The 141,191-nt window shown below is 37.9% G+C and overlaps 13 protein-coding genes across 19 annotated transcripts; 6 read left to right on the top strand and 7 right to left on the bottom strand.

Annotated features, from left to right (window-relative positions):
* Positions 1 to 964: 964 nt before the first annotated feature.
* synprb (synaptoporin b) lies at positions 965 to 4,540 on the top strand. The gene is made up of 5 exons (XM_054617705.1): positions 965 to 988; positions 1,516 to 1,640; positions 3,590 to 3,788; positions 3,905 to 4,096; positions 4,184 to 4,540. The coding sequence occupies exons 1-5, from the start codon at positions 965 to 967 to the stop codon at positions 4,538 to 4,540; spliced, it is 897 nt and encodes a 298-aa protein (XP_054473680.1).
* A 6,303-nt stretch (positions 4,541 to 10,843) lies between these two features.
* On the bottom strand, positions 10,844 to 12,435 carry LOC129106494 (green-sensitive opsin-like). The gene is made up of 5 exons (XM_054617925.1): positions 12,051 to 12,435; positions 11,715 to 11,883; positions 11,410 to 11,575; positions 11,050 to 11,289; positions 10,844 to 10,942 (listed from the first exon to the last, which is right to left on the bottom strand). Exons 1-5 carry the CDS (start codon positions 12,433 to 12,435, stop codon positions 10,844 to 10,846), a joined length of 1,059 nt encoding a protein of 352 aa, XP_054473900.1.
* A 6,667-nt stretch (positions 12,436 to 19,102) lies between these two features.
* LOC129106493 (green-sensitive opsin-like) lies at positions 19,103 to 20,677 on the top strand. The gene is made up of 5 exons (XM_054617924.1): positions 19,103 to 19,487; positions 19,655 to 19,823; positions 19,963 to 20,128; positions 20,249 to 20,488; positions 20,579 to 20,677. Exons 1-5 carry the CDS (start codon positions 19,103 to 19,105, stop codon positions 20,675 to 20,677), a joined length of 1,059 nt encoding a protein of 352 aa, XP_054473899.1.
* A 3,251-nt stretch (positions 20,678 to 23,928) lies between these two features.
* Positions 23,929 to 27,553, bottom strand: LOC129106495 (green-sensitive opsin). Its single transcript, XM_054617926.1, has 5 exons — positions 27,190 to 27,553; positions 26,847 to 27,015; positions 24,794 to 24,959; positions 24,456 to 24,695; positions 23,929 to 24,027 (listed from the first exon to the last, which is right to left on the bottom strand). The coding sequence occupies exons 1-5, from the start codon at positions 27,551 to 27,553 to the stop codon at positions 23,929 to 23,931; spliced, it is 1,038 nt and encodes a 345-aa protein (XP_054473901.1).
* An 8,847-nt stretch (positions 27,554 to 36,400) lies between these two features.
* Positions 36,401 to 42,981, bottom strand: slc6a22.2 (solute carrier family 6 member 22, tandem duplicate 2). Its single transcript, XM_054617886.1, has 14 exons — positions 42,786 to 42,981; positions 42,337 to 42,471; positions 41,596 to 41,736; positions 41,413 to 41,497; positions 41,204 to 41,336; positions 40,960 to 41,094; positions 39,262 to 39,365; positions 39,038 to 39,162; positions 38,826 to 38,938; positions 38,604 to 38,741; positions 38,302 to 38,404; positions 37,875 to 37,975; positions 37,150 to 37,320; positions 36,401 to 36,565 (listed from the first exon to the last, which is right to left on the bottom strand). The coding sequence occupies exons 1-14, from the start codon at positions 42,979 to 42,981 to the stop codon at positions 36,401 to 36,403; spliced, it is 1,845 nt and encodes a 614-aa protein (XP_054473861.1).
* An 8,174-nt stretch (positions 42,982 to 51,155) lies between these two features.
* On the top strand, positions 51,156 to 67,978 carry LOC129105256 (sodium- and chloride-dependent GABA transporter 2-like). Of its 2 annotated transcripts, none has more exons than XM_054616165.1 (15): positions 51,156 to 51,286; positions 58,134 to 58,324; positions 59,252 to 59,386; positions 61,188 to 61,328; positions 62,417 to 62,504; positions 62,593 to 62,725; positions 62,845 to 62,979; positions 63,255 to 63,358; positions 63,665 to 63,789; positions 63,959 to 64,071; positions 64,696 to 64,833; positions 64,930 to 65,032; positions 65,119 to 65,219; positions 65,673 to 65,843; positions 65,939 to 67,978. In XM_054616165.1, exons 1-15 carry the CDS (start codon positions 51,219 to 51,221, stop codon positions 66,047 to 66,049), a joined length of 1,857 nt encoding a protein of 618 aa, XP_054472140.1. In that variant the 5' UTR covers positions 51,156 to 51,218; the 3' UTR covers positions 66,050 to 67,978. The 2 variants fall into 2 exon arrangements, with proteins under 2 accessions (XP_054472140.1, XP_054472141.1); XM_054616166.1 differs by lacking the exon at positions 51,156 to 51,286 and adding an exon at positions 53,964 to 54,096.
* Positions 67,979 to 69,188: 1,210 nt separating this feature from the next.
* Positions 69,189 to 83,519, bottom strand: fkbp5 (FKBP prolyl isomerase 5). The gene is made up of 11 exons (XM_054617149.1): positions 83,237 to 83,519; positions 78,242 to 78,374; positions 77,957 to 78,101; positions 77,360 to 77,502; positions 75,754 to 75,868; positions 75,479 to 75,638; positions 73,817 to 73,907; positions 73,521 to 73,604; positions 73,249 to 73,434; positions 72,906 to 73,145; positions 69,189 to 72,026 (listed from the first exon to the last, which is right to left on the bottom strand). Exons 2-11 carry the CDS (start codon positions 78,344 to 78,346, stop codon positions 71,925 to 71,927), a joined length of 1,371 nt encoding a protein of 456 aa, XP_054473124.1. The 5' UTR covers positions 78,347 to 78,374; positions 83,237 to 83,519; the 3' UTR covers positions 69,189 to 71,924.
* Positions 83,520 to 83,947: 428 nt separating this feature from the next.
* Positions 83,948 to 105,651, top strand: srsf3a (serine and arginine rich splicing factor 3a). Of its 3 annotated transcripts, none has more exons than XM_054616296.1 (7): positions 83,948 to 83,967; positions 101,227 to 101,271; positions 102,128 to 102,332; positions 102,418 to 102,552; positions 104,736 to 104,759; positions 104,860 to 104,940; positions 105,038 to 105,651. In XM_054616296.1, exons 2-7 carry the CDS (start codon positions 101,268 to 101,270, stop codon positions 105,063 to 105,065), a joined length of 477 nt encoding a protein of 158 aa, XP_054472271.1. In that variant the 5' UTR covers positions 83,948 to 83,967; positions 101,227 to 101,267; the 3' UTR covers positions 105,066 to 105,651. The 3 variants fall into 3 exon arrangements, with proteins under 3 accessions (XP_054472271.1, XP_054472270.1, XP_054472272.1); XM_054616295.1 differs by lacking the exon at positions 83,948 to 83,967 and adding an exon at positions 100,448 to 100,553; XM_054616297.1 differs by lacking the exons at positions 83,948 to 83,967; positions 104,736 to 104,759 and adding an exon at positions 100,448 to 100,553.
* LOC129105343 (THAP domain-containing protein 2-like) lies at positions 95,790 to 99,495 on the bottom strand. 3 transcript variants are annotated; one of them, XR_008531825.1, is made up of 5 exons: positions 99,390 to 99,495; positions 98,576 to 98,699; positions 98,137 to 98,291; positions 97,545 to 97,607; positions 95,790 to 97,435 (listed from the first exon to the last, which is right to left on the bottom strand). XR_008531825.1 is itself a non-coding variant. In XM_054616298.1 (5 exons), the coding sequence occupies exons 1-3, from the start codon at positions 99,467 to 99,469 to the stop codon at positions 98,228 to 98,230; spliced, it is 279 nt and encodes a 92-aa protein (XP_054472273.1). In that variant the 5' UTR covers positions 99,470 to 99,495; the 3' UTR covers positions 95,790 to 97,435; positions 97,545 to 97,607; positions 98,137 to 98,227. The 3 variants fall into 3 exon arrangements, 1 of the variants encoding a protein (XP_054472273.1); XM_054616298.1 differs by having other exon boundaries at positions 98,576 to 98,710; XR_008531826.1 differs by lacking the exon at positions 98,576 to 98,699.
* A 3,413-nt stretch (positions 105,652 to 109,064) lies between the features above and the next one.
* On the top strand, positions 109,065 to 123,965 carry rab44 (RAB44, member RAS oncogene family). Its single transcript, XM_054616918.1, has 9 exons — positions 109,065 to 116,042; positions 116,949 to 117,022; positions 117,993 to 118,078; positions 118,190 to 118,318; positions 118,402 to 118,483; positions 121,167 to 121,281; positions 122,020 to 122,118; positions 122,223 to 122,299; positions 122,416 to 123,965. Exons 1-9 carry the CDS (start codon positions 109,083 to 109,085, stop codon positions 122,501 to 122,503), a joined length of 7,710 nt encoding a protein of 2,569 aa, XP_054472893.1. The 5' UTR covers positions 109,065 to 109,082; the 3' UTR covers positions 122,504 to 123,965.
* Positions 123,966 to 124,418: 453 nt separating this feature from the next.
* Positions 124,419 to 127,853, bottom strand: trub2 (TruB pseudouridine (psi) synthase family member 2). Its single transcript, XM_054617296.1, has 8 exons — positions 127,577 to 127,853; positions 127,261 to 127,395; positions 126,659 to 126,733; positions 126,486 to 126,547; positions 126,315 to 126,396; positions 125,868 to 125,940; positions 125,541 to 125,677; positions 124,419 to 125,438 (listed from the first exon to the last, which is right to left on the bottom strand). The coding sequence occupies exons 1-8, from the start codon at positions 127,692 to 127,694 to the stop codon at positions 125,125 to 125,127; spliced, it is 996 nt and encodes a 331-aa protein (XP_054473271.1). The 5' UTR covers positions 127,695 to 127,853; the 3' UTR covers positions 124,419 to 125,124.
* Positions 127,854 to 127,930: 77 nt separating this feature from the next.
* On the top strand, positions 127,931 to 131,129 carry hdhd3 (haloacid dehalogenase-like hydrolase domain containing 3). The gene is made up of 3 exons (XM_054617559.1): positions 127,931 to 128,175; positions 129,668 to 130,002; positions 130,210 to 131,129. Exons 2-3 carry the CDS (start codon positions 129,673 to 129,675, stop codon positions 130,603 to 130,605), a joined length of 726 nt encoding a protein of 241 aa, XP_054473534.1. The 5' UTR covers positions 127,931 to 128,175; positions 129,668 to 129,672; the 3' UTR covers positions 130,606 to 131,129.
* Positions 131,130 to 133,379: 2,250 nt separating this feature from the next.
* On the bottom strand, positions 133,380 to 139,274 carry tgfa (transforming growth factor, alpha). Of its 2 annotated transcripts, XM_054617455.1 has the most exons (8): positions 138,990 to 139,274; positions 138,300 to 138,329; positions 138,020 to 138,199; positions 137,605 to 137,781; positions 136,240 to 136,354; positions 135,638 to 135,787; positions 135,362 to 135,453; positions 133,380 to 134,806 (listed from the first exon to the last, which is right to left on the bottom strand). In XM_054617455.1, the coding sequence occupies exons 1-8, from the start codon at positions 139,030 to 139,032 to the stop codon at positions 134,799 to 134,801; spliced, it is 795 nt and encodes a 264-aa protein (XP_054473430.1). In that variant the 5' UTR covers positions 139,033 to 139,274; the 3' UTR covers positions 133,380 to 134,798. The 2 variants fall into 2 exon arrangements, with proteins under 2 accessions (XP_054473430.1, XP_054473431.1); XM_054617456.1 differs by lacking the exon at positions 138,300 to 138,329.
* Positions 139,275 to 141,191: the final 1,917 nt, after the last annotated feature.

Genomic DNA, 141,191 nt, shown 5'->3' with positions numbered 1-141,191 from the left:
GTCTAAGGTATGTTTTTGGTCTGTTGATGAAGCTAATGTACATATGAGGCGCAGTTCAATCAGAGCCTGTCTCAACCAGATAGTTGTTACTCAAGTTTTCTTGAGGATTTCATCATATTGCCTCACATGTTAAGTCATTTTAGATGAACCCATATTTTAGAAATGTAATTACTTAATGGTGCTGAGAAAGGTTGTTACAATGTTGAAAAAGCACTTTTTTGTGCAGGAGCATGGATAAACAGTTTGGTGTAACGTATATTCAAATAAATTCAATTAATTACCTCACCTATCATACACCCTAAAAATTGTACATGAATTAAAAAAAAAAAACTCCTTCACTCAAATAATTATATTATAAAAATAGTATTTTCCCAAAGACCTTTTTCTACATTCCCAGTCTGCCACAAACCAGCAACCCAGCAAAGGTGAACAAAGACAGAAAAAGTTGAGAAAATAGTTAATGTGCTGAAATAGTTGCTGTTCTGTGAAACTGTGAATATATATATTTATGTAAACTTATCCAAAGGGCTTTTAAATATTTGATATAATGTAAGTAGTATGAGGATTTTCTCAGTCCTTAAAACAAAGCCAAATCATCCTGTTTATATATAACTAGTTGAATATTTCTATCAACCACTAAATTTGGAGATACATAGTTTTCATTGCAGCGACAAAATTCTGATGAAGCCTTATATAGAGAAAAAGTCATTTCATTATGGTCAAACTATAAAAAGTAAACAACAAAAACCTGTTCACACATATTCATTAAATGATTGTATTTACAGTTTATTGTAGAGGTACAGTAAAGTCTCAGACTCCTCCCTGGGGAAGATGTCTCCTGTCAGCCCTCCCCTCAGCTGGAACAGTTGCTCTCTTTTTTCACGTCTACATCAGTGGCTTTCCAACCCTGATGACAAAAGCTGTCGACACTGTGTGGACTCGGACGTGACATCTGTGATTTTAAATGTGTATGGTTATATTCGCTCCGGTAAGTTCGATTTCTCCAGTATTGTCATTTCTGCATTTTGCTTATATTGGTTTCTGCTTCTAGTCACTGCATAATACATTGAATGAAATACAATATCAAGTGGGATCTTGATGTTTTGACATGCTGATTAATGAAATGTCTGTCAGGTTTGGACTCAGTGCAGCTTATTGATGCAAAATGTGCCACATACTTAAAAGTAAAGAAAACAATATTTTCAAAGTAGTGAAATCAGAATAAATCTCTCATTCTTAATATGCATATTCTGCATAAGGACTATTAGATAAAACGACTCACATCTCCATCGTTCTGTACTGCTGTGGCCACCCTCCAGCACACAGTAAGCAGCTCCGTTAGTTGTCTTCCGACCTTTAAATTATTCAGGTTTTGTTTTCAAACCAATTATAGAACTTAATAAACAGTCCAGTAATTTATTGATGTGTATAAATTATGCAGACCTGATACTGGATCAATCAAATGAATGAATTATGAACAGATCCTGATCCTTTTATGACATTTTTTATTCCTAGATTTTTGCCATCTGTGCTTTTGCAACATGTGGAGGATATTATGGGCACCTCCAGGTTAAAGTGGACTGTGCAGACAGAAGGCAGAGTAACCTCAGCATCAACATTGATTTTGGATATCCCTTCAGGTAAAGCACTTGTTTGTGTATATGAATGTGATTATGCATGTGAATATGCGAAGAACAAATATTCACTTTCATAAAATTGTGCTTTAATGACATTTTGTTTAATCACGTTATCTTTTGCAATAATCTGTTAACACGTTAAGATTTTTTTTATTTCGAAATGTGAATTAACAGATTGAATGACAAAGAGTAAATATTTTAGTGGAAACCCAAAATGATGATTTTTGACTAACCGGACAGGACCAGACAATCATCTCTGCATATTACAGGAAATTGGTCAGCAAGACAAAAAAAATAAAAATAAAGATTGTAACTCCATCATGTTGTCAGGCTCAGCTGAGAAGACCTGCTCTCTTAAAGCTCGCCCAATTTGAAAACTAAAAGCTGGACAGCTAAACAGGGAGCAGCCCCAATAAGTCCAAAATGTTTCACTGCATCATTCGATCAAACTGTACCTCTAGTCCTGTCAGTCTGGGACTTTGTGCTGTTTTAAAACACAACTGAGATGTTTGGAGGTCAAGAAAAAAAGTGACTCTATTTGTCATCCTCGCTGCTATCTTGAGTGAAGAAAGTACTCATTTATAGCTACAGAGCTATAATGGATTATTATTCAATTTCAGTGCACAGCGGAACTCATCAACTCCATAAAAAAAGTAAAACCAAAATAAGATGGAAAAGGGTTGACTACAAATGTGAAGACACACTGTTTAACTGAATGTCTTTCACATTATTAATATCTTGAAGAGAGTCTGGCCACCATTACATCTGGATGGTGAATAGTGTGGCGTGTCTGAGCTCTTTGGTGTTGTGGTGCAGCAGTGCAGTTGTCTGGTCGACCAAACCCAAACTCCATGCCTTAGAGTCAATGGTGGCCAAGATAGTGTTGTTAATTAATCGTCCAATTAGAGTAATCTGACTCATCTGACTTGACACTGGTGTCATTGTGTTAGTTCGGTGGAACCCACTCTCATGTATAAATGGACTAGTAACCCAAATTACTTCCAATAGAATTGTAATGTTCTTCAGTTCTTTTAAAATGGTATTCTACTACTAAATGTTTTGAGTACTTTGGAGGCCAAAATCTGATTTGCAGTTTTTAGACTCAGCCTCTGGACAAGAAACATGTGTTTGTTTGTGTGTTTGATAACAAAATGAGACAATGACTGATGACTTAAATATTTTTAGATGTGTTTTAATACATGTCATATATGCAATAAAGCTATATTCCATCCATTCCATCCATTTTCCGTAACCTGCTTGTCCAGTTAAGGGTCGCAGGGTGCTGGAGCCGATCTCAGCTGTCAATGGGCGAAGGCAGGGTTCACCCTGGACAGGTCGCCAGTCTGTCGCAGGGCAGATATATATAGACAGACAACCGTTCACACTCACATCCACACCTATAGGCAATTTAGAGTCTTCAATGCACCTTAGTTGCATGTCTTTGGAGTGTGGGAGGAAGCTGGAGAACCTGGAGAGAACCCACGCTGACACGAGGAGAACATGCAAACTCCACACAGAAGGTTGTCTAGCCTGGGAATTGCACTCTTGCTGTGAGGCGACAGTGCTAACCACTACACCACTGTGCAGCCTAAAGCTATATTGTTTAAAGAAAGTGCCTCAGAACTGTTTTGTTTTTTTGTGGTCATTTTTTTAATAGTTCACTTATAAAAAACAGATAAAAACTGTGCCCCACTGTAACCCCTAATGAGCAAACCCTCCTGCCTATAATTAAGTCAATATAATCACGGTGACACTTAGGTCAATTGTTAATTGAACTCACTTAGGTCATACAGAATGTATAGACTCCACTCAAAACAAAATAAGATAAAACTTAATTTATCTTTTTCTTTAACCTTAAGTTTTCTAACCAAAGGGCTCTCAGAGTGCCAGTGAACAACTGGCGGCTGTTTTTAGCCATTCGCTGTAAACCTGTTCTTCTTTCTGTCTTGTAGATTACAAGAAGTGCATTTCAAGGCTCCCTTGTGTGAGGCAGAAAGGGAAGAAGTTATTTTCCTGGATGGCAACTTTTCCTCATCTGCTCAGTTTTTCCTGACTGTGGGTGTTTTTGCTTTCCTGTACTCTCTGCTGGCAACCATCGTCTATGTCTTCTACCAGAACAAGTACCTGAGGAACAACCGAGGCCCGCTTGTGGTCAGTGAGTTTAAACCTTCACCAAAGCATTCCTTTAATGTCCACACCTGAATTAGATCTAATATACTGTGATAATGTCGGTGTTTGTATGAGAAAAAAACAATTCTCTGTTGCAGGATTTTGTTGTTACAGTCATCTTCTCCATAACGTGGCTGGTCAGCAGTTGCTTTTGGGCCAAAACTCTTTCTGATATCAAGACAGCCACAAACCCAACACAGGTGCTTCTGCTCATGTCGGCCTGCAGAGCTCAGGAGAACAAATGCACAGCCACACAGGAGCCTGTCTGGTCACGACTTAATACATCTGTGGTAGGTGTTAGGGTCATCAAATAAAGCATTGAGACACGGAACTGGATAATACAAGCCATTTACTCCTGTCCCTTCCTCTATCTCCAGGTTTTTGGTTTTGTAAACGTCATCCTCTGGGTTGGAAATATTTGGTTTGTGTTCAAAGAGACAGGCTGGTACAAGACAGGTCAGAGATATCCAACCAGGAGTGCTTCTGGGAAACGCGCCAGTGAAATGCGACAGCGGCTCTACAATGAGAGCAGCTTCGAGCAGCCGGAGGAGGGATTTGGTCCACAACTCAACAGACAAGACAGTTTCAATCAGCAGGTCAGCAGACAAGGTAGCTTCAACCAGGCACAAGTAAGCTTGAGTTTACCGCACGCATATCTTGGTAAACCGGTAATTCATGACAGAGATAATAAAGTGGCGTCTCAAGGCCCGATGATATTTGTCAATGAGGCGTGATCTAGCTCTTTGTAGAGTGCTGTACATGGTGAACGAGATGGGAACATGATTATTACCTTAAGATTAAATGATAACACTGGTGTTAGATATTTAGCAAATATGGTGATTATAATGTGATGAAGTATTTATGTAATTTTTTTAATTAAGACATTTTAAGTCTTTACTTACTGCTTTGTTTGTTTGTTTGTATTTATTTTCAAGCTGAGCTCTTTCAAAATGCAGGCCTAGTGGGCTTTTTGCTCTGCACGAAATCACTTCACAGTCAAATTGAGTGATCAATGCAATTAAGAGAATAAAAAACTTAAAATGATAATAATATGATGAAATATTATTGCCATCAACATTATGTCCCAATCATTGATAAGAACATAAATAGAGCCTATAATATAACTGCTATATTTTAGACAACGTTATATAACATATAATGATGTAATCTTTTTGTATACATTATGTATGTATGTATGCATGTATGTATGTATGGTGTAATACAAAGTATTTACAAGATTCCATTAATAATGTTAAAAAAAGGATTTATTCTAGTGATGCAAAGTACTGTGGTAGCACTCGGTCTGGTCTGCAGGCAAAATGCCCCTTGGTGGTGTAACTTAGTTCAATTAACTACTTTATTAATTATTATTAATTATTTATTGATGATTTTAAAAGCTAATCGTTTTTTAGCTCATTAGTATTTCCCTGTGTCACAGTGAGATTTCCTTATTCATCCTGACCACTTTGTGGATTTTAACAATATGTTTTCCTTTTCAACTCCAAATCCCTAAAAAGCAATTCAAATAAAAATGTACTGAATAAATGCCCAGTGATCTAGTTTTTTTTAGCTTGGCGTTGGCATGTTTATATTTAACTAATTTAACTTGTTTAATTACACGTCTTAATTTTTTACCTTTACAATCGAAAACCTTTTTATTATTTCCTTTTCCGTTATACATCATGTTACAAACTTCACACTACAAGATTTGACAGAAAATGTGCAGTATCAGTATCAGTTTGGAAATATGTCTAACCAATGTGCTCAAGTTCTCTATAAATATCTAATGTTTGATTGTAACAAATATTCACTTTGTCATTACTGATGGATTATGGTCAATCTTTTTTAATTAATATTGATTTCAAATAGATTATGAGTATTGTTTCAGTGGAGCCTTGACATTTTATTATTTAACTTTTAATTATTTCTGTATTTCCATGTAAATTCATGTATATTCACATTTTATGATACATGTATCAAAGCTATAGAATTCTCTTCTAAAGGAATGTGTCGCATACTAAACAAAAAAAGATGCATAATTTGGATGTGGAATATGTTGAAGTGCTGATAATTAAAACTATAATGTCATACAGGAAGATGATTCCAGATATATTTAATAGAATGCAGCTCAAAATGTGAACAGTATTAAGCATTTAAGTTCATGTTAGGTATTACATTTTGTGTGTTGTTTTAGTTGAAGTGTGTCTGAAGTGTTGCTTTGCATGCTTTTTCAGTGATTCCCTGGTTTTCAGTAACTGATATCAGAGTGAGTGTATCCACTGTGGAGCTGGCGTTGCCATGGTTTTTCCTATATGGTGTCAGCCTCGTCATTTCCATGGAAAAGGGAACAGAGAGGAGGGGACTTAGAAAGTGAGAGAATACTGAAAAAAACATGTGGTTAGCCTATTTAGAAAATCAGTAATGCGTATTGACTTTTATGGATACACCAGCGTAGAAATGAAAGCATGTTTCACACTGTGTATCAGGATTATCTCCACTGCAAAGGCTGAAGGGATAATCCCTCAGGGTGTCTGTTTTATCCCGTCTAAGACAGTTAACATAATACCAACTAATGCCCAAAACCTCTTGCCGCTCCAACCATTGTACAAACAGCAGAGCTTGAAATGTGTTGATTACGAACAAAAATGAATCTCATCAGTAAAGTAGAGAAGCACTTTATTACATTCAAGAGTTCATAAAACATGAAATAAAAGGTTCTCTATACGTAATTCAGAGCATATCTATTGTCTCCACATGGCTCTCAACATGGAGACTAAACATCCAGTCTGACATCTTTAAGGTAGTTATTTTGATCATTTTAATTTTTAATGAACAAATCGGTGGTGGCCACAAAGTTTTGCTTTAACAAGGTAAATTATTTATGTTAAAAGTCCAACTAAAAATATTTCACATTAAACTATGTTTGTCATTGACTTAAAGGGGCTCTCCATCAATTGTACATTTGAAGTTCAATGTACTCATCATGATTATTGCAGAGCCAGTGAAAACAGTGGTGTTATGTCAAGGGTTAATGTTTTTTTTACGGTTTTATGGTCTGGAGATGTACATATTGTAAAGCTCTCTGAGGGAGGCAAATTTGTGATTTGCAGATATATAAGTAAAATTGTGTTGATTTGAAAAGTGACATTTTCACCGCCAGCTTGTTTTATTCTCAACATCACCTGCTGTTGCTGTTTAAAAATGTGACCGGAATTTCTGGAGCAAGTTGATATCAGACAATAGTGTTAATTTCTTTATCTGTAATAATCAGTCTGAATTTATTCTTCTTTTCATTAATTCATTTCTCAACAAATCTTGAAATTCTACAGCCTAATATTTCAGTTAGTGTATTAATATGACATTACAAAGAGGAGGACACATCTAAGAAAATGTGAAGGAAAACTGACACTTATCCACTTATCCAAATTTTGCAAAAGTCACATTTCGACCCTCTTTTTAAAAATGATTATTGTTAACCAGTAAGTTATCACAACTAAAATGAGAATATTGACAACAATTACATAATTATTATTAATGGGAAAATATTATAGAGCTCATACATGATCTCATCAATTAAGCTTCTCATGGAAGTTAATCTGTTGCTCACCCAGCAGAGCTAGTGTCTTCTTCCAGGCTCCTCTCAGTGAACATTAGCCTGGAAATATATCCAGTGCATCCCCAAGTTTGTTATTAAAACCTCTGTACGCAGCTTCTCCTATCTGATCTGAGCAATTAAACCAAAGGGAGCTGAGGCTTGTGTCAGCCCCGCCCCCTGACAGAGACACTAAGCACATGCAGGTGTCCAGAGCAGGCTCTTTAAAGAAAATTACAGTGCATGTGCCCACAGCATGACAATTAGGGTCAGGTTATCAGCAGGAAATAAAGGGCTACATCATGAGATAAATGGTTTATCTGAGATGGAAGAAGGATGTATTTATGTGTAATTAACCCCTTGTGAGCTGCAACATGTTACACACTGGTGTGTAAAATGTAACCCTGGTTATGTCTGTATTTCCCTCCAGTAGAGCATGAAGCAGACATGGCTTCTATCTACAAATGGTGCACAATGTGGAGCATATACTGATGGAAAGTATTTTTTCACTTATTTGCAGACACCTGCAGGGGGCTTCATCTGCCAGTCGTATCATCTGAAAGCTCTCCAACTGAGGATTTAGCTTGTTTAAAAGGATTTTAAAAATGCAATAAGCTTTTGTTCGCTTAACTTAACACATATGTGTTATTCTACTTTATTCAAGTAGAGCAGAAACTATTCTATTTTCAAAATGTATGCTAACATGGTATTTGAAACCACATACTATGCATGCTGCTCTGCAGATGTAATGATAGGGTTATTGTAATGATGGTGGCCTCAAGGTGGTGCTATAGTGTCACACCAGAAATGAAGCATACATGAGGTATCTGGGTCTGCAGGATAACCACAGCAAATGTAGCATGAATGTGTGATAATCATGTCTTTCTACATGGACTGCCAGACTTTTTCTAATAAATTGTCGACACATGAGCTCCTCTTTAGTCGTTCTCAATAACTCTGAGATGAGAAAGACCATATTAATTGTAAAATAATTGTTGAACTAGAACTAAGCTGGTGGTCTGCTGGAGCAGCAGCATCTCAGCAGCAGACAAGAAGAGACTCAACAAGCTTGTCAGGAAGGCCAGCAGTGTGCTGGGGTGTCCATTGGATACGGTGGAGGTGGTGGGAGACAGGAGGGTGATGGCCAAGCTGTCATCCCTGATGAACAACACCTCCCACCCCATGCAGGACACCCTGGCAGCTCTGTGCAGCTCCTTCAGCCACCGGCTGCTTCACCCCCGGTGTGTGAAGGAGAGGTACCGCAGGTCCTTCCTTCCTGCTGCTGTCAGGTTGCACAACCAACTCTGCTCCCAGCAGACCACATGACCATAGGACAATAATAACATAATAACATGACAATAGAAACCTGTGCAATACATTGCACATTGCACTGTGCAATAATGGTTAAAAAAGTTAAAAGTAGTTGAAATAGTTGTTGTTGTTTTTTCTCTGTCTGTAAATATAGTATTTCAGTTATTGTTGTTTTTTCTACTGTTTTTTTATTGCTTATTTATAATACTTGTTTTATTTTATTTTTATTTTTCATTTTTTATTTTATTTTATTTTTATTATTATTATTATTTTTTTTTTATTATTTTTTTTTTTTAGCTTGTCTTCTTCTGCTATGTCTCTTGTGTGCACTTTACTCTGCGCTGTTGTAAGTCTGCAAATTTCCCCGCTGCGGGACTAATAAAGGATTATCTTATCTTATCTCTCTTATCTTAAGTGTCGGTATTTATTTCACATTTTGTTAGTGGCAGCTAGTTAGTTAGAGCTCGAACTTCAGATGATGATTAAGTTAACATTTGGATTTTGTGAATAAACAATGCTGCTTTGCATTTGCAGGTATCACCCTCTTAGTTAGACCTGTGTCTTTGCTCTTGTCATGACTCATCTCAATTTACTAAAATCAAAGATAGGCTGTGACATAAAACCAAACCCCCAGGACACTGGATAACTTAAAGGTTTGTTCATCATGTACTCAGCTTTGAAAGAAATGTAAAGACCTTTACCAAGACATACTGATTACAATTTTCCACAAGTAAGCTACTTTACTTGAGAAGATTTAATCATTCAGTGTCTTGTGACTCTAGTTACTTGTGTAAATGACAATGAAATTTATTTGCAGCCACTTAAAAAGTTTAAGAAATGCATGACTTTTTGGGATTTGTGTTTTGCAGTGCACCATAAGAGCTTAAATTATAGTTAAATTAAGTTGGTATCTAATAGTGTTTAACTACTAAACTTTCACATACTGCCATCTGTCTTGCCAATTATCATAGCTCAGGAAATCTCTGTTGCTTTAAACTTGCGTTCATGTTGCCAGAAATAGTTACTGATAAACAGTCACTGTAAACACGAGTAATTGGATGAGCAACAGTCGCTGGAATGACCTCTGTTCTTTTGGCTGCTTCAGAGGATTTGCAAAATATCTTAATGAGGGATAAAGTGGGATGACACACTGTAACAAGATGCATTGTGAGTACTAACACTATGAATTGTTCTCTGCCGCTTGAGAGAGACAATGAGGAGGTTACACTGAATTTGCATATTTTAAATTTCTAGATTAAATCATACAGGAAATAGGACATCTGCAGAGGAAAAGTGATCCATTAGTGGATATTGTATTTATTACAAACTTTAAAGCCTTTGAGGCTGACTTTTTTGTTTTGGGGCTATAGATATTCAACTAACTTGACTTGAAATACAGTGAAAACCACACTAATAAATATTGTTTGTCAGATTAGATGTATCTCTTGCACACAAAAAAAACCAAAGGCTGGTAATGAACCTTGAACATTGTATCTCAAATCTTTGAACTTATGTTTTGGCTTAAACAGCAGGTTAACCAACCAGCAAAGTTAGTTAGAGATAGTTCAGAGTAAAAATGAATACAAGAGTATATTTCTTTTCATGCATGCATTTATTAGCTAGTCCATTCTTTATATTTTTTTTCATATTATACGTGAAAATGTTGTCACTGGTGGCCCAGTAAAACACATACTTACAAGAAAATACCCCACATGTGATTACACAATCATCATAGCTGAAATCATCATCACATTTCAGTAGGATTAGGTTGACTTGACAGTTGAGTTGTTTTGAGTGTCATCAAGTCCTGCACAGTGGGTCACATTTCATTCACACTCACTCTCTCACTCACCCACTCACCCACTTCCTCACTCACTCACTCATATGCTCTTGCGCGCACACAGAAACATAAATGCTGCGCAGGAAAACCTCCAGAGCAAATGCATTTCATTACATTTGTTAGTTTATACATATTAACAGATTTAATTCCTCATCGTGTTTGGCCCAGAGTCCGTTCATCAAAGCCATAAATCCGTTTGGCAAAAGTTTAAGACTTTTTTTCACTGGATCTTTTTTAAAAATCTGGAAGGGATCAATAAGAAAAATGTCCACAGATTTGAGGATGTCATCGTGATTAAGACACAGAAGACACTTCTGTCTTGCTGGCAGAGACTGAGGTCTCATCATCCACAGCGCTGCCCATTCCAATAGTGCTCAGCATGCAGTTACGGAACTGAAAAAGAGAGCAAAGACAGCAACATCAGAAACAATTCAACGGTTTTAAGAGTGATCAAAAAAGAAAAAGCAATTACTAGAAACTAGACAATATAATGAGCCAACCTGTTTGTTCAATAGCACGTAGATAACAGGGTTATACAGGGCTGAGCTCTTTGCAAAGAAGGCAGGGATAGCTGCTGTCAGGGCTGAGAAGGGAGCTCCCTTGTTCAAGAAGATCCAACCGGCAAAACTGGCGTATGGCACCCAGGCTACTAGGAAACCTAAGACCATCAAGATGCACATGCGTGTCACTTCCTTCTCGGCCTTCTGGGTAGACTCTGACTCCTGCTGCTGGGCTGCGGCCTGAAGTGTTTTTCAAAATATAAGATCAGTTCATTAAATAAGTTTGGCTATACAAAGTAGTGGATGGGCAATGACAGATATAAAGAAAATGCCTAAAAGTGTAAAAAGGACTTTACTTACAGCTTTGACTGTCAGCACAAGGCTTCCATAAGTGAAGAAAATGATGAAGACGGGAGTGAAGAAGTGGACGGTAAACATGTACATGACGTATGATTCATTGTTGAAGCCTGGAGCCAGAGTGTAGTAGTCAGGTCCACAGGAGCACTGCATGCCCTCAGGAATGTACCTGGGTGAAGTTTAAGAAAAACATAAATGCACACATTTATTCTGTTATGTCAACAGATATTTAACTCCTGCATCTACAGTACAGTTTAAAATAGAAATTCATATGAAAACTAAAATGTAAGATTTAAAAGAATGTGTACCTGGACCAGCCGAAGAGAGGGGGAGCAGCACATGCCATAGCCATGACCCAGGTGAGAAGGACTCCAGCTCCTGCATGAGTACCGGTGAACTTGAAGCTTCCCATGGGTTTGCAGACAACGATGTATCTTTCAACAGCAAGGACTACCAGGGACCAGAGAGCAACCTCACCTGTAGAGAGAAAAATACATCTTAGACAAGAGCTTCATAAAAGGACGTCTAGGTTTCTGGATATTTAAGAAGTAAGCTGAAGGCCCAATTACAACTGCTCGGTGGTAAAATCTTGTGTACTAAACCAGAACTTAAATGACCATTTAAAGAAGCAATTCCTTTCTTACCTCCTAGTGTGGCCATGAATCCCTCAAGAGCGCAGGCAGTGGGTCCAAGAATGAAATAGCCGTTAACAGCAGATGTGATGGTGATGGTGAATCCGAAGGCGCACATGATCAGTCCAGCCACAGCCAGGTTGACCAGGATGTAGTTGAGAGGTTGCCGCAGCTTCTTGTTCTGAGCTGTGACCAACAGTGTCAGACCATTGATGGGAGTTCCAGTGCAGATCAAGAAGAACATGTAGAACGCTAGAAACTTGAATACAATAGGATCGATCAAATAATACTGTGGGTATTCATAAGGACTTCTAACAACCCCGGTCCTGTTGGACATGGGGATGTAGAAGTTCTTGCCCTCTGTGCCATTAGGCTCGATTCCTCCTTCCCAAACCATCTTTAGTTTCCTTTTCTGCTAGAGCTTCAAGCGATGGACAGTGGCGAAGTGTGCTAAGTCACTCAGTCACTAGTGGTGTTAGGCAACTTGCACGGCTTATGCTGTCCTGGGTGCTGTTTTATACCTACCTTTGAGGTTATCCTCAAATTGGCAAAATTAGATTAAAGGAGGATTGTGAGGCAGTGGACAGCTCAAGCCTGATTGATAATTGACTTTGAGAAAGTGCTAAGGGAGTGACCTTTGTAGTAATACAAAAAGATTTCTTCATCTATACGTTTTATTTTTGGAAAGAAATAATGAGAACGTTTTAAAATTGATTACAATATATAGATATATAAACTTATAAGGTACTTATAGTTTGATTATGTTTGAAATTAAGTTTAGGACATAACTGGAAAATAGTCAATATGACTATAAGATATTACTAATTACCATTTAAAAGTAAATAAATAAATAAATAAATAAGAGAATTAATAGGCTTATCACTGGGGGATTTCATTTTCTTAACGTAGCGATGACAAATGATAAACAGAAAATCTATTGATATCTCAACATGTATGCAGAGAAAGTTCCTACAGTAGATGCATTAGACATCATGCGTGTTGTGTTCAGATAGGACTTTATACCACTAGAGTGCGTCTCCAGCACACTGTGCGTTGCTCCCGGCCATGAGGCTGTGATCAAACCTCACTGTGTGTCAGTCCCGTTTCCATGGGAACTCATGAGATCGGTATCTCTCTTCCCTGGCCGGAAGCTTTTTATTATTTTAATCTCTTCTTTTGCGTTCATTACTCATTAAAAAACATTAGGAATTAATAAAAGTATAATTTGAATAACATTTTTGTATTCAGGGATAATTCACCCGCTGCACTATGATCTTTACCCAATATTCACTATATTTGTTCGAAGGGATTTTTCTGCTAAACCAATTAATGCACACAATGTATTAATAATTTGAAAATGAAACTATAGAATTAAGTGACCTACACATTTTGTGCAAAATACGTCCAATGTGTCAACATGCTGAATTAAAACTGTACAGCATTTGTTGTTTTGAACTACCCATCCGTATGAGCTGCAGAGGGAGGAGTTAAAGGATAACTTTAAGGAGAAAAAAAGTATTGTTCAACCTGGACCCTACTTTCCCATGTATTTTTGTCTACAAATACAGTTTAATCGTGTATTTGTAGCCTGGTCCTGATCAACTACAATCAATGTTTTCAATGATAGATTAAACTGTACATTATCTATTGGAATGCAAATAAAGTTGTACCAAAGTAAAGAATACTGTAATATTAAAGCTTGATTTTCCATTTAAATCCTTCCCCAAACACCTATGAGACAAAGACCGCTGGTTAATTCCTCTGGCCTCATAGATACTTATCGTCAGAGTTACGGTCACAAATGGGGTCTGACAAAGCCTGTAAAAACAGCCTGTCTGCAAGAGTCAACACAAGTGTCTCACACATATCTCTGTGGCTTATAACAAAAGGTTTTAAATTACAATACAGTAACATTCATTTGTCAAATTTCTTTTATACATAATTTTTTTTCTCAAAGTAAAAAAGTTTAAGTCAGTCCACAGTAATACAGAGTGAGACAGAAAGAAGAATGTCCAGAGCTGAAAATTGACTTTATTCTTAAGACGCAATGCAGAGTTACTAGTGTACACTGAAGTTTCATCTTGAACCTATTAACTATAATCTCAGTAGTGAGCATACATTTACACTTGTAAAAATGAAATGTCAACAGTGCTGTAAAGCTAAACAAATAATATATTTAAACAACAAAAAAGCTTGTTTGTTAAATCAGCGCTGCTGACAGGCTCTGTTTTTATGTGTGTATCTGTTTTTCATTTATTTTTAAAAACAACTTGTTCTTTCAACAGGGCAACAGGATTAAAAACAGAGCTGAGTGTTTAGCAAAGAAGGCGGCAGGGATTACTGCTGCCGAGACAGTGAAAGTGTGATAGATTGCCGCCGGAAGGGGGCGCTCACGGCCACGATGCCTCATTCTCAATGACGCTGCCACAGAGAAAGCATCGTGTCCGAGCACCTTTATTGATTTCTCCCCTTTTCAGGTGCTAAATGAGTATTTCTGCTCTGGAACTTTGTAATATGTAATGGTATATAAGTTGTTTTGTTGACATGCTGACTGAATGTTGAGTGTTTTTGGCAGCGTTATTGTAATTTTAAGACTGTTCATTTGTATACTGCTAAGCAGCTAGCTAAACTCTGCTTCGTCAGTGGCCGCCACGGAGCGGCATGCGACCAGCATATTGCGCGCATTTTGATTGAGTTTTAGCTCAGTAAGACACGCATTCAAAGTATGACGTTTGAAGTATGTTTATGTTTGTGATTTAATACTAATGTGTTTGTGTGTTTACTTTTGTACCTATGTGAATACGTTGAAAACAATACAGAATTCTCAATGAAGCTGCCACAGAGAAAGCATCGTGTCCGAGCACCTTTATTGATTTCTCCCCTTTTCAGGGTGTAACAAAAGCAGCTCCCATGTTTCGCAAAGATCCAACCTGAGAAAGTGGAGTATGGAGTCCAGGCAACCAGGAAGCCAGTGACCATCAAGACGCAAACAAATGTGCTTCCTTCTGTGCTGAGGTCTGAGGTATTTAAAGACATTAAAGGGTGGGCGAAAACAGCCGTTGAGATTCCTGCTCATAACTTTGTGCTCTCTGGCCTCTCCCTGCCAATCACGCTACCTGCTGTCCGGTCAGCTCCTCCCACCGAACGTCAGTTATGCGCGTTCATGTGAATTCAGTTACATTGATAGGAAGACGAAACACGCAGGGACGCACCAACGTCGTTGCCAAGGTGACCGGACAGTCCCACAGCCAATAAGAACGGAGAATCGGAGCCTCGCTCTGATTGGTCAAAGTGTACATGAGCGGTGGCAATTTTTGGGTGCGGCCCACAGAGGCAGGGGAGAGCAAAGTTATGAGCAGATATTCTCAGAGCACTTCACCTACATATAGCTGACTGGCTATTAGGACAGTTTTGCCAAATATTACAGTAAAGAAATTAATTAATTAATACCCACCCTAGCTTTAAGAAGACATTAAATGGTTTAATGTGATGTTCAATGTATCGTAAGTAGCCTGACAAGGACAGGATTTACATGGACATTAACATCTTTGAGTATCTTTGTTCACTCGTGGGGGTTCACAGAAAAAAATTCAAAATGAGTTGTGAAAAATATAAAATTCCCTATAGCTGACTGTTAGTAAAATGCCCCTGTAGCTAAAAAAATAAAGATTATTTCTGCCTACAACCTTAATTAATGTACTTTTTATGTGCTCCAATATTTGTTTTGCAAAGATAATGTCACTTTTTTTTTAACTATGTCTCTTGTTTACTCTCTATGCTGCTGTAAATCCTGTAAATTTCCCCAGTGTGGGACTAATAAAGGATTATCTTATCTCATCTCATCTCATCTTATTAAACTCGTCTTTAGTCTTTTGCCACTAACTGCAGTTTGATCATCATTGCATTCTCACACCTGTGTTTTGTTTTCCTGTCTTATGTTTTATACTATAATCCAGGTGAAGACAGCACCAGCTCGTGCATGTTCTTCAGTGAACGTGAGGCTTCAGGTGAGTGTGTAGACAACAATGTACTGTATCTCTCACCAGCTAGTATTAGAATAGAGGGCAAGGGAGAAATAATCACATTTTTTTTTTAAAAACAATAATTTATTACAAATAAGAAATTAATGCAAAGTCTTTGGCGATTGGACTCCATAGCTCAACCGTCTGACAGAGGGGCAGTGATGCTGAGGTCAGACAGGCACAATCCCCCCTGGAGTCCAGACACTGGTGATGTAGTGAGTCGTTGCATCCGATGCTGAATGATGAGCATGACTGTGATGCCGACTGGAGGTGACTGTGGTGGAGGAGGGTCGCATCTGATGGTGCTGAAATGACAACTGACAGCAGCAGAGAGGAGAACATTTTTAAAGTTTGACAGTAACGATGTGATTGGCTTAAGGAAACCGTGGCAGACTCTGGTTGGTTAACTTTAAGTGAAACCCACAATCAGCTGATGGGGTGAGAGTGACTGAGATTATGAATGACAAGGAGCGTAAAGATAGTCTTCCTGACTGAATTTACGCTAAGCTTCATATACAATATACAACATTTTAAAGTTTTATAACCATATAACATATAAAGGAGGTGTGTAATAGTTAGAAGCAGTAGTAGTTAGCAGTAGTTGCAGCCATAATAGTAATCTAGTAGTATGGTCGTGTGTATATTTATAGACTAAGTAAAACCATATATGAACATTCAATAGAGAAACATATACATGACAATATTTGCAGTATAAGTAGGTTGATTTCTGTAATCTTTATGAAATGACTTTGAAGATATGTTTGTGACTGAATTAATATAAACTTTATAACATAGCCCAAATTGTCAGGGCCCCCTTGCCTTCACCTACAAAATGTCACTTAAAGAGACAAGTACATAGAGAGACCCAACTACGACCGATATTAAACGACTATTAAAGGTGGCAAAGCAAACACAGAGACAAAAAATGAGCAGAAAGGAACACGACATGTTTACAAAGAGACACCAATCAATTAGAAACAGACACAACCTGACTACAAGGAGATAGAAAATAACCACAAAAACACATACATTGACTACAAAGAGATATAAATTGACCACAAAGGAACAAAAAATGACCACAAAGAGACAAAAAATGACCACAAAGGGACACGAAATGTTCACAAAGTGACACAAATTAACTACAATTAGACAAAACACGACAACAAGGAGACACAAAGAGATAAAAACCACAGACAGATGCGTAATGACTACTAAGAGATGCAAAACAAATGAAGCATCGCGTTAGTTCATGCAGGACACAGAAGTCATCCGCCCCCAGCTGTAACCAGCTGACAGCCAGCCGATTGGATCTTTGCTTCTAATCGGCCACAGACCAATCACAGCCCAGTCTCACCTAAAGGCCCTCTATTTAAATATGACTCCCTTCTCATTGATCCTTGCTACACCAACGCTGTTACAGACCGTACTCCTCCACCCTTTTTAGTTCAGAGTTCATCTTGCGTAAAAAATGATTGAAATGGTATTCAAAATCACACCTTTGCTCATTTCTGTATATCCAGGGGTCTATGCATGGTGCTCCCTGTTTTGGCTTAGTAGCTGCTTGACCAACCAGGGAGCATTTTAAAAGCTGAGCCACCAGCGCCAAATATCATTGTATTTCCATTGTTGCAATACATGGATAAAAATCTATGACGTTAGTGTTCCTGACTGAACTACAAAAAGAATAATCCACCCACGCCTATCAGTCAGAATCGCTTGTACTTTACCTCCATGTGGGGTTGTGAATCCCTGGATAGTCAGTTATTTGGTTCGATGAAGCTGGCGACCCCAAAGTCCTCCCACAGCAGAGTTATCCAGGACTAGATGAGAGGTTGTTTGGTCTTGGTTCAGGAGCAATGGAAGTCCAAGTTCAGATTTGAACAAACAATCCAAAATGTATGAGGATCTACCAGATAAAACTGTTGTTACTCATAAAGACTTTTCACACTCACTGTTGGATACAAGAATGTAGAAGTTCTCGTCCGTCATACATCTACAATAGGTGGATGGCCATAATGAGCTTGTTCGTGGATGTGCGCAATCACCCTCCACTAAATTAAATGAATGACAGTTAGTTAATTCTTATTAACCACAATAGACTTTTAAGTGCCCTTCAATTAACCCAAGGACACTTGGCATTCAGGAAACAAGCAGAGAAGCAGCTTTTACTGGCAGTGAATTCAAAGTAGTGGATCATCTGTGACATTGGCATCCTTTATGGTGAACAGATTGTTTTACAGTGGACTGATAAATGTATTGCAACACTACTACTGGCCAAATTTGCCATTTGGTTTAACAATTCTCTGTCTTCAGTGACGTCTCTGAGTGTCTTTGTTTATTAAGAATGGGCTCTCTAATTATCAATGTATGTTCTTGTTCACTGATAATGATGTTCTGGCTTAGTGAAATTAACAAATCTGTAGTCTGTAACTGACATTTTATTTCTAAGCTGTGACAGTAAGCTTTCGCAACATCACAGCCAGGTCACTGCAGGTAAGACAATGAGGTTAATCCAGTCGAGATAATGACAGAAACAGTTCCTCCATATGGACACGGATGCTTTACCTGCCAATATTATTGAAAATAGGGTAGAAAGAAAAGTTGTAATTTGAATAGTAATAAAGATACAGATTTTATCCTTCGCTCAGCACATGCATAGGTCAAGTCCATTCTCATGGGTCATCCTCACATCCAGGGTGCTCAAAGAAGGGGCTAATGTTGTACTTAATCATGAACCTATAGACATGTGATTCCAGATTTAATTAGCTTGTTTACAATAAGTTTACTAGATGGTGTTATAAGAGCTGTTGACTGATCTTAATTCTTATTCTTTAATCAGGTTAAGATAATTCTCCTGGACCTGTACAGTGGAGCAAATTACTGTCCCCTTTCGACCTCTGTCCTTTAATCCTGTTTTGGTACTGTGATGACAGGGTTGGTGGTGAGGTATAAAAATCCCACTGTGCGACTCTGATTGTCAAGTCCACCACAGTATTTGGTTCTTTCGGCGAATAAGCTCAACAGGACACCAGACAAGTGGAAATGGTTTGGGAAGGAGGAATCGAGCCTAATGGCACAGAGGGCAAGAACTTCTACATCCCCATGTCCAACAGGACCGGGGTTGTTAGAAGTCCTTATGAAAGCGCACAGTATTATTTGATCGATCCTATTGTATTCAAGTTTCTAGCGTTCTACATGTTCTTCTTGATCTGCACTGGAACTCCCATCAATGGTCTGACACTGTTGGTCACAGCTCAGAACAAGAAGCTGCGGCAACCTCTCAACTACATCCTGGTCAACCTGGCTGTGGCTGGACTGATCATGTGCGCCTTCGGATTCACCATCACCATCACATCTGCTGTTAACGGCTATTTCATTCTTGGACCCACTGCCTGCGCTGTTGAGGGATTCATGGCCACACTAGGAGGTAAGAAAGGAATTGCTTCTTTAAATGGTCATTTAAGTTCTGGTTTAGTACACAAGATTTTACCACCGAGCAGTTGTAATTGGGCCTTCAGCTTACTTCTTAAATATCCAGAAACCTAGACGTCCTTTTATGAAGCTCTTGTCTAAGATGTATTTTTCTCTCTACAGGTGAGGTTGCTCTCTGGTCCCTGGTAGTCCTTGCTGTTGAAAGATACATCGTTGTCTGCAAACCCATGGGAAGCTTCAAGTTCACCGGTACTCATGCAGGAGCTGGAGTCCTTCTCACCTGGGTCATGGCTATGGCATGTGCTGCTCCCCCTCTCTTCGGCTGGTCCAGGTACACATTCTTTTAAATCTTACATTTTAGTTTTCATATGAATTTCTATTTTAAACTGTACTGTAGATGCAGGAGTTAAATATCTGTTGACATAACAGAATAAATGTGTGCATTTATGTTTTTCTTAAACTTCACCCAGGTACATTCCTGAGGGCATGCAGTGCTCCTGTGGACCTGACTACTACACTCTGGCTCCAGGCTTCAACAATGAATCATACGTCATGTACATGTTTACCGTCCACTTCTTCACTCCCGTCTTCATCATTTTCTTCACTTATGGAAGCCTTGTGCTGACAGTCAAAGCTGTAAGTAAAGTCCTTTTTACACTTTTAGGCATTTTCTTTATATCTGTCATTGCCCATCCACTACTTTGTATAGCCAAACTTATTTAATGAACTGATCTTATATTTTGAAAAACACTTCAGGCCGCAGCCCAGCAGCAGGAGTCAGAGTCTACCCAGAAGGCCGAGAAGGAAGTGACACGCATGTGCATCTTGATGGTCTTAGGTTTCCTAGTAGCCTGGGTGCCATACGCCAGTTTTGCCGGTTGGATCTTCATGAACAAGGGAGCTCCCTTCTCAGCCCTGACAGCAGCTATCCCTGCCTTCTTTGCAAAGAGCTCAGCCCTGTATAACCCTGTTATCTACGTGCTATTGAACAAACAGGTTGGTTTATATTAAAAGGATCTTTATTTTTTCCAGTGTTTATGTGAAATACATGCTTGTTATTTTAACAGTCATTTTGCTCTTTTTCAGTTCCGTAACTGCATGCTGAGCACTATTGGAATGGGCAGCGCTGTGGATGATGAGGCCTCAGTCTCTGCCAGCAAGACAGAAGTGTCCTCTGTCTCTTAAATATAGAGACATTTTCATATACCTGGACATTTTCTTTTTCCATTGTCTCTTTGGTTTGGAATAATCCTGAAAGTGGATTGAAGTTCAGAGATGTCTGGACTACTTGACCAGAGATGAATGGCTTCAGCAACAAACTCTTTTCTCGTCTTTTATTTGAAGGATGATGAAAACTGTTTGACATGTCGATGTGAATTCAAAATCACGCAAATAATGGGAAGATCTGTGAACGCGTGTATGTGGATGCTCACTTTGACTCCCCCTGCGGTTAGAGGCTATCAGCCCCTGAAATGTTTCAGTCATTTGGCACCATTGAATCTACATAATATCCTTAAAGTGGTTTGATTGCCACAATATTTGTTTTTCTCTCTTACATCAGGGGGAGCACAATTTGTACTGTATTTTCAAAATGAGCAACTATATAAAAATTGTAAAACTATATTTTTGTCACTTGCTGAGTTGGTCATCATGAACTGTAAACATTGTGTATATATATAAATGAATATAGATAAATAAATGCATGCATAAATATGTGTTGTCGTATTGAGTCAATTTCAGAGTGCAGGCCATAAAAAGTGTCTGCCAATATTATAAAAAGGGGTTTATTCATGAGACAAACAACAAGCTGTAATGTGTATCAGGATTTATATGGGTTTCGTACAACTCTTAGAGAAGTTTGTGTTCCTTTTGTTCATGTTGTTCAGAGCTAAACTGGCTGACTAAATGATCCCTATCCAAGTCTCAGTCTGGCATTATATATGTCTCTGTTTTCTACCTGGGAAGGGCGTCAGCGCCCACAGGGGAACCTGGTTATCATGTCGTCAGGGCTACAGGATCATGACGGTGTGGTAAATCTAGATCAGGTTAAACCAATTAACAAGGATAAAATATAAGATTAGGGATGAGAGCACCATAGTGTTGCAAATGTCACTTGCCTTAAGCACATTGGCTCAGGAAAGAGGACATGTAGTGTTTTATGTTGAATGCAGAACCTTGATTTTTCTAAAACAGATGAAGGACCAAATGAGATTACATTGTTGTTTCGGTAACAACATGTACGTGGGAATTAATATAAAATGGGGACAAAATGTGATAGGATGGGAACAGGAGCTAACAATCAATCTGCAGTGCAGTGTTGAAAGAAGTGCTAAGATCCTTTACTGAAATCGAAGTACTGATACCATATGTAAAATACTCGTCTACATGTAATAAGCATGCAGGACATAAGTATTATCATCAAAATGTATAGTAGCCACCTTCAGATTGTCACATTATTGGATTATTTCTACAATGTATTAACATGCTAGCAGCATTTCAATGTTGCAGTTGGTTGAGTGAAAGTTTAATTTATATTTTTCACTTTCATTAACTCCCGACATTATTTTGACTTTAATTATAAGGTGTGAAGAGACATGGCAACATGAGTTTCATGTGATTTCTCTCTCTACCTTTGACAGTGTGAACAGAATCATTCATTCATTCATTTTCCGTAACCTGCTTATCCAGTGCAGGGGTGCTGGAGCCAATCTCAGCTGTCGATGGGCAGGGTACACGCTGGACAGGTCGCCAGTCTGTCGCAGGGCTGACATATATAGACAGACAACCATTCACGCTCACATCCACACCTACTGGCAATTTAGAGTCTTCAATGAACCTTAGCTGCATGTCTTTGGACTGTGGGAGGAAGCCGGAGAACCCGGAGAGAACATGCAAACTCCACACAGAAGGCCCGGGAATTGAACCCAGGCCCCTCTTGCTGTGAGGCGACAGTGCTAACCACTACACCACCATGCAGCTGAACAGAGTCAGTCCTATATTAATTGAAAATATGGAAATTATAACTTTAATGGCTCAAACATCCATCCATCCATTTCCTTCCGCTTATCCGGGGCCGGGTCGCGGGGGCAGCAAGCTAAGGAGGGTCCTCCAGACGTCCTTCTCCCCAGCAACACTTTCCAGCTCCTCCTGGGGAACCCCGAGGCGTTCCCAGGCCAGACGAGATATATAATCTCTCCAGCGTGTTCTGGGTCTACCCCGGGGCCTCTTACCAGTTGGACGTGCCTGGAAAACCTCTAAAGGGAGGCGTCCAGGAGGCATCCTGATCAGATGCCCGAGCCACCTCAGCTGGCCCCTTTCGACACGAAGGAGCAGCGGCTCTACTCCGAGCTCCCTCCGGATGTCTGAGCTCCTCACCCTATCTCTAAGGCTGAGCCCAGCCACCCTACGAAGGAAGCTCATTTCGGCCGCTTGTATTCGCGATCTCATTCTTTCGGTCACTACCCAAAGCTCATGACCATAGGTGAGGGTTGGAACGTAGATGGACTGGTAAATCGAGAGCTTTGCCTTACGGCTCAGCTCCCTCTTCACCAAAACGGTCCGGTACAACGCCTGCATCTCTGCTGACGCTGCACCGAACCGCCTGTCCATCTCCCGCTCCATTTTACCCTCACTCGTGAATAAGATCCCGAGATACTTGAACTCCCTCTCTTGGGGCAGTGACTCACTCCCAACCCAGAGGGTGCAATCCACCGTTTTCCGGAAGAGAAAAATGGCCTCAGACTTGGAGGTACTGACTCTCATCCCGACCGCTTCACACTCGGCTGTGAACCGCCCCAGTGCGTGCTGAAGGTCATGTTCTGAAGAAGCCAACAGAACCACATCATCTGCAAAAAGCAGGGATGTGATTTCTGTACAGTGTGTACAGCCAGAAAGGACTACAGTTTAGCTTCACTTTAAACTACTGTGATTCATCAAAAATACCAATAAACAAACACATTAGCATGCATGAATTTATTAGACTACGTTTACAATGTCATGAGCATTTATAAAATATATGTACAATTGGGCAAGAAAATAAATCATGAACCCCCTAAAAATATAAGTAAATAAAGCAGAACAAAATAAGTGCTTTAGAGAGATGATGTTATTAGAAATATAAAAAACTCTCTGCACTCGTGGAGCCAACCGGAGTGATTTACTGCCAGATAACAAAGCACGTTCTGTTTAATGGTTTCGAAAAGTGTCACTGATGTTTTCTTTATTTTGACAGCAGTACTACTTGGTCCAGGTCACCATAAGATAGGAAATTGATGCTTTGTATATGGTGCAAGCTTGAAACACCATACTCGATTGTAGGTGACTCGTAACCTGCAGTATTTCCTGGAAACCCTACTGTACGTAACCAAATGATAACACTGTCTGTATATACTTGTCATTAGTCCACGTGAAAAAGTCCATTTGAGATCCATTGGTGTTTAGGAAACAGAGGACACTTCTGTCTTGCTGGCTGATACTGAGGTCTCATCATCCACCATGCCTCCCATTCCAATAGTGCTCAGCATGCAGTTACGGAACTGCAAAAACACAGTACAAGGTAAGGTTTTATAGTGACGAATCATTAGACACTGAAGAGTAACACTTTTTCAGCAGTTTAATTATAAAAAATGTGGTTTATAACCCACTATAATATCCTTGTAAACAGCTACAAAACGGCTGTAAGTGTTTACTAATGTATTTGTCAACAAATAATTCAATGGAATATGTAATTATTTAGAAATGCATCTTCGCTCTCTTCACTCCCAACTCAGATAACTCTGAAACGCATCATAAAGCTAAAAGCCTAAGGAGAAATTAGGTAAGTGGACGTTGAGTCACACAACATCATGTCCTCATGTGTTTTGGAAACTTTTATAAACTGTTTGCAGCCATTCTCTGGATGATTTCCTAATGAGTAAAAACAGAGGTTTTAAAGTGATGTGTTACCATATTGGTTTTACCATACCTGTTTGTTCAGCAAAACATAGATGATAGGATTGAACAATGCTGAGCTCTTTGAGAAGAAGGCAGGGATAGCCATGGATGCTGCTGAGAATGCTGCTCCCTTGTTGAAGAAGATCCATGCAGCAAAGCTAGCATATGGAGTCCAGGCCACCAGGAAGCCCAACACCATCAGGATGCACATACGTGTCACTTCCCTCTCAGCCTTTTGGGTAGATTCAGAGTCCTGCTGCTGGGCTGCGGCCTGAAAATCATCATCAGTTATTTGATATTCTCTAACATAGATAAGGTTCAAACCAACAATATTAAAAAATCTCATTAGATAAAGTAACTGTCTCTTACCGCCTTCACTGTGCATACTAAATTTCCATAAGTGAAGAAGATGGTGAAGACAGGAACACAAAAGTGGCAGGTGAACATGTAAATGACGTATGATTCATTGTTGAAGCCTGGGGCCATGGTGTAGTAGTCTGGTCCGCAAGAAACCTGAATACCCTCAGGAATGTACCTGCAAATACAAAACATGCAATGTAAGATACAACATAAAAAATGTTGACATTATATGTTGCAGCCTTTCTGTGTGCAACCTTTGAGAGAATGCAGGAAAATGTGAAAATAAAAAACTTCAGTTTCAAGTGGGACAGCAACTTTGCAAGATGGCATGTTGTACAGTGAAAATGCTAGGATTGTTGCATGAGCTTAAAATAATTCAAAGCATAATTGCAGTGGCAGCAAAAGTACCATGTGTGTTACCATGTATTGACAACTTGGTAGTAATCCTGATTATAGAACAATGGGAAATTACAGAAATCTCATGAATATAATAAATGGATTGTCCCTTAAAAATACTAATCAATAGGGTTTGATGCATGTATGGGGCGGCTGTGGTGTAGTGGAGAGCAAGGTAGTTCTCCAATCAGAGGGTCGGTGGTTCGATACCCGGCTTCAGCAGTCGATGTGTCCTTGGGCAAGACACTTAACCCCAAGTTGCTCCCGAAGGCTTGCCATCGGTGTGGACTGGATGTTGCATGAATGTTAGTTAGAGTCTGATGGTGGCACCTTGCATGGTAGCCTGTCATCAGTGTGTGAATGGGTGAATGATATGTAACATACTACTGACTGTAAGTCGCTTTGGGTAAAAGCGTCTGCTAAATGACTGTAATGTAATGTAATGTAATGTAATGTATTGTTTAAAGCGAAGACTATCAGCTTAAAGAGAGACAGACAATAACCAAAGTATTTGCAAAGGCTACAAAATGCTAACCAGATGCTAAGGTCCAAAAAAGCAAAACAGGGACAGAGAATGTTAGTAATTTCAGTCAGCAGTCTGTCATCAGTATTGATTAAAATCCTTGAACAAATGAACTAATTCCCTCTGGTAGGGCAATTTGTTCTCACAAGAATTAAAAAAAAAGACAAGAGCAAATCATCTGATTTGTTAGGCAAATATCAAATTACAAATTTAAGATCCAAGTCATTTGATCCTTTGAGATGTTATTAGTTTCGTAAAGAATCCTGAGAATTTAAATTTGGGGATTTTTCAGTAATCATTGGTTTGATTTGAGGGATAGAGAGCTTCTAAATACACCAATAAAAAAAAGTTGTCAAATATTTTGGAGTATTATTTAGCAGGTCACATGCACTTTGTTTACATTTGCATTGTTTTTTAACTTCCATTCCATCCATTTTCCGTAACCTGCTTATCCAGTTAAGTTTAACTTAATGGGTAAAAACAGAAAAAACTGTTTGAGCTAAAACTGTTTGAAGAATAAGCATCTTTATCCACCATTTGTTTTGGTTTTATGTTGTTGTTGTTAGATTTGTTGCTATTTTACAATCTGGGTCTTACTCTCCTAGTCATGATTCCTTTTAACCATGTTAACATTTTAATCACGAGCATGACTGTTGAAGTGCTGTAGAAGCAATTGCATCAAGGAAATTGGTTGGGGAAAACAAATTGATCCACTTCAACATTTTGATGAGAAAATGAAAAAGAAAACACCCAAACTGTAATGATGGTCCAATGTATAGAACAACTGCAAGACTGCACAACTTTGGAAGTTTGATTTGATAAAGTTGAACCAGATTTAGAAATTACCAGATTTGTCTGATAACCTTTACATGTGCTATTGTTTCTTTTCTAATTCAGTGGTGTAAATAACATGGCTCACCTGGGTGTTTGTTTAACTGTGTGACTGTTTGTGTTGTGTCCCTACTGGACTCATTCTAGTAACGTTATGATATTGGTGATTTAAATGTTTGCATACCAAATTTTAAGAATGAACAAGATAGAAAAATAGGTTGCTAAGTAAGAGTGTGGTAAATGCTCCAATTAAAGACTTATCCATTCTTTGTTCTTCCACTGCTAGTCATGTGATCCATTTTTAGGAATTACCTTGACCAGCCAACAAGAGGAGGGACAGCACAGGAGGCAGCCATGATCCAGGTGAATGCACAACCTGTTGCAGCGTGGGTGGATGTAAATTTGAAACTACCCATTGGTTTGCAGACCACAATGTATCTCTCAATAGCTAGAACCACGAGAGACCACAGAGCAACTTGACCTGTTGATAAAAGAAAGAGAACAGTTGTGATGAGCACCTTCAAATGTTGCCTTATGTTGTACAAGTTTAGAGCTGTCTAAAAGCTTTGATTGAAAAAAATAAGACAGAACTGTACAATAATCGGTACAATAATAATGATAACGGCCAATAAACATCCATTTTCCTAAAGTTTACCTCCAAGTGTAGCCATGAACCCCTCAATAGCACAGCCCGTGGTTCCCAAGGAGAAATAGCCATTGAGGGAAGTATAAAAGGTGACTGTGAATCCAAAGCTGACCATGATCAGTCCAGCCACAGCCAAGTTGACCAGGATGAAGTTGAGAGGTTGCCGGAGCTTCTTGTTCTGAGCTGTGACGAACAGTGTAAGGAAGTTGATGGGAAAGCCAGTGCCCATCAGGAAGAACATGTAGAGAGCCAGTATTTTGAATTGCCATGGCTCTGCCAAATAATACTGTGGGTACTCAAAAGGACTCCTCACAAGCCCCGTCCGGTTGTTCATGGGGATGTAGAAGTTCTTGCCCTCTGTGCCATTCTCCATCTTTGCAAGATAGGATTTGGATTGGCTGAGTAAAAGAAGCTTGAAGCACTGCCTGGGGTCTGAAACTGCAGCTATGGTTATATAGCCCCCTAGGGGAAGACTCACAATGGATCAGGTGGATGTGCGAAGAGGATCTGCAAGATAATTCATCCCAAATCTGCTTACACTGTATAATCACTCGGTGCCCAACCGAGCACATTTAGATTTAAAGGATGTGTTGTATCATAGGATGTCATATGATCACAAATTAAGATCTGAGATATCTTAAGTGTGCAGTACATTATACTGCATACTTCACTCATTTCAGAATTTAAAACTGCACTCAAAAACCAGCAGAACATTTCTTGTTGTGGAGATAAATGATTCCTGTCTATATATGAACCTTTACTTGACCTCTTAACATAAACATCATTAAAGGAAGACTCACAACATATAATGTGATTAACGCTCTGCCAACTAAGAACTTCTTAATAGGATTTCAGAGGGCAGGTACATGGTAAAGCCATACTGCAGCTGCACTAGTAACATGTAAGAAGACAGGGTCTTGTTCATTTTTCATAGGTAGAGTGATAGAGATAGATAAAGAGGTAGAGATAGATAGAGATAGAAAAAGAGAGAGAGATAAATTGGAAGATTGAGAGAAAGAGATAAAAGGATAGATAGATAGATAGATAGATAGATAGATAGATAGATAGATAGATAGATAGATAGATAGATAGATAGATAGATAGATAGATAGATAGATAGATAGATAGATAGATAGATAGATAGATAGATAGAATGTGAATTGAAATATAAAAAGAGATCCAGCACATCCTTTAAGCAGGCCCTGTTTCGAAATGGTGACCACAATGTTGTATTGGCGATGAAGTTTTATATCATCAGCATAACGTTGAACGTTACGATTGTATTACTGAAATGCTGGTTCATTTCTAGCCATTTGTATAGTTAGAAATACTATTTCTTCTCAAATTATCATTTGATTAGGGAAAGACTTGGTTTCTGAGCAAATAACACTGTAAGCTCCCTAAATTTGAAGGATGCAACAATCTTGCATTGGCTAAGGTTAGATCCACTGCATGGTTCTCACACCAGGTTTTACAAATCCATGCATGCCCCGATATCATTTTATTTTCTTGTGGCAGGTGCATGGACCTACTCGTGGACCCTGATATAGTGCAGTCTGCAGGTGGGCTGCAACAACTCCTTGTTAAACATTGTCTCATTGGTCTGTCGTAACCCCGACCCTATCACTTCTGCCCCCTTCCAAAAGACACCAGCAGTCAGACAAACACTAGTAGTTTTCACTGTACTGCAGGGATTGTAATGGTATGCTAAATATATTCTTCTTTCGGGTCTAAAATTCTGTGTCTGCAAAATTCACAAATTTGGATTTCAACTGGATGAACATATTGGTTTGCAATGCAATACTGGGATCTGAAGTTCCTTCAGGTCTGTGTGATAATTGGGTCATAGTTAATCCATTATTGGTAAACGTGATACTGTGAGCGTATAATGGGGATTGTGTTCTTACTTCACTAGACATGCCAACAACCTATTAATTCATTTAGCCTACTATTGGCTTGCAAATGGCGTCAGTTGATGATAAACCATTAACTTCATTACAATGAAGTAAACATTACATTACATTACATTACAGTCATTTAGCAGACGCTTTTATCCAAAGCGACTTACAGGAAGTGTATTCAACATAGGTATTCAAGAGAACTACTAGTCACCAGAAGTCATAAGTGCATCTCCTTTCTTAAACAAGCATCTCAAAGTATAAGCCAGAGCAAAAGTATAGTGCAGAGGCAGATTACTACGAAAACAATAATTGCAACAGACTAATCCGAATATAGTAAGTGCTACAAACTACTACGAATAGGATAAGTGCAGTAAACGAATACGAATTCAATAAGTGCAGCGAACTGATACAAATACAGTAAGTGCAACAACTAATAAGTAAACATGCTTTTCAGTGAGGACAGCCTTGTATAGTTTAACTACTTTATTGTAATGATCCTATGCCAGGTACTGTATACTGTAGTTTACAGATTTAAAATACCTTTTTTGGCTTCCTCACCCAGCGCCTTAATACCACTTAATACCTTCTGCCTGTTAAAAATGTAAAAGATGTGTCATATCTATTCAGCACAACTCCCTCATCTTGTTTGCAGGTCTGCTTAGTTATTCTGATAGCTAATCCATTTACTGAAAAGTCAAAGATCGTGTAATAATAGGGATATAGCAAATCAGAACCAATTACCTCATTATTTATTAATTAACAATCATTTATCATTCTATAAATGTTGTTTTATCGGTTAAGGTAATTTCCATGTCTTCAACATTTGAATGGCATTTGTGCTTTTTAATAATGGCTCAGTCTGAATAATTGTGAATATAAGTGAGCCTCATTAAAAACAAATCTATGTTTGATCAAGTTGACCATTTAGATTTTTTCATCATGTTTGTAAGTTTAAAATGGCTCATCTATGAAATGAATTGGTGTAAAATGGATTACAAATACTTTTGTTATTTTACAGTAACACAATCTAAATTTTCAATAAAATAAGCAAGTAGATGTGAAATTTAAATGTAGATTTTAATGTATATAATTCTGCAATCCATCTCATTGTTTTATCGGGTCTTACCGACTTCTGAACTAAATACATACATACATTGTAAATACATATCTATAATTAAAAAATCTACAAGAAAATTAAAAACACATTCTTTATGACTAACTCGAGCAATAATAACCATACTTTCAGTGTACAGCAAACATAAGTGAATTAAAATATCCTCATCCACAAGATAAAGCAGTGTGAAACTTTGCAGGTGTAATATGTATGGAGTTCAGATTGCCTTTATGTTTCGATAACTTTTGATTTAAATATATATGTTAAAAAAAAAAAATCCTTAAAACTACAACTGAATTAATTAATGAATATATTCATGTGTTGTTGGATTTCTTTTTTAAATTAATTAATAAAATCAGTCTTCTTGACAACTATTTTGCATATGAAGAATAGAAATTATAAAGAACGGTCACTTTGACCCAAGTGCTGCTGGTTTGAGTTGATAGCGAGTTTAAAGTCATTGAAATAAACACAGTGTGTGTCTTTATAGCAAACATTTAAACTGTTGACACTACATGAGGAAGTGGTCTGGAGAATATACAACTATGGTAATTCCCTGGATGTACAAACAGGAAACCATCTGTCACACAGCTTTCATAAGTATGCCAATTCCCACAAGTGGGATTTCCAGACCAAGAAGCTTGTGTTTATCTGCTTAGCATCCAAAAATTGTCACTAGCAAGCTGTTAAACCGGAGGGGTTTGTCCCTTTCTAATCTTCAATCCGAACAAATTGGATTCACACCTTGTACGTAATTCAAAGGCGTTGAGCAGGTTGTCTGGGAGTCATGACACACGTTAGAGGTGATACCTGTCTCCTTCAATTCACGTAGTCTTCAAAAGTGATTACAGCGGCCACACAGTTGCTCCAGAGTTCAAGGACCTCAAAATGGCCTCTGAAGGCAGAAACTGAAGGTCAAGTAGATTTTATGATGCTCCTCTGATGATGATTATGAGATTTATTCTGTTTAGGGGACACTATAGAGGTAAATAATGCCGATAATAAATCTAAGTACAATAAAATGTAATGCTGTTCTGTTTTTGTGATTTAAAACATGCTTGTCTAATTATTAAGATGCAAAGGTACTTACTGAAAAACAACCTACATTGTGTGTCCTTGTCAGGACAGAAGAAGAAAAGGTACTAAGTACTAAGTACTTACAAGTAAAGTCCTGCATTTAACATTTAACTTTACTTAAAGTACAAGCATTTGTTGTATTTTTCTTGAATTTGCGACCTCCTGAGCATTCAACAATTAAACCAACAGCAACCAAAGAATACACTTTTTAAAGATAAGTTAAAATTCAACAACAATTATTCATACGACGCTGCAATACAACCTGTTTAAGCACGGTTGAAAGGGGTCAGAGTGGTGATTTGCTTACGTGGTGCATCTGGTGCAACGACAGCTGAGCTCTAAATGAGATTAATATGGAAGCTTGGAGATACTCTCAAGCCCGAGGTAGGTGAGAAGTCCAAAGCTTAGATCAAAAGGGTGCCTCCCTCGTGCGTAAAGTCACAAGTACACAACACAACAGTTAATTGGGATTAGCTCTCTGCTTTACAGCTATTCAAAATACTTAACACACTCTTGTGCAGGTTAAGTGTTGAAACTGTAACAGGAAGTGTTGTACCTGAGACAGACTGGAACAGTAGCTTATCTGCTAGTAGGTCAAGAAGATGCAATAAGCGACTGATCTGGAGCACATTGTGCCACATTAGAGGCAATCAATGAACACACACAAATGTTAAAGAGCACACTGACTAACACTTCTTTAGAGTTTTGTATCTAAATTACTGCGGGTAAGAGCAATAAGTGATGTGTTGAAGCCAGGTACAGAACACATAAATCCCAACCCTGTCTAGATGTTTTGTATGTAATGTATTTTGAGACATGGTTGGCAGCTATTTTCTACTGTGTGCAGAAGCATAGTGGGTTGAAGGTTAATATGGCTAAAAGGGAATATAAAGTGAATACTCTTCTGAACATAGGCACCGTGATGATAAACAGTACAGTATTCTTAAAATGTAGTCAAAAAGCAGAGCTTAACATTGGAATGTATGCGGTATGTTTGTGCATTTTCTAATATCTGAACAGAGTAGAGCTGAAACATTTAGTTGATCAAGTTGATGCTCAGGAAACTAATTGACAGCTGTTCTAATCATTTTTAAGGAGAACATTAGTCGTTTGGTTTGTTGGATGTCGTCTGTTGTTGTTTCTCCTTCACATGATAATAAGTAAAGTATCCTCACTGAAAATATGAAAATCTTTTGAGTTGCATCTTGTAAAATAATCCTGACAAAATAGTCATTGATTACAAGGAGAACATTTATTTTAACAGGACGTTCAACGTGAATTTAATTTTCTGACACATTTGTCTTTAAGAACTCTAAAGTATCCAACAAGGTCACTGTGTTGCACTCTCTGTTAAGTCACAGACTCCAGATCTCCATAATCTCTGCTCTCGAGTGTGGCCCAGACACTTATGTTCACCAAAGGATTAAGATCCAATGATCTCCTCTTCCCTCCACTTTATATATATAGACATTGTAACCCATTAATACCCAATCTAACAAATCATTCTCTTTACAAACTATTCCAACACGTCATTACATGGCCCACGGTCCGGAAGTTCAGATAATGATACAGGAAAATCTCCAACATTCATAGAACAATTAAAAAACATATTGGTTAGAATTTCTTTCCTGAAGTGATATATTTCAAAACAAATGTAAGGTACTATTCAACACAATGTTTTCAGTTGTATTTGTTTAACCCAATATCTCAAATAACAAATTAGCTTCAGAGGGCAGAGGGATCTGACTGGTCTGTTAAACCAAATGTTTTGACCATGACTAAACATTTAGGAAAGGTCAAATATTTGCATTATTACATAGAGACAATTTTGATCTTTTTCTCAAGCATTGAACTTGTTTTTGGTTGTGATGCCTTCTTGTACTTTTTGGACTGCGTCTTTGGATAAATGCACCCCTTCTTTCTCTCTCTCTCTCCTTCTCCCTAAGCAAATTGTGGAAAACAATCACCCTACAGTTTATTAGGATTACCTCACTAAGACAAATGCAATCTTATGCAGAATCCCTGATTCTCGTGTTTTTTCCACCCAATGTATATCAATGTGGATGGACAAAATCTGAAACTAAAGGACAGGCTTCACATCCACTTCTGTGTCATTATGTAATTGTAAATTGACAGTTTATCCAGCAGATGTCACTGTCCACTGGACTGAAGGTATCTTTAGCACATTGCCATCCACATCAGCTGTAACATATACAATGCTCCCTTCTTCTTAAGTTCTGTTATGGAGATAACCGCAACATTCATAGGACAATTCATAAACATGGTAATGATTGTAATTTCTGAGAAAAATCAGCTACAGTGATGGTTTTAGTTCCAATAGGCCTAACTAATGATAATGTTTATCATTTTTTATATTCATGCTGGAATTAGGTTATATTTACATATTTTTGCGTCTCATTTTGTCTTCCCTTTTTAATTTGTCTCCTCACAAAAAAACAAGTAAATCAAAAATAAGTTAATAGAAAGAAAATAGAAAATGAAAATAGAAAAAGGAGGAAGATAGGGGAAAGAGCACACACGACAAACAGAGCAGCACATATCTACTAAGGCGAGGGTAAATTGTAGATAGAGTTAAAAAAAAAACAATATCATTCATCATTTTAGATGAATTACAATTTCTGATCATAATAATGTGATAATGTGATAATCTCAAACATAACTACTTCCATATTGGTTTATGGCTTAGGAAAACAAATATGAAGAGCAGTTTTATACAGCAGTAATATGACGGATAACACACGCATACAAATAGTGTAGTTTAACCTTCGGTATGAGGGAAAATAACCATATACATGGACTGAATTATATTTTCTTTTGCTGCTCTAGCGCCCTCTGGTGGTCTATTTTATACTGCTCAGAAACGTTCAATATAAGGAAATTAATGCTATTGGTTGTTTGATGCTGTTTAATGTTGAGGTATCAGCAATAGTACCAAAAATAAGAACATCATTAAAATATTTACGCTATTTTTATTATTGGTTCAAAGAGTCCAAATCGCCATGTTAAATTACCTCATAATGATGCTTCACAGAACTATATGTGATATCTGCTTGTTTTCTTTAATATTCGAAAATATTTTGACATAATGTTTAAAGTTTCATTTTATATGAATTGCCAATTTTATTGATTTTATGTGATTTATTTGGAATTGCCTTTTAATTAATTGACAGAATGTATTTCTACAAAATAGCTACAACATCTTTAGTATTCGTTGATAGGAAGAAAGTGTTTAAGTGATACATTGCGTATGTGGAAGGATATACTTCCACAAATATGACCATAGGTTGGACACCTTATTGCAGCAGGATATATGCATTGTTATTGAAGCTTGGTGTTTTAAACAGAGACCTGCAGCGCCTCCCTGAGGCCAAACCTTGGAATAGACAATCGACTATATGTTAGTTCAGCTATGTCTGCGTTTCTTGTATTATACAATATTATGCAGAGTAAGAAAGAAATGTGGAAAATAATCAACGATAAAGTCATAATTTATGACTATATGTTAGTTCAGCTATGTCTGCGTTTCTTGTATTATACAATATTATGCAGAGTAAGAAAGAAATGTGGAAAATAATCAACGATAAAGTCATAATGTGGTTGTGATACCATTCATTTAAAAAAATCAATGTACTTTACAAAAATCCCCAGGCTCATTTGACTAAGAAAGATAATAGGTTTTAGGCAAATTACATTAATATATTTTGAAATATGGAGGGCCTTCTTTAAGGGGTTAATCAATCAATCAAGTTTAAAACACATTTCATATTACAGGCGTGACTCAGAGTGCATCAAAAATAAAAACAAAGGCCAATATAAAACTAGAGAGTTGAACTCATTTGAGTGCAGTTAGCTGCCAGGTGTGTCTGCAAAGACCACTGTTGTGATTGATTGAATGAATACAACCAGTGCTGTAAAGGGTTGTCAAACAGACTTGATTCAAACTCCTAAAACAAGGGGTGATGTAATAGCAGTGGCTGAGTGGCACCGGGTTTCGGCAGTGTGTGAACTGGTAGTTCAGTTGGCTGTTAGCCAAACACACCATCCAAAACAATAACAGGGTCAAAACTGTTTCCACCCCACTGTGTCCTCAGCCGCAGAGTAGTGGGTGGAGGTCGTCGATGCACTCTGCTGTTTTATCTCTAGCGGGCACCAAAAATAGTATGCAAGATCAGCCACGGACAAACATAGAGGTGCACGACCGAATAAATAACCTCTCCCCAGATTTACGCCTGGTGGAGATAACATCTTATACGATAAGAAGGTATTACATAGATTAAAACACACAAGATAAAAACATTAAGATATGAAGGTATTATAATAAAAGGGAATACAATAAGAAAGTATTATTATGTCACCTGTTGCCTATAATAAAAATACAATAATACAATACAATAAGGAGGTATTATTATAATTATTTACACTGTAAAGCATAATACTAGTTTATTTATATCTGTATAACTGAATTTGTTATGTTGATAGCTTGTACACAATGCATTTTATACCTTTACCTCTATACCTTTTTACCCATTTATATTCCCTATGGATTTTTAGTAAGTATGTTACTAATTTACAAACATAAACTGCCATATTCATTAAAAAAGCCTTCTTTCTCAGACTTCCTGTGTGTTTCTGAATAACTATAGTTATGTACCCTAAAGTCATGTAGTTATGTATCAAATTCTATTCAAAACATATTATTATTTTAAAATCAATGATACAAAAAGTATTTAGAATATTTACACTTTTGTTAATATTGTTAACCAGTTTTTCACCACCTCATGTTTTTCAACTAATAGAGGTATTACAACATAACTATTTAATAGCATTGCAGTAATCAATATTAAAACAATGCCTATTGACAGCATTTCAAATACTGCTAACTAACATACACAAGACATACTCAACACAAAATTATTTTGAAGCTTAATTCCTTATAAAACCCCTTCTCCTAGACTTCTTGTTTAATTCCCCCGTAACAATAGTAATAATAATAATCATGATAATAATGGACACTGTAGTTATTTAATAAGAACTTCCCCAGTGTGATTTCCAAAAGCATCTGCACTCCTCAGGCTTATCGTTCTATTTCAGTACTTTTTCTTGCAGTTTAGATAATGGATGATGTCTGAGCTATGTCATCTTTGTCATCAGGACTTCCTTTTGTCCGCAGTGTGTACAACCCTGTGAAAGTATGAAATGCTTCTGTATTTAAATCCTTCTTTAACGTTGCAGTGGGTAAGTCCTTTGCTGGAGTGCAGAGAACTTTCAGTCTCTGTGTGGAGAAAGAAAGGACAGTAACTGTATGTTAACGGTGCTGAAATAACAAATCAGCTGAACTATAATCATGTTTTCTTATAATAAACAGCAACTGTAAGTAACGTCTAATGTACAGTTTTGTCTTAAGTTTCAAATAAATGCACAGCATGCCTCATAACTACCCCAAAAAAGAGTCAAATCCGGAGCAACGGCAGCAAACACCAAAAAACTTTGGGAATTTTTCAAACCACAAACTTTTCAATTGAATTACATCTACATACTTAGGAAAAAGCATGGGACTAGACACCAACTAGCAACTAAAAGTTAGGTAGAATATGAACTGAAAACTAACAAAAAAAACTGCAATAGTACACAATTGTTTGTCGTCTTTGTAAGAAGTTTGCCCTCCTCACAACTCTGATCTACTTATTCTCTCATACTTCACTCAACTTCACTCAAAACAGAAACATAGTAGTGGATGAAGCCTCAGTTATCCTGTCACTGACTCTAAACTGGGGGATTCAGTAACTATATTATACCTTTATGGTTTTTAGTTTCTATTGTCTGATCTAGTTTTGTAACAGTTACATGTGACTGTACCTGTCTCAGTGTTCCTGGAGTTACACTCACAGCATACAGCATCCACAGAGGAACCATGAGGGTTGAAGAGAGAGTGAAGACTCCTCCAATGGTGTAGCCCCACCAGGGATATTCATAAGTGTTGTTGAAGGTGAGCGGAGTATATTTGACCAAGGAGAAGATAAATGTCAACTAAAAAAAAAGGCAAGCAGAGTAGAGAAAGTGTAAAAACACTAAAAATGATCAGATTATTCCTTCTCAAAAATTCACAATTAGCTTTTGTGTGTTTAATCAGTTAGTAAAACATAAAATGGAAACTGTAACTGCAATGTTTAGGCCGAATGTTAAAGTATAGTATAATATCCAGTCATATTCACACAAACGTATATATAACTTGTTTCCACTATCGCTGATGACTTCAAGCCAAAACTGTTTGCTGCTGCAGCTCAATCAACCACCAAATCTTCATCTTCCTGTTAACTTTGCAAACATGTAATGGCCATGTATATTCACAGTTCTATATGGCATAATCAATCTGTTTGATTAACAGTTTGACCATTTGCAATACAGGAAATGGTCAACTTTTTTACCTGAAGAGAAAAACTGAAAATCAACAAAAGTTACTTAACGTCGAGACATGGACTACCTTTAGGACAGAAGCCTCGGGCAGCTGTCAAATACACTTGTTGGTTAGTAAAGCATGAACAACATTACAAGGCAGGCATGTCTTCATCTCCAGTACTTACAGTACAGATAGCTGGTGTGAAGTACTGCCAACAATATTTCATAAAAGGCCATGGTCGATATCCAATCATGTCCTTTATATTTTCATACTGACGATCTGCACCTAAAAAGTAAGAGTGTTAGTTATATCAGCGTTATGGCGATCAAATTGAAATATTCCCAGTGTTGGATGATTATGTATACAACTCCTCAAAATTCTGCCTCACGTATCTGTATTGATAGGGAACTTCGGATCTCATCCTACATTCAAAATAATAGTTATACAGGTTTAAACCAGGGTTTCCCCTACCTTTAGGCTTGGGGTTTAATGACCAGAACTCTCAGATGTGGAACCACTGGTTTAAAAATGACTGTCTGTACAATATGATTTTATAAAGAGGGATCTAACATGGCTGCGTCACCCTTAACAAGGTTAAAAGTTCACCTTACCATAGACCCATCCAATACAAAGAGACTGAAAGATAGCAAAGAACAGGAGCGTCATCCCACTGCAGGCATAGTAGTCAAACAGCTGGAAGATATAAAGGCCTCCCTGCAAATGAAAAGAACCAGGTCCTTCAGTAAAACCCAATACAAGGTTGTAATTGCATCATCCACACTCTGTTTGTCCAATGCGCTATTGTAAAAGTATTTAGCATATACACCTATACATTAAACATTTCCTTTAGGTCATACTGTAAAGCAATGTTTAATTGATTCAAAAAATCAATATCAGAAAATTTAACACTCACCTCTGTGACCATCAGAAGGCCAAAAAAGAAACTTCCAACAGAAATGGCAAGAAGAAGGAGTTTTCTGCGACAATGGTTTTGAAAGAAATCAGGATACATGTCCGTGATGGTTGAGACCAATGCCTCTTGACATACAAACTATTGTGAAAAAAAGAGACAAATTAACACAAAAATTGTAGTCTAAGTCAAATGATTGCGTTCAAAGCAGATTTGTAGTCCTACCTCACTATCTAATCCTAAGAAGATGATCATAACGAAGAAGAAAATAGCCCAGAGCTGGGGAAGTGGCATTAGAGCCACAGCACGGGGATAAGCAATGAATGCCAGACCTGGACCTGCAAAGGTGATGGGGGGAAAATAATGGTATTATTTTTTTTAAACTATTCAAACTGTTTCACTCTGGGTTTCTGTCAGGCATTATTAATCTTCCATACCTGATTCAGCCACCATTGATATATCCACACCTTGCTCCTTTGCCATAAAACCAAGCACAGAAAAGATGGCAAAGCCAGCTACAAAGCTGGTTAAACTGTTTAACAGGCAAAGGTAAACACAGTCTCTGTAAGATAGAAGAAATATAGGAAAATTAGTACACCAGTGCTCTAATCCAAACTAATTGAATTTTGAGCACAGTCCATGCGATGAAAGAAGTACAAACCTGTAGCAGTTGTTGCTGTACTTGTTGTGACTTCCTAAAGATGTCAGAACACCTGTGCAAACTCCATAGGAGTAGAAAATTTGGCTTCCAGCATCCATCCATACCTGAGGGATTTGGATGTGTTTATGTTCAGTTTAGTTTTGTAGAGATGAATGTATTAGCCACGATGCAAAATGGACATATTGAGAATATCTGCAAAATGTTCACATGACATCATTTGTTTTGCTTCGATTCCGCCATTGCAATACAGTATCCGCTCGAAGCAACTTAAGCACGATTGACACTTTTAGTCATTGTGCTGCTTTTAACTTAATATTTTAAATTAGCCGCAAGTCACAAAAGTAAAAAAGTGAACTTAATAAAGGTAGCTACACATTTAATTAATTGGTATTGGTCAAAGACGAACAGTGCTGGATTAGTGTTAACTAGTGTTGGCTACTTAATCAATTCCTGAAACGCTTCTGCCTAGAATTTGTCTTAGTGTGTGTAAATATCTAACACATTGATAAAAGTTATATTGTTTTGATAAAATGTTCGCTAGCGAGCAGTTTCAAGAGTAGTAAGCTCTGTGCACTAACTTGCTTTGTGACTTGTAGCTGTAGAAGTTGAGCTCTTTTTTTCCATGCGGTATAGCGCTTGCTTTATACTTTGGCAGTAAGTATGTGTTTAGGTAGTTATGTATAATACTTACCCTCTATATACATGTTAATGTTTGTGAACTGATTTATGTTTTTATCTATGTTATGTTGCAGTTTTACAAAAAAAGGCAAAGCAAACAAGTCTTCAGGTAAACAAGAAAAGCAAGGCCTTGTGTGTTTCTGCGGTACAAGGTCTGTGTGTACAGACCTTGTACCACACAGCTGATTTAAATTTCCGTAACCTTCCTGCACAAATCTTATTTTCTTAATAGTTGATCCTTAACATATCATTTTCTCATTTAGTTTGCTGACCTCTTGACCTCCTGCACATTGCACATACATCAGCAAACAGATAAATGAAAATAGTCTCTATTTGTAGCCCGCATGTTTAGTTAACATCTCCAGTACAGTCAGAATTTAGTCTGTCTTTAGATAAGTTGCTCTAATTTCTTGAGTGCTGAGTTACCGCTGCTGGAGGTTTATTTAATCAGGAAGGAGCAAAAGATTGGTGCCTTAAGCAGAGTTATTAAATAGAGGAAGTGACCAATCAGAATGTACTAAGAGTCGTCCACATCATAGGATTGGGATTGCTAGATTGGAGATTGGAGATTATTTCCCTCAATTTTGAAGGCAGTGTAAATGTTCCCTATTTTTATTCAGTAATGTCTTTGGTCAGTTTAGTCTGTTTAGTTTATGTTAAGTTAGCGTAGCCTAAGTCAATTTCTGATAAGCTGACCTTCTAAATGGGCCCAGAACTATGTTGCATATTTTATAAATTTTATCGTTCATTCTGGGTTAAGAAAGCTCCCTTTTTTAAAACCCACCTAGGACTTCTCATGGCCTACCATTATGCTAATTCAGCAGGTGAACATGGTAAACATTATGCTTGCTAAACATCATTAAGTTAGCATTGACACTATGAGCATATAACCATGCTGATATCAGCATTTAGCTCAAAGCACAGCTGTGCTAATGTAGAGTCTAATGAACTTTTAGCCATCTGCAGACTCTTTTGGTTATGTTAAGGTGCTCAAAGCGCTTGGTTAAGGTTTGGTTGTACCTCTGGATCAGTGAGGCGGGACGGGTCTGGGTAAAGGTAGAACATGATTCCATCTTTGGCCCCCGGCAATGTAAGACCACGAACCAGCAGCACCACCAGCATTAGGTACGGAAATGTGGCAGTGAAGTAGACCACCTAAGACAGAACCAAAAGCTTTTGTGTTACCATTTTAAAGTAAAATATTTTAGGAACAGGGTTTACATGAAATAAGACGTTAAAAATTAACACTAAGCTTGTACTGTACCTTTCCTGTGGATTTCACTCCGTTCCAGACACAGAAGTAACACAATATCCAGGCAAGAAGTAGACAAAGGGCCAGGTCCCAACGGACATTGCCAACTTTCTCAATCCCACCGGACAGGCCCAAGATTCTCCTTCTGTAACAAATTTTAATATGTAAAACACAACAAAACACAGCTACCCTGATATAATGCTTTCATTCATGCTACTTACTCCCAAAATTCTACAACCGAAGATGTTGTATTTCCATACAGGTGCAGAGGAGATGTTTGATTGGGACCATGCTCAAAGCAGCCATCTTACATGAAAGAATAAGAAAGGTTGTGAAAACTGATTAACAAAGTGAGCACATTGCAGATTTGAATGTGTCATCGCTAAGAAATAAAGTCTGGGTACCTGTGTTCCAGCTGTTGTTGCATGTCGCCCATGGAAGCTCAGATCTAAAGGATGAAAACAGGTAGAGAAACGTCCAAGCCAGGATGATGATGTAATAAACCCCAGTGTACAAAACCACCACTTGGCTTCCGTAACCTAAACCTGCAGAGAGATAAATGTCATGTTGTAATACCATGAAAAATCTATATTAATGAGGCACTTGTACTTTACTTGTACTACTTACTCACTACTCTATTTCAGTTACGAGTTTAGATAAATGTGTTTATATGTATGAAAGCATATGATAAGATTATTAAATAAAACTCATTGTAAGCAGTTACCAACCTGTTAGACTTGGGAAAAGTAAAAGTATCCAATATTTAAAAAAGGAGAAAAAAAATTGTCAAAGTCCAAAAAATGAATATGAATTTGTGTATCAGAACCTTTGGAGGGGTCCGAACCCTATGAAATCAGTGGATTATGTACAATGAGTGAGCCATTTCACCATCAAATAGACATTTTAGCCATTTTTTTATCAAAAAATATAAAGAACGAGTGTAGCTCCAAGTACATAAAACAGTGAAATAAATTTAAAAACATTTCCACAGCAGATTTAAAATTAAATCGTCTTTTACTCTTAAAGACAACCCTTTCTCTTACAAACTGTACTCATATGCAACCATATGAATTTGCTGTTAATAGTTACACAGAATCGTTTTGAGCTGATAAAATAAAGTGCCTACAAACACTATGAAGACTTACCTTCAAAAAGAGGGCAGATTTTTCTCCAACATGTAATTCCACCCTGACTGGTGTACTGGCCCAAAGATGTCTCCAGGAAGAAGAGTGGGATGCCACAGGTGAACAAAAACAAAACATAAGGTATGAAGAAAACCCCTTTAAAATAAAAAGGAAATATCTGGTTAAAATACTGATATAATTGCATACATTTGTGCACACAAATAATGGATAATAATAATGGATTTGTAAAAATGTATGTAGTTAAGCGGCAAGACGAAACGGGTGTAATTATTTTAACATCAAGAAATTCTAGTTACTTTGTAAAAATACTGAGTTGGAAACTTAAATGTAGGATTTATTTTGCAAAATATTTTCCTAAAAGACAATTATTAACTGAATACAATCTTAATATCTACCAAAGCTGGCTACAACACTATTTTGTACACTTGGCAACAACAGCAAAGATTTACCTCCTCCATTTTTGTAGCAAAGGTATGGGAACCTCCAGACGTTTCCCAGACCAACAACGTGTCCGGCCACTGCCAGGATGAACTCAATCTTACTGCCCCACTGCTCCCTCTCCTGAGGTTTGGGTTGAGCATGTCCTGGTCTGATCCCACCGTTCATCAGATTTAGTTTCCCCTGTGAGTTTTGTCTTTGGTCCATGTCAACCTTTAGTAAGAATTTAATTTTGTCAGGGTGGCATAGAGTTGATGATATGAGGCTGTTGTTAGGTGATACAAAGTAGCCTTCTGTAAACACGGATACAAGTTGGATTCTAAACAATGTTCTAAGGTATTTTAAATATAGTTCAAATACTCAGGTTTCTCTTCAATATCAACCTAAATTACTTCCTGAATAGAGCACCACATAAGCCATACTAGATACTGGACCGTAACAGGGTCAAAGATGAGCTTCACACACCATGTAACACCTTCCAAAATCAGAAAGTAAAACATTATGAAACAAGAGTCTACAGCCATGTCAGCGGCTTTGCAAGGTTTGATGTAGGAATAGTAGTGCTTTGAGCTAAATATTGACATTGGCTTACTGATATGCTGAGTTAAATGCTGTCCTTCAGATGTTAACCAGGCAGAATGTTGACCATGTTCACCATCTTAGTTTATTTTCATATAAATCTTAAATTGTTTAAGTGGAATTTTTTTTTCCAACAACTTGCTTTTTGAAGAAGTGGCAATCCAAAAATCGTTTTTTGTTAAAAAAAAATACAGACAGTTTATAACATGCAAGCAAGAATCTGTAAGCCACTTGTGTCGACTTTCATTAACTGTGTAAGTTTAAAAGCATCTTTTTCACAGTATGTCAGTCTTGTCAGCTTTCTGCGTAAATTTCGAAAATCAGCTTCAAACTGACATGTTGACTTTAGTTTAGCTTTCTGATCACCACTGTCAACCTGTTTAGTGGTCATTAACTGCAGTTACATTTCGAATTGATGGGCCATTAAAAGATAATTTAATGATAGGGACCAGTACCAGTAGAATAGGACTCTGACTACAGTACGGTGATCGATATCAGGTAACAGGGGCAAATGTCACTGTCTTATTCTCATCAAAAATGTAATTGTGCCTGACTTTGTTTATCAAAAGTATCTGAAAAGTTTTTGATGTCCTGATTAAAATCATTGTAAAATAACACTTGATCAGTTGATGCAGAAACACAGAACAATGGCATGATTTAAATAAAACCATAGTGAATTCAAGATATATATTTATTTCCTTTATAAGAAATGAATGGTGACATTTCACATTTCTATGGGTGCACTTAAAGAAAAAATCAGATGCCACTGCATAAATAACAAAATCAAAGATTTCTATTAATACCTTAAACAAAAGACCTAAACTTTAATAAAATATGAAGTACTATAAAAATCAGTCAAAGTCAAACCTGATAGAAGTTTAGGTATTTTCTCCTCCGACAGTTGTATTCTGAACCCAGAAAACATCAGCTCCTCTCCAAGAACAAGTTGAGCAAAATGGGTTTCTGTGAGGAGTGGCCACTGAGACTGACTTAACCAGTCTTTTCTTTAGAAACTGATAGAAACCAATACAGCAGGTCTTTAATCACATTCAGCGTCCATGTTTGTTTTGTCAGTGTTCTGAGATAAAACATATAACCCTTTATCTCGGAGATACATGATGTTCTGATGTTCTTGTTCTACATTTAAAAAGTATAATCGTTGCTATAGTTTTTCATGAATCAATAGAAGCCTACATTGGGAAACACTAGACTAATCTACCTAAATAAGTATTTAAAAGTAGCCACCTCGATCAGCTACCACAGTAAAATGCTATAATGCATAAGTATTACCAATCTAATAAAATCAAATAAAAATATCGCAATTATCAAGAATGAGCACTACCTTACTTTTGATACTTTGAAAACAGCTGATAATACTTCTTTACTTAAGCATTAAGAAGGAAGGACTTATTCTACTTGAAAGGGAATATTTCAACATTGTGATAGGCCTACAGGTAATGTTTTTATGCTATCCATTATGCTGTTAAGTCATTACAGATAAAAATACACAAATTTCTGTTTAAAGCTACACTTCCTCTTGAGTTTTAATTATATCTTGGACAGGTGGTTTTCCCCCTCTTCTTAGAGCATCGCATTACAAGAGGAACAAAAGCAGCTTATCTGAGGATTAGATTTCTCACCTTTCTCCATTTCATTGTTCTTCCATAACATCCGAGCCCGAAACCAGTCGATTTTATCTGGGATTTGGGGTCTTTAGGCTTGGATCTTATGGTGTCTTTACATAATTCTGCATACAGAGACAAATGTATAAGGTAGGCACATTCAACACCAAATGGATTAAATTATTACTCAAGTTTGAAATGCTCTTTAAGTTAAGACAGTTTGTGATCTTTATAAAACCCACAAGCTATGACTCTGAACATGACCACACCTTGTCTGTAAAACCAGCCTGCTATCTAGTGTATTTTAATGGTAAACCAATCATGATAATGATCAGGGGGTTTTAAGTTAAGCTTCACATTATATCTAATGAGGTTTGGATCAGATTGAACTATATATTTGTGATTGGCCCCTGTCTCTAGTGATGACTGGAAAAAGAAAAGTGAGTAGTTTGTGAATAATTGTACCCAAAACCAAACTGTGGGTTAACTCTCCCCTTGGGGAATATTAAAACCTTAATCTGTATACTTCAAACCTTCTGATGAAGGCTCTGGGTATTTCTATTGTGATGTGAGCCAATTAAATAAGTGAAATATTATAAACCTTTTCCTCTTTGATTTTGAAATCGGGGATGTGCTACCCTTTCACATTTTTTAATATGCTTTGTAATACTTTTTTAGATTCATGAGGAAGATGATGATGATGTTAATGATAAAAGAAGGTTGTTACTGTACTATGTTTAGAAGTTTGAATCACATAAGATCTTTGGCTCTGGAAATCAAATGGGTTTTCACTCCAGTGCATGCTGGGATACGCTCCACGTGTGTTCAGACCATTGTCATTCCCAGGCTGTCGAAATCTACGCTTTGTCACGCCCCTCTGCATTGATCCAGACGCTCAAGGCACCCTTTATGAGGCGCATCAGGCTTTCAAGTAACTACAATGTAAACCAACACATTCTTATTCCCAACTCATCACATGCCTGCCGCTTTATAAATGGACCTAAGCTGCAAACGATGACCCTCGCATCAGTATTTGGCATGTCAGGGACGGTATGTCGCTCGTTACATTTATAGCGTCTTCATAATAAACTTCTGTCTTCATAGGAAGTTAGGTTAAGGCAACAAAAACAACCTAGTTAGGTAAAGGAAAAGAGCATGGTTGATGACTCACGTCACTACCGAGTGACAAACGAGTGACTAGAAATAGATTCAATTTTCTCTTTTTTTCGTTCTTTCTTTATTGGCAATTTTTTCTGAGTCAAGTCATTTGGTTATAATAAACAACCACTGAAATCAAGATTAGTGATGCTCAAGGATTTGCGGACTGATCAGTTTAAGAGAGAGTGGAAAGAGGAAACGGGAAAGAGCTGAATATATGCAGAGGAGCAGGTGAGATGGGAATCGTCTCCGTCCTTCAGTTTGATTCACTTTTCTAGACAAAATATAGTATACATAATATAAATATAATAACTTTATTACATTGTCAGTATATATAATATATTCAGTGTGTATAACGCACACAAACACACACACACACACACACACACACACACACACACACACACACAAACACATACACAGATCAGCACAGAACACACAAAACAGCTAAGAATGTTCCGTGTTCCGATTCTATGTGACATCTCTTAATAGTGACCATCCATAGAACATGTTCATGCACTATAAGGCACTGAGAACCAGGAACCAGCCAGTCACATACTGATCTCACTGAGAGAAAGCAGTCTACTTGTTGTTTCTACTTGTGGGCAATTTAATTGCGATATTTGGGGGAAATGACGGATAATCAAAAAACATCAAACTCCTTTCGTAGATTTACGAAGTGGAGGAACGGCGATGATGTTGATGTAAGTAACCGCCTGAACAAATCTCTGACCTTCTTTATCTTCATACCTGAGAGTTTTTCATAGATGCATATAGAGCAGTTGATTGCTCTGGAAACTTCTCTGACCAGTATTCTCATCTTTTGAAGAACTGAGTCAAAATAGATCAACTCAATCATATTTTGTTCAAATTTATTTTCACAGCAAGCTGGGAGCCAGTGTAGACAGGATAATCTGATGGCTTCACTAGTGAGTCCAGCATCCTGGACATACAGTGGTCTTTGAGTGCTAAGAGGGCTGCAACTATCCGACAAGCAGAAAGGCTGTGCGCTGCAGAGAAGGCCCGAAATGATGCTGTTCGGAGGAGACTGGGACTCTCTGTTCAGGACGTCACCCTGCCTTCACATCGACCACCAGCTTTTCCCAGAGAAAGCACAAAATCTCCTCGGCGAGGAGGAAGACTCAGCTCTCTTTTAGATGTAACTGGTTTGAACATGGAGTACATTGACAGAAACCAGTAGAGTCCTAGAAGTTTGGATGAGGAGGAGGACTACTTCTGGGACAAGGTGTTTGTTGGCAGTCAGATGGCTACACTTGCATGTAAGGCATGCAGAGACGGGAGCCCAACTGCTTCCCTCCGCTCTGTGTCCAGCCTCAGCTGTGAAGATACTTACACACCCAGTGAGCTGAGGGACATTTGTCCGATTGAGGATGCATTGAGACCAACTCTTCCTCCTACTAAACCAGTACAACTGTCCAGGAGAAGAATTTCTGCCAAACTCAGTGGAGCAGGTCAGTTCTTCTGAAGACACACTGTTGCATGAGGATGTCTGTCTTTTGTGGGAACTTTTGCAATTTCTTCTAGGTTTGCCTATTTTGCCGTTATTCTCAACAGACAAGGAGGTATTTAATGGATGTGGGCTCCAGTCAGCTAAAAACAAAATTGAGGCTATAATGGATAAAATTGGAGCGATTCAAGCTTGTCCCTTCACCTCGAACCCCAGCAGCACCCAAGAGCACCCCTTTATAAAATGACCCTTCCAGCACCTCCTAAGATGACCCCTGTTTTGCCACCTTTGGCCCCATGCCTGCCAACAGTTCCCCAATCAAAGAAAAGTGGAACTCAGTGGCTCTGCAAAAGCTGGCAGTGGAGCTGGTAAATCAATCTATGCATATCCTGAATAATTGTAGTACAAGCAGTGAACTTGGGCTCCTCAAAGTTTTTTGTAAAGAATTACAGTAGCTACAGTAAGTACAATGCTTTGATGGAGTATTTTCCTGTTTACCAGGCCAAAAGGCAGCCAGTGAATGCAGCCTCCAGACAGCAAGAAAAATTTAGCAGCAGCCGTTGACCAACCCTGTGGAGAGTATGTCAGTCTGCTTCAAGCTGCTCTCCTCAGACGACTGGTAAGACACTACTTGTTAAACCAGATCAGCAGTTATTTGATCTTACTTCAGGGCCTTACGTTGAAGCTAGTCAGTTTTAAATCAATACACCCTGCCAAAAGCTGTTTTATTAAAGTTTGGTGAGGAGCCAGTAAATGTTGTGAGCTGTGATCAGTTGGTGCATCTTAGTAAAGCGTAAAATAGTATGCTATTATACTTTACATTTAAAGTTGGTGACATTTGCAGTAACATCACGTGTGTAATTATTTGTGATGTACAGGTTAACTCACCATAAGTCTTGTCACGTAAATTTACAGGATGAAAAAAAACTCAGCTTAAAAGCGATTCAAGCTCTGGCACAGCACCACTCAGAGACCCTGAAGACCAAACTGCATGAAGTTTGTCTGGTTCTCATTGAGGAGGTATTGTACACACATTCCTCTCTGTGTTTTTGTTTTCATCTTTGTGTCTCATGTAGTCCTCCTTCGCCTACATGTGCTGATAAGTCTGGACTGTTGATGTTTACTCTTACTTTACAGGTGCATAACCTGCGCTCAGCAGTGGCCTGTGAAGCCATGAACACCTTGGCTCAGTTATATGTTGACCTCCAGGAGGCCATGGACCCCGAGGTAGAAGGGACAGGCCGAGCCCTGCTGTTGAAACTGGCCCAGACGACAAACACCTTTATTCAGCAGCAGGCCAATCTCGCACTGGACGCCATGGTGGAGAACTGCAGCCATGTTCGGGTCATGACGGCTCTGTTGAACACAGGGCTGAGGTAAGAGGAGAGAAGAGGAGGCATTTATTATATCAGTGTTAAAACAATTGAAATGAAGTCAAATGAAACATACTGACTTGATTTGTATAATTGTTTTTGTCCCTCCTCAGCCAGTTGTGTTGCAGTTAGAAGGAGTGTGGCACAACACCTGCACCAGCTTGCAGACAGGTTTGGAGCAGCCCATGTGTTGGCAGCTTCCTGATTGCAGTTATTTGAATGTGTGTGGATGCTGCACCAGAAGTGAGGTGGGTTATCAAGTTATTTTCTACATTTTGTACATCTTAGTATTTTATTTCCATTTTATAAAAAAATCTAATTCCTTAACCAGAAGCCACTAAAAAAGTGATCTTCCAGGATCTGGCCATCCACAGGGACTTTCTGACTTTCTGTGGTTGATGTTATTGTTTGGAATATGAAATGGTTACAGCTCCTAATGTTTAATACCAGGCTCAGTCAATTCTCCATTAGATATAAAGGGACTAAGTTATGGAATAGTTCAATTCAAATTGCATTTCAGTTTACCCTAGCTCAAGAATTTCAAATAGGCATATGTAATTTCTGATAAACCAAACCATTCCTGTCCATATGTAAATTAGTGTCATATTGCTGTTGTTGTTGTCTTAACCATGCCTCTTGAAAATGACACCCTGTATCTCAGTGAGCTTACCTTTCTAAATAAAGGTTCAATTTAAGTGGGAAAAAATCACTGCATCTCCTGAGGAAGACTGGACAGCTCTTTTTCTGTACCCATAGTCCCAACACTCACTGCTTCTGTTTCAAACAAGTTGCTATGCCTACACAGAAAAATAGGTCACTTGTCAGTACCTTGCGAAATAACCCATATGAGCCAAAAAGGACAGAAAGGTTGTGGTCATGGTTAAAAATATGCTCAGGGCTGGTAAGGGAAAGACGTGGGGAAGGTTAAAAAAGGAGCTGGGATATGAACCACAGTCTCCCGTGTCAGTGTCAGACGATTCAGGCCCAACTATGCAGCCAACCACTTTGACAGAAAGAAAGAGCTTTTGTGTTTGGACAGCAACAAGAGGTTGCTTGTCATGAAACATCTACATACATTGCTGTGGGTCATTTGCACAAATATCTTTCTGACCCTCTTTTTTAATCTTCGACTGTCATTCATATCCGTGCTATTTGAAACTGTGAAATAAATGAATGCTGAAATAAGTAAAGTAAATACCAACACAAGCATAAAAAAAAGAATTACTAATTAAATTATGTTCAGCCAAGACCAGCTTTTGAATTACACACTGTTTCTATTTAGAAACTACATGTCTGTCCAGCTCAGTGTTTTAGATTTAATAATCAACTCTGCCGCTTTGACTGGCGTTAGCTTAACCGTTAACCTGTACGTTACAGTCTGTACTATAAGCTCTCTGTGTGTGTGTGTGTGTGTGTGTGTGTGTGTGTGTGTGTGTGTGTGTGTGTGTGTGTGTGTGTGTGTGTGTGTGTGTGTGTGTGTGTGTGTGTGTGTGTGTGTGTGTGTGTGTGTGTTTGTTTTACAGTTTTTAAAAGTGGTTTTAACAAAGCATTAAACCTAACTGAATCAGCTTTTTTGACCAAGTATGTGTACACACACAGGGGATGTAGATATAACTTCCTGGATTAAGAAAAGAAGAACTAAGAATGAGTGTATAAGCATTCCGCTTCACACTTTTTATAATTTTGCCATAATGCCACATTTAAGATAATTAGAAATATCAGTATAAAGTATATACAAAACTTTTCAATGCTATGTTATCTTGGTCAGGGACAAAATAACAAACCATCCTTTCTAATACTAATGAGAAAGTCTTAGTAATAGATGTATATATGCACTGTAAAAAATGCCTGTAAAATCCATAGTAATTTACTGTGTTTGTGAGCAGTGACATACTGCATACTATTTCCCAGTAAAATACTGTATACTATTTCCCAGTAAAATACTGATACTATTTAGAAAAAGGTTAACATAGCAAAACACCAAATAAAGTTATACTTTAGGATTACAAGTATGGGAAAGTTTGATGAAGAATTAAGACTTGTGTTGTTGCCACAGGTGGCAGCTGTGTTTCCTTGAACTCAAGTACCCCTGTTCACTTCTGCAAAATCTGCCAAAGATAATTCATTAACAACCAGGACAGTGATTTATACCACATCTTGTACCTTCCAAGCCCTGCACACTTGTTGCAAGCTCCTCCGTCAGAGATACACAGAAAGACTAAACAGGAGACGAGTATTTTTGAGATGGAAAAACCTGAAACAAGGTCAGGACACCCAGAAGGATGTCAATCTGCTTCAGACGATGGCAAATGGTGAGTATACATACGATCTTACTCCCCTTTTTTATTGATAAGAAACTTTACTGTTTTGGTACAGTGTCACATCTCTCCTCAAGAGCTGAAAAAAACCTACCTTACTCTACTCAGCCTCAACCAGCAGACAGTGATCGACTAGTTGCTGAACATAGTGGAGCATTTAGCAGCTAAAGAGTCAGATATTTCCCTGTTGGCGCTTACCAGAACTTCTCTGTAATAATGGGATGTACAGTTGTTCAGTTGCTCATTTGAAAAATAGTTTGCCAGATAAACTTTAAAGGTAATGATATGTCAACGACATGCTCACAACTTGTTTCCGTTACCCCAAAGAGACCAATTAGGAAAACAAATGTTCACGAAGAAATCAGTACAACTATAAAAGTAAAAACATAAGGAAACAGATACTACCGATAAAGCAAATACTACCAATAAATCGATAAAATATGCAAGAAAGAAATATGTTAAACAAAATCCACTCATCAAGCACAAGACACAGTTATGAGTGTGTGTGTGTGTGTGTGTGTGTGTGTGTGTGTGTGTGTGTGTGTGTGTGTGTGTGTGTGTGTGTGTGTGTGTGTGTGTGTGTGTGTGTGTGTGTGTGTGTGTGTGTGTGTGTGCCTCACATACTGCATACATTTGTGTTTTTTCACACACTGTGTGTTAAAATCTTCTGTGGTGAATGTAGCATAGCGTTGTGGAGGTGGTGGACACCTCAGGGTGCCTGTGTGGGACAGAAACTGACGCAGAGGGAGGGAGAGAATGGATCATCTAGGGTCACCATCTGTGCCTTTCTGTCAATAAAATACTTTTGTGCCTGTGATAAAATGGTTTATCTTAAATGATTTTCAGGTTCATTATAAGATAAAATAAGAGATAATATAATCCTTTATTAGTCCCTCAGCGGGGAAATTTACAGGATTACAGCAGCATAGAGGATAGTGAAAACAAGAGACATAGTAAAACAAAAAAAACAAGATCAAAAATAAGTATTATAAATAAGCAAATGAGCAAAAAAAAAACAGTAAAAAACAGTAAAGAATTCAGAATTATAATTATGTTAAGTTATAATACTGTATCTCTTTAAGTATTCTCTTTTTCCTTTTGCGTGCTGTTGTTTTGTTATACTTTTATTGTGGCTTTTATTGCTCGCTAGCGTAAAACCTGCTGTGATTCAAAGAAAACAGCAACCAACTCTTCAGTTTCACAGCTTTAAATGTGTGCAGGTGTGCAGTGAGAGTAAGCCTCATTATTTAACTCTTGTTAAGGAACATTGACACCACTGGCATTCTTTTTCATTTAAAGCCTCTAATGTAGGATTTGCTGTCTCTCAGTGGTAGAATGAATGAATGAATGGCTAACCTCCATAATACCCCAATCAGAAAATAAACATTTACCCCAAAGACTGCCATTATAAAAGAGACAAAGATAAAAATGCTGGTAGGACACCTGAAACTCCAAACAGGTGCATGTCTTAATCATTGTATTGGGATTTTTTTAACTATGAAAAAAAATTTGTAAACTTGTTTGTCGCAAACAAATGAAGCTCCACCACATCTTTTCCCCTAAAATGACAAAAATCGTAATTTTGACATTTCAGTTTATGTACAAATTAAACAGGATACCATTAGTAGTGAGTAAGTTTGTTTTGAGCTTTGCAGACATTCATGCTAGCTTTTCTTCCTTTTTCCACTTTTTATGCTAAGCTAAACTAGCCTTGTTCAATGTGAGTCAAAGGGGGAAAATAATGCGAATCAAAAATCCTAAACTTCTACTTTTTTGGTTTATTCAGAGTAGCAACACAACATGTTTAATAAACAGAACAACACTAAAGGTGTACTGCAATGAATAAATCCACTTATTTCTTGTCACTGTGGTAGTGTCGTTTGTTAGTATCTGTAATCTCGGAGGAAGGGGTGAATCCCACAATCTTCCTCAGCAGATAAAGAGTGAGACTGAATCACTTTTTCTTTGTCAGAGTTTTCATGCGAATTTGCGTGAAGACTTTCACATCGATTGTCAGTTCCACATCACATGGAATCCCACAATTCATTGCTCTGAAAATTGCTTACTTTCATTAAAAAATGAATGGGGTGAACTTTGAGCAAACGTTATAATGTTTACCATCTTCACCAAGTTAGTGAGGATGGTAAATTGCAAATTTGCTAATTAGTACTAAGCAATAGGTAGAGTTGAGGATGATGGAAATTTCACTAGTTTTGCAAAGTACTTGACATTTTTTAGTGACTTGATGAATGGTCCGAAAATTATTACGATTAACAGAGGGTTAATCGTAATAATTCTCGGACCATTTAATAAATTGTTGAGACATTTCACTAAAAACCTAAAATGTCAACCTTACTGGTGATGTAGTTTAAGAAACTGGTTGTGCATCAAAGTTCATTTTTCAGATTTTTCTGTCTCGACCAGTGTTGAACATACTGACGACAGACATAAATACCTACAGAGCCATACAGCCAGCCTGCTACTGTGCAAATCCCATGCTCTTTACTGTGAAGCCTTGTGGCCTCCATGAACAGTCTCCGCCTTAAGTTGCTCATTCAGAAACACATAACACCCCGCCCCCTCTCTCACTCTGTCCCTCTGGCTCTTTCGCTCTCACTCATTGTCACATAAATACAGCTCTCTCAGACCTCTACTCATGGGCTCACTCATGGTCAGAGCTGGGAAGGGAACTTATCCTGGAGAGATCTAGACTTGTATTTTCTTCAAAAGGCACCAGATGAATCCCACATAGGGATAAATGGAAGCATAACCACAGACTAAAGACAAGAACCAACCTTTCTCAGGTACTCTTAACCAATCCCTTTCCCTTCATGTCACAAGCAGGTTTTTCTGTCTTTCTTAAATTTGTCCTTCTTATACATTGTGAGTGTACACTACTTTGGTTTACTTTCTTGAGTAGGAAACAAATGGTATCCTTGCAGTTCAGAGACAGCTGGGCTTTTGTGGTTGCACTTGTGCTTGGCGCCTGTAGCTGTATTATGTAGGCCAAAGGTTACCGGCTATGCTGCGGGTGAGAGCAGCTATTTCCCTTGTTTAGTGTGTGTAGTGTGACACATGAGGTTGCTCTGTGATCATTGCTGCTTAAACCTCACATTTAAAACAAACACATGACAAATCAATGTGCAAATATTTGAAAAGATAGCATTATAACAAACTCTTTTAAAAGTTACTTATAATTATACTGATATTAAATAATTGAATCCCTTGCTATGATTGTTTGCAGAAAATAAAAGGTGCATGCATGAATAAAAATGCTTCATTTTTCAGCAATTTAAGTCCTAAAAACTACTGATGTTAATAGATAGCAGAATATTTTGTCTGGTCTGGGATTTTCTAATATTCCAAACAGAAAATGACTGAGCCCACGTCTCCCTGTCGATGGTGGGCTGGGATAAAAAAAAGAAACTTACTCAGTAGAAGTGACCAAAAACTATTCCTTGTAGAGCAAAAATATTATGTGAGATATATTTTTTTAAACCACTTACTTGACAGCAGTTTCTCTTGGAACCTGGTTGGATATTTTCCCCTCCCTCATGCAGCCTATTCATTTGTCAGTATCAATCATGCCTGTTCATATAGTAACTTTCCTCCTGGCTCTTCAAGGTTTTGTGATGAACATTAGTCAGTCTGGTGCAAAGAACCCTGTCTCCCAGAAATTACATTCCTTTGAAACTGATTACAGCTGCAGCCAGACAAAATATTTTCCAAATGTTTTTTATTTTATTTGCTGAAACATAATACAGGGTTTAGTGCTTAATTTTAAATGGAACGGTACTTTTTAGCCTTGTTAGAGGCTTGGCTGTAGTGTAATGTACCGCTTTGGTCCAGACTGAAATATCTCAACAACTGTTAGATTGCCATGAAATGCTGTATAGAAATATTTGATGATCCTTTGACTTTTCCTCTTGTGGCACACGCAGATCGACATTCTTATTTGTCCAATACCTTGGTCTAAGACAAAATACCTGCATGCTAAACTAAGATGTTGAACATGGTAAACATTGTACCTGCTAATCATTAGCATGTTAAGATTGTCATTGTGATCATGTTAGTTTAGTATGCAGGTATCTTAAAGTACCACTTTGCCAAACTCCCAGTCTCACAGATCTGCTAATGTCTACAGATAATTGTGACTCAAAACAGGTTACAGTGTTCACTCTAGCACGTTCAGACAGGTACTTTTTTTTTGAAACACAAACCTGTGCAACCGCCATTATAAACAATAAGCCCTTACTGTTATTCCAACAGACTGTTTTTGCAAATGTGTTCTTCCACAGCATGTCTGATTTAATGGGGATTTAAGTCTTGTATTTGAAAAAAGCAAAAGAATAATATTTGTATCATGACTAAAATAAGTTTAAAATAGCTTTTTTATTTGTAAATCTATGTACAGCTTGCTATTTGCTATTTGTTTTCTGACCACATATTAATGAATAAAACCCATTGTGAGTGAACATGCTCTTCTTGTGTGTTAAGCAGTTCTGTTTCAGTAGAGTGTAGACAATGACATCATTTATAGGACATGAACTTAAAACATGACAGCTATGCCATATGCTATGGTTCAGTTGATTTTTAGAGCAGTGGTACTGTCTTTTGGCTGGTTTCAACCTTATAAAAATGGGATAAATTGCTCTTGTAGGGACATCACCCTTTAGACGACTGGGGGTTGAAATCCCACTAAAATGTCTCCCTCCTGTCGTGTTCGGGTCAAATGTGACGATTTACAACTTTATTCAATCATAAATATTGTGTTTTACATCTGATTGCCTCAAGGCCTTATAATATCCTCCACACCAGGCATTTGAACATATGAAATTGCTGATCACCACTTTCATTGAATTTTGAGTGGTTTACTCAACTTTGTTACACCCATGGTGTTCCCGGTCAAAAGTGACCGCCATAGGAAATTAATGGGAAACACTAGATCATGTCCATTCATCAGATGGAAAACAGCCCCATACACACCTACACATCCATTTTGTGTTAATGTAAGAGCACTTAAAACAGACCGGTCAAATTTGACCGGGAACACTAAAGTAAGGGGGGAGAAATGAACACAACAGGAGGGTTAATCGCTGCATTGTAAATTATTGGTTGCACCTACTGTTTACTCACCTCTTTTAAAACAATACATTATACATTGTATAAACATACATTTAACTATAGCCATCTCCAACATCTTTAATTAAGAAATGCATTTTCGTGTAGTTGTTGCGGTGTCAATTTTTGTTGCTTACGAACACAAGTGAAAGATACATAATATATTAAACAAACAATGCCTAACTTCTCATACACTTAAAGGATCATCTTATGTGGTATTTATGCTTAAACTTGACATCTGATTACTTCTTCCAACACTGCCAAACATCTTCTACAAAACAAAATTCAAGTACTTATGATGAAATAGGGTTAAAGAGTTGCCATCTGCGCAAATAATTTGGTCTTTGCAGAGGTACTACTTCTACTGTTGTTGTTTTTTCCCTTCTTTGCATATCAGACACGCTTGTTTCATAAAATGATGACGCCAGGCTCTCATGGATGAACCATTAACCACGCTTATCACTAAGTTCATAAATGTCTTTAAAAGATGGTGATAAAATGATAAAGAATTAAATGAAATTAAGTTGTTATTTTGAAAGTATTACTTTTAAATTAAACTATGTTTAGACCCTTTTCTTTGTCCTTTTAACTTCTCTTTTTGAGCGTTTTCAAAACCACATTACAGTAAGATCTATGAGGCAATTATATCGGTGGGTAGAATTTTATTGTAGATTTATCATATTGTTGTAAAGGTCATCCTATAAGTAACAAGAAATTGCAGAATGCTCAGCTGCATTACTATTCACCATCACAGTGCATTTAGTTTATCCACCAGAGAGCTGATAAGTTGAACTGTAAAATGTCTCGCTCAGTATGTATCTGGGTCACAATAAGAAAAAGTAAGTTAATGTGTTTATGTCATACACGATTTTAGATAAGAGATGAAATATCAATAAAGTTATAGGCCTCAAAAACCCAGTATTTGTTGGGCTAGGGTGTCCACTGCTGCAATGTCATGAGTTAAACTTGTTGTGCACAAGCAATCATCCAGTCCTTGTATTTCCATTCATTATTTATTTCTTTGCACTATTTGTATTGTTTACAACTTACAGAGCCCTTGACTTGTATATAGATGTTTTATATCTTATTGTATTGTTGGTCATTGTTCCTTTTTATTTATAGTCATACGATATTTGTATTTACATCTTTATTTATCTGTCAAGCTTGGTGTCCTTGTCACTAGCTGTTATTTCTATTTCTGTGTAAGTCAATTGAGAGAGATGCAAAAAAAACAAAACAGGGTCAAATTCCTTGTAAATTCACACATATAATTGCCTAAAACACTTTAGGAAAGTTATTTTTAGCATCTCAGTATTTTAAGCTTTTTAACAGTAATGTAGTAACTTGCATATTTTCCAGTCAATTTGCTCCACACCCACATCGAAATCCAACGCAGCAACACAAAAGCAACATTGATGGGAAAGTTGCCCTCATGCCAAGAGGTGCTGATCCTGTGTTGACCTAATACAGCAAGACTGCTGGCATTGTGTGGATTATGAACATTAATATTCAGTGATTAAATCATGTCTATATCCCTGCTGTGGTTAGTGATTATGTTGTTAGGTTGTTTGTTTGGTAGTGAAATTGAAAATAATAAAATCTACAAATAACATGAATAATTACTTTGAAACTGTAGTTTATATAATCTTGTGAACATCGCAATTTTGTCCCTCGACGTCACTTAAGTAATTTGTTTTCATTAACCCTTCTCTTGTTTCAGTGCAATGGAGAAGCCTTATGGTCAAGAGGTCAAGTTCATGCTGGATATGAGCGCTGCCCATCCTGCACCCAACACCCTGACCAGAGGACAATGGTCAAGCAAAGTTGAGTTCCTCTTGGCGGTTGCAGGACAAATCATAGGCCTAGGAAATGTGTGGAGGTTTCCTTATCTGTGCTACAAAAACGGAGGAGGTAAGTTTCATAATAACCAAAGGAATTAATAACACCACTGCTACTTTCTTCAAAAGTACACATGCAGAATGTAAAAACAACTCCTGGGTGAGAACTTGATGGCAACAAAAAACAAATATTGAGTTAAGATTAAAAGCTGCAAGAGCCAGATTTTTCTTTTAATCATGATAATGTTTGTCCATGTATTATCAGCCAAAATCTCATTTCAGAACTATTATGTAAATATTACCTTTAAGCTACTCCTTTTTCTTAAGAGTAACAACACAAACTACAAATCCTGCTTGTTCTGACATCTAGCAGTTGCTGCTTTTTATGTCCACATTCATTATGTAATATAGTCACCAAAGAAAAAAAATGTTTTGTCTCATAATTATGACTTACTATCTAATAATTACAAGGCAAAAAGAAATGTGGTGAATGCAATGTGCTCAAATACATTAATAACACACCAATGTGCCACATTACATTGGGTGTCATCAAGTTAAACAAATCACACTCAGCCACTACAACAACTACTCAACCACAGCAGTTAGACAAAACACAAGCATATGACCAAAACATCTCTATCACTTTGATAACAAGTATTTAATAAAGAAAGACTGCATGTGACTAAACCCACTGTAATTTCACAACACATACATGTCTTGAAGAAACACACTGCGAATAGAGAAAAAACTGACATATCCAGACAAGTTGAGAATGTACTTGAAAACACACATTTTTCAGAAGAAACTCAAACTGACGCCTACCAAGATTGTTGAACTGATGGACTAATAAAGGTTATTTTAGATGTTATCAGAGATTGGACGTACCTACTAACATTTGAGTTGTCTCATGAACAATGCATCTCAATGTGATTCTTGTGGTTTACCATTAGTGCTCAACCTTTAAAACAACTCATGTGGTGTAACTTTTTGTTTTGTCAAGGGGTGTTCTTCATTCCTTATGTCCTCTTCCTCTTTACCTGCGGCATCCCCCTGTTTCTCTTGGAGACATCACTCGGCCAGTACACCCAACAGGGAAGTATTACCTGCTGGAGGAAAATTTGTCCCCTTTTTGAAGGTAAAGATATAGAATCACTGTCAGACTATCCATGTCAAATCAAATAATATTGAATAAATAATCAAATTAAAACATTAAAAAGGGCTGGCTCTGCCTTTAAGTAATAAAAAAAATGGCAGTGATGGCAGACCAAATGAGGTGAAAGCTCTTGTGTTTATTGCAACCTCTCAAATCTAATCCTTTGCACAACAAGTTCTAAAATGGATGCATTCACATTTTACTGAAGTTGCTGCAGTGAATGTAAGACAAAACATCCACACACATCAAGAAATGTGATATTACAGACAACATGTTTATATGTGCCAATCTGTATACGACGTATATTCGGCAGTGCAGCAATACTGTATTATGTTTTCTCAATTTATTATGAAAATATATATTTCTTCTGCTTTATAAGAAGGTCAATGATTGCTGTTGTGGGACATACAACCTATCACACACTGACTTTCTGCAAATTTTGTTTTGTGTAATCACACTTTTGCTACAAATCTTGCAGGGATATGTGATGAAAGCTTTTTCACCACCTGAACAGAGAGAAACAGTGTTGTTGGTTAAGAAAATAACTTTAAAGTGGCCCTATTATGCTTTTCTACTTTTTCCCTCTTTTTTAGTGTGTTATATATATATTTTTGTAAATAAAATTAAAATGTAAAAGGTCTGTAGAGTGTAAAACCTGAAGTGCACGCCTAAAAGGAGTTACCCTCCCCCTCAGAATCACTGCTCCTAGCTGCCTGAAACGGCTCGATTCAATTCTTTCCTTCACTTCCGTAATTTTTGAGGTCAAAATGTTACGGAAGTAACTTAAAACTGCTTCTGACTTTGAGTTTGGCCCTCAAACAACAAAAGAGAGGGATGGAGTTGAAGCGCATAGCCACCAGTCTCTTAACCAGGTGGCCTGGGTTCAAGTCCTGATGACCTGCTGTGCAGTTGTTAATCTCTGGATGAAGAGTTTTTTGTGAAACGTTGACCAATCACAACAGAGCGGGCTAGCTGACCAATCAGAGCAGACTTTGCTTTCTGGAGAGAGGAGCAAGCGCTACAACTGAGCATTTCAGAGAGAGGGTGAGAAGAGGTGCTGCAGGACAGCCAGGATGAGAAAAACAAGGCGGAAACATGTTGTAACTATAACTTGAAATAAAAAGAAATGCACCCTGAAAACAGCATAAAAGGGCCTTGACAAGTCTTGACAATAACAGAAACAAAATTCCTGGAAATCTCAGGAAATCTCAAAACTAACAACCACGTAACACCATCTTTCCTAAGAAGCCCGACAAACTGTGTCGTGTTTGTTTAACCTGTAAAATTGAACATTACGTATCTTTGACATGGCACGCATCGGTTAGATATTGCCTCCTGTGAGCTATTACATTAGGCTGAATGAGTTACAAAAATGGATGTCTATCTTTCTCATGTGCGCCTGCAGTCAACATATCTTTAGTAAATCTACAACAAAAAAAAAGTTCTCTACACTCTATTTACTCTGCGATAACAGCCTTGTGAAGAATCAACATTGTTGTGGGGCGGATGCAGCTCAGTGGCTAGTGCAGGTCGATTTTTAACCACAAAGTAGATGGTTGATCCATGACTCCCACTGTTCATATGTTGAAGTGTCCTTGAGCAAGACACAGAACCCCAAGTTGCTCCTTTACTTAATACTTATGTAGTTTATGTACAGTATGTACCTGTATGTATAGGACAACGTTTTATTATATTAAATTCTTTGCAGTGACAGTAGTAATTATATGTTTCTTTCTTTTTGATTTAAATACTTTTTGTCTCTTTTTTTGTCTGTTTTTGTCAGGGATGGGTTTTGGCAGTCTGGTGGTAGTTTTATACTCCAGCATCTATTACATCGTCATATTGGCCTGGGCTTTCCTGTATCTCTTCTGCTCTTTCAACACTGAACTTCCCTGGGCGAGTTGCAGAAACAACTGGAACACAGGTTTGTCCCAGTATGCGATCTGACTGAAATGAAAATACATGGAAACAAACAAATAACAAGATTATTAGGAACCTTTAGTTCAATAATTAATTAGGCCAATTTTTTGGGCTCATTTGAGGATCTGGAGTGCAAAATCCAGCTGCAGGAAACGTTTTAAGTCGTGAGGTGCCAGGTTCGCTCTGCCTGGCTTAGTGTTCACTTCAAGTTACTTTACATACTTAAGGATCCCCACCAGACACATCTCCTAATATTGTCCATTTCAAACATTTAACTGCTGAACTGCCATTCTCAGTGAGTGTGTGCTGGAGGATTCAAGTATCCACATCACACTTGAGTAAATTGCATACGGGACCACGATTGGCTTTCACACTGGTTGACATACACATCTTAAACAAAGATTTCAGGTGAATAAAGAAGAGCTTCAGAATACACAAACAAGCATAAAATGGTATTTAATCAATTAAATGGTGTCATTTATAGCCTTGGGGCAGCAGCCCCTACATTGCTCACCTGAGCACTGGCCCTTGTGTACCTTACAGCAGAATACTGTGCTGCTGTCTTCATGTAGATGCCTAGCTTAACACAACCACACAAGTCATAACCATAACTATTCCCTCAACACCACTCCCCTGGCTCCCTCTCCTATCCAGCATAATGCCCCCACCCCCACATATCCGAGGAGACTATTTCAAAAGATGCTCCAAAAGGTCCAAAACTTCGGGCATCTACGAATTCACGCAAACATCTTCAATCCACCCTCTGCCCGTTTCCCATCTAAACAACCAATATGCACACTGTATGCTTGTGGAGAGGACAAACCATGGAAAACCTTTTTGCCCTCTCCAAAGAATAAAAAGTTTTAGTAACCCCCCTCCATACAGCACACCAGGATGCAACTGCTCGGCTCAGGGACTTTGCATCTGCTCAGTAATTAATAGATTAGGCTCTTTGGAAATGTCCCCAATTCCATTTTGGAGGAAAATAGGAACTTAAATTAACATAAAGGCTTTGCAAAAGGCATAATGGCATAATGTGTGTAGTTGTCTTTGAATGCATTGTTAATAGCATCCTGTGTGCCTTTTCAACAGAGACCTGTGTGGAGTTTAATGGAGGTGATGGTTCTTTGAACTGGACTGCTGCTCAAAATTCAACGTCACCAGTGAGGGAATTTTGGGAGTGAGTATAAAAACTGAATCCAAATATGACACTAAGTTCTGAAAGTGATTTGATATTTATGAATAATAACACAAAATGTGATTTTCAGGAGAAGAGTTCTGAATCTCACAGGAAGTGTCCATGAATTAGGCAGCATTCGATGGGAGCTGGCTCTCTGTCTTCTGCTGTCCTGGATCGTCTGTTACTTTTGTGTCTGGAAAGGAGTAAAGTCCACTGGGAAGGTAGGACAAGGACTTTAGCATTCTTCATGTCGTATTGCAGCAACAATTAACAAATTAAACAAGCACTCAGCTATCAAAGTCCACAATGTTGCCACAAATTAACCCTCACCCTTCCACAGGTAGTTTACTTTACCGCCACATTTCCATATCTGATGCTGGCGGTACTGCTTGTTCGTGGGGTCACCTTGCCAGGGGCCATAGATGGGATCAAGTTCTACCTCTACCCAGATCCATCCCGCCTGTCTGATCCACAGGTATGAGCACTCTTTACTACTTCTTTGTTTAAATGATATGTAACTCTGCTGAAACTACCACCTCTACAACCCTTGTGTACTCACAGGTTGTCCCCTCATTAACAAATGCATTTCGTTTGGAGCACTGTCAGGAGATTGAAATGATTGTAAAACATTAGCAAATCTGTATTCGGTGGTTCTGTCTAGGTTTACTACAGAGTTGCAACACATAGTTAACGTCATATTTCATATGTTATTTATTGTAGATAAAAACATGACCTTTATTTGTCTTGCAGGTGTGGATGGACGCTGGCACACAAATATTTTATTCCTATGCTATTTGCATTGGGTGTCTAACTGCACTTGGCAGTTATAACAAGTACAACAACAACTGTTACAAGTAAGTTTGATTTAATATTTCTAATGTGTTTTTTATAATTTGGTAACGAATATTCACAGAAACAAACACAAAAAGAAAGAACACCTCCAACAGTGACCTGCAAAAGCTGCAGCTTCATTAGGCCAAGTCACTTGAAAAGCACAACAGCCGCTGAAAAAATACAAATACTATTGGACCGTTAGCCAGAACATCTTTAATGTCCACTTTGGGCAAAAAAAAATTGATGGGCTTTTACCAAGAATACCACATCGCTTCGAAGTATAGTTAATACAACTAAAATGTATTTTTGTCCTTTTTTGTCTTTAGGGACTGTGTGTACTTGTGCCTCCTGAACAGTGGAACCAGTTTTGTTGCAGGCTTTGCCATTTTCTCTGCACTTGGATTTATGGCTTATGAGCAGAACACAGACATATCAAAAGTGGCAGAGTCAGGTAAAAATACAGAAAATGTTATTAATAAAGTGAAGAATTAATGAGCATTGTACTTTAAGGGTCAGCAATAGCACAATATGCATTTCATTCCATTAAAGTGAGATACTTTGACTCAATGGCATAAAAAAATGCCCAATGTTTTATTTTGATCATCTCATCGTGACTGCAGGTCCCGGCTTGGCATTCATTGCCTATCCTCGAGCAGTCGCCATGATGCCTTTTCCTCAGGTCTGGGCGATATTCTTTTTCGTTATGATCATCCTTCTGGGACTGGACAGTGAGGTAAGCTGATTCTTCTTTAGCACTGAATGAATCAGAAACAGCAGTTTTATTCTCTCTTGACAAAAGTTTTCATTTCAGTATAGTATATCTTTAATGATCATGAAATAACAATAACTGGGTAAAAGATTTTCTTCCATTTTGTATATGCATACATCATAACAGTCTTTATGAACAAGGGGAGGTTTGGGTTTATGATCTTTGGCCCTTGGTTGGAGTCCTGTGGGTGTCACAGTTAGAAAGAGATCAGTGTATTACCTCTTGATGTGTTTTTGGTCTTGTTTGTTTGTCTGTTTGCATATAGCCAACAGCTTTACAACACTGTGAGAACGTTTATTAACATCATTATCATCGACTGCAGCAATTTCTAATGTTAGAAAAAATCTTGCTATTGTATCCCATGAATCTTTTGTCACTTTGTGTGTCTTGATGCAGATCCGGATCCGGATGCATAATAAAAATGTCTTGTCTTAATCTTTAGAATAAAAAATAACTAGATTAGAGGATTGTGCAGCCTTGGCAAAGGTATGCACTCTCTGAGTACTTACTAAATGATTATGAAATTATCTCTGCAAAGTTTGTGTGCCGCATATGTGGAGTTGTGTAACTGGGAACTCTGTGTTTCAGTTTGTAGGTCTGGAAGCCATCGTAACATCAATTTCAGACACGAATCCTTCCTTCTTCCACGTTGGCCATCGACGTAAACTTCTTCTCCTTGCTATCAGTGTTTTCAGTTTCTTTATTGGACTTGTGATGGTTACAGATGTAAGATCATTTTAAAATGTCACTTCACTTCTTTAACAATAACCTTTTTTTCTTATGTTAAAAGAACACTATAGCTAACTGATGTCTCACACACAGGGTGGATTGTACATCTTCCAGTTGTTTGACTACTATGCCTGCAGTGGGATGACTCTGCTTCTCTTTGCCATACTGCAAGCTGTTTGTATTGGATGGATATACGGTGAGTTAATAAACAAGAGGAATGTGCATGGTTTCTTCACTGTGATGTTGAATTCCCTAACCAGAGCTTATTCCATGTACTTACAGGTGCAGACCGGTTTTATGATAACATAGAGGACATGATTGGATACAAGCCTTTATCCCTGATTAAGTATTGTTTGAAATACATCACTCCAGTGATATGCATGGTGAGTTGCTAAAAAATATTCACTCTGTCAGTTTTTATGTCCCTTCGCTAAGTCCCGCCCCCGAACGCATACTGGCCAATCATAGCGCAGGATCAGTCAGCTCCTTTTTTAAAAGGGTCTCTATAATAAGAGCAAACAACTATTGGAAATGTAAAGATATAATGGAGTAATGTCTACCTGAGCAGATAATAAAGTTGCCCTCCCTCTGTGTGTGATGTAAGCAGAGGCAGGGCAGGCTTTTTAGTGCATGCTAGTGCATGTTCTTCATCTTCTACACCTTTAAAGGGGTTTCGTCTAACAAGTTAATCATATCGATTCCCTGTTGGTTGATTTATTTATTGTTAAATTAAAAAAAACTTTACTTCATCGTAGCTAGGGTTGATTGGGGGTACATTTCTGACATGTACATTGTCTAACCAACACTTTCACTTATTTCTCTGTGACTATTTTCAGGGAACATTTGTTTTCTCCTTGATCAAATACACTCCTCTGAAGTTCAACAACACAATTGAGTACCCGTGGTGGGGTTATGCGCTAGGCTGGTGGTTCACTCTCTCCTCTACGCTCATGGTTCCTCTAGTTATGGTGTACAAAGTGAGCACCACTCCCGGTACACTGCGACAGGTAAGCTGTTTATATGTATAAATGGATCAATGCGTCTTAAAAAGGTGTTTGTGGGTTTCACATTTTTTATTAAAACCTATCTTCTCCTTTGTTAGAGGATCTCCATCTTATGCACTCCAGCTGAAGACCTTTCTTTGAACAAATCAGACAAAAAAGGACTTGAACTGCTCGACTTGACCTCATCTCCTGACAGCATGGTGTCCTAGTGTTCACAACAAACTGCAGCAGCTTCACATTTACTCAACATGCCCTCAGTGCAGTCCTCCTACTCATTTTGAGGAAAGGTTCCCAATCTTTTTGACCTCCACAATTCAAGGTCTTCATTCCGCAAAGAAATGCAGCAGTCTCAGTTGTCCCTTGAACACCTAGCAATAGGGCTGCAACTATTGATTACTTTCATTATCAATTGATCCATTGATTTCTAATCCATGATTTGATCATTTATTATTTTCAAATGTCAGAAAATAGTGACAAATGCACATCAGAATTTCCCTGAGCCATGAGTTCAGATGTTCTTAAGACATTAAATTAACTTGAATATAAATGTATAAATAACAGCGATTAGTCTTGTTTTGATCAATTGAATCAACTCTTAGTTGTTTCAGCTCTAATAGCAAGTGAACCTTAAAACGTATTGGTCATGGATGAACAGCCATGCTCAAATTTATATAGATATTTTAAATAGTTATTTTTGTAAAGAAAATGTTGCTAATTTTGTTTTGTTTAACCAGGTTGTATAACTATCTGGAGAAAAGTAACACTGCCACATTTGCCAAATGAGCCATACAGATTGAACCCTTGAGTCACTTTTAGGTCACTGTGAGTGAAGGAAATTTAATTTCAAATTGTCAATGTAACAGCGACATGAAAGAGGAAAGGTTATCCAGCAGTAAGGGTGTGATTCACATCTTGGAAACTGCCTTCACGTAAACTGTCTGAGTCACCAGGCAGACTCAACACTATTTCTAATCTGTGCCAAGTACTGTTAAAAACTAAAAACGACTTAAAATGTGCATACTGCTCAAACAGATAGGATACAGCTCAGCATTTACAAGTTTATGTTTGATGTTAAAATGAAACACCAGCGATTTGAATTGTGGTGATGGAAGCATCAAATAAAAAACAGAAACACCGAGCAAACCTGTAAATTGTAAGAGTCAGAATCACAAAGGGTATATTTTTAAAAGAGATTTGTAGATTATATTTTTTACCGTATTCTCAACGCTAAACTTGGTTATTTATAGTTTTTATACAAAACGTGCACGTTGATATTCATGTCATTTTGTATCGTTTTTGGCAGTAGTCCTTTATGTAACACGTAAATGCTGTAATACGACATTTTTCACATTTGAGGATCAATCGATTTGTTTGTTTTTTCAAGAAATTGTTTTCAAAAGATATCTATGGCACAAGTTCAATGATTCCAACCCTTCGTAAAAAGCAAACGTAATCAAAATAAGTTTCCCGGGAAGAGTATTTCACAATGCGCTGATGAATTCATGTTCAAATTGAGAATGTCCCATTTAACATTACCTATTGTAATCTATGAATACATTATGATCGACCAGTTCGCTTATATTTTGTCAATGAAAACGTTTATGTGATTGAAAGAATCATAAGACTGGTATATAACAAGCTAAAATTCATGGTTGGAATCTTATTAAACAATGTGCCATTTTTAAATATTATACGTGAATGAGGCCCTCTGGTATTCATATGATAAGGTATTGATAGGGCTCAGTAAGCAGGTGGCTCATGATTATTGATTATTTCCTTGTTTTAATCTCATTATATGGTCAAACTGACTGACAATTTGAATGGTGAGTAAAACTCAGAACGTAGATCAGATTTAATAAAATAAAGGGTATCTTAATCCAAGTTAAACTATCATTTACAAACATTCAGTAATTATCAGTTACCAGTTTGTTGTTTCCTAATAATAGTTTTACCTTTCTTAAGCAATGAAAACCATGAAAATAAACAATTTGTAAATAAAGTTGTAAATAAAATGTTAACAATTCATATTAATTGAAATAAGTCACAATAATTCATAAATGATTTGATTTGTGAGTACACTACGCAGAAAAAGGTTATTTTCTGGGTGGTGCAGTTTTTGTAGCCCAATAAAGGAATCATAATGCATAAACTGTTGTGTCTTTGAATGCACCAACACAAGGACAATTTTTAAATAATGTCCTCCGAAGCTGCAATACCAGATATCAATAGCTTTCATAAGTTCTGTGGCTCAGATCACATGATTTCCCTCAACAGATGGTGCTGCATGGACAAAAAGTCCTTAAACACCTCAGAAAATCGACATTTGAGGATCTAGAATTCTATGACAACTGAGAAAATTTCATTTGCTGGTGAAAATCATGTGTTATAACTGAAAGCTCCAGACCAAACAGACCTTTTGGTAGAGTGTTTTTTCAACTGCTATTTCCAAGGGGTAAGAATTAATTTTGATCCCTAGATGAATAAGAAAGTACCAAAAAAAGAGCATTCATATTTTAGTTGCTATTCTCAATATTTTTATAGTAAAAATGTGTAATATTACTAAATAAAACTACAAATAATCCACAGATTCTCCCCTTGGTTCCTTAAAGTCAGTTTAAGCTAATTTTTTACCTGTCTGGCCCACAACTTTACTGTTCTGGTTCATTCTCACTGCGTTGTTTTCTGCCTCGAAAGATCAAAAAAACCGTGTACTTGCTCAGCAGACTGACAGTTAGCAACTTGCTGGTGAACATCATGGAGTATTTTAAATACCCAGAAAATTCCCTCAGGAGTTGGTGGAGACCAAAAAACAGGGTTAAATAGAGTGAATATGAGATGTAGATTCACCAGGTTGCCAAAAACACAATTCCAGATAAATGGTAATGTCGCTCCGTAACAGCATGATGTGTAAGTAAGCATCTGTTTTCTTAGTTCATCATATCAACTTAAAGATGATGATATGTAATATATTGTGTTCACAACTTGTTTCTACTGCCCCATGTGGCAAAACACGGTTATTACAAGTTTAAGAAAATGTAGTAAATCAATGTAATGTATAGCTGCCATGCTTGAAGGGCTCACCCTGAGTGTGAACATAAACTGTCAGTATAAATGAGTAGCTCTGATTCTGCAAAGTCAAAAATGGTGGGACTATTCCTATATATGGTTATGTATCTCCTTAAATACCATGCAGAATAAATGCAAAGCTTAAATTCAGAAGATCTGTTCCTGTTCGGAGAATTATATGTGATGTTTCCTCTAAGAGTTAAATACTCTTTGAGGAGGAAATTAAATTAAGTTAAAAGAATCAACAAAAGATGTTGGTAATGATGGTGGTGAAGGGTGGAGCTATTATGATCCTGTATTAGACACATACAATCAACCAGCCATTATGTAAAATCATGTACAACATTTTTTACAGCAATTTTACCATTTAACAATTTTTATGATGATACAGCTAGTCTCAAAATCAAACTTTAAAGATGTTACCACACTGTAAAAATATTGCCCTATAACTTGAAGAATGACATATTTCTTTAAATGCAACTTTTGGATTTATTTTATGCTTTTAAAGTGCAAAAAAAAATAAAAAAAATATATATAAAGAATACATGAACAAGGGTACCTCAGGTAGTTTTTTTGCCTGAAAATATTTCTTTTGCATAAATGCCGGTTTAATACATTGAGCAAATGTTGCTTTACAGGGTGAAGATCAATTGAATACATGTAAACATTTTGTATGACAAAACAATTCAAATTCAATTCTCACATTGGCAGTGCTGCAGTTTGACCAGCTGCATTTAATCCTGCTTGTGTATGTCCATTGTTTTCAATTCATTCCTGTCAAGTTTTCAAAAGTGATGATTGTAGCACTTAGAGGCTGGGAAATATTTTTGTAGTTGACAAAGAGGGATAAATATTCTGTATATGCTTAAATGCAATTTATAATTGCTAGAAAAAAAGTACTTCATGCTCATTTCGACTGTACAAAATGTTTGAATGTTTGGAGCCAGCAGTACTTGAAAACATAAAGCAATAGGCTGTTTAAAAACCTCGCTAACATACAACAATATATATTAACACACATACACACTGTTGATTTTTGTACACAAAATATTTAAGACAGCTAAGGTTTTCATTCTGAACCAACCAATGTTTATAAAACATTTTAAGATTATTGTCAATACCGTATCTAGACATTTCATGAAAAGATAACAGTGTTGGTTTGACAGTCACCAAAGTGCAAAACTGTCCACTATCTAACATTCACACATTTAAAATTAAAAATGAAATAGATGCAGTGAAATAATGAGACGCCTGTCCCGGGACTGAGGCAAAAAGACCAACACAGATGTAAAATATTGTAGTTGATCACATTGCCAGATTTGAAATGTGAAATGAAATCTCTGAAAGATTAGGCCGTGGTTCTGACTGATTTTAAAGCTTAATTATGGTTTCTCTGTCCCTCTCCCACTTGCACTCACAGGGTGCATCTGTCCTGTCAAATGCAAAGGTGGGAATAGGGGTTATCTTTTAATCAAATGCCTCCTTTTGTAAGAGGTCAGCATCATAATGCTGAGGAGTTATTACAGTCGTCTGTTAATTGAAGATTGTATGTGTGTTGAGGATTGTGTCATGCTTGTTTATGCAATTAGCTGATAGATAAACATACAATGAGTGCAACAGAAGAAGAAAGTCATCAATCACTAAAATCCACCAAAGCTCGGGAGTAGAAACATTTCAGTTTATATATATATATCATCTTTTGTATTTTATTTTAATGTCATTAAAGTTTTTGCAGCTGCCACCTTAAATGTATCAGTCCATAAAAAGGATGTTGTCATCTGTTATCACTTCCATAGATCATTGTTGTTCTACTACAATTCCAGACTGACTTCTCTTTAAAAAAACTCTTTAGTCAGTGTGACGTGTTTAATGGATAAAATAGAGATTTCAACAAATTAAAAAATGACCTATTACGCATGTATTAATGAATAAATTACTTAAAGTCATGGTCTTACCCATCGTAAAAAATGCTTCATCTTTGCCCAAAACAAGGGGCTGAATTTGATTTTTATTTCTGGAAATAATCTCTACACCAGTTTGGGTTCTGTTATAGGCTTTTCAAAAAATACTAATTTGCCTTTATAGGTAGCAGCTTAATGTCACAAAATAATGATAATTCAACTGTTATTAGCATTAACCAAATACAGTGAATTTTGATTTTGCCAGAACGCCATACTCACACATTTATGTTTTGGTATAATTTAGTATCTGTAGTTTGTGCTTGTCTCAGATTCTTCGCTCTGCCTCTGCTGATTAGAAACTTGAGGTTGCTTGGTGATTAATGCAATATTGGAGTTTTTTATTTTTTTGAAGTCCTGGATTTGTAACACTTTAGTATTTCTGTATTTTCAGTTTTACCAAAATTACTTTACATGAATACAGGCTTTATTATATTTTTATGAACAAAGTTATTTAGTTTTTCTCACTTTTGCAGGGAAGGGTTTAGAATCCCACTGAGATTCTGGGACTTGATATGCCTTTTATCTGAAGTACATACTGTATTGCAAAATTCCAAAAAATAGCAAAGTATCAAGTCTGAATCCCAAACACCTCGTGATGCATGCATGCAGATGCCCAAGAAAAGGCTTAATACCAAATACAGGCCAGATAGTTATAGTTATATAAAGTTTGGGAATATGAAATACGCTGTGGAGGCACATCTGAACTCTACTCTGTAGTCTTATGACAAATTAAATGGAATTACTCTGTGTTTGTAAAGAACTAAAAGATGGGGGCTGGAAGTGTTCACCAATCTTAACTCACTGATTCTGCAGTGCTTTTTCCACTGGGAGGTACGTCCTGGCAGTCGCACAGGGCATGTGACAAGGGAAACGCTGTTTGGCTTGCAAACGTCCCTGCTTACACTCTGCTTTGTATGCAGGAATGGTAATGTTGGATTTTGGGATGAAGAGGTTTGGATTAGAGGCTTTTATACGACTTCGTTCCTGCCCCTGCTCCCCGGATTGGAAAGCAAAGGAAAGCATGTCTTTCTTTTTTCTCCCTTTCAAAATGTCACTTTTACGATGGACAGTCCTGACTCCTCCGCCGTCGTTTGTTGTCCATATCACCGTTCATGCCGCTCCTCATGCTCTCATTCCGCCTTCTCCTCATCTTTCCAACCTGTTGAGAGGAGATAAAGCACACTTGACTACAGCTGTTCAAAAAACCAAAACATTGTTGATAAGAAAAGTCATGAAAATTTTAATAATCATACATTCTACAACCTATGTGCAATTTGTGGGAATGTGCCTCCTCAACTGAAAATGAAAATAGAATTAAATCAAAACTGTAAACACTAAACAAAGTTAGATTTGTCATGAATATTAAGAGGTTGTTTTGATTATGTTTAGCATTGTTTTTTTTGTTGCTCTTGAGATAATATCTCCATTTATTTTTGAAGAGAAGAGTGTCAATAGGTGAGAAAATCAACAAATCCATGAATGAACACTAGAGGTCAGCGTAATACTGAAGAAAGACCAAAGTACACAGGACGCGTATACAGCCGGGTGTTTTACTATCAAAATGTAATTTAAACATTGAAAGAAAAATATAAATTAGATATATTTTTGAAATATATTTGACTGAAGGGGTCCTGTTATGAATATAAAGATTATCCACATTACAAGACATTGGGCTGTTATTGTGGGATGAAGTCTCTGAACTATTCATTATTCTACTTATTTTAAAATAATGAATGCATAATCTTCCCATTATTATGGACCTGATTTCTTTTAATTTAGTTTTTCCTTTGTAAAGCATTTTGCAACATAATTTTAAAAGGTGCTATATAATAATGTTATAAGGTTATTTTTAAGGAAATACCTGTACCTAAAACAGAAAAATAACTGTTTTTGGTAGGTCATAAAACTCTGCAAAACAAGATGATTAGTATAGCTATAACTGTTTCAAATTCAAGATTTCTAATATTCAATTCCCTTGGTTAAAGAAGACAAAACACAAACATCTCTGAATTTAGCCAAGAACAGTGAGAGAACAGACCTTGGAATCCCGCTCTGCAAATTTCTGGAACATGTTGGCGTAGGTCTTCTTGTCCTGTTCATGATGTGCCTTAATCTTTCTCTGGCAGATGGAAATCTGAGCCTGTGCCGCTCGATTTGAAGGGTTGACTTGCAGCACATGCTGAAAGTCCTCCATGGCCATGCTGAACTCGTTGCGAAGGAGACGGGCTTCCCCACGACGATACAAAGCCTTCTCGTTGTTTTCCTCCAGCTCAATCGCCTTAAACACACACAGAGTAATTAGTAAAGACACAAAGAGATAAAGTAATGAAATTGAATGTTGTTTAAATATGGACACATATCACCAGGGCCTTGCAGCTCACCTTGTTGCAGTTGTCCACAACTTGTGAGAAATCTTTTATCCGTAGGAAACACAACGCTAAATTGAGGTGTGCTGTTAACATAAAAGACTGTATCCTCTTCTGCTGCTCTATCCCAGTACCAACCTCCATCTCTAGCCAGGAAACGATACGCTGGTACTGGATGACTGCCTGGTGGTACAGCCCTGACTAATACAGGAAGATAATAGCATTTTATGAACATGTTAACAAGAAATGTATTTGGTTGGACAAAAGATCAGCATGGGGGTTTGTACCTTAAAATACTGATTCCCTTTATGCTTAACTCCAGCAGCCAAATCTAGCTTTTCAGGCAATGCCATTTCCCAGGTTTCTTTCGCCTTGTGGAAACACAATTAATGACACAGTTAAAATAAAGGGAGTAAACATTGGTTGTCATTGTCTTAGTGTCAGCTGAAATGATCTACATAACTATGCAGGACTTGTTGAACTTTGCTTAAAGTTGACTTATTTCTTTTAAATAGAAAAACGGACGAAAACCAAACAAATGTAACAGTTTATTTCTTCAGACAGAGTAGAAAACAGGACTCACCCTTTTAAAGCTTTTGAGGGTAACTTCATATATTATGTCTCTGTCTGGTCCAATGTTGTACTCCGGTTTACCTCTGCTTCCAAAGGCATACCTAAAAATATAAAAAAAACATGACAGAGCATTAGAGTGTTAATAATACAAAAAAATAAAACCTTATTTTGGAACTCATCAAACAGGCAATTTGAGTACAAAGATTGTATAAACTGTCAACAGTCGACTTGAGCCATTTGACATTTAAACTATAGTGTGGGGAATCACACCTGTAAACAATCTAATACATGTCACTGGTGAAATTTAACACCTGTCTTCCTACAATATACCAGACACTTTATGAAAATGCAATGATATAAAAGAAAATACTCCTTCACTGCTTATGTGAAGTTTATCCCAATACAACTAATTTTATAGCCTGATGTTTTTAATACACAATACAGAAAGTGTGTGCAGTTTAATATGTGTATTTCCCAATCAAAGGGGCTGATAGCCTTTAACTGCAAAATAAACATCTATGTTAGTGGAATAATGTATGGCACTAGAATAAATATCATACATATTGCAAAATAAACATGACTGATTTGGGATAACATAGTGCAGTTTCTTGAAAGGAAAGACATAAGAGTAGAAGAAATAGATAGTTCTGATCCCTAAGAGGAGTAATCATGTGGATTTTTGTGATTTAGGTTGGAGACGCATTATGTGAGAAGTAGTTTTTGCTTTTTTCTGATTGTGTGTCTTTATTTTTTCTTATTTCAGGTTCAGTTTCTCTGATAACTTCCTGTTGGCATTAACTCTCAGTTTGCTATTAATTCCCGGTACTTGTCACCAGCCACTACTTGGTATTGCTTTTGCTTAAAGTGGCTAATCAGTGAGGTTTGTGTGGGAGGGGTTAACAGAATAATATTATGTGGTTTAGCCAAAACGATGCCTTCTATTTACCTTTGTAATAGCTCCTTATTTCTGCTATTGATGATATTAATTAAATTTTCTTTGGGATGACTCATTCAGTTGTTGAGGAACCAAATCACACATGTCTTCTTTCAATATTGATGTATTTTAAGCTTTTTAGAAATTACCGTAACATATAAAAAATAAAGTACTGTTTATTTAGATGTACATGTTTTGGACCAATGCAGCATATTGATAAACCAATATCCGTACCATATTCTCACTATATCAGGTTAGTCTTTCAGTATTCAGGTTACTGTCAGTGAGTGCTTTCTACCTCTGAGAAGACAGAAACAATACTGTTCAATATAGGAGAGTATAAAATATTGTATGATTGTTGAAGACCACATGACTTCTGACTCCACACACGTACAAAATATATATAATTAATAGTAGCAGGAACCGCATTGCTGAAAGTTAAGGCTTTCACTGGTTATGGTATCGGTCTTCAAAATCCCATATCAATGAAGAAAAATGCATATTAATAACGACAACTTAGTATAATCATTATCTGACAGAAACCCTTCATTAAGTATAACGAAATAAATTGTTCCTGGGGACATAATTGTAACCTTCGCTGGTTTAATGAATGACCACAGAAATCAAGCGGCAATAAATACCAAAGCAATCCGACACCCTAACACCACACAAAGATTGTCTCCCAATATCTGCACTAAATGAGAAAAATCAGTTTTTTAAGGGTTTTAAGTAACTTACTTTGGTTTCAAGTAAAGTAAACAGCACTCTCCTTTCTGCATCTTGTCCATGGCTCGGTCCACTCCGAGAGGAATGCCTTGTTCTTCAGCCTCACCAACAATAAAGCTGACGTCCCTGCAGTCAAACAGACGACCACCACCACATCTTCCCTCCAGGTGCACTGTGGGTCAAACAACACAAATCATGACACAATTTAACCTCTGCTATAACAGTAAAATGTACTTGTTATTTGGAACAATGTCATTAATTATCCATGAAGAAAAGCATGGCCTTACCTTCAACACTTGAGCCATCGTTTGGATTAGTGTAACCGTCACCTTTGACCTTTATTCTTCGCATGATGCCAGAATCTTCTGTGAGAATCTCTCCGTCAAACTTGAGTAGCTCCATCTGTTAAGTCGTAAATGTTTATTTAATAATTGTTCTGCATAAATATCAATACAAAGCAAATACAAAATTAGAGCTCTGCAGAACTGGGTGTATGGTGATATAGTAAGTGTGGGAGGGGAAAAACAAATGCATACCAAAAAACAAGTAGGAGTCATTACATCAAGTCATGGAGATTAAAAAAAAGATAGATAAATAATTACTATTGAAGAAACAGTACACGTAGACCGTTTAATTAGACATATATGGTCCATACCTCTTTTGGGACAAAACAAGCAAAGATTAATACATCCCTCTCAGCTAAATAGCCCCTTAACACCCAGTCCCCTCTTATATTTCCCCTGGGCAGCCTTAGGTTTGAAAAATCACCCTCTCTGAAAGAATATAGGAAATATTGTTGTAACTCTTCATGAAGCTGCAGTTTACACTGTGGGAAATATTGATGACACATTTTTCTTACAACGTGTGCATCATTTTTATACACATACAGAAAATTCAGCCTGGCATTTTTGGTATCTTTGGAAAAGTGGATGTCCAATAGACTTTAAAATAATGTTCTGTGAGTTTGAAAGAAATCTAGCTGCAGAGCATGAGTTTGTAAGTTTGTAAACCCATCAGTAGGTCATTGAGGTTCACAGTACGAGGATAAACACCAACAAAAATGTGGTTACACTGTACATTTAGTCCCCCTGATTAGCATCCATAAGTAGTACTAGTAACATTTAATAAATTGTTTATAACACACTATAGCGTAGATAGAAATTAAGATTTTTTTAAGTGTTTATTAAGTGACAAATATCAGACAATAAGTATAACTCCTCCTATGACGACATATTCAATATTATTACACTGTGTGTTATTATATTATCATTCACCATCATTTTATAAAGCAGCCTTCACTTACAGGAGGATGTATAGTTGTTAAAAAATACAATTATAAGCACTTACAGCTTTATACAACTACATTACAGTATGTTCTGATGCATTTACATTTACTAATGTTTATATATTGAATTATGAATGCTAAATAGGGGGAGTAACAGAAATGTCGCCAAAAATGTCAATACCTCTGTTAAAAACAAATTAACAATCTGAATACCGAGAAATCACATATAACATCGAACAACTGATTGTAAAACGTGTGGTAACACCTGACAAAGTTTGATTAGATTGGGAGTATTGACAAAAGAACATTCATTGTGTATGTGTAAAGCCAAGCAGTTGGCCAAATATCTTTTTCCCATTGCTGAATTATAATTGTAATTGATTATAGAAACCGGAAAAAGCCTGAATTGTGTCCCCACAGAACTCCACACAAACTAAGCCAGTCTGGCAGTTTAACTGAATGGTATTAAAATAGACCAACCAGTTACATTTATGACCAGAGAGCTCCATCTGCAGAGACTGACACATGCTCCTAAATTAGCAGGGACCCTTAGTGTGATGCAGAAATAATACATGGCACAAATGGCAGCACTGAGGTGTCACACATACCTCAAACACAACTGACGCGTTGGGAGGAATTTTGTCAGGATTTCCAGCAGATCCATAAGCGTACTCTGGTTTACACAGAAGCATGCACACCTCGCCCCTCTGCATAGACATCACACCAATATCCCAGGCCTTGAGGACTTGACCTGTGAGTGGATGAAGCAAAAAAAAATATCTATAAGAGATGTTGCTGGTTTAAAAAACGAGTTTAAAGGCTATGTAATAATTATGAGAATGCAAAGGAATAGTTTGACAATTAGGGGAATGCGCTTATTCACTTTCCTGATTAGTAGACTGATTAGGTCATATCTGTCCATTAAATATGAAGCTTCAGCTAGGAGCCAGGTTAGCTTAAGAAAGAGTCCAACACATAACCACAAAATCCCTCTGTAAAACCACGACTTGTTGTTTTTACTCTTCAAACAAGGTATAATGTGTTAATTGGTGAGCTTCAGGGGTGATGGTAAGTGGATAGAGGTGTTAATAATCATCTAACTCTCAGCAAGTAAGCACACTTTCCAAAATATCAAACCATTCTTTTAAGTGAGATACAACACTAAGGCAACAGCTTGTATGACAGTAATGCATAAAGTCGCCTACCTTTGCCCACATTGAAGCAAAAAGTCTCTTTGCGATCTCGACTGCAGTCAAACTTTTCCCCGGTGAGCAGCCTCCCAGTGTAGTGGACGGACACTTTGTCCCCAATCATCGGTCGCTCTCCATCGAGCCCCTGACGCTTCACGACCTGCAGAGAGAAAGAATAGCTTCCAGTTCAACTGAGACAGCTTTTAAACAGAGAACATAGAATGAAAAAGATCATGCCATATGGTGGAAAAATGAGTCCTACAACAAAACATTAAAATCTAAAGCAATGGCAATAATTACCTTGATAACTCCTTGGTCTTTACTAGTTGTTACATCAATGCCCTTTGCAGCAAACACGGCTGTGTCTGGCTGGCCCTCCATAGTCAGATCCTGATCAGTGGTCATTTCTGTGTGTGGGCATCACACGGTAACACTGTAAACATTATGAACACAAGCCTACGCGTTAGCAATCCGAGCACCATAAATAACATGTCCTCATGTCTCATGTTTTCACTTTGAGACCAACTCGCAACAAGGGAAAATGGCTCATGAAATAATTTCACCTCATTTGTCGAGCTGGACTGGAAAATCACAGTCTCTGACAAAAAAATCTATGCAAGATCTCCTTGATCCACCCAGGAAATATGACTTTTTCCCGCCACATTATATAACTTGTAGATATTTAAGGACACATTATCTAGGAACATGTACTGTACTGGAGATATATTTACAGTTTTATTGCAGAAGCCACAGTAACATTGATCCCAGCTGTACAGGGAACATTACTTTGCACCGCAGTTGTGATATCACTTAACTGCCCAGCGCCTTGTCTGATTCCCAACTATGAAGCAATTACATTGATATAAAGTTGAAGGCAGCAGCGTGGTGCTCACATGAGTCATTTTGTTTTGTAACACAAGCTGCACCCGCCAAGGTACAAGAAGACTGATGTTGAAATCCTCAATACAAAATGAACAGTGCAAATACTGACATGAGGTTCTGACAGGCTGCAGATTTCATTTTAGTGTCCCTAAAATATATTGTTGTTAATAGGTTGACAAAGAAGGAATATTGTGTTCTTTGTCAACCTATTAACAACAATATATTTACGTGTGGGCTTGACTACGCTTACACTGTGTTCTGATAAAGCTGCACCTTCACAAATACAGTCATGTAATCTCTCCCAGTGTTTGTGATGAGGCAGGTTACTATCTTGAATTTGATCACGACTCTCCATCTCAGAGGTTATACATTGATATAATATCTTATCAAAATATGAGTCTACATGCTGTCTAGTTTTGTCTGATGATGAGGTGATAGAGCTCAAATATTTTCTCCTCTGTGTTTCTCTGGTTACTGTTGAGTAATATGGTTTTTTTGAACAGTATTTGACCTCTACCTGTATGGCCATCATATCCAAATAACTACTTATCCCTCCTTCAGAATTGATATACCCAGCCCAATTACTGCACAGTGTTTTGTCACCTTATCAGTTTTAAAGTATACAATCAAAAACATGAATTATTGTTTTTTTTCTCTTTTTCTCTTCAAAACAATGTCAAAAAAGAAACAATTTAAAACACTGTTGTACAGCGATAAATAGTTGGATCAGACATTTGATGCCAGCTTCTGGTACTTGACAGTTTCAACACTTTGTACTTGTACCGAGCTACAATAAACAGCCTAATAGACAGACAAACAGACAAAAAATATAGATTGATTGAAATAAAAGAAAAAAATCTATGTCAATATGATACTTGAGGTTTCGGGAGCAATAACAAAATCAAAACATTTTGGTACCTTACTTTGAGAAATGTTAGCCGATCATTCTTTCAATATATCTGTCTGACAGACAGACGGACAGACAGATTTATAGATAGATAGATAGATAGATGGATGGATGGATGGATGGATGAACGGACGGACGGACGGACGGACAGACAAATAGATAGATAGATAGATAGATAGATAGATAGATAGATAGATAGATAGATAGATAGATAGATAGATAGATAGATAGATAGATAGATAGATAGATAGATAGATCTGTCGTTGTTAAATGTTGCCTCTCGTCACAGAAGCAATCTTTGGTCTTCTTTTGTCGACACGCTCTGTTACCCAATAAACATGGCTGCAGGCATTTTTCAGTTTCTCCTGGCATAATAATATTGACATTGTTTGAAGACAATGAAAAAGCTAGTTAGATATGTTAAGCATGTTGTCACACACTATTTGTTGATTATTATCACAAGCAACAGCTGAGACATTAACACTTGCTCGAATAGCATCAGCTCACAGCTGCTCTTAGACTGTTCCAGGATGTTACCAGAGGCCAGAGTAATGAAGAAACGATTACAAATAAAAAAGTAACATCTACGATGAGGAAAACGTTAGTCTGACTAACAAGTGTTTTCTGATTCTTCCTTCATTGAAGAATGTTCCCTTTAATTTCTCTTCTCTAACTTTATCATATTAGAAAGTACAACATTTCAAACCTAAATTGCCTCTTCATCAGGTTCAGAGGGATAAAGCCAATATGGACCTCAAATGTTTCTAAATGTAAATAAAGTTTAAAACCAAGTTTTGCACACTAACCAACAAGTGTAAACAAATAAAAGCTGTATATATTGCCTGCAAAAAAATGCTATTCTTTAAATTGTTGACTTTATGCTGGTGAGTCACCAGGGGAATATATTATATTAATGTTTATGAAGAACCATATAAATAAAGATGGTCTCTCTGATCTTTAATCACATCCCACTTTACTGTAACCCTCGCCCATCTTTCGAGCTCCCTGCACTGGATATCATGTAACATAAGGACAGGTTTAGGTAATGTAGATGTTCTCTATTCTGCTGAAGCAAATTAAATCCTATTTCATTTGTCATTCTGAGAAAAATCCTATTCATATTAACTGCAAAGCCAGTAAAGACAGTACAATGAGTGATAGGTTACGCAGTGGTGCTGATCAGACAGCAGTCTTGTGGCCACTTAACGTTTCCACGGAGATGGTTTCATATTAAAGAGGAACAGCAGTTTTCTTTCCTTGCATCATTTTCTAGAGGAACAGCAGTTTTCTTTCCTTGCATCATTTTCTAGATTTTTCCACCAGTTGTCCTGTACTCTCAGAACATCCCAGATGCTGGTGATGACCATGTGTAAATATTAGGATATCATGCCGTGCTGACTAAGTTCTGAGGTGTTCTGAGCCTGTAAGTAGGAAAATGAAGCAACAGAGCTTGACCTGATTTGCCTCAATTTGACAATAAACTAATTCAGTTGAATATTGATAAAGAAATAGATTTGAACTAATTTTCCTAGTGTGAGAACTGACTTAGGAACGGTAAGAGCCCAGGCCATGGGGCACCCATGTTCTTCAAACCACAAGGTAAAACCATAAACATCTGTCTTACCGACATCTGCTCAATTTATTCTGCTTCTTCAATTGTGTGTCACTCTCAGAGATCAAGTGACGTTTACTGAACTCCTCAACACAAGCGCAGAACAAAATGTCCGTCTCTTATGCGGCAACACCTCGTCCTATGTCTTTCCAATTTCATGGATTTCATTTTAGATGTAACTCATTTTTATGTGCGTGTGTGGGGGGGAGGTGTGTGTGTGTGTGTGTGTGTGTGTGTGTGTGTGTGTGTGTGTGTGTGTGTGTGTGTGTGTGTGTGTGTGTGTGTGTGTGTGTGTGTGTCTGTGCATGTGCATGTGTGTGTGTGTGCATGTGTGTGTGTGCGTCTGAACACAATGTTCCTTCTATTCACAGTTCCCTGCTGGCAAAGCCTGATGGTGTTCACCAATCTGAGACCCCCTCACGTACAAACCAACTTGAATTTTTGAATGAAAATAAGCTGATTTTAATTATTCAAATTGACCATTTACATTAACACACAATTTAATTTTAAATAAAGCAATCAGGGTTATAGTGTGATGATAACCATTCTAATTAAATTCAAATAATCAAAACATATTCATTCCATAAATTTCATCATTTCACTTTTTGCTTTACCTGTAAACCTATAAAATAATTATTTATCAAACACTGTACATGGAAACCAGCTGCAAATAGTTTTGACACAGATAAAATGGCATGTAGGCTAGATGTACCTAAACTCAGATACCCTGCGGAGGAATGCAGGAACAGAACACAATGAGGCAAAGACCACATCCACAGACGCACACGGTGTATCTGTACATTCTGTCTCACATCCGTACTCTGCTGCTCATTCATATGTGAACATGTGAGCACACAGTGTGCATGACAGAGCCATACACTGACATCCTGCAGCAGAGCTTTGTCTGGCATGGGAGAATATTTTAAGTTAAACTAAGTTAAACTAATTATTAAAGAAAAGCTGCTTTTTATGGAGATCACTTTTTGAAATGCTGCTATATTGGCATATTTACTCTTAATGTGAAATGAATTGAATTTTATTGTTTTCATAAGGCAAAGCTAAATAACTACTCACCCTCTCCTTAAGTATCTTTACAAGTCAGTGTATTTTAACAATAAGTCCCTCAGGCAGTGTGATTCATCACTGGGACTTTGCCTCAACCCGTGCCCATGTCAGCAAGCCAACTCTCCTTCAATCTCACCGCTTCTAAATCTAAATACTTCATGTATGATAACACCCATATATTTTAAGTAAGTTATTCAGAGGTTACCATTATGTCTTGTGATGTACAACTTCGTCCAAATTGAAATTGAAAAAGGATGAGCACAGGATAAACTAATGTTACCAATTCTCAAAAACAGTGTTACAACCTGCACTGTATGAGGATACACCTAAAGCCTAAAGGGATTCTGGATGTAAACTCTTGTCCTCATCCGCCTCCACTGGGAACCACAGCCAAGTGCCACACACAGACAGACAGACAGACAGACACACACACACACACACACACACACACACACACACACACACACACACACACACACTTCACTTACACCTATAAAACACACACTGTGAGTCTTAACAAGCCTTAGTTTCCAGTGCTCAGTGGGATACAACTGTAACCTCAAATGCCCCCACACGTGTGACAAATTCAACATCCACCCTAGAACAGTTTATAACCAGACAACCTTTACTGAACATGTGGGGGATTTTATTAATCATTAACGTTTTTTATGAGACCGGTTCTGATGGTTTACGACGTATAACAAGTGTCCCCTTTACACAGCCAGACGTGAACGTAAAACACTAGAAAGCCGGTAACCATTGTGCATTAATTAACTAATAAATAAAAAATTGAAGCGGCAGAATAGTGGAAATTTAGTAAAAGACTCACATTTCCTTGCGCTCCTTTTTTGTAGTTGTTTCCCTTAAGGGCTGGTAACCCGCTGAAATTCTGTCGGTAGATTTTTTTATTTTTTTTCTTTCACCGCGTCTTTACATCCCAATTCAAGCCCGCCCCAGTGATCTCATATCCAGGGTACCAAATGTTCTGCACATGTGGTTATTAAGTCGCGCTGCTTATGTCCCGTGTTGCCTTTATCCCCTTTCCTCTCTGGTGGCGATGAACGCGTCTGTGAAGTAGCCACATGGATCCCAGACTTCAAAATGACACGGGTGAGGGAGAGAGGCTGAAACACATCAGAGAGAAAAAGAGAGGGAGAGAGAGAGGAGAGAGAGAGAGAGGGAGAGAGAGTAGAATAGAGTAGAGTTGTGGGAGGGCGTTTAGTGTAAAAAATTAAGGGGGCAGGTCTTGGAAAGCAGCCACAAAGTAACACAATGTTCCGGCTGTACTGTAGCTGTACCGCGGCCGCCGCTGACGAGAACACTGTGTTCCAATAGACACCCTGACCTGTAACCCGTTCCGTGCCGAGCCAGGCCGGGAACAGCCTGTACCGCAGCAGGCTGTCCTCTCTGCTCAGCTGACAACACGTATCATCAACACTGCCGTGTGCTAGCTGAGCCCTGTAGCCGCACAGACGGGATGTGTAAGCACCGAAATAAAACGCACACCCCACTGCCCGATAAGACGCGCGGTGAGACGGATTACTGTTTCTGTGAGAGACGGTAAAACCCCGCCTTTTCATTTTTGGTTTACCGGGAATTTTCACGCTATAAGTACAATTGCTCTTGCGTTTCTTTAACTTATTTGAAGGTAGGGATTTCGACAAATGCGGATAATTGTATGGTTTTGGGGTTTTTTATGTTTTATTTGGCTACTGCCGGTTGATAGTTTTCCTGATTTGTGATATCGGGTTATCTGTCAACAACCAGTGTTTGCATTACTGCGGTGTTTACAGTGGCGGCACAAGTATTCAAGTCCTTCGTGTAAAAGTAGCAACACCATAACGAAACAAATAAGTATGAGTCATAAAATCTACCAAATGAAATAAGAAAAACTAATTTAGCAGGATACTCCTTTTAATAATTAAAAATAAAGGTAAGCTACCAATTATCCTTTTGAATTCTATTAATAAGTGGTCTCAAAATAGTGATATGTGTTATTATTTATTTTCATTTTGGAAGAAGGTACAATACACGTGGGAAACTTATAAACTGGTTCCGGTTTAATTTGGGGAAGTTTATTGCATCAAATGTCATAAGCTCATATTGCAAGTCAGATATTCATTTACAAAGAAAATAGCCTACAGCTGTTTGGAAGTAGGAGGTTCTGTCATAAATGTAACTACTTAAGTTGCTTGCTCCCTAAACTGTTATTGTGGCCCAATTCAAGTTTTCCATCTCAATGAATGTAGGCCTACAGATACATATTGCAGTGGGTGTTCTTGAGAGAAGGTTCGGGGCGACGTTTTTATTTACGTTTGATTTAAGAGCACAAATAAGCGTTTGATTGGCTGCGGTTAATCGGGCAAGATTCCTTAACCGATCTACTAACTTTGTTTTGTTGCGCGCGTCACCGGAGGAGAACGCTGCGTGAACGTCCCACTGATGTTTTGGGGACATTCGGACAAAACAGGTTCCCCAAGTGTTTATAATGCTACTCTTTCCTAACTCATACGTGACCATGAAAGCACGCACATCTCTGAGCATGTGGCGTCCTTATCAGCTCGTAGTTTTCCATTCATTCATCGCTGTCGGTTGCGGTGGCAACAAGGCCATCTAACCGCGAGAGGCGTCTATATTTCCCCGCCACTTATTTCAGTCTCCTGGGCGTCGGTGCAAGCACAGATGGAGGACAGACAGGCCGACATAGCAGTGTCAAACAATAAGATACCATATCGATATGATACTAATAAGAGCCATATATTAAGTAGATAGTAGTCAATAAATATATTATAAGATTTTACTGAGCACTTAAACTTTTTTGGGGCCAACAATACCAATTCATTTCAAACCTATGATCACATTTGAAACTGTATTTTAAAAAAAAATCTGAATTGGTATTTTTATTCTTTTATCATGTGTCCAATACAATCTTATTCCCATCAGAGCCAGTCATAATAATATAATCCATGGTGTATTTATTTAATATCAACATATTAACGACCGGACTGGTGCGTCTTGGACCAGAAGCAGTACTGAGCTGTTTACAGCTCGTTGATGTTGGCAATCGTTTTTTACAAAAATAACGGGTTCCAGGAAATTACTTGTTAGCCGGGTAGTCCCTGTCAAAGTGTGATGAATTATAACTTAAACCGTCCAGGTGTTGTAATCTGATATCATTTCTTGTGATGTACTTTATGTTTTATGAGCTCTTGTTTTGCAAATCAAATATTAAACTGCAAAGAAAACAGTTAAGCTGTTTTGCAGTAAAACATACAACAGTTTCTCTGAATTGTGGCGTAAAAAAGAAGTCTAAAGTAACGTACCAATAGGTCTTTGTCAAAGCTGTAACTTGACATAGGCCTAAGCGATTAATTTTCTAACTTACTTTTATTTTTGACTAATAAACAATGGCTAGTAGAAATAGACCTAACAGTGAAATAAAAAGTAGGCGATTGAAAGTAAAACATACTTTCTGTAAAGCATAGTATCAAAGTGACAAGTGAAAGTAATAAACCTGGTCCAAGTGTGTTTATGTGTGTGGTTACTGCAGGTATAAGGCACATTTTATTAAAATCACCTACTATGATCTGAGGGTCATTGGCTCCACCAGGTAATTCTTGAATCAACACACCTTGGACCAGAGTGTTGTCAAGACATGCCAGTGTAGTTAACACATAGAGTAAATATTTAAAAAGGACAAAGGAGGCATAGAGGAAGACATGAGTGAATGTTGAACAGAACAGAGTAGATGTGGGAGTTAATGTCCCAACCGCATGTACAAAAAAACAGTTTGTACTAATGTCAGTACAAACAGGAGATAAACAGTATTAAGCTCAAAATGTGAATTTTAATTTGTTTGTCAGCCTTTGTGTCTCAATGAAGTGCATACAATGTTAAAATCAGGTTCAGAATGTCTTTGGCTTTAACTGAAGCATGACATGTACATGGGGAGGGGAGGGGGGGGGCGGGGATTCCCATAAAAGTCATAAAATATTTTTATGGCCTAGCCTTTGTGCTTTTGAGGTTTGAGGATAATGGTATATTATTATATCTGCAAAGGATGTTTGCTGTGTACAGCATGTTTTATGACTACTGGTCTATTTAATGTTTTGGCATATTTTTGCATTAAAATGTTAATAAGAAACGTGAAAATGTGGCATAGATTCTAGGTGTGAGTATCTTCCTTATTGCTTGAACTGTGATAGTTAAAACTTTATAGCAGGTCTCTGGTGGGTGAATCATGCAGTCAGAGGTGGCGAGGACACTGTCTGACCAACTGCTGGCAGACAGCCAGGCAGCTATTGAAGGGAACATGATGATCCTGTTAATAATAAAGGTGACATAACACAGGTGAACCTGAGTGTGCAAACCCACAGGGATGTTATCAACCGGCTGAGTAATCTTCTGAGCAATCAGTAAGAGAGTATAGGTTTACTGTTATTAGAACATTCTATTCACATTAAGAAGAGAAAATAGAACAGACGCAGAGTGACTGGTGTGGTATAGTGAGCTAATAACACAACCATCTAAGCTTTTATCAATAAATACATAGAGATTTTGTAAAAATCATTAAGGCGCCAGCTCTGGCAGAGAATTGTTTGTTTGCCCAAACCCTCGACTGTACTGCGGTGTCCTGGTAGCTTTGTTGGCAGTTCCTCCTGTCTTGTGTGCATAAATGGAGGTCAAAGATAAACTCGGCTGACCTGAGCTGAACTGAAATGCATGAATACGTCTCTATATTGACACACAGCCTGAGATGTTGTCTTCCTTCCTGAAACATCATGAACATCTTGTCTCTGTTGTGGTGAATGCAGCAACCGGGTAGTAAACAGGAAAATAAGGTACTTGTAAGGTTAAAGCAACAGTTTGTACATGTTTAATGTAAATATGAACATATGTGTATATTTATTGATCATGTTCTGAGATTAAGACCTTCTTATAGCACTGAAAAAGAGCTCAATACTAACTAATAAGTTGTTCTTTTTATGGTAAAATAAACCAATAAACAGTTTTTTTTGAATGATTGGCTTACATGTCAACTAAATATTGTATGAAGTACTAAAATCTGACAGGCAGTGTCAAGAATACGTCTTTGTGAGTGAGTGTCTTGGTGTAACCAGAAGCACGCGGGTGAGTTCATTCAGGGATACAGGCTGCACAGTCATCAGGAAGTGAAACAGAACAGAATGTGCTGTACTAATCTGATTGAAAAACACTGCCCTGAGTGGAGGCATGAAAAAAAAGATGTTTCATTTAAACAGCTAAAAGGAGAAGCCAACGGCAGCAGGGAGATATGTACAAAGACAACAAACTGAGCTTAACTCTTCATTTGGTGATTTAAAAGACAACTGGTGAGGATAAGGTTAGAAAAGCAGTCGCTCTCACACAAACAGGCATGCTGCACTAAAATAAAGCCGGGCAACATAATGCTCTTTGTTTGTGTTCTAGGCGTCCGTGTTACGTACATGGGAGTAATCTCCTGAGTGATCCCTTTTATCCCTGAACTTTTGCCCCCTGAAGCAAGAGTTCTATACTGCTGTGTCTGCCAAGGACCCTTGATAAATTATTTCTCACTGCCGCTGATGAAGAGAAACACAGTGGACCAGTGACTAAAAGGACAGATCATTTAAACTTGAAACGTAAATGACTTTGTTTTATTCTTGATGAGATTTGGTGCTCATTTTAATTCCTTAGATAATCAGTTATGATGAATTAACTAAATAGATTAGGTTGTCAGCGGTGACAGAAGTATTCACATATTATACTTAAGTTAAAGTTTCACTACAACAGTGAAACAATACTGCATTACAAGTAATGCAACATATTATAAAATTAAAGTTGTTATTATGCAAACAGAAAGGCCCCTGACTGTGTTAGTTCATTCATATTAATGTATTGGATTACTCTCATGGAAAAGAGTGTGAAGACTTCCAGATATTTGGCTCCTTTTGTTTGGTCAAATTGCCCGTTTATGCTCTGGTTATAAATGAATATTATTATTAAGAAACATAAACCTAATATTCCATTTTGGGATCCTCTTTAACAACGCAGAAAGCATTCTTAAAATGTTTTTATCATCTTGACACTTAATGACTTTAACTAACTTTATCAGGATAGCTTTTAATGAACAGATGAGTCTCCGGCTGTAAAATATTTGGTAAAATAAGTATAAATATGATTTTTTTTAAAAGTATAGTACAAAACAGATCAACAGCACCACAAATATCTACCCGTGTAAAATATCATACGTTGAATCAACAGCTTTTAAAACAGTTGAAACAAAAACTGAACATAACCTTCATGAGGAAGGATTAATTGCAGGCCTGTTGTATTAGACTGCATTAGTAGAGTGTATGTGTTCATGTTCAGCCCATATGGCACAAAGGCTAAAGCATGACTTATTTCCGTATTTGGTGTGAAACAATGCCTTATGGTCATTTCTGCATTTTGTCACCTTTAACCAATATGTAAACACAGTTTGTGGCAAAGGGCAAATTGTCACTTCAGACTTTCAGCCTAATGCAGATTAATGGGGTCAGAACAAAATAAATAAAAATCTGAAGGAAGAAAATGGATTTTGAAGATGTTATTAGTATTTTTACACATGCACAGTGGGGTTTGCAGACCCTAAACAAAAGTAAAGTAAAACCAATGTCACCTAAACACAAGGGCTACACTTGAAACTCTCTCCTTCATGTCGCAGCCCTTTCACCAAAGCTGTGCTAAGGTGTTATTATTCTTCGATAAATTATCAGTCACAGGGAAGTAGTATACACAGTATACACAATTCCATAACAATCTGTCATGTCAGCACTAATATATCAAAGCTTTAGCCAAAGAGTGATGGCTTAATTATGAATTTGACTGGCCACAATGGCAGTTAGAGCCCTATCCAAACATATTAAAAAGTGACATTGTCTCATTACCTAAAACAGGAGCACCTTTGTAACCAAATTGTTACACCTCATGCCATTTAACCACATCTGTTGTTCGAATATGGCCTTAGTTGGGACCTTTGTTGCACACTGTACACTGTCCTCTAACAAATTAAGGCAAAAATGCTCCAAAAAATAATGTTAAAATACAAATACTACAAACAAGAGACATGATATGTTTGTTGTACAAAATAGGCACCTCCAAAACACAGTCAACAACAGCATTACTGACTCAAAATGTGTTTTTTTTAAAAACTACATTAAGGGCATTAAGTGTAGTAACATAAGATGATAATTAACAAAATTCTATTAAATACTGGATTCTATATTAACAACTGTATGCAGATTTCCGCTTCAGACATGGATTAAAGAAAGAAATCTTCTGTTGTTTTACGTTTTATTTTACGATGTGAGGAGTGAGAGGTTCAGGGTCAGAGAGACTTCTGTTACTCACACCACTTTCCCTACTTCTTGAATGTGTCTCTATACAGGAAATGTACATACTGTATCTAACCACCCACCTGAACACTTACAACGGGTCGTTTGTGGTGTTTTCTCCCATTGAGCAATAACCGTCCTGCTCTGTTGATTTACTGACGTTCCCTGCACAGTAATCACTACATGGCAGGCAGTAACTGCATGGATACAGTTTGTTTCCTGTCAACATGAGACATAGACGCTAAATGATATACTGTCTTCTTCTGTACCAGCAATACATTTGATGGAACAAGACATAAATATGGCGGTGAATTTCCTCAGGCTCCCTATTAAGGCTACAGATTGTTTCTTCTACACATTGATAGTGATTGGTTATTTGCAGTCAAAATAAAAGTAAGAGTACTTAAACTCTTAAGTACTCAAACCTTTAATTGAGGAAAAGCAGCAATAAAAAAAAGAAAAAATCCTGCCTTTAAAATCATAGTTAAGTAAATACAGGCGTTTTCTAAGCTAAATTTACTTGATGTATTACAAGTAATATTTGTTTTGAAGATAGTCAGCCCCTTGTGATTAATATATTAAACAACATTATTCATTCTGAGGGTAAAGCTAGTTTTAAATACTTTATAGGGGAGGTAGTTTTGAGTGGTTTCCAAATCAAGGTTCAAGCCCCTCACAAAGGGTCATAAGATGAGTCTTGGGTCTGGTGAGATAGTTTTTTATACATAGATTTGGATTGGAAATATTGAAGAGTTTTACTTCTTTGCTCCTTAAACAGTTTTTTTAAATAAAACAATGCAATAATTCTATATGAAGAATCTCTTTTTTGGTGAAACTAACATTTTAAAGAAATATTAAACATGACAATGGGCCCCAGCTAGACATTGTTTTATTGTGAGGGGTCCAGAGCCAAAAGGTCTGGAACCACTGGTTCAATCTTAAACAATTCAATCTATTCTATGAACTGATGTTTTAAATGTAAAGATTGAATCTGCATCTATAGCTGTCAAACAAATGCAGTGGAGAAGAAAAGACAATATTTGATGCTGAATGATAAAGTACCAAGTAGTATAACATATTTTTTATGTAGAAAAAGCAAGGAATTCAATGAATATATTAAATGTGAAGACAGAGAAAATAGTCAAATGTAGAGGATGGCACAAGTAAACAAAAGTCATATTGCATTGTTGCATTGAACAAAGTGCATTCAGTACATATACAGTATAACAATACAGTTTTTAGTTAAGCTGACATAAACTTTACTTTACTCTAATTGATTGAATGTTTATGTTTTTATTGTATTTTGCTTTCATCTTTGTTTTGTGATCTATGTGAGTGAGCTGCTGTAGTAGTTCTCTTGAATACCTATGTTGAATACACTTCCTGTAAGTCGCTTTGGATAAAAGCGTCTGCTAAATGCCTGTAATGTAATGTAATGTAATGTAATGTAATGTAATGTAATGCTGTAACACAGCAATTTCCAATTGGGTTAAATAAAGAAGCCGACTACATCTTTTAATCTATTTATCCACAGTGTAGTTGATAGTTAAAATGATGGTCACAGAACATTTACAAAGTGTCTCACTTTGACGAGGACAGAGCTGGTGTTGGCTGAATGATTATTACAGCCCCTGCATGAGTAGACATAGGCCTTCTCTACAATAGGTTAAATATTGTAGATTCCGTTCTCTTTGTCCAACAACTTCAACCTTTGGGTTGTGATTCATTATTTTAACAAGAATATTGCAATATTTGTATCCAAAATAAATGCTTAGTATAATTTAAAAAGATTGTGAGTGGAGATGTTCCAGAAATACTTTTTCAGGAGGTGTGTTTTAGTGTATTAAGTGTTTCCACTCCAGTACAGCAGATGGCAGCATGTGCATTGAACTTTTTTTGTTTCCAGTCCACCAACACACAATGAAGAAGAAAGGCTCCACCTCAACTACAAACCCTAAACCAAACTAATCCAACCAACGAAGGCAACAAGTACCAGCCAATCAGAGGCCTAGTAAGGTGGGCCTCTTCACCTTCCTCAGAACAGGTTTTTTTCCTTAGTAATATTACAATACTTTAAATAATACAAAACATCAGCACCAGGAGTATTGAGGAAAAACAACTTGAAATTTGAAGCCAAAAATGACCAGAAGGAGTAAAGATAAAATAATGGAGCCTCCTTTTTGCAGAAAGGACATAACGGGGAAAGATCAAGATCAAGATCGATTTCTTTAACTTTCAAAGGACCAAAATATGTAATTCCTGCTACAACACAGCTCGCCTGGGACACAATGCTCTGATAAGCAACAGAGGAAATGTTTGTGGTGTGTGGAATGCAACGCTATGCTTGGAATCATCAGGCTGTAAATTTCCCCGCTGCAGGACTAATAAAGGATTATCTTATCTTATCTTATCTTATCTTCAATGTTTTCAATGGTAGCAGGTGATTAGCTATTTGGCACCCACAGCTCGTTGGCAGGTAGCTGTTGTCTAACACACACTAGCGAGATTCTTAAATGAAGATGATGCATGTTGGATACTTTAATTACAAAGCATTTAATTAAATGATGTAGATGCAAGCTCAAATGTGTTGTCTGCTTAAATACTAATCCCCCATACTATGATCATATCTCGACAACTAATGTGTACCTTTTCTTTTGTTATTCTTCAGATCATACATTACTTTATACACAGGACTTCAAAGGTGTGGGTCTACCCGCAACTCAGTGGGAGAACAGAGCGCAAAATTGCACCAACCATAAGTGGCTAGTTAACTTCAGTTTTTCCAGAGAAACATCTGTGCAGACCTGAAGCTTGCACTACAGCGTCAGGAATGGTCATTGCACTGTACAAACTGGCTACAACTGCGGATAGGACAGTGTGAAAGCTATTTGCTGGGAGTTTTTGCACAGTTTGTAAGGCTGTGATCTCACACTTTAGGCCTGTATTAATTCAAGAACCCAACAAGGAAAAGCTGGCTGAGATGTCAGACTATCTTGAGGACAGATTTGAAATTCCTCAGTGTGTGGGTGCTATAGAAGGTTCCCGCATCCCTTTAATAAAACATCCACAGTACCAGATTTCTGCAACAGAAACGTTGACACTCACATCATCTTTCAAGCTGTGGTAGATGTTAAATGGATTTTCTGGGACATAAATGTTGGACAACCTGGACGGAAACATGACGTCAGTGTGCTCAGAAAGTCACATCTTTGGTCTCGGGCCAGCACCACTAACTCAGGCACAATTAGAAACATCTGTGGTTCTGATGAAGGCTATTTCATCACTTCAGGGAAACCCTATCCTGACACTGGTGGTCAAGAACTGAAAAACAAGTCTTGCTTGTTGTGTTGTTGCACAAACCTTTTAAGGCTTGAAAGGGAAGTGGAAATGTCATTGTAGGAGAAAATGACTGCAGTGTAATGGTAATGAGAGCTTTGCATACAGCAGCAATAGAAACTGTCTGTTCTTGAAAATTACTCAAGTAGAGTTTCAATGTTTAAAAAAAGATGTTGTGTAACCACACTCTGTTTAACATTTCACCATGCAGTGCATTACAAACCCAATATGTGTCATAGGTACTCTTAAAAGGGGCTTTCTTATGTGACAAATTAACACCAATATTCATTTGATAAGAAATGTTTCTTATGGGACAGAAAGAGTCATATTTGAGAGTATTTCACAACAAACTTCTAACTGGAGTAAGTATATATAGAGACTACTTATTTTTATTTGCTAACTGCACAGAGGTATTTGTTGTGATTGCAGACAGGGGCCTATTAGCATGTCAAAATGTACATGCAAATTGCCATTGTTCTTGCAAAGGGTATGGTTAAAAAACAATGTGCCCATCAAAGTAAACAAAAGGGCGTCCAACTATTGACACAAAGTGCCCATCACAGACAACAAAAAGGTGAACTCAGTAAACCATTTACATGCAGTGCTCATCACAGCACACAAAATAGGTGTATTTACATAAAGTGGCAACATTTGGCAGAGATTGGGAGATTTATTCATTGTGAGCCGCTACAAGGGACACTTAGATGAGTTTGAGTGGTGGCTGCTTTATCTCATACAGCACTGTTACTCAATTGTGAAAGGCTCCTCCCCCCCATACTCAGTAGTGTTAACTATAAGTAACTAAGTATGTCAACTCCAGTACTGTACATATGTACACATTTTAGGTTCTTGTACTTTACTTGAGTATCTCCATTTTATGCAACTTTATACGTCTACTCGACTAAATCTAAGAAGCAAATATTTTTCCCTCAAGTAAGGTTTTGATGCTTAACTTTTACACGTAGTTGAGTATTGGAGTAGCACAGTGTACTATTCACAATTTTACACAAGTAGAGGATCTGAAAACGTCTCCCACCATTGGCTACCAAGTAGAGGATAGTGGGAGTATTTGCACAGTTTGTGGGGATGTGATCACACACCTTAGGTCCTAACTTAACAGCCAGTTGGTTGGTCAAAGTAGGATTTTATTCTCCCCCCCAAAAAGTGGACGCAGTCAACCATGTGCATGCAGTGCTCATCACAGCAAACAAAATGGTTCTTCCTTCTGTCAGCACTGTTAGCGCTGTTAGCACATTAGGAAAACTAGCCGCCCAATAGGAAAACTCTGTGTTCAAAACATGTGCAGGCAGGCAATAATCTTTGTATGGGTTGAAGCTGCTGTTGTAGTCGCATCCCATTATATTGAAGAGCATTTGCTGTAACGGCTACGAGCAAAATTACACAAAAAGTATATTTTTTTCTAGATCTGGGCACAAATGTCTTGATTGCAGGTATCATTTGAATGGAGAGTGTAATACTACATGGTACTGGGTTATTCCGGTAGATACCTTAAAAAGGTACAAAAGTCAGTTCTCTATAAGCAAAGCTCCCCTGTTCCCTCTCTCTCTCGGTCTCTCTCATCTCCATCCCTCTGTTTAACTCCTCACGCCTCGCTCTTCATTCATGTCCTTCTGCCTCATTACCCTCCTGCACTCAAGCATTTCCATTGTTGCCTGACTGGATGCTTTGCGCTTGCCACTCTCTGGGGGAAAAACACACTTACATACAAACCATTTGGCATCACATCCAGGATGGTTTCTATGCTCAGGTCTAAAATGTCCAACCAAAAGCTTGTTTTTTTGTGCATCCAGCACAAAATGTAAACTATCACTAAACCCTCATGCTCATGCGCGCAGAAAAAGTGACGTTTGATCAATTATTCTACATATTTTGAAACCCTTAAAACTTCTCGCTCCGCTTATTACTCCTTGAGGACCGTCCATTCCTGTCTTTGACCCAGTGTCTCCATGCTGAGCAAAATCTAATTTGAGCTCCACATTTAAATTATGAAAGCCAACGGGATGTGAGGCTGTGATATAATTTCTGTACCAATTCCAAGACAACAATAATTTTCTTTTGTCATGCACTCTCAAATTGTCAGTGCATGATGTCAGAGATGGCCCTGTGATTAAAAGGGGTGAAAGTAATGTAATATTGCTAGTTAGCCAATCGTCACTGCTGCAAAGCTGGATGTTTACCTAGGATGGCGAACAAGCAGCTGGCTAACAATTATCATGCTTGACAGTATGATTTATCATTTATTGTCTAAATTGTCGGTTGTGTCCCATATACAGCCATTGTTACCTAGCTTTCTCGCTTTCTGTGGTATACATAACAGGGATCAGCTCATCCACTTGGCAAAACATGTTTTACCGACATCTGGTGAATATTTCATGTCAATAGCACCTTCAGAAATATATTTACTGAGAAAAATGGTGACGTGTTCAATACTTATTTTATATGAAGTTAAAAGATGCTTTGTACTTTCTCAGATACATTTCTGATTGTTTTAATTCTGGAAGTTTTTTAACTTACCGTATTTTCCGCACTATAGGGTGCACTGGATTATAAGGCGCACTGTCAATGAATGGTCTATTTTCGATATTTTTTCATATATAAGGCGCACCGGACTATAAGGCGCATTAAGCGAAACAAAACAGTCAGTCAGTCAAACTTTATTAAACGTGTTCACAATAACTCTCAACATTGTTCAAACGTTAATGAGCGTATTCACAATAACTCCCAACCCTGTTCAGTTGTAACACGTAAAAAAACAGTCTGAACAGTTTGAAGTCCGCGTCGTAAGCGTGTCTCTTGACAGGAGCCATGTTGGGGTCCTTATACACACACACTGTAATATTATGGTGAAGCACAGTATGTATTACTCCGCGACGCTCCTGACTACGGTAGCCGTAATGCTGCAAGCGGTGCGGCTTTGTAGTTTACCAAAGTCGTACTAAAACATTTTGACAGAGCGCCGTGTACCACACAAAATCGCTTCGAGGTCAGTAAGCACAACCAGAATTAATCCATATATAAGGCGCTCCGGATTATAAGGCGCACTGTCGTTTTTTGAGAAAATTAAAGGCTTTTAAGTGCGCCTTATAGTGCGGAAAATACGGTATATAACAAAGGCAGGTCTTAACTTTTCCCAAGTTGCAGTTTTATTTTTAAATCATTTACATGGTAGATGCTTTTATACAAGACGCCTCAAAAGTATTTTGGTAGCCTGTAATTGCCTGAACATGGTCGCAAGAAATAAACATAGCATTACAGTAGCTAATGCATGTCGCGAAGACAAGGCAGTTTTGTGTGCATTAAGGTTCAGAATAATGGTCCTTGAAAAGTTGTGAGGATGGCACACACCTTCCAGACTTGGTTTATAGACCTTAAAGTGGTCATGGGCAATGTTCTATCAAAAATGTTGTACTTTTTAATTCTTATAATGGCCCGTTCAACATGAATCCTAAAGCTAGCAATGTCTTGTGTCTGCAACAGCTCCTCTGGGGTAAACTGTCTATTAGACTTTGAGAATGGTGGTGTTACAAGACTGACATTTATGGAGGACAAAAGGTCACTAATAAGGAAGTCTTTGTTCTAACAAAGAGAGGATCCCGACGACTGTGTGATTTCTTTATCTGATATTGACCCCTATATATAAGTCACTGACGAAAGTAAGTTCACCATATGGGCTTATACCCACTAAGGACTTCAGTGTGATTGTTCCTTTGTAATGGGGGTAGGTTTCTGAATTGAGTACTTTTAAAGTGGCCCTTTTAACATGTTATTCTGTACAATCTAATATTACTCTTGTACGCGGAAAAGTATTTTTGAAAGGAGGCATAGGTTAATTTACTTTTTCTCGTGAAGGCCACGCAAGGATAGATCCTAACATGTAATAGAGAAAGTTTGTCCAAGTGATGCAAATTCTGCTGACAGTTGTCTGTGATAAATTGAAACGAGTTGCCAGGTCCTGCACTAACAAACCCTGCCTCAAATGACACAGAAATAGAAAAAAATGGTCTATGAGAGGTAGGCTTTGCTCTTTAAATCCCATTCTCACAATGTGTTGATCTGCTTGTGAATGACCCCATCCTAACATGCTTTCAGCTGTAGGCTGCAAAGCCATAAAAACAGCCATGAACATAATTAACTTGTCATAACATTGGAAGCGTTCGAGAAATAACTGGTTCTTCTTTAGTTTCACAAGCTCTTCTTGGCATGCGATTGTCTTTCGGGCCTCTTGAAGCTGCTCCTCCAATGGCAGGGATCTTTGGATGTAATCATGATCTGCACATGGCAAACTTGTCTCTACTATTCTTCAAGTGGAGAGTAAAAATAGAAAGATGTTTTTTGATGTAATTTGAGTAGTAACTTTCTTGAAGTACAGCCCTGTTAAAGCTCTGCAAACATGACAATTAGGATTACCTTGATTTGGAGCCTAGGTCCTTTTCAGGTGCATCCTGTCCACAGGGAACAAAATCTGCGTGACTGGAAAACAGCAACAGACACATAACTTTGGTTAAATTAGATGATAGGGTTCAGCAATTAATCAGATAGTTTACTTAGCAAGAAAAATGTTGGATGTGGCAGGTAGAAAAATCAGCTCACCTGCAACCATGTCAGATGCTGTATCATGATGAATATTTTTGTCATGATTATTATAATTATAATTATTATTATTTGTCTGGCAGGTATCACTAACTCTTTGTATATTATTTTAAGGCTGTACTGATATATGGCAAAAGTGACAGACAAAACATTTCAGTGACAAGTAAACATGTCTACTGGCAGGTGAGAGAGACTCAAAACAACATACATAGAGAACGAGAAAATTAAATGGTGAGGGAGCAGTTGTAGAAGAAAGCAGGATGCTCTCTTTACCCTTTTAAATGACACAGTGTTGGTAAGCAGAATATAATAAATTCAGTGACATTATATAATGTTACACACTCTTGTACAGTAGCTGTCGGTTTTGCACCAGCAAGTTGTTTGCCACCCGCTAGTAAATCCTGTGTACCTTGTTCTGATGGCTTTCCTCAGGCCAGCCTTGGCATTGGACATCACAAACAAGGTTGTCACAGCTTCCTGCCTCAGCTTCTTGACTCCTCTTAAGGTCTTGGTGAAGCAGTCTTTAGTGTAAACATCCCCATTCGCCTTTGAGTTTTCAATAATCTGTAAATATAAGATTTTGATTAAATGTTACAACAATCATCAAGATATCAATGTTGGCTGCTAGCTGTCTATAATAAAAGGGCCACTCCAGAATAACGCAAATGCTAGCTAGCGAACGTTTTATTCAGAGCATACAGTTAAATCTAAGTCAAACCGTTCATTATTTCAAAAATCACAATTAACTATGTGGTAGCTGGTATGTTTAAGGGACCCAGCTAATTTATGTGTAAAGTGGGTTTTACTGGATACAGAGCTAGCAGAAGCTGTTATTCAATTACACTCACTTTGTCTGTCTAGTTCTGTCGAAGTCTGCTGACTTGAAATGACGGCTGCAAACAACCGAGTGGTCATTTGGCTCAAAGTCCTTTCTCCTCAGTGCTACTGTCCAAGCCTGTCTTTTAACCTTATCTTTTGGGAACATATACACAAAAAAAGTTATTTTGAAAAGATACTGAATGAAACTGTTGTGAACCAATAATTTAGGTCTACCTAATCAGAATAAGAATCAGATTTATTGGCAATGTATGCTGATGCATACAAGGAATTTTCCAGGAATTTGTAGACACAGAAGTAGACAAATACACAAAAATCAAGGAGATCAAGAAGAAAACTGTCAGGATAAACATTTACCTACTATGTACACATAAATATAAAAATAAAAAGTACATATTTGAACATAAAACACAACCACAATGCAATTGAGATAATAAATAATAAATAAGTGCAATGATGCAGAGTGCAAGGATGCTTGAATAAATATGGAAAGTTGCCTCAGGATACCTTATGCACATGAGGTAGTTGGGATATGAATATAATTTAGAAATGAAAAGGTACCGGGTTATTGCACATGGATTTGTTTCTGACACAGTATGAATAATTAATTGTTATTAAACTCAATAACTCATAGGTTAAAACCACCCAACTCACTTTATATGTTATCAGCTTCTGCTGCCAAATCATACAGTATAAATGCCAAGTATGTGGTATCCACGTTAAAATATCTTACTATTTCAAAATCCTATAGTGTGCACCAGGGATTATTTTACTTATTGCAATTAATAAAAAAAGAAAAATAATTATTGCAGGGGAAATTCTCACCTGTGAAATGTTATTGACTCCTCCTTGGTTTTGGCATTTATTTCATGCGAGCATCCAACAGCAGCACAAAAGTTTGTCATTTTTCTGCTCTGTAAATTTGAGCTGTCCCCGGCGGAGCGGCAGAGACGGACAACTTCATATTTTGTGCTCACAACCCGGATCTTCTTCTTCTTCTTTTTTAGGATCTTCCTGAAGTTTATATCATTTAAATTGCGTCCCTGCCCCCTTCTGGGTATAACCATCCACTGTTATCCTATTCTAGCCCTTCTCTCCTCTTCATACTCACTGCATGAAATGAGGACGTGCACTATTGTCTCGTTTTATTTGCACTGATTATAAAGACTAGTACATTACATTACATTACATTCATTTAGCAGACGCTTTTATCCAAAGCGACTTACAATAAGTGTATTCAACATAGGTATTCAAGAGATCTACTAGTCACCAGAAGTCATAAGTGCATCTTCTTTCTTAAACAAGCATCTAAAGGCATAAACCAGAGCAAAAGTATAGTGCAGAAACAAACTAATACGAATACAATAAGTGCAACAAACTAATACGAATACAATAAGTGCAACAAACCAATAGTTTTATTGCACCAATAGTAGGTAAGTCTCCCTATGACACATAGTTTACTATTCAAGTTAATACTATTGTAACTATGACCAATTCTGACTCAACTCATTGTTTTCTTTTTGAACCACGACTTCTTACTACGAACGCAACAGTTGTACATTCACCCAGCTTGAAGTAGAAAACAATATTTCACAAAGTCTTGATGATTTTGTGGATCCTGTTTATCTGCATTGTACTTTCTGTCACCCCTCCACCATCTGACATCCTCTTATAAATACCACCTCGGAAACACCAGTGTCTCTGTTTGAAAACACACACACACACACACACACACACACACACACACACACACACACACACACACACACACACACACACCTATAACTTAATAGGTTGACCCCTGAACTACAGTTGATACATTTCATTTCCACGTTAGTCTCTCCATGTCTCAAACCGGAAGTGACGTGCAGGTCTATATGTACGCATGGGCGGTGTCTGCCGACACAATGAGTGAAGCTAGCAGTTGAACCGGACGGCGTGTTGTCTGCTGCTAACATTTTTTTTTTATTGAACTGCAGATACTTAAAGGTGAGATACGGGTCTTAAACATAACGATCTGCATTGTCCCCTCGGTGTACATGTTATACGGTCGGTTAGCGTGCCGGTTGGCTCAACAGTTGGTGTACGTAGCCTCTCACCGTCGTCGTGGTTGTGCTAAACGTGCTAATGCTAATGCTAACTAGCGTAAATATACGCGGGGGTTGGGGATCCTGGCAAACATGCATGCTCGGTGACTGCTAGCGTTAACCGAGCTCGACACGAAACAACCGGGCTGTTTACGGGAGTGAATGTGCCAGTAAGGCAGGCTGCTTCGTAAGCTTACAAAGATGATTAAAGGACAGTCTGAGCGACCACGGTACCCGGTGCGCTGTGACGCACAAGCTAACGTGTACCGTGGGTTGCTAGCTAGCGTTAGCATGCTAATGTGCAGTCAACGTTAGCATTTACGTAGAACGAGACTGTAGAGCGTTTAATGAAGGCTTTACGTGTGTTTGTTTAGTGGTAATGTTTGGGTTTAATTGCCATGTCGACCAGGAGTGTTAATACATTGAACTGAACAGAGTTTTTCTGTATAAAATGTTATAAGTATAAAAATAACGTCGACCATGCAGAACGTGAGCTGGTTACATTCAAAGTGTTGGACATGTGTTGTATGAGGTGTTGGGGCTCTGATCACTTCTGACTTTCTTTTTCATTCCAGGCACATCTGATTGTAATAAGAAGATATTTTAATCTGGTGAAATGAGTAAGTTATTATTTGTTACTTGATGTTCCAGACTTCACTATTTGCTCAAACCAATGCAGGGTGTTTCCTCCAGGACTAGACACCTGGATCTAACATACTCTGTTAAACCAACAATTCACTAACTGAACTCTGCTGGATGAAATCTATTAAGTGTATATGGCATTTTCTGCTTGAAACACTGGGGAACCTTGCAATACTAGTGGAATCCACAGCATTGGGGCGTTTTAGATAAATGCAAATCACAAGCCTCTCAATAGTGAATCATTCTGTGTCTAAAATATATCACCAGCATTTGACTGGTGGCAGTTGCCAATTCCCCCCATTTGTGAGATGTATAATATTCACTGAAATCTACAAATTATTCAAGAAATTTAAGACTAGTATCATGCAAGTGTTGAAAATTGCCTTCAGTCGGTTTGGTAATTTGTCAGTTAGCTTTTTCTGCAAAGTAATGTATATTTGTTACACTTGATTTCTCCATGAACTGAACACTAAAACTCTCCCATATTCTAAATTAGGATGGGTTTTACAAATACAAGCATTCTCAATGCAAAGATAATCAAAAAACCCTATACAGTGTTTTCATAATGAAACAAAATTTCAGGACATCGGCATTCAAATGCCTTTCACAACATTCAATCCTAGTTGAAGAGACAAACTAAATTGTAAAAAATGTATGTAATTACTATGAACTATTATAAAAAAGGTAAATGTTGGTCATGCAGGTCATTCTGGTTTAGAATTTCATTATTCAAAGTTTTGAGTGACACTTAAAGGCTGTGTACATTCATCTTTCAAGTCTTAAAAGGATGATAATCAACTTATCCCTCCATGTTTGTATTTCTCTTTCTTTTAGGTCAAAGTGACCAATTTCCCCTTGACTGCAAGGTTTATGTTGGGAATCTAGGAAACAATGGAAACAAAACTGAGTTGGAAAGCGCATTTGGGTACTATGGTCCTTTAAGAAGTGTGTGGGTTGCCAGGAATCCCCCAGGCTTTGCTTTTGTAGAGTTTGAAGATCCCAGAGATGCAAATGATGCTGTGAAAGAACTGGATGGAAGGTAACGCATCTTATTTTTTAAAGAAGTGTTCCTTTTTTTAATGCATGTTTTGCGCTTACCCACTCATGTGATGACTTTTGTTTAGACACATGTGTGGCTGTCGGGTGCGTGTCGAGTTATCCAATGGGGAAAAGCGCTCAAGGAGCCGTGGCCATCCTCCATCCTGGGGAAGACGCCCTCGCGATGATATAAGGCGACGTAGTCCTCCTGTCCGACGCAGGTATGTTTTTCCTACTTAACAATTATTTTTACTGTTTTTATTTATATTTTCACTGGCACTGTTTTTTTTTTTTTATTGTTTCAAGAAAAAAATCACAAAGCATATTTATATTCGCCACACACTGTAAGCTTTATTTTTTACTTCATCAAAATATGAGTTAGACTGGCAAAACATTCGTTTAATTCTGACAACCTCCCACAGTGACAAATAATCAGACCAAGTCAAAATGAAGCAAGAGGAACTTTCTCATAACTATGGCCATCATTTTAAATATCACTCTTGAGTGCTCTAAATCAATAAAATAAGTAAAATGAAAATGATTATTAGCCAACATACAAAATAAGTTCATCCATAGATAATCTGTGTATCCGGCTGCTTCAGGATTTGATATATTGATGTCACTCCCTTTTGTGTTTTTTAAAAATCTAAATCTACTTTAACCAGAGTGAAACTTTGAAAAAAGCTTTCAGCATAGTTTCATTGTTTCCAGGGGTATTTTTTTTTATCTAAGTGTGAGATTATGTCAGCACATGACTATTTAGGATCTTTTATAATGGTATGTCTTTTTGAAAGACCAAACTCTAATAGTGTACTATTGCTTTACGGGGACATTTTAAGAGGCACAGTTTGCACTTCATAATCCACCCAACATTTTTATAGGTAATTTCTAGAATTACATTCTGCAGGTGTACATTTTGTTTTCTTTCTGAGTTCAGTTGCCATCTATTAATAAAACTGAACCCCGTTGCAGAGTCACCACCACGCTTCTCACCATCTGAGTCAGTCAACTAGTCTTCTTTCAGCATCATGTGACTGCTGACCAGGGAGCCCCAATCAGCTTGGCTGGTGTTGTCACATGACCAAGGCGCACCGCCAGTCGTCAGGTTCCACCAACCTTTTGGTTCCTGAGCATGCAGTTCGCAACATCCTCCTCCTCTTCCTCCAACCTTAATCCAATCGACAGCGGCCCACTTCACATTATCAACCAATCAGCGTCTTTACACTCTCTAGTCTCCACACAACTACTGTATCAACGGGAACAGCCCATGGCTATCATCCCTTCCCATCCTCCCCCCTCAAAAAGGCAGGAAAAATCTACAACTACCCCTTCCAACCAGCCACCAAGCAACTTCATATCGCCAACATTTGCATCATGTGGCAAATCCTCTCTGCAATTCGACTTCCCTCACCATCAGTCTGGCTTCCTTGCGTCATTTCTATCTTGTCCAAATCCCCCAAAATAGTAAGTTGCTTTTATCCTGCTCTTTGTAGTTTTTAATGCTTAATCTAGCTTTTCAAAGGTGCTTGACAGTTTTTCACTCAGCAGTTAAGTATTTCAGAGCAAGTGCAGAGCTGCACAAATCTACAGATCAAAGTTGTGGTCTAGGAACTTTGCCTTCAGGATTCTATTTTTATTTGCAAAAATGAACTACATTTATCTGATGTTCGCCATATAATTGGGCTGGCGAGGGCATTTTCATGGTTCGACATTAAGTCATTTTGGGTGATTGTTTTTGTAGCTTTAATGTTCCTCCCCTTTCCAGTTGAAGTTATATAGTCACCTAGTGCCCCGGTTTCATAATTTAAAATAGCGTTTAAAATGTCATTGGTTTTAAAGTTGTTTTGCAGCCATCATTAGAGCCAACGCATGTAAGTAACTTGTGGTTTTGATGCCACAATCACAATAAGGTTGTTCACAATATGTCTTGTATCCAATTTTCTTGAGCTGAAAGTATTCACAATCAAGGTCTCTGTTTCTGATCAGATCCACGGTGTAGAACAATTTACAATTTATTTCTGCTTAAAGACAGACAGATGACCCCCACCCCCCCATTTGTGATTATTTAACTTGTAACCTAATGTAGTTGTGTGTGTGTGTATGTGTGTGTGTGTGTGTACAAGGTAAGCCTTAATGTCGACCCTTGAGTTTGTTCTATATTCTGAAATCTGGCTCCATGATTGGTGCTCATTGGACAAAGTTTCCTCTAAATGAATTGATCTTGATGCAGTTCATGGATGCAGATGGTCCTTCTATTAACATACACTACGTGTAACCAGGTTTCCACGTGTTATCCATGTCTCTAAGGATCAAGAATACCAAAGGTTTCATTAGCGATAGGAGGGCAAAAAAAGTTCCTAATTTTATTTTTTTGCTTCATTTTTTAACTTGACGTACACTATAGGAGGAGGAGCCGCAGTCGCAGCAGGTAAGCTTTTAACAACGGTTTTTATTTAAACTATGTGTTTGTCAAAAAGTAATGATAAAATTCATGTGAAATGGTTTTTTTTTTTGGTGTGCTTCACCAGGTCTCTTTCAAGAGACAGAGGCAGACAACGATCTCTCTCCAGGGACAAGAAGTGCCCAAGATCCATCTCACGGTCAAGGAGGCAAGTTTAAGTATTATTGATTATCATACTTCAAAAGGGCTGGAGTATTTTGCACTTACTAATTTTTACTAATTTTTTCCCCCCCTCCATTTTACAGTCGTTCCCGGTCTAACGAGCGAAAATGAGGACCTCAAATGAGCATTCATCAACGGATCTTGCTATTGTTGGGGAAAATACTAATTTTTATAGTCATGTTTTTCTTTTCTCTAGGTTTGGTCATCTTGTGTTAAGATGTGTTAAGGCAGTCTGTTGAATTAACAACAAAGGACTGAAGTCTTTTTCTCCTAAAGCAAATTCTATCTTACCCTGCATGTTTTGTAACTCGAGTACTGGATTTAGTTTTACATTGCCATCCTGTTTTTTTTTTTTTTTTTTTTTAAACTGTTGAATTAAAGCTCATGTAATGTTTTTATTTGTTTTTCTTTGCTTTTTTTAAATTCTTGGTTGACTCTTAAATTGCCGGCAATGGATTCATGTGAGATGCACCGGTAGGAGCATACTTTATACCAGTGATAGAAATCAGACTGGCAACAAATGTTAAATACTGGCACTGTTATTTGCAGGCTATCCTTGTAGCCAAAAACATCTGTAATTCTGTGTTTTACATGTGTCACGTTTGCAAAAACGGCATTTACTCTATTCAACTTTGCTTGACTCTGATCTGAAAATTTGTGCTGCAGATAACCAACTTGTTCAATAAATGGTTTTCCAAGGTGTATATCTTGTTGCTTGTTTGTATTTAGATAGTTTCATAAACCATAGTTTAATTTTATTTAAAAATTCCTCCTGATTCAATAATCTAATGCCATTTTGTAATGTGAATATGGAACATAAAGCTTTATTCAGTCCAGGAAGTACTGCATGCTTTTGTTGTTGCCTGCAAGTGTAACCCACAAAGGAAGTTCTCAGTCATGATTGCAGTAGAGGAACACTTCCCTTGTGTGAAATGTATTTGCCGTTAAGCATAGGCGGATGATCTGACGTTGCAAAGCAGTTGATGGTGTGAGAAGGCAGAGGCATTAGTGGTAAGTGCATGTGGCGTCGTAACAATTACGGAGAAGTCTTGAAATCTTGTTAAATTAATTTATTACTTCAACCAAATGTATTAACTAACTAAAATAAACTATTCAGGTTATGTTAAAGCAACTGAATGAGAAGTTACCAAAAATCTGTATGCATCTAAAATTTTTGTTTGTCGGGAAACAAAACAAGTGTTGTGAATGTTTGACTGTAGTTAAAGGAGACAGAAAATACTATTGCGTTTTTACTGTATTACATATTTGTTTTATCATGAGTGATGTTATCTGATTCTGATAGGAAGTAGATATAAACTGGTTTTGCTGACACATTGCATGACTGAATGTCTCATGCTTTAAGAGAGAAGAAAAGAGGACATGTCTGCTCAAAGTTCAAAGAAAAAAAGACTTGGTTCACGTCGCAGGATAGTAAACCAAAATGAAATCTCTAAGACTGATGACTCTCAAGTAACGGACAGTACATTTTTAGCTCAACACCACATACCAGAAGAAAATACTGAATCATTGAATGTATTGGATAATGTTCCCAATTCACAATCTGAAACCCAACATCCACCTTCACCTGAACTATCTGGGAACAGAAGGAAATTGGGGTCTAGTCGAAGACATAAAGGACGGCATGTTCAGGACTCAGTGACTGAATCACACCATGAACCTAGAGAGGAAATCGAGCATTCGACAACGGGACTTGCTATCCAATCTGAGAGGCAGAAAGCATTAAGTTATGGTGAGCATGGTGTCATTACTGATGGCGGGTATATGTATTCAGCCGCTTCACTTGATCATTCTTCTGAGGCTCAGATTGCAACTACAACAAACTCTTCAGAGGCTGACCTGGAAAGCTTTAGTACCAAAAGTGAAAAAATGCAAGCAGACCTAGATGAAAATGGGAGAGAATTGGTGAAAACCATGCAGGATGGAATTGACAAATCTGACCGTGAAGTAGATCAGCAACTAATTGACCGATCAAATTGGAGGGAAATACAAGAAGTACATTTTCCCAATGTGTGTTCTGTAACAGAAAAAGAAGGCAACGAAAGAGATGACTACACAGCATTGTTCTTTTCTGCCCCACCAGAGATAAACACAGAAAAAATCAGCACAACAGAAAATACTGAAATTGAAAGCAGTGTTTCATCGCCAAAAGAGGAGTTGCCTACAAAAGTGAAACAAAATGAGCAATTCAATTTATCTGAAGTCGGACATGCGCATCATTCAGAAGATGCTGAAAACAAAGGGCATGAAAATGAGATTAAGCTAACAGATATGCATGAAATGGTTTACTCATCTAAAAGTGTGATAAATGATGCCACAGAAATTTCTGAAATCATTTCTGGAAACCTGATGAACCAATGTGGAGTCAGTGACACATACCAATATGAGTTGACAGTGAACAAAACTGGTGATTCTCCAACCAATCAAGAAATTTCAATTCCAGACAGCAAACAGGATGAACTTCCTACGAAGGAAAATGTTGAGGCTTTAGAGCCGAAAAATGAGGATTATCATGTTTATGATAACAAGAAACCACAGATCAGCGAATTAGAGAGAGTTGACAATGCAACTGGTCAGATATTTGAGATCGAAGGCCTAGTAGAGAGTGATACAAAACCCAGTGCTGAAAAGGAATCCTCGCAATCAGAAATAAATTATAATTTTGACTCGCAACCTCAGCAAAGTGACATCAGCTTCAACCCTATTGGGAGCAGAAGAAAACTGGGGTCTAGCCGCAGAAATAAAGGAAGACAGCATGTCAAAGACTCTGTTGCTGAATCAGACCATGAACCTACAGAGGATGTTGTTGGAAATACCAGTGATAATGAAACCCTTGAAACAACAGAAATGACATTAACAATAGAGACAACAGTGAAGGAAAAATCAATGGAACCTTTGCTGGAACAAACGGACAAATTTGACACTGCTCAGCCTGTAGATGTTAGTGATCAAGTAAAAGAAAATGAAGAAGTTGGCACACTTGTTGGCATCTCCAATCTCGATAGTTTGGGTTTACAGTCAAGTTCAACAGTAGATCAACAGACGACCGACCAACCAAATGTCATAGAGATGCCAGATGAAGAACTTCCAAATGTCTGTTCTGTAACAGAAGAAGAAAACAAGGAAACAGACAAGAACACAGAGTGGTTCAGGCAGGATGAAAAGATAAAAGGCAAATCGTTGGTGAGTCAAGATATAGAGTCTTCTATCACACCAGAGATAACCACAGAAGAACCCAGCAGCAGCAGAGTGCATACACAACCTGAATGCAGTGTTGAACAAGAAATATTTTCATCACCAAAAGAGGAGTTGCACACTAATGAGGGAGAAAATGACATCTTCAATTTACCTAAAGTCAAAGGTGATCATCATTCAGAGGATGCTGTAAACAAACTGCATGAACAGGATGTTAAGCCAACAGAAAATCAAGAAAAGCCTCAAGTTGATTACTCATCGGAAAGTGTGATACATGATGCCACAGACATTTCTGAAATCATTTCTGGAAACCTGATGAACCAAACGGAAGTCAGTGACACATATCAATCTGAGTTAACAATGGAAAATACTGACGATTCTCCCACCAATCAGGACAATTCAAAGCCTGATGACAAACAGGATGAAGACCCCATAGAAGAAATAAACTTTGAGGCCTCAGAGCGGAAAAATGAAGATGATCCTGATTATGAAAGAAAGGAACCACAGATCAGCGACATAGCAAGAGCTGACACTGCACTGGGTCAGGTATTTGAAATAGAAGGCAGAGTAGAGGATGATACCAACCCCAATGCTGAACAAGCAGGTCATCAGGAGAAGGAAGAAGTCCTTTCTGACATGGAGGAGAGGGCATCTTCTTTACAAACCATGCATTCAGAAATAAATGTTCCTTATGATTCCCAACCTCAGCAAAGTGACATCAGCTTCAACCCTATTGGGAGCAGAAGAAAACTGGGGTCTAGCCGCAGAAATAAAGGAAGAAAGCATGTCAAAGACTCTGTTGCTGAATCAGACCATGAACCTACAGAGGATGTTGTTGGAAATACCAGTGATAATGAAACCCTTGAAACAACAGAAATGTCATTAACAATAGAGACAACAGTGAAGGAAAAATCAATGGAACCTTTGCTGGAACAAACGGACAAATTTGACACTGCTCAGCCTGTAGATGTTAGTGATCAAGTAAAAGAAAATGAAGAAGTTGGCACACTTGTTGGCATCTCCAATCTCGATAGTTTGGGTTTACAGTCAAGTTCAACAGTAGATCAACAGACGACCGACCAATCAAATATCAGGGAGATGCCAGATGAAGAACTTCCTAATGTCTGTTCTGTAACAGAAGAAGAAAAAAAGGAAACAGACGAAGACACAGAATGGTTTAGGCAGGATGAAAAGTTACAGGACAAATACCTGATGAGTCAAGATATAGAGTCTTCTATCACGCCAGAGATAACCACAGAAGAACCCAGCAGCAGCAGCAGAGTGCATACACAACCTGAATGCAGTGTTGAACAAGAAATATTTCCATCACCAAAAGAGGAGTTGCACACTAATGAGGGAGAAAATGACATCTTCAATTTACCTAAAGTCAAAGGTGATCATCATTCAGAGGATGCTGTAAACAAACTGCATGAACAGGATGTTAAGCCAACAGAAAATCAAGAAATGCCTCAAGTTGATTACTTATCTGAAAGTGTGATACATGATGCCACAGACATTTCTGAAATCATTTCTGGAAACCTGATGAACCAAACGGAAGTCAGTGACACATATCAATCTGAGTTAACAATGGAAAATACTGATGATTCTCCCACCAATCAGGACAATTCAAAGCCTGATGACAAACAGGATGAAGACCCCATAGAAGAAATAAACTTTGAGGCCTCAGAGCAGAAAAATGAGGATGATCCTGATTATGAAAGAAAGGAACCACAAATCAGCGACATAGCAAGAGCTGACACTGCACTGGGTCAGGTATTTGAAATAGAAGGCAGAGTAGAGGGTGATACCAACCCCAATGCTGAACAAGCAGGTCATCAGGAGAAGGAAGAAGTCCTTTCTGACATGGAGGAGAGGGCATCTTCTTTACAAACCATGCATTCAGAAATAAATGTTCCTTATGATTCCCAACCTCAGCAAAGTCACATCAGCTTCAACCCTATTGGGAGCAGAAGAAAACTGGGGTCTAGCCGCAGAAATAAAGGAACACGGCATGTCAAAGACTCTGTTGCTGAATCAGACCATGAACCTACAGAGGATGTTGTTGGAAATACCAGTGATAATGAAACCCTTGAAACAACAGAAATGACATTAACAATAGAGACAACAGTGAAGGAAAAATCAATGGAACCTTTGCTGGAACAAACGGACAAATTTGACACTGCTCAGACTGAAGATGTTAGTGATCAAGTAAAAGAAAATGAAGAAGTTGGCACACTTGTTGGCATCTCCAATCTCGATAGTTTGGGTTTACAGTCAAGTTCAACAGTAGATCAACAGACGAACGACCAATCAAACATCAGGGAGATGCCAGATGAAGAACTTCCTAATGTCTGTTCTGTAACAGAAGAAGAAAACAAGGAAACAGACGAAGACACAGAATGGTTTAGGCAGGATGAAAAGTTACAGGACAAATACCTGATGAGTCAAGATATAGAGTCTTCTATCACGCCAGAGATAACCACAGAAGAACCCAGCAGCAGCAGCAGAGTGCATACACAACCTGAATGCAGTGTTGAACAAGAAATATTTTCATCACCAAAAGAGGAGTTGCACACTAATGAGGGAGAAAATGACATCTTCAATTTACCTAAAGTCAAAGGTGATCATCATTCAGAGGATGCTGTAAACAAACTGCATGAACAGGATGTTAAGCCAACAGAAAATCAAGAAATGCCTCAAGTTGATTACTTATCTGAAAGTGTGATACATGATGCCACAGACATTTCTGAAATCATTTCTGGAAACCTGATGAACCAAATGGAAGTCAGTGACACATATCAATCTGAGTTAACAATGGAAAATACTGATGATTCTCCCACCAATCAGGACAATTCAAAGCCTGATGACAAACAGGATGAAGACCCCATAGAAGAAATAAACTTTGAGGCCTCAGAGCAGAAAAATGAGGATGATCCTGATTATGAAAGAAAGGAACCACAAATCAGCGACATAGCAAGAGCTGACACTGCACTGGGTCAGGTATTTGAAATAGAAGGCAGAGTAGAGGGTGATACCAACCCCAATGCTGAACAAGCAGGTCATCAGGAGAAGGAAGAAGTCCTTTCTGACATGGAGGAGAGGGCATCTTCTTTACAAACCATGCATTCAGAAATAAATGTTCCTTATGATTCCCAACCTCAGCAAAGTGACATCAGCTTCAACCCTATTGGGAGCAGAAGAAAACTGGGGTCTAGCCGCAGAAATAAAGGAAGAAAGCATGTCAAAGACTCTGTTGCTGAATCAGACCATGAACCTACAGAGGATGTTGTTGGAAATACCAGTGATAATGAAACCCTTGAAACAACAGAAATGACATTAACAATAGAGACAACAGTGAAGGAAAAATCAATGGAACCTTTGCTGGAACAAACGGACAAATTTGACACTGCTCAGACTGAAGATGTTAGTGATCAAGTAAAAGAAAATGAAGAAGTTGGCACACTTGTTGGCATCTCCAATCTCGATAGTTTGGGTTTACAGTCAAGTTCAACAGTAGATCAACAGACGACCGACCAATCAAATATCAGGGAGATGCCAGATGAAGAACTTCCTAATGTCTGTTCTGTAACAGAAGAAGAAAAAAAGGAAACAGACGAAGACACAGAATGGTTTAGGCAGGATGAAAAGTTACAGGACAAATACCTGATGAGTCAAGATATAGAGTCTTCTATCACGCCAGAGATAACCACAGAAGAACCCAGCAGCAGCAGCAGAGTGCATACACAACCTGAATGCAGTGTTGAACAAGAAATATTTTCATCACCAAAAGAGGAGTTGCACACTAATGAGGGAGAAAATGACATCTTCAATTTACCTAAAGTCAAAGGTGATCATCATTCAGAGGATGCTGTAAACAAACTGCATGAACAGGATGTTAAGCCAACAGAAAATCAAGAAATGCCTCAAGTTGATTACTTATCTGAAAGTGTGATACATGATGCCACAGACATTTCTGAAATCATTTCTGGAAACCTGATGAACCAAACTGACGTCAGTGACACATACCAATCTGAGGTGACAGTGAAATATACTGATGATTCTTCCACCAATCAGGACAATTCACAGCCTGATGACAAACAGCATGAACATCCTACAAAAGAAAACAACTTTGAGGCCTCAGAGCAGAAAAATGAAGATGATCCTGATTATGAAAGAAAGGAACCACAAATCAGCGACATAGCAAGAGCTGACACTGCACTGGGTCAGGTATTTGAAATAGAAGGCAGAGTAGAGGGTGATACCAAACCCAATGCTGAACAAGCAGGTCATCAGGAGAAGGAAGAAGTCCTTTCTGACATGGAGGAGAGGGCATCTTCTTTACAAACCATGCATTCAGAAATAAATGTTCTTTTTGATTCCCAACCTCAGCAAAGTGACATCAGCTTCAACCCTATTGGGAGCAGAAGAAAACTGGGGTCTAGCCGCAGGAATAAAGGAAGAAGGCATGCCAAAGACTCTGTTGCTGAACCAGACCATGGACATGATGAAGAAGATTTAGAAAGTACAAGGTGTAATGAAGCCTTGGAACCAGTACAAATGTTATTGCCAATAGAGAAAACAAGTCATGAAGAATTAAGTCAAGGGAGTCAGTATGATTTCATGCCTGCGACACATGACAGCTCTTTGTATTCAGCCATTATGCCTGCTTATTCTTCTGAGGGTCGGAGCCCCACTCTGAAAAACTATCCAGAGGCTGTCCTGGAAAGTTTAATTCCTCAAAGTGAAAACCCTCAAGAAGATCATGATGAAATAGAGAAGGACATTGAAGTGGAGATGTCTGATAAATCAGTGGAAGCCACACTGGAAGGAGCAGACATAACTGAACCTCTTCAGAGTCAAGAAGTCAGAGGTGATCATCATACAAACGATATAAAACCCAGTGCTGAGCAGGCTGGTTATCAGGAGAAAGAAGGACTCTTCTCTGAAATGGAAGAGAGTGCATCTTCTTCTCAAACCCTGCAATCAGTAATAAATGTTCCTTTCGACTCTGAAGCTCAGCAAAATAACAATGGCTTCAACCCTATTCGGAGCAGAAGAAAACTGGGGTCTAGCCGTAGAAATAAAGGAAGACAGCATGTCAAAGACTCTGTTGCTGAATCAGACCATGAACCTACAGAGGATGTTGTTGGAAATACCAGTGATAATGAAACCCTTAAGACAACAGAAATGACATCAACAATAGAGACAACAGTGCAGGAAGATTCAATGGAAACCTTGCTGGAACGAACGGATAAAATTGACACTGCTCAGACTGAAGATGTTAGTGATCAAGAAAAAGTAAACGCCCAGGTTGGCACACTTGTTGGCATTGACTTAATGTATTCTAGTTCAACAGTAGATCAACAGACAATAAACCAATCAAATTTCAGAGACGTGTCAGATAAAGAACTTCCCAATGTGTGTTCTGTAACAGAAAAAGAAAACGAGGAAAGGGACGAGGATAAAGAGTTGTTCAGGCAGGATGGAAATATGCAGAGCAACTATTCGTTGATTGAGTCACACATAAAGTCTTCTTTCACACTGGAGATAAGCAAAGAGAAAAGCAGTCCTGAGCAACATAACACAATTGAATGCAGTATTGAGCAAGCAGGATTTTCATCATCAGAAGTGAAGTTGTCTACAAATGAGGAAGAAAAAGAGCATGTAAACTTATCTCAAGTCAGAGGGACTTGGCATTCACAGGATGCTGTTAATGAAGTGCATGAAGAGGAGATCAAGTCAACACAAATGCAAGAAATGCATCAAATGGATAACTTATCAATTAAGGACAGTGAATCAAATTTACCACAACTGCAATCAGAAATCAATGCTACTTTGGACTCCCAACCTCTGGACAGTTCTCAAAATATCAAAGAGCATACTCACAAAGGCTTCAGCTCAACAGGGAACAGAAGGAAATTGGGGTCAAGCAGAAGAAATGGACGACTGCATGTCAAGGACGCAACAAAGATGTCATTAGGAATGGAGACAATGAGGCAGGAAGACATAAAAGAGCGAACCGACCTAGACTCCAAATTTGCTGGGGAAATGAGAAAAAGTGGATCGACTGTAAATGACGAAGAAAACACAGAAAAGATGTCGGAGGATGACACAATTTTATCACAGAATGTGATTGGCAACAACACAAGTGTGGCAATGGATATTACTTCAAGCTCAGGCCAAGATGACTCAGTTGAATTCAATAAGAAAGTCACTGATGAGGAACCGGACCTCACAAAAGAGACTGAGAATTTAAGTCAGCTTACAGGATGTGACAAAGTTAAAATGGACTTGATGAAATATCCAGAAGTCTCAGTTTGGAAAGATGATTCAGACATACAGAGTATCGCATGTCTTGATGACAATGTCACTGCCAAGTCAATCCCTTCAGATGAAGCCTTTCAGGGCCAAAACCAAGAAGCTTCCTATTTTGACAAAGAAATTATTATGCATCAGGAAAATGATGCAGCAGAAACTGTTGGAGATGTCACAATAAAATACTGTAAACCAGAAGGGGAGAGTTCAGTGTATGTAGAAGGATATGGACAGCATGAAGATGGAGAACAATTTGAAGGTCCTGTGAAGAAAGAACACGAAGGCCAAGAAATGAATGTTTCAAAGGAGATCACGCATGATCAAACTGATACTTTGGTTACATTTGACATTGGCCTCAAGGATGAAAACCTCCGAGCAGAGCCAGCTGTAGATGTGTCTGAGGAAAGTGGAATTTCCATCCAACAAGGGATACAAGAAAAACCTAATTTAGACGACAGTGAAAATTTGCAAGGAAGATCCAAACAGAAGAGGAGAAAGATGGGCTCTACTCGTCGGACTCAACTCAACAGGAAACCAGAGGAAACGAGAGTAGAAACAACAGAAAGTGACACAGAAGCTGACGTGAGAAATCTTGACAAGATGGAGGTAGTGAAGGAGTTAAAAATGATTGCAACTGCGGCTCTATCACAGAATGAAAATGCAAAACCATCACTGAGTCTTGATTATAAAGAACAACAGGAAACCAATGAAACCAGCACTGTGGACGGTAAGGGGCAAAAGCTACAAAGCTCTGACCTGCAGAGCAACATGATGGCAGACATAGATTATTCAAAGGCTCTCCCTCCTGAGAAATCTGCCTCCAACAGTGAAGAAGATCCTGTTAAGTTTGTTCATGTAGCTGTTGTGAGTGACAGTAAGAGAAATGTAGATGTTAGTGTGGAGCCATTACAGAGAGATGATTTGACAGTCACTGAGATGCAAAATCTTGAGATGAAGAATGCAAGTCCACATTTAGATTCAACCAGCAGGAGAAGAAAGATGGGCTCCACCCGCAGGAATCTCAGAACAGGAACCAAACGAGATGACTTGCATCTAAAGCAGGGCGTGAATGAGGAAGCAACAGAGGCTGCAACTAATGTTGGACATGTAAAGACTGAAAGTTTATCTAGCACTATTAAAGATGAGCTACAGCTTCACGTAGAACACAAAGACAGTGGCTCTGAACTAAGAGTACATGAAACAATGGAGCACAGCCACACTGGTGAGTCTCTGGCCCACCAGACATCTGAAGAGAATCCTGTTTCTCAAGGCCAACTGTTAGAAACAGAGCATCAACTGACTCCCAGTTCTGTCCCAGCAATACCATCCACTTCTCCCAAACATGATTCAATATCAGAATCAGCATCTCGGGGAAGAAGAAGAAAAATGGGATCTCACCGGAAGTCACATGGACACCAAAACTATGAAAACCAAACTGCAAGAGGGGACAGAGAAACAGGTTCACCAAATGAGAGAGATGTCAGAAGTATCAGAGAAGAAAGTGCCCTCGAGACTGAAGAACTGAGAGAAGAAGGTTTGGGCCTGGACAAAATATCAAAGGTAAGCAGCAAAGAGTTACTTTTCTATTACAATCCAATTATATCTTGTAGGAATCTTCTATTATGACTGTTTAAAATTGTACTTAAACTGTTGAACAGATTGCAATAAGGTTATTAGTTATGAACAATTCTTAGCTAACTTTCTAAACATTGTGCAGCTTTTTCATATTTATAATTTTGAGCCTTTAGCCTGAAGTGAATTATCGGGCATTTGTTGTTCTGCACAGTAAGTAAATGTAGTGCGGTACTTCCCATTTACACAAATCTTCTTGCATGCCAGTCAAGTGCTTGTTGCAAGAACAACAAAATTACCCAATGACCCAAAATGAGGAACATGTGGTCCACATGAAACGTTTCACATGCTGAAAAGGAGAACATAAACATTTATCTCGCTTCTTGATCTAATTAACATGTGGTGTGTGTTTGTTAAAAGCATTCAGCTTGTTTTATTAACTTCAATTACAGAAAATGACCCATTTTTTACTAGTAATGCACATTTATTTATCAATGAAAATACTCTTTTTATGTACAAGTATTAAAAATAAAAGCCTGGTTACTTTTACTTTCCATAAAATGTCATATTAAAATGGTTGTAAAATTACATAATTGTATAAACAGTACAAATTCCTGAAAATCTTACAATATAGTACTATAAAACTTCACAAAACAAATGCCTCACTATGTATGTGCATGAGCATTATTTCTGGAAAACCTATAAAAAAGTTTGGATCTGCAGTTGTGGACTGTCCAGAACTTAATATATAGAATGACATTTTATCTTTTGGAAATCAAATAAGAAAACAATGTGCTAACAATCTAAATGTCATCTATTGAAGGTGAAATCTGCAAATCAGAGTAGAATCTCCACTACTGTCACCTCACGTTTGAGATGTTTTTTTCTGTTCAGGTTGATAAAAGTCAGAAGAAGCCATTATCCAACCTCAGCACCGCAAAGGAAGGAGAGCCCTCGAGGCCTGTGAGGTGAGTCTGACACTGAGGAACAGAGGTATAAACAACAAGCCTTGTTCAGCTAGCGTATTAGCTTAACAGAATATAGTGTTGGGTTACTATCAGAGAAGATGCTTCATACATATCAACATTGGCCGAATGTTGGTAAAATTATTATTATCATTTTTAGATTTTGTTTGAAATCCAGCCTCCCAACAGGCTGATTCGCACATCACAGTGAGTTCACTGCTGGTCTGAGTAAAGAGACAAGAGAGATGAAAGTGATATGATGTTGCTGCCTCAGAGTAATGCTTGATGCTCAATGTAACCAGCTTAAAAGATGAGATGCTAGCACAACTTTTTCAAATATTCATGTTTCATTCCATCAGTTAAACTTCTAATGGATAGATAAATGGGGAGGGTAAGATAACTGGAGAGTTTTTTTTTATTATTTATTGTGTGTTAAGTTGAAGGCATGTAAAGTGAGATGTGTGTTTGTCTGCATTTTAATTATTAAAGTGTGCCTTTTCTGGGGGGAGGTGTGTTTAGCAAATCTTGTATTTTTAAGTGTGTTTGCTTTATGTTTTTTGTGAGCGGTGTATTTGCAAGTATTTTTTTTTATGATTATTTAATTGTCTTTTGAGACATGTCAAATTTTATGCAGCAGTTCCTTGAAAAGTTTTCTCTCTTTAAAGCAACATTGACCAAAACCCTGTAATTTGTATTTTTGTTAATATTATTTTGAAACTGATTACTGTTAATTCTTATTTTTTGGTCAATATTTATTGAATATGATTATTAATTTAAGTGGATAAAGATGACACTCAAACATTTTCCTTTAATGTAGTTTTGAGTTTTTATCTCAACCTCACATATAACGTGTGGCTTGGTGGAGGAAACAGATGTCTCATGACTAAAAACTCGCCGGCATGTGACTATTCTTTAGTATATATCTGTATTTGCTGTTTTTTGTTTGAACTATGTTTTGTTGTCTGTTCAACAGTGATAAGACATCTGAACCAGTGACTACAGTTCAACACCAATATGCTGGAATCCGAAACCAAGAGAGTGAACAGATGTTTTCTCTGGGTAAACATGACTTTCACCCTTACACACAGCAGTCAGAGATAATGAGAGCAGGAAGTTTAAATTGAGAAATAGAAAATATAATGTATGACCAGAAAGTGCTCTTGTTTGCAGCCGGTCGAGCAGATCTGAGATCAAACGCTTACAATGTGATGATGGTTGGAGACAGCAGTGTGGGAAAAACCTCCTTCATGAAAAGAGCTCAAAGTGGAAAGTTTTCTTTAGATTTACCCGCCTCTGTTGGTAAGATCCTGATCCTTATCCTATCATAGTCCCACAGATGTGTGTAAATATACAGAATAATGTTACATTAAGGCATTTTGTAGGACTTGATTCCTGTATGTGGAACGTGGTAGTGGAAGGAAAACCTGTGGTGCTGCAGTTGTGGGATACAGCAGGTCAAGAAAGGTAAGTATCCTGTTTCCTTTTACAGTGCATTAACTGGGCAATTATACCAATTATTGCTATTGTAATCAAACATGAACTATAGGTGAAAGCACTTTCTAATGCAGAGAATACATTTTGCGTAATAAATTAGATCTTTTTTTGCAATAGGAAATAAGTAGAGGTGTAGATATTTACCACAAACTACTTCAAGCATTAATAATAACTATTTTGGATGTCCCTCAATCTGTCCCTGTTGAGGTAAATGCAAGTTTATCTAGCTGCCTCTAAAGAAGAAATTATAAATGATCTGGCTTCATGTGCTTCATGAGTAGCGTAATGAAGCACTTCATGATGGCTGGTGTTGTTGCTACAGGCTGGTTGTCACTTTTTTAGCATTTGGATAGAAGCACATTGCTTCTATCCAAATCTTTCCTGGGCAGGGACAAGTTTTCTCATTGTCAACCATTCTGAAGGCAGCATCCCGGGTTCTCAGCAGAGCGTACACCTCTGCAGTCAGCTGGGCACAGTCACAGACAATGTACATAAGTTAGTACTGGGAGCAGCCTTGCAGAACTTGTGCTGACAATGTGCTCCAAACACTTGACAAGTCTCCCTCGGGGCAAGGTTGTAACTTGTTTCAGAACTGGTTTTGCCACACCTCAGCAATGTTGTGTATGCTGGAATTTACGCATCTTCATCTTTTTCATAAAAATATATTAGTCTGAAAATCCAAATAAAAGGACATTGCATAAAAAGACACTAGTTTGACACTAACTTTGCAGACTTACAGTGGGTACGGAAAGTATTCAGACCCCTTTAAATTTTTCACTCTTTGTTTCATTGCAGCCATTTGCTAAAATCGAAAAAGTTCATTTTTTTTCGCATTAATGTACACTCAGCAACCCATCTTGACAGAAAAAAACAGAAATGTAGAAATTTTTGCAAATTTATTAAAAAAGAAAAACTGAAATATCACATGGTCATAAGTATTCAGACCCTTTGCTGTGACACTCATATTTAACTCACATGCTGTCCATTTCTTCTGATCCTCCTTGAGATGGTTCTACTCCTTCATTGGAGTCCAGCTGTGTTTAATTAAACTGATTGGACTTGATTAGGAAAGGCACACAACTGTCTATATAAGACCTTACAGCTCACAGTGCATGTCAGAACAAATGAGAATCATGAGGTCGAAGGAACTGCCCAAGGAGCTCAGAGACAGAATTGTGGCAAGGCACAGATCTGGCCAAGGTTACAAAAGAATTTCTGCAGCACTCAAGGTTCCTAAGAGCACAGTGGCCTCCATAATCCTTAAATGGAAGAAGTATGGGATGACCAGAACTCTTCCTAGACCTGGCCGTCCAGCCAAACTGAGCAATCGTGGGAGAAGAGCCTTGGTGAGAGAGGTAAAGAAGAACCCAAAGATCACTGTGGCTGAGCTCCAGAGATGCAGTAGGGAGATGGGAGAAAGTTCCACAAAGTCAACTATCACTGCAGCCCTCCACCAGTCGGGGCTTTATGGCAGAGTGGCCCGACGGAAGCCTCTCCTCAGTGCAAGACATATGAAAGCCCGCATAGAGTCAAAAAACACATGGAGGACTCCCAAACTATGAGAAATAAGATTCTCTGGTCTGATGAGACCAAGATTGAACTTTTTGCGGTATGTGTGGAGAAAACCAGGCACTGCTCATCACCTGCCCAATACAATCCCAACAGTGAAACATGGTGGTGGCAGCATCATGCTATGGGGGTGTTTTTCAGCTGCAGGGACAGGACGACTGGTTGCAATTGAAGGAAAGATGAATGCGGCCAAGTACAGAGATATCCTGGAAGAAAACCTCCTCCAGAGTGCTCAGGACCTCAGACTGGGCCGAAGGTTCACCTTCCAACAAGACAATGACCCGAAGCACACAGCTAAAATAACAAAGGAGTGGCTTCGGAACAAGTCTGTGACCATTCTTGACTGGCCCAGCCAGAGCCCTGACCTAAACCCAATTGAGCATCTCTGGAGAGACCTGAAAATGGCTGTCCACCAACGTTCACCATCCAACCTGACAGAACTGGAGAGGATCTGCAAGGAAGAATGGCAGAGGATCCCCAAATCCAGGTGTGAGACACTTGTTGCATCATTCCCAAGAAGACTCATGGCTGTACTAGCTCAAAAGGGTGCTTCTACTCAATACTGAGCAAAGGGTCTGAATACTTGTGACCATGTGATATTTCAGTTTTTCTTTTTTAATAAATTTGCAAAAATTTCTACATTTCTGTTTTTTTCTGTCAAGATGGGTTGCTGAGTGTACATTAATGCGAAAAAAAATGAACTTTTTCGATTTTAGCAAATGGCTGCAATGAAACAAAGGGTGAAAAATTTAAAGGGGTCTGAATACTTTCCGTACCCACTGTATATAACAACGCGGATGTATGTAGAGTGAGATTCACTCGACTTGTTATGTGTGTAGCATTGTGGAGGCAACTGTGCAATTACTGTGTCTCTCCAGAGTACTTAAAAAAAAAAAGGCTTTAGGGGAGTCTCTGCAAACTCAAGTAACCACTCTCAGTAGGCTGATAAAGGCACATTACTGAACACCTTTTGGCTGTTTAGGCCGAGTGTTTCTCAGCGTTAGTGGCCTCTCCTGATTTACAAAAAGATGTCAAATCACTATGCAGCCTGTAATCAGATTACATTCTTTCTTATCCTTCAAAGGTTTCACAGCATCACAAGACAGATTTTCCACAAAGCCCATGCATTTCTCTTGATGTATGACATCACCTGCTCTCAGAGTTTTTCTCAAGTCAGCTACTGGGCAAGCTGTATTCAGGTATGTTGTCACTGGTTTTGTTTGTAATGGGATTTTTTGTTACAAATGTTGAAACTACTGGTATTATTCAAGGCCAGACAAAATGTAAAGCTGTGCTCTCCTGCATTATAGTTTTCAAAACCGATGCCAATGCAATACTTTTTTCTTTATATTTCACATTCAGAAATAGAAAAGTGTTTTTCCACAGTCCAAAGTTCTCAACAAACTACAATGTTTATGGCATAACACAAAGCACTCATACATGAACTTTTCTTTAAAAAAAATTTGGGAAATCTTTAATCAAAGAATAAGTAAACCAGTCTAAAAGTCTGACCAGATATTTGTTGCTACAGCCAGAAACATATGGATGTATTTAAATTTGATACCCAGCCTTTAATTAAATAGTTATGCTCTTATATATTATATTCAATAAATAATCTTCAAAAACCTAGTCTGAATATAGTCTAAATAAAATAAGAGAAACGCATGCTGAATTCCTTATTTAAAACGTAGCACACATTTACAGTAACTACAAGCAATATGTTATAAAAATGTTAAATATATTCATCAACAATACTTTGCATTCCACTATTGATATGTGTGATGGATATAATTTGCAGTCTTTCAGAGCAAACACATAACAGCTTCATTAGGGTCAGCAGCACATGGGACCTAATTGTCTGAAACATCTAAACCAGACTACAGACTCAGATCGGTCTGTAGAGAGATGTTTGAATTGATATCCAAACTATTTTGCAGGAAGGGGCAGCAGAAAATGTGACCACTTTACTTGTTGGCAATAAGAGTGATCGTGCAGAGCGACAGGTTAAAACTCAGGAGGCGGAAATTCTTGCTAAGGTATGTATCTATGATGATACTTCCTTGTACACTCTTAGCTCAGAATTTAACCAAATAGTTCTGATCCAACAGTCACACTTAACACAGCAGTTTTACTTCAACAGGAATACAACTTTGAATTCATGGAGTGTAGCGCTGCCACAGGAGAAAATGTGGTTCAGTCTTTGGAAACCGTGGCCAGGTAACACATTTTACTGATGTTTCCTTTCTCTTGTGCCGTTGTTCTTTAATATTCTTTGTGCTGTTCATTTGTTGCCATCCATGGAACTGATTGTTTTGTTGTTGGGTTATTGCCAGGATGTTGAGTCAAAAAGCTGACACAAGGGATGATGCCATAGTGTTACACAAAGAGCCCCAACCGAAAACATCATCAAGGTGTTGCTGAACAAGATGAAATCTCACTGCAGTGGAGAAATCCTGCACACAGTGAATATACTGCACTGGCTGGACTGGCATTCAGAGAGTTTGTATGTACATCACAACTGAAACTGGAACTCCAGCCATCTTTTAATCAACTGTATAACACATTTTATTAATGAATGCAAGTGTATGCAAGTTAAATTTACTTTTCACAATCACTTATAGCTGTTTTGTTATTTCTACCAAACCTTACGAGTACATTATTTAGAGCAGTGTTTTCAAATGGGGTACTGGGGCACTACGGGTACTTTGGAGTACTGCAGGGGAAAGTGAGATTTTTTTTTTAAACGCTAGTTCCAAATGTATATATTTATATTTATATTTATATAATCCCTCAAATAATTATAATATAATCATTTCAATAATAATGGTAAGTTTCATTAAACCAAATCTTATACTCAATGTTCAAATTTAAACTGCCGTAAACTCAACTGCCACAAAAGCCATTTTCTCCTTGTTTTTTAATGTTTAATGTTTTGCGCTCGTCAGGGGGTACTTGGATGAAAAAGTATTTCAAAGGGGGTACATTATTAAACATTGGGAAACACTGATTAATAGGACAATTTAAGAGTACGATATTACATTAGTGCCATAAGATATACACAAAATGGAGCATTTACAGGTGAGCTCGATAAGTTTTTGATATGTACTTACTGTATACCTTAATGTGAATACTATACTGTATAGCTGATGCAGGCTCTCTTTATAGGCAGGTCAGTGATTGGTGTAAATGATCAAGCAAATAAATGTAGGTGTCACATAATGAATAATGGTTTTTTTTTTTTATCATTTTGCACTGTTTTATCTTGTTAGACTGATTTCCCTTCCCACTGGTGCAATTTGAAATGATGGCTTTAAGTCAATATTTTCAGTCATCTTGTTTAGACTGAGGTAGTTAAGCTCTTAATGTTACTTTCATGAAACAAATATATAATATAAATGTGTATGTATTTATCTTAACATTTTGCTGTTGCTGAATCTTAATAAGGAAATAACTAAATGAAAGTTACAAAACGTTGTACCACATTGATATTATCAAGGTTCTACCGAAATTAGTACTTCTTATAATAAATATGAGTTTTTGTGGAATACATCAGTGTTTCCAAGTAACTTGTGCAAAAAGCCTGCAAACAAAAGCATATTTCCATTGTTGAGCTGTTTAGTGCACAGTGTTATTCGATAATTACATTAAGTTTCATCTGTTCTAAATGAATGTCATCGGCAGCATTGCAGTTGTCACACAGCTGCCAGATGATCATAAATAAATTTCACACCTCTACAATTAAAGACAGTGGTAGCAAAATAAATGTCAGGCTTTAAATATACATGTAAATTTGTTTTAATTATGTCTATGTGTATTTCCCTGTGTGACTTAATGCCTTATATCGTTCTAATGTCATGCCTCATGCTTAATAAACCTCCAGAATGATGACTCACATAGTTCATTTGTGTCCTTGTGAAAGTTGAGTTTTTCCAGGCAAAGACAACAGTGTTCCCGTGGGAACAACCAGTCCTTCAATGGTATGAGGAGCATGACAACAATGGCGCCACTGCAATAACCTCATAACTTCCCAAAATAATTTTTGTGGGAAACAGAATTTCTGAGAGCGTCTTCCAACTTCAGTTGAAGAAACAGACGATTACATAAAATCCAATAATAGTAGTTGGCTCCATTTACCCACCAGGATAATTGATCTTGTCGCTGTCAGTTATTCAAATAATTCAGTTTGACTGGAACACGTATAAATTATAACTTTGTTCAACATAAGAAAACATGTGAAGTTGCTTTATGTACGATAAAAGGAACACATATGAAGAAAAGTGTTTCCAACAACTAAGAATAATTAATTCATATTTACTGTTTTCAAAGAATGATATAATTAGTATTACATTTCATTCACAGCTCTTTACAGGAAACCACCTAAAAGTTAAGGGGAAATTACTGACATGTAAAATGAAATGTTAACAGTGGTAAAGCCGGTTTCCTGGTTATCTGTTGGTTTTACTGTTTTTAAAAAGAAACCCCACCACAGCAGAGATCAGAAGGTTGTTAAACAGGTTAATAGGACATGGCCAGTTGGAAATGACTTGGGTTTTGTGCTGATTAAAAATGTGTATTGTGTCATCTATAGACCTTAAAGACTGTTGATTTAACTTTACTTGTCATGCAAAAGCCCCTTTGTATTCATTCATAGTTTATTATCTTGTCTATAGACACAGACATTTGCTCAAATTATCAAAAAACAACAAACAGATTTCCTAAAAATGTCGGTCAAATTCTTTTTTAATTTCATCAAAAACAAACACTGTCATAACATGGTTTGGGGATTAAGTTAATATTACCTGCACAACATTGTACCTGCACAACAATGGTGAAAACTGTCTTTGTTGATGGAGAGAAGTTTGCATATAAATAAATAAATAATAATAATGAGTTGTGTGCAGTCTGATACCTTTCTCTTTTAGGAACCAGGATCTGCGGTCTTTCACATCTCTTTTCCAACTTAAGTTCAAGCTCTTAAGAGTCACCATTGAGCCGTTCTGTGACTTGTATTAACTGATCCGCACAGCAACAAGTTATTGAATTCAACCTACTGCTTCTTTGTCGCTGGTTGTATTTTTTTCAACCATCTTCGTTCTCTCTTCTCGTGGTTGAAATGCTGGGTCCTTGATATGCGTGTCAGAATATTTTTGATTTTTCTTATAGGAGTGGTATTTTCTGATGGCCTGTAGAACATCATTAGCAGTCCAGTGGTGATGGATCAGAGCATCCTGCAGGGTGAAGGGTCCGTCTCTGGTCCGTCTTACTCCTTTACACACTGCAGTGCTGCGCAGCTCGAGGCCTATCTCATGCACGACTTTGCACAAATATTTCTGAGTTTCATTTAAACACTGCACCTCTGTAAGAACAGAGAAAAAATATCAGTTAGTATCCCTGATAATTTTGCATTTTTCAAATTACTGAATGAGGTTTCCTGTGTGTTCAATTCAAGATTATTTACCTAAAGTGAAGTTGGGGGGCTGGAAGCGAACGCAACGCAAGCCTGTCAAAATAGGATGTGATTTCCCCTCTGGACCCAGTAAACCGTGCACAGCCATCTCATAGGCTTCCTGTGAGCGCATGTCGACCTTGGAATACCTTCATACACACACAAAAAAAACAGTCATCTACCTGCATATACAAATATATTTTAAGCACTTTACTGTGACTCTGCTGAAATAGCTTTGTGGACTGATCATATGTGCATGTGGTCTGATTCAAAAGTAAAGCACAGAGAAAAACAGAATTTTATGTTTATAGAAATGTAAAAAATATTAGGTTTAGTTACATTAACAAGGTCTTTTGATTGGCTCCCTCCAGCATCGCTAAGACTCTGTCCAGCTTATCCTGTGTGATGTGATCTATTGAACACAACAATATTCAAGGGGAACAGTAAAAGGAACATTAACTGAAAGTGAGCTTAAGCTTTGTTTAGCCTGTGATGAATAAATGAAGTGTCCTCCATTTAAAATGTAAATATGCTAGAAAGATCCCAACTGAAAAAAAAATCTATCAATGCAATTATATACAGGTGTAGTATAACAGAGCGAATAGCTATGAGACAGTATTACTGAATGTCAGTAGTGAGCCAAGAGAAACAATTATTTCAGGTATTTCAGGTCATTGCTTTGCTTTAGATCAAATACTTTGTCTCAATTGTAATGATCTAAAAACTATGTGACATAAATAGAATTAACTGTTAAAACTGAAAACATACAGGAAAAAGCTCTCATACCGTAAGTGGATCTTTCCACAACTTTGCCTGTGTGAGAGAAGTCATCTGTTGCACTCCCAAATTCACCCTCCAAAGTGTATTCCTGTAACATATCAAATCAAACAGCATTAAACATGTTTATATTGTTTCTTCATTGCATCTGATGTAAAACCAGCAGAAATGTTAATTTACCCTTGTGGCTACTGTTCCGTAGAAATCATTCAGAGCCTTGTTTCCATTCCCGACAGCAAGAACTAAAGTTAAAAACGGTGTGAATATTCTGAAAGACTTCATAAATGCGAATTAAATACAACATGGTCTGAAAAAAAACATGTTTTCTCTTGCAATCAGCTGTAAAATCATACCCAGAACACCAGAAGAGAACGCATCCAGCCGATGTCCTACTCCAACTCTAATATGTTTGAATTCAGGTCCAGTCACTAAAACACACAGGGGAAACACATTTTACTTACTTATATACAGTAAATGTGCACAGACGTATCAACAGCATTGTAATATCATTGAGTCATTCCAGCTAATATCTATCTAAAGTCACTAATGAGCCATTAGGATAGACCTTATATATGGTGTATTTTAACATGTCCGGGAAAAAAACAGAAGAATTAAATATATATTGTTCAGAGCAGCCATTTTGACATGTTAAACCCAAGTGCAACTAACATTACAATAACAATGTTACTCTAAAAATAGTTTATATATCTTAATAATCTAGCAGCAAATAAATAAACAAGAGTGCAGTTTTGGGAAAAGTTAAAAGTACATTTAATTAGTACATTTAATTTTCACAACAGCAACTGATGTGCCACAGGCCTGAGAAAAAACAAACAGATATAAATATCAAATATCAAACAGCATCACATTAGAAGAACTGTGTGGTGATGTCTATGGACAATAAGCAGGTGACCCAAGAGATAAAACTATAATGAGGAAAAGTCGACACACATACCCAGAGGATGCTTGGACAGTACTGGCACAGAGGCTGCAGACAGTGTGAGTCCCTTGGGTGCTTCAGTCTCACTGACTGGGTGCGACAAGAAGCGGACCTCCTGAGGAATTGGCTGGGACGGTGTAGCATTTATACCTATGAAAGGGGACACATACAGAGGTCAGGATACTGTGATTTATATGGAATCCAAGGTTAATAATATAGATAATTGTTGTCAAATGTTGATCTGCACATTCACGGTATTATGCCCATCAACAGACGAATAATGTAAGTGGGAGTGTTTGATGGTACGATTTTAAGGATATGTTGTCCTCACCTTTAAGAAGATTTGTCTCAATGCTATCCCGGACGAGTTTCCAGTGGACACCGGAGGGTTTATACACACAAAACAGACCCTCTAACTTCCGTAACATCCGCACAGCTGGAGTTGCCATCACGGCAGTAACATCAGGTCGTCCCGTTGTCTTGAAAACGTGCAACTTTATAAGGTGAGCGATGTTACATCTGTTGATACTTTAAACGTGTATGGGTTTGTTTTCATGTGCTTTTGCTCCACTTGACTGCTCGCACGTGAACCTTCGCGCATGCGTGCATCGCTGGTAAATGTCAGTTACGTTTTGAGCATACTGCCGCCTGCTGGACTGGATGTATAAAGGCACAACAGGCCGCATGTGAAGCACATAGTTAGCGGCAATATGTGTTTGGTTGGGAATGGGAGAGGAAGATGTTAATTGACTAATTTTGGGGAGCGTTTATAGAAACATTTAACTGGGGGAATGAACATCGAAAGAGCTTAAACTCCATATCAGTCCAGAGGACGGTACCAGCTGCCGTAAAGTAATCCAGCGAAGAAGAAGACAGGCTGGGAGGCTTGTTTACGACACAACCGTTGACAGCTCTGAAGATTTGACTTCGGTAACTTGACATTATAACTGACAGAACTATTGTACTGTGTTTGCTTGAGTAACGTTGGATAGCTTTCTGTGCAAATAAAGGCCGACAAGTAATAATGTGACAAACGTAACAAATGCAATATTAGCTAGTAAACGTTAACGATGGTTATACAAAGTACAAGGACACTTTACGTAATGTTAGCCAGTTCTGGTCAGAACGTGTTACCATGACGACAGTGACGACAGCTTGTTCTTAAGTGGCGTAACGTTAGTTACTGTCACCACTTAGACCCAACGTGTGTGTGTGTGTGTGTGTGTAATAACGGGCGTCAGCAGGGTTTCAAGATTAACCTTTTGTGATAATCTTTAACGTTGGGACAGCACATGGTTGTCTGGGTCACTGTCATTTCCATTTAAACCAAAGCACCATTGTGTTTGGAAGGAGCGTTAGGGGTCAAAGACATGTTAACAAGTCACAGTTGTAAGAGAAGCACAGGTGTCAATGGTGGCTGAAATGCATGTAGTGGCTTCATTTTCAGGCTGCTGGTATTGTGAATGTTGGTTGACTGTCAGACTGGTGTTACTGGGACAGCCATCCTTAAAACCACTAAAAACGCATGGTCCATGCACGCAGGTGTTTTTACTTAATGTGCAACTCCATCCACTGATAAATGGAAAACAAATGGCCAAAGCTAAGAGGGTGAAGTGGATGTTTGAGGCAGGAGCTGCTCACTGCGTCTAACATATGATTAGAGGATTTTAGTATACATTTCTTGACATAAATAAGTCCCATACAGTAAACTCTATGTTTACATTGGCCTTGCAAGGTTCAGGGTTGAATTAAAACAGCAGATGGCGTGTTGAGCCATTTTCCACCCATGAAATGTTGATTTATACCATCAATTTGGTTTGAAATTTATATCAACACCAGCATTGATGTTCCATCACAGTACAGTCATATCATTTAGCTTACAGTTAAAATAATATGTTTAAGTGCTCAGTACTTCTTTAAGCTACCTGATTATATATCACCTTTTATGGCAGGACAATTTACACCTTTATCATTTTTATTGTTACCTTATGTCTGATAATCGCAATTGTCAGCATAGCCTAGCTACACACCTCAATCAGACAGAATAATTGAAAAACACCTGTGTGGCTATTTTAACATTATAAGTAGTAGCACATGTGCTTTCCCTACAATAACAAGTAAAAATGTCTGGTTTGAAAGTGGCCTATTGCACAATCCTTTTTAAATTGCTATACATTGGGATAATTTGACTTCACTATATCGGATTTAATAACTCTAACTAAAGTTGGACAACATTTTAAAATGACAATTATAGTATAGTGCACAATATAGTGACTACTCAACATGTTTAGACAGAAGCTTTTATCTGAATCATTTCCATAGAAACAACCTAGTGATGAATCATTTTATTTGAAGAATCATTTTTTTCTCAGATTTTGCTTTGACACTATTCTGTCTTATGTCTGTGTTGTTACCTCTCCAGTTGTAATGCGAGCCACTCTGCGCTGGGTGATATGGGATGTGAAAGACACCCTGCTGAAGGTGCGTACGTCTGTGGGAGAGCAGTACTGCAAAGAGGCTGAACGAGTGGGCTTGAACCTCAGTCCTGTGGAGGTTGAGGCAGCTTTCCGCCAGGCATATCGACATCATTCCAGCAGATACCCAAACTATGGCATCAGTCAGGGCATGGATGGACGATCTTGGTGGATGAGTGTGGTGCGGGACACTTTCTGCCGGTGCAGGGTACAGGACCCAGCCCTGCTGAATTCTATAGCTCACAACCTTTATCATAACTTCTGCAATGCAGAGAACTGGGAGGTAAATTGTAGATGACAGGTGGCATGCACATAAAATAAATAATTAATGAATAATAAGTAGTTACTTTTGAAACTAACAACTTATTTACGAGTACAATAATCTTATGCATTACTTCCAATGTTTGCTTTTTAAATGAATGTTTATAGTCCTGAATGAAGAAGCTCAGAAAATGTTAACTTATAATTGTGTATTGTCGCTTTGTTTTAGGTGTTTCCAGACTCAAAAAAGACCCTGGAGAGATGTTCTTCTCTAGGACTGAAGCTGGGTGTTGTATCAAACTTTGACAGCCGCCTAGAAGAGATTTTACGTGTCTGTGGCTTGCTGTCTCACTTCAGGTTTTTGATTACATCAGAGGAAGCAGGTGTAGCAAAGCCGAGTCCAGCCATCTTTAAACAGGCACTGCAGAAATGTGGAGTACTAGCTGCTGATGTAGCTCACATTGGGGACCACTATGTGAACGATTACCTGGCCTCTAGGTCTGTGGGCATCCACGGGTTCCTTTTAGACAGGCAAGACAAGCATTCACAACTCGATGTTCGTCAAGAGCATCGGCTCAGCTCCCTGGAGGAGTTGCCGTCACTGCTTCAGAAGCTCATGCACTAAAGCCATACAGTCATGAACTACAAAGCTACTCAGCCTGACTGGTTTAGTTACTGAACTCATTTCTGGGATGAAGTCATGTTGACCTGAGTTGACTGTCAACCCCTTTTAGAGCTCTAATTTAAAACTCCTGACTAGTGTTAACAAGAATATTGATTTAGCGATGCATATTTATTTAATATGAATATTTAAGACAAATTCAATATTCATTTTCCATACACCAGTACCAGTTGGGCTTTCTCGCTCTCTCTTCTCTCCAAAAGTGAGTTCACACACACAGTTGTCGTTGTCACGTGAGGGCCTTGTTATATTTATCTAAAACTTAATGCTCTCAATGTTGTCAATTTTTCCCCAAGGAATCCAAACATTCTATCAAATATAGATATCTTTCAAGGTATTATATCGAAGTTAGAAATTCTAGTATTTTCACAACAGATATTTATAGAAAAGAAAATCATGGGTTGCAATATAAAAACTGTTTTGTAATTATCATGCTCTTTTACTGTAATTAAATTGGGAGCAATAAAGATCAATTCATTGTTGAGTTTGCCTTAGAACTGCCCCTTTGCATGTTTTCATTTAATGACATTAACCTTTAAATGGTTTTGAGACAAAGTTCATATTTAACAACATACTATTATTAGTGCCAATACATTTTCTAGCACTAACAGAAGATTTGTTTTAACAAAAAGACCAGAATCTGAAGACAACACTGCAATGTAAAAATTGGATGTTGTAATTGAATGATCAACACTTAATTTGTCACCCATCTGTATTTATCTAGCCTTTAATAGTTAACATTGACTGCTGCAGTAAATGAAGGCCCTTTGTGGCTGCAGACATGTCCACTTTTCCAGTAAAAGGTCTCCACAAACTATTTTGCAGAGATAGCACAGCAACATGAGCATACAGGCATTTACTCACCACTATTATCACAAATCACTTCCCCCCTCATCATTAGTGAGATCAAATATCACTGCTCTGTTTGCTTGTAAATTCATAATCCCAGCAAAAACAAACAATCAAAACTTTAAATCCACTTTTAGGTCAAGTTCAAAATGATGTATGCCCATATGAACATTGAATATATATTGTCAAATGTAAATGTTCATTTATACCGGCCCTTAATAGATCCCTTCCTAATGTGATTCCACTGTAAACAATGGTGGACTACCTTTAAGACCTCATTCTTTATACAAATAGAATAAAGGTCAGCTCTCGCTATATGAGTTTATCTTGTTACAGTATTTTTAGAATTAAATTCCTCTCAACAGCAACTCAGTAAGTTAACACAATCCAGATGATCACAAAAAGGGAAGTTGTTACTCAAAAGGCTGCAACTCTGGACAATACCTACTTGAATTGTCTAACTCAGACTGCCGAACCCTCATATGAAGTCCAGAAAATAAAATTAATGTAAAACTCTGTAAACATATGCAAATGTCATCATCAATTTATAAATAATGAATTGAAATACCATGATATCACATTCATACTGTATACATTTAGGTAATTTGAGCTGCCCTTGAAGATCAGCTACCAGTGTAAAACTATCTTTTCATGTGATTTGGGTGAACTGACCCTTTAACTGAAGCTCTGAGCTTTCACCATGATTTGTGTCAGTGCTTAGCAGCGAAGAGAACAAGGTAAGGTTGCTTATCCCTAATACCTTTGTAAATACTCTTATTTCAAACCATCTGGTCAGAGGCAGATACTGGGAATGTTGGGTTGAGGATCAAATGGGACATAAGAGCGCCAGAGGAAAAAGACCAGAATGTCATTGCAGTTCAAAGCAAAGCTCCAGTCACTTATGAGAAATAAGAGATTGACATGTGTCCAAATCAGATTTAAAGAGTTCAAGAGAATTTCCTGATGTTGACAGCACATCCTTCCACTTTGTGTCACCAAATGTGAATCATCACATAGTTTTTAACAAGTTTTTGATTTGAAGTCATTGTTTTTTTCTTTGCCTCCCCCCCCCCCCAGTTGGTTTAATCTGTTTCCCCTTGCTCTCCTTTGTATGTGAAAGGCTATTGTGTATCTTTAGGGAAGCACCCACAAGAGCTGCTTAATTCAAAGCTGGTTTAGAAGCTCAGCCAGACGGCTCTAAAGAGCTCCACAGAAATCCTATTGCAGACATAATGGGATTGTAAATCAAAACGAAGCTCCACATGCGGAGAGCGAAAGGAGAGGGAGCAGAGGAGATTCAGCACGTCAAGAGGGAATATCTCAACCCAATGACATACAATGGACACTTTAAAAAATAGGATGTATGTGGCGCAGTCCTGCACATCGAACAAAGGCTTTAACATGAATAGGTTTTGACTACTGTTAACTCAAAAAGACAAATAAATAAACTGAATGGCAACATGGAAGAGGGCTAAAACATTTCCTTCAGCTATAAAAGCACTCAAGAGTTCAGCTCTTTGTTGTAGTTGTGCCCCAGGTTCAGAGTTGCCATTTCCATGTCTTGAAATATTCAGTGGAAGAGAAAAATAGAGGAGCAGAGAGACAGACAATCTGGGTATTTGAAGAGAGAGAGAAAAAAAAAAAAGAAAGAGCTTCAGAAGTGAATAGAAGGTCACGCGATGAATCGGGTAACAGACTCAAGAGACGGATCAGCAGTTAATAAGCACATAAATAAATAATAATATATGCACACATGCACACTTTCATTTTTAATTTCTCATTGGAAAACAAACACAAATAGTAAAGGCTTTCCAACTGAAAACATAAATCTGACAAAGTAATAGGTTAATGCATGAGAAGATCACCCGTTTATATACATTTAATATTTCAGTGTCTTTTTGATATTTACACATAAGAGCAACCAATGACACATATCCTGAATGTAAATATCCTCACATACTGTAAACAAAGACAAGTGTATCAACCCCTCAGAGTCTTTTTGGCATATAAATACCATCACATTCATTTTATATTTTTTTTGTTCCGTCTTATCTCACAAAGCGCATACACACTTTATATCCCAGTCAATTTGCAATCACTATTTTGTATTCCTTCACTGATTATTATTATTAAGATTATTAAACATTATGATTTAAATTAGCCCTCAGAGGCGCTTTCTCTCTTTAAAAAGTGTTTACCTTCAAAGCTGATGCAATGCTATAACAAACCACTCTTCTTTGTGTTCTTTAAAAATAAAAACTGTGATTTTAGAGCATGCATGCTTAGGTGGATGTGTACAAACTGCGTGCCTCTTCCCTTCAGTGCTCATCCAGGCAAAGTTAGAAAGTGTATTTGGCATCTCTCATTGTGTGGACACTTTTCAAGTGACTACATTATACAATAAGTGCAGTTTTTTTAAGAACAGTGAGCAAAGCTTGAGTGAAACAGTACAGTAATGTGATAATGTGACTGTGGAATAATGTGACACCCAGAATGTGCATATGTCGATAGAGTTATAGCTTGCAAATCAAAACACCTCTGATGCATGAACAGGTTCAAATACAGCTCAGGAATAGAAAATAAAAACTGACAAATATTTCAGCTTCAGTAGCAACGACGGAGTCATCAAATCATCAAAACCGTATTGGAACAAGTTTTGTGTGTTTAATTATTCATGGGAGTCCATGGATTTTAAGCCATTAGCAGTCAGTCCATATAACAATTCCTACTCATGTCGTGTGAAGTGAGTTCCTTCTTTAAAAACAGACACTAAAACTTCTTTAAAGCATCAGTTTCCCCCACCATCATTTCTTAGAAATGGCATGTGTGCTTGTAGAGTTCTGATGAAAAGTGCTCAAAGTTATTAAAAGACAAAATAGGAATTGTGGTCTTCTGACTTAAATGAACTATTGTTGTCCCGCAGACCAAAATAAAAAAACACCTTTCCTTTTCGACATCGACCCAGGATGATTAATGGCCTCAGACTTCATCTCTTGCGTCTTCTCATAAACAGTAAACAGGAGACACAGAGCTCTTCACATGGAGGATCTGGAGGCAGCTTCATCCTCAGAGCTTCAAACAAACTGTTGCAGTTCTGTGTGTGTTTCCACTCAATTGAAGAGTGACAGCATATCTCTATGGTGCTTCAGGTCCAAGGTCCCAGTTTGTGGTAAAAAAAAAATGTCATGGAACAATTAACCAGCAGGCGTACCTTAGCCACATTGACGATAATGCTCCTTCGCCACTTGCCAGGTCTGCTTGATCTGATGATGAAGCAAGATCTCTCCTCAAACCACTGAAAGGGAAATAATAAACAGGTACATTTGTTGTTTCACTTAAGGATCACAAAGATGTTTCAAGGACAGGGCTGACAGTATAATAGATTTCTAATATTGTCAACAAATCTTATCTGTCTCTGTGTATCAAACACCTGATTTAGCCGATTCTTCTGTGCCATAGAGCCCCATTTTTTTCCCTCCAAATATTTATAAAAAACACATATATAGCTACACAATTACACTGACATGGTTACACATTCCTTCATTATGATTGTTAAAAATGTGTAGTGTAGCGTAGTTTATTTTGAGTGAATCCCCCATTTACCACCCTGCTGCTGTAAATGCTCACTAGCGCACCAGATGTGGATTAATCCGCAGCTGAAAATAGTCCCCAACACATGCAATATTTACTCCTGTTTGAGAAGTGTTTGGAATAACTCTATTAGAAACTACAGTGCCCAGTTCAAAAAAATGGTTTCTTATGGTTTTGATTGTTCTCATGAGATTTGCTGACAACCAGTAAAATAAAAAACTAGCCTTATACCTTAATGTGTATATTATAAATAAAGTACCACTCTCAGAAGGATGGCAGGATGCTCCGTGCTTCTCTGGATCGTAGTGGTGTGCGTGGCTCCGCCTACGACAGTCCTGTCTCCACCAGCAACTGCACAAGAAAAGACTCACAAACTCAAAATCCTGAAAATCCTCGTCATCTTCATCACTTAGATGAAAAATGTAATAGTCTCATATTGCTGCATGACTGTTATCCTCAACACAAACAGTTTAGCAACCATGAGCATCCCAGAGAGCATGTATTATTTTTGTTAAAATATAAGGATGTTACTCACTGTAAAAGTGTACACAACACCATGATGAGAACACACCCAATCACACACAACACCAGCACTGTGGCTACTGTCTGTTGTCTGTGATTAGTTGCTACTACAGCAAGCAGGTCTGCATGCTCACACCTCATCCCAACAAAGCCCTGATGACACCTGCAACAAGGACAGGAAAAAAAAAAGTAAAAACGTTAAAATTCCAATAACCCAATTCCAATTCCAGCCTTCTTGCACTAGTTACTGTCCCAAATAGCTCTAGATCTTAAGATCTCACTAATGTCTCTTTTGAAGGACGGCAGCATTTTGCTCCAACATTATGTCAGACCTCAATGCTCAGCAAAGTCCAGTCCAAAATAAAGCCCAAAGTCCTTTAAAATGCTAAAATAACAAATAGAAAAGTATAATGCAAATGAAAAAAGGGGAGGAATATTCCTTTACATATGTGAAATGGTGTAATTTCTGTAATTTTACAGTGCAGTCCCTCAGATTTAATTCTGAGATTAACTTCATCTATATTAGCTGCTAAATTGAATCTATCAGCTTTCACGTATCGTGAACAACGACACTCAACACTGATGGCATTTTATCTTTAAGACAGTAGCACTTACACACATGCAGGCGTCTCCTCTAATATCAGGAAGCGACATGTGCCGTGGAAGCAGAAATGGCGATGGGAGTCTGGACAGTCATCAAAATGAGACCTAACAGCCGCCGCCACAAACTCTGTGAGGTTGTAAGACAAGATATTGTTGACATTTCAGTGACGTAAGTAGACTTTTGAAAGAAAATGAATCACTCACATTTCCCACTAAAACCCATCTACTAATATTAGGATTGGTTACATGAAATTACAATACAGTATGAACCATCAACCAAGCCCTTCTTCAGAGCATGGATTTTACCATGAATAACATTATCAAATATAATCCAAGTGTATTTAGTCAGAAAACACAACCTGACACAGGTGAATATCATAAATCTAAAAATAACCTAAGCCTGCAGAGAGCTGAAAACCACAGCATGTACTAAGTCCTAAAGCTGACACCCACGCCACCAGCAGTAGACTGAAGCCTTTTGTTACCAGTTGCTTGTGGATTTGACGTGGCTTACATCTCTCACTGTACCTGGGAGGGACAATTACAGTCAAACAAACAAAAAGCTCTGTCGATCAACCCACATTATTAGGCGGATCCCTAAAACCTGACTCTTTTTTTCAAGCAACTATCTCAGTTTTCACTCTGACCAAACAACAGAACAAACATATCAGATTCAAGGAACACCCGGAAAAAAACAGGACATTTCTTCCACGTGAACTGTACAGTCAGACAAATTCCTAAATAACTGACAAACAAAAGTCAGTGTTCCCCCGAGCAGTAGAAACAGATGCACAGTGTTGCGTTCAGGGTGGGAAGGAGGATGAACATGCAGACAGATAGCTGCATTACAGCCTTCGTCACACACTCCATTCCAACGGTAAATGGGCTTTTGGATTGCAGCCTACATGTATTGTCTCCTTCTTTCAGACTCTGTGAAAGCCCTCTGTTGTCCCTGAGGCATCTGCCTACCAACCCCTCTCCCTTTCCATGTGATTTTGGCAGTGGAACGGGAGAAACATTGAGACAGAAACGAGCTTCTAGGGCGTGTAAAGTGCTTTTCAGATCATAATTCAATAGGCGCAGCTTTTGTGATATTGCTGAGTATACTGCTCATAACCTTTAGTTTACCACAATGTCTGCCCTAACTCACGCAAAGAGGATCAATTATCAGTGAGTGCCACACTGTCTGCATGTGTTGATGCAATGCAGCTCGATGGGAAGCTTTACAGTGTTGAGAACTCCTGCTGCGGAGCCAACTCTGTTGTGAGAGCGGATCAAGGGGCAGCAATGAGGACACGTTTTTATCTGAAAGATTTCTTTAACTGTCAATAATCCAAACTTTCTCCTGTATCATAATATGAATGTGCTGAGACTTACTTTTAACTGGATGGATGTTAGTTGTTGTAGTAGTTGTGGTCGTTGTGCTTCTGCTGCCGGTTGTTGCAGAGCTGCTTGTTGAAGTGTTCGGAGCACCAGTGGAGTTTGTTTCTATGGAAATACTGGCTTCAGTAATTGTCGAGTTGCTCGGTCCTGCTCCAAATGTAAAGAGGGAACCTGCAGATAGGAAAATGAACAGCTATTAACATTTGATATGGTCTTGATGTGAATAATATAGGAATATAACATCAGATTAAGAACACCTGATGTGGAAGCAACACTGCAGATAGAGTGGATCAAGGTCTTCAGAGCATTTAGGATTGTGAAATACAGGCAATTTTTTCTGGAAATGGCTTCACAATGAGCTTAAATCTTGACTTGCATTTTGACATAACATGATAGTATTCAGACTTACTTTTAACTGGAGGGATGCTAGTTGTTGTAGTGGGTGCAAGAGTCGTGGTAGTCGCGCTCCTGCTGCTGGTTGTTGCAGAGCTGCTTGGGTTCGGTGCACCAGTGGAGTTTGTATCGATAGAAATGCTGGCTTCAATAATTGTCGAATTGCTCTGTCCTGCTCCAAATGTAAAGAGGGAACCTGCAGAGAGGAAAATAAACAGCTGTTATCTATAGAAATAACAAAAAATCCCTGCAGGAATATAATAACAAAAGTACCAAAGAGCTCACTGTAAACTCACCATCGAGTACCACAGACATACTAAAAGTACCTATAGGAATATAAAAAATACATATTATTGTAATGTATTGAAGATTTCTTCCAACATAAGGAGAACCAGGTGTCACATATTCTGCTACATGATGAACAACCTGAGGGTTTTCTCCCAGCAATTTGCCCCTGTGCAGCTATGATCATGTGACTTGTGTGATACCGATGCTTCATTGAGTAACTGCTACCCAACAATAGTAACAGGGTCAAGCATTCACTAAAAGGATGAGACCAAAGCACTATAAATACACACAGCAGGTTCTGTGAAGACATGCAATCACAACTAGTGACTGAAAACTGCTCATAAACACAGGAAAGGTAGTTTGTTGTAAAAACAAAAAAAAGGAGGGAAAAACTTTTAAATTAGTAGTAGTTATATATAGTTTAAATATAGACAGAATAAAAAACTACATCAATCACAGTAAGGTTAATACAACTGATCAAATCAATATGGAGTACCATGGATCCATAAAACAGATTTAGGAGTATTTTACTGATTGTCATTGCAAATCATAAAGTGATCCTGTGAATTAATAAATAATGGGGACAGGGGACAATACTGGGGAATTTTAATCATAATCAATACAATGTATTGAAATGTTTCAGAATAAGACACTGACACAAATAAAAAGCGTATTTTCCTGTTAAATGAGTTACTCACCGCTTATGAGGAAAATTGTATCCCAGAAAATCCGAGTCATCATGATAACTTGTGGTCTAAACTAATGAAATTTGACGGGCAGCTTCTCCGAAATGCGGGCGTGTGTTAGGAAACCACATTAGTGTTGCAACAGCAGCAGCAGCAGAGACCATCAGCACAGAAAACATGTAATCCTGTGATCACAGCGCGGACCTGTCGACTAATGTCATTTACACACATTTGAAAGACTGTCGTAGAAAAGTAATTGTGGTCGAGTTTTTTTTTTTCTTTCTTTCTTTCTTTCTTTCTTTTGGGCCAAAAGCAGGAGAGTCTTCAGCAGGATGTCCGAGCGTTTAACTTCACTGTGTCAATTGAGGAAACCCGTGTAATCCTGTCAGACGCTGACCAATTAGAGACAGAGAGGGAGGGGTGAGAGGAGGGGGAGTCATCTTATTATGACCTAAACTTGACTATTCTATGGTTTTTATTTTATTCATGAGGTGATTTCATTTAAGGAAAGTTTAATCTGAAAGCGAGTGTGTGTCTGCTCCATGTTTTTATTCATTTACATGACATAATGCAACACGCTGACTTATTTGAAATACTATTTATTTGAAATAATATGATGTGAAGTTTTATTAGTCTCCTTGAAAATACTAGCAACATTAAGTTGAGTTATTTAAGATCAATTATAACTGCTTGTATTATTATTATATACATATATATTATATATTATAACAATAATTATTATATTATTAATAGAAGTAGTAGTAATAGTAGTAAAAGTAGTAGTTGTAGTAGTATGAGTAGTATTAGTAGTAATAGTAGTAGTAGTAGTAGTAGTAGTAGTAGTAGTAGAGATTTATTTTGTAGTATTGAAACAATTTACATAATTGAATTAATGGTGTATTCTGTTCCTTAAAGCTATACTGTATTTGTATTATTTGTGGTAATAGTCAGGTAAAATGAGATTTATTTTGAAGATTACCTTCTCAGGTTTATTGAAACAATTTACATAATTGAATTAATGGTTACTACATTTATACACATTGTATTCTGTTCCTTAAGTAAGATAGAGAACAACATAACAAGGCGCACCTTGCCTGTAATATCAGTAATGTTAAAGGTCGACATGATGATGAGTTGATGTATCACATTTGTTACCAGTTTTCAGTTGACTAACTGTTGTCAACTTGATATTTCATTAAACGTTTTGAGTTTGATTAATGAGCTAACTTCCGACGGTGCGTTTTCTTCTCTCCTTGCTGTGGACTGCTCCTGCAACAAGCTAAAGGCTAAGCTAGTGACTTAGTCTTTCCATAGTGGAACAAAATGGACTCTTTTGGACATGTAATCACCAAGATAACAAAGGACAACGAATGCGAATATTAGAGATTAGCAAAGAGGACATGTTTTTTCTGCTCTCCATGGAGTTTTCTGCTGCTGGGTGCTGGAGTGTGGCTTTTGAACCTGTCTGTGTGGGACGGTCGCATGGAAAAGTGTTCGCATCCTACTCTGTATGCTACAACCGGCAGTACATTTGCAAACGTGCATCTTGAACTTCAAATTTAACCTTTGCTAAGCCCCGCCTCCTCCCCACCGCTGCTCCTTGGATTTAGCATGGAGCCCACACTGTTACTAACTGCACTGCATGATATATAGTTTCAATTGTTTTGGGGAAAGTGAATGAAAGTGATTAAAGACAGGTTACAAAGATACAGATACAAGCTGAAGAAGCATAAGATCACGTTGTAAAAGTTAAACACCACATCAACAAAACTGTTCCTGTAGAACGGATAAGTCTTAACTCACTGTTAAAATCCTATAAAAGTATGTGTGTACATTCAGTATGCCTTCAGTAGCTTGCGTTGCATAAAAGTGCTATCACTAGTTAGTGATGTGCTTAGGCCTTGATCACATCAAGTTGCGTTGCTAGAAACGTGTTGCCCGCAAAAATCATTGTTTTCATATTAAAGCTGAGCCTGGTGTGCGCTCCTCTATTCTGCGTTTTCTAGTGTTTTTTTAAACGCATGTTAAAGTCAAAAAGTTTGAGAACACTGTTGTTCATGCTTTTGTTGACACCAGAGCAGACAAGTTATCAGTGAGGATTTTAGATTTTAGAAAATTGTGCTTTTTCTTCTACACAACAGGAGGCCTAACAATCCCACACTACCTTGTTCGGCTTCACAGTGGTGCTCTGGATACTGGTTTCCACTTCATGAC

The sequence above is a fragment of the Anoplopoma fimbria genome, chromosome 17 (genome assembly GCF_027596085.1).
Source record: "Anoplopoma fimbria isolate UVic2021 breed Golden Eagle Sablefish chromosome 17, Afim_UVic_2022, whole genome shotgun sequence".
Lineage (NCBI taxonomy): Eukaryota > Metazoa > Chordata > Actinopteri > Perciformes > Anoplopomatidae > Anoplopoma > Anoplopoma fimbria.
This window is presented reverse-complemented; position numbering and strand designations above follow the sequence as displayed.

What these genes read in the sequence shown, in the direction of transcription:
- synprb (XM_054617705.1), top strand. Translation starts at nt 965, where the DNA reads ATGTGTATGGTTATATTCGCTCCG. An exon ending in GTATGGTTATATTCGCTCCG is followed by an intron (nt 989 to 1,515) that starts GTAAGTTCGATT and finishes TTTTATTCCTAG; the next exon opens with ATTTTTGCCATCTGTGCTTT. An exon ending in ACAACCGAGGCCCGCTTGTG is followed by an intron (nt 3,789 to 3,904) that starts GTCAGTGAGTTT and finishes TCTCTGTTGCAG; the next exon opens with GATTTTGTTGTTACAGTCAT.
- LOC129106494 (XM_054617925.1), bottom strand. Translation starts at nt 12,435, where the DNA reads ATGGTTTGGGAAGGAGGAATCGAGCCTAATGGCACAGAGGGCAAGAAC. An exon ending in TTGTGCTGACAGTCAAAGCT is followed by an intron (nt 11,290 to 11,409) that starts GTAAGTAAAGTC and finishes AAAACACTTCAG; the next exon opens with GCCGCAGCCCAGCAGCAGGA. An exon ending in ACGTGCTATTGAACAAACAG is followed by an intron (nt 10,943 to 11,049) that starts GTTGGCTCATTA and finishes TCTCTTTTTCAG; the next exon opens with TTCCGTAACTGCATGCTGAG.
- LOC129106493 (XM_054617924.1), top strand. Translation starts at nt 19,103, where the DNA reads ATGGTTTGGGAAGGAGGAATCGAGCCTAATGGCACAGAGGGCAAGAAC. An exon ending in ATTCATGGCCACACTAGGAG is followed by an intron (nt 19,488 to 19,654) that starts GTAAGAAAGGAA and finishes TTCTCTCTACAG; the next exon opens with GTGAGGTTGCTCTCTGGTCC. An exon ending in TTGTGCTGACAGTCAAAGCT is followed by an intron (nt 20,129 to 20,248) that starts GTAAGTAAAGTC and finishes AAAACACTTCAG; the next exon opens with GCCGCAGCCCAGCAGCAGGA.
- LOC129106495 (XM_054617926.1), bottom strand. Translation starts at nt 27,553, where the DNA reads ATGGAGAATGGCACAGAGGGCAAGAACTTCTACATCCCCATGAACAAC. An exon ending in TAGTATGCACAGTGAAGGCG is followed by an intron (nt 24,696 to 24,793) that starts GTAAGAGACAGT and finishes GATGATTTTCAG; the next exon opens with GCCGCAGCCCAGCAGCAGGA. An exon ending in ATGTTTTGCTGAACAAACAG is followed by an intron (nt 24,028 to 24,455) that starts GTATGGTAAAAC and finishes GTGTTTTTGCAG; the next exon opens with TTCCGTAACTGCATGCTGAG.
- slc6a22.2 (XM_054617886.1), bottom strand. Translation starts at nt 42,981, where the DNA reads ATGGACCAAAGACAAAACTCACAGGGGAAACTAAATCTGATGAACGGT. An exon ending in AATCTGCCCTCTTTTTGAAG is followed by an intron (nt 41,737 to 42,336) that starts GTAAGTCTTCAT and finishes ATCTCTCTGCAG; the next exon opens with GTTTAGGTTACGGAAGCCAA. An exon ending in GAGTGAAATCCACAGGAAAG is followed by an intron (nt 41,095 to 41,203) that starts GTACAGTACAAG and finishes GTTCTGTCTTAG; the next exon opens with GTGGTCTACTTCACTGCCAC.
- LOC129105256 (XM_054616165.1), top strand. Translation starts at nt 51,219, where the DNA reads ATGGAAAAACCTGAAACAAGGTCAGGACACCCAGAAGGATGTCAATCT. An exon ending in CAGAAACAACTGGAACACAG is followed by an intron (nt 61,329 to 62,416) that starts GTTTGTCCCAGT and finishes CCTTTTCAACAG; the next exon opens with AGACCTGTGTGGAGTTTAAT. An exon ending in CCAGTGAGGGAATTTTGGGA is followed by an intron (nt 62,505 to 62,592) that starts GTGAGTATAAAA and finishes TGTGATTTTCAG; the next exon opens with GAGAAGAGTTCTGAATCTCA.
- fkbp5 (XM_054617149.1), bottom strand. Translation starts at nt 78,346, where the DNA reads ATGACCACTGATCAGGATCTGACTATGGAGGGCCAGCCAGACACAGCC. An exon ending in TTGCTTCAATGTGGGCAAAG is followed by an intron (nt 77,503 to 77,956) that starts GTAGGCGACTTT and finishes ATCCACTCACAG; the next exon opens with GTCAAGTCCTCAAGGCCTGG. An exon ending in TTGTGGACAACTGCAACAAG is followed by an intron (nt 73,146 to 73,248) that starts GTGAGCTGCAAG and finishes TGTGTGTTTAAG; the next exon opens with GCGATTGAGCTGGAGGAAAA.
- LOC129105343 (XM_054616298.1), bottom strand. Translation starts at nt 99,469, where the DNA reads ATGACAAACTTTTGTGCTGCTGTTGGATGCTCGCATGAAATAAATGCC. An exon ending in GAGTCAATAACATTTCACAG is followed by an intron (nt 98,711 to 99,389) that starts GTGAGAATTTCC and finishes TTTTGTGTATAT; the next exon opens with GTTCCCAAAAGATAAGGTTA. An exon ending in GACAGAACTAGACAGACAAA is followed by an intron (nt 98,292 to 98,575) that starts GTGAGTGTAATT and finishes TTATATTTACAG; the next exon opens with ATTATTGAAAACTCAAAGGC.
- srsf3a (XM_054616296.1), top strand. An exon ending in GTGAAAGAACTGGATGGAAG is followed by an intron (nt 102,333 to 102,417) that starts GTAACGCATCTT and finishes ACTTTTGTTTAG; the next exon opens with ACACATGTGTGGCTGTCGGG. An exon ending in AGTCCTCCTGTCCGACGCAG is followed by an intron (nt 102,553 to 104,735) that starts GTATGTTTTTCC and finishes CGTACACTATAG; the next exon opens with GAGGAGGAGCCGCAGTCGCA.
- rab44 (XM_054616918.1), top strand. Translation starts at nt 109,083, where the DNA reads ATGGAACCTTTGCTGGAACAAACGGACAAATTTGACACTGCTCAGCCT. An exon ending in TGAACAGATGTTTTCTCTGG is followed by an intron (nt 118,079 to 118,189) that starts GTAAACATGACT and finishes TCTTGTTTGCAG; the next exon opens with CCGGTCGAGCAGATCTGAGA. An exon ending in TCTTTGGAAACCGTGGCCAG is followed by an intron (nt 122,300 to 122,415) that starts GTAACACATTTT and finishes GGTTATTGCCAG; the next exon opens with GATGTTGAGTCAAAAAGCTG.
- trub2 (XM_054617296.1), bottom strand. Translation starts at nt 127,694, where the DNA reads ATGGCAACTCCAGCTGTGCGGATGTTACGGAAGTTAGAGGGTCTGTTT. An exon ending in TGAGACAAATCTTCTTAAAG is followed by an intron (nt 127,396 to 127,576) that starts GTGAGGACAACA and finishes CCCCTTTCATAG; the next exon opens with GTATAAATGCTACACCGTCC. An exon ending in ACGGAACAGTAGCCACAAGG is followed by an intron (nt 126,397 to 126,485) that starts GTAAATTAACAT and finishes GATATGTTACAG; the next exon opens with GAATACACTTTGGAGGGTGA.
- hdhd3 (XM_054617559.1), top strand. Translation starts at nt 129,673, where the DNA reads ATGCGAGCCACTCTGCGCTGGGTGATATGGGATGTGAAAGACACCCTG. An exon ending in GCAATGCAGAGAACTGGGAG is followed by an intron (nt 130,003 to 130,209) that starts GTAAATTGTAGA and finishes GCTTTGTTTTAG; the next exon opens with GTGTTTCCAGACTCAAAAAA.
- tgfa (XM_054617455.1), bottom strand. Translation starts at nt 139,032, where the DNA reads ATGATGACTCGGATTTTCTGGGATACAATTTTCCTCATAAGCG. An exon ending in TACAATTTTCCTCATAAGCG is followed by an intron (nt 138,330 to 138,989) that starts GTGAGTAACTCA and finishes ATATTCCTATAG; the next exon opens with GTACTTTTAGTATGTCTGTG. An exon ending in GAGGAGACGCCTGCATGTGT is followed by an intron (nt 135,788 to 136,239) that starts GTAAGTGCTACT and finishes TCCTTGTTGCAG; the next exon opens with GTGTCATCAGGGCTTTGTTG.